The sequence below is a fragment of the Macaca nemestrina genome, chromosome 3, assembly GCF_043159975.1.
Source record: "Macaca nemestrina isolate mMacNem1 chromosome 3, mMacNem.hap1, whole genome shotgun sequence".
Classification (NCBI taxonomy): Eukaryota; Metazoa; Chordata; class Mammalia; order Primates; family Cercopithecidae; genus Macaca; species Macaca nemestrina.
In genome coordinates this window covers 72,820,754-72,964,932 of record NC_092127.1, presented here as the reverse complement: position 1 = coordinate 72,964,932, position 144,179 = coordinate 72,820,754, and the positions used below count along the sequence as shown (strand labels likewise).

At 35.3% G+C, this 144,179-nt stretch overlaps 1 long non-coding RNA gene across 1 annotated transcript; it reads right to left on the bottom strand.

The window, feature by feature from the left end:
• Window positions 1-26,431: 26,431 nt before the first annotated feature.
• Window positions 26,432-116,224, bottom strand: LOC139362176 (uncharacterized). The gene is made up of 3 exons (XR_011620536.1): window positions 115,791-116,224; window positions 115,270-115,326; window positions 26,432-26,610 (listed from the first exon to the last, which is right to left on the bottom strand). It is a non-coding gene; the product is annotated as an uncharacterized lncRNA (long non-coding RNA).
• Window positions 116,225-144,179: the final 27,955 nt, after the last annotated feature.

The window sequence follows — 144,179 nt, the reverse complement described above, 5'->3', positions numbered from 1 at the left end:
TCAGGTAATGGAATGCCTCTAACTTTGTTCTTTTTGCTTAAGATTGCTTTGGCTATAGGGGCTTTCTAAAAAAAAAAATGTAAATTTTAGATTTCTTATTTCTAATTCTATGAAAAATGACAATAATTTTAAAGAAATTGTGTTAAATTTCTATATTGCTTTGGGTAATATTGTCATTGTTCTTGATTTTTCCAATATAAGAGCATGGAATGGTTTTCTAGTGTATCCATCTATGATCTGTTTGTGTCATCTATGATTTCTTAATCATGTTTTGTAGTTATCCTTGTAGAGATTTTTCATGTTCTTGGTTACATGTATTCATAAGTATTTTATTTTCTGTGGCTCTTGTAAATAGGATTGAGTTATTGATTTGGTTTTCAGCTTGAACATTATTGGTATATAGAAATGCTATTAATCTTTTACATTGATTTTATAATCTGAAACTTTACTTAAGTAAGTTATCAAGTCTAAGGGTCTTTTGGAAGAGTCTTTAGGGTTTTCTAGGTACAAAATCGTATCATCAATGAGCAGATTTAATTTGACTTCCTCTTTTCCAATTTGGATGCCTTTTATTTCTTTTTCCTGCTTGATTACTCTGGCTAGGACTTCCAGTACTGTGTTGCATAGGAGGGGTAAGAGTGGGCATTCTTGTCTTGTTCAAGTTCTTAGGAGAAATGCTTTCAACTTTTCCCCATTCAGGATAATGTTGGCTGTGGGTATGTTTTATATGGCTCTTATTATTTTGAGGGATGTTCCTTGATGCTTAATTTGTTGACGGTTTTGGTAATGAAAGCATGATAGATTTTTAAAATGCTTTTTCTGCATTTATTGACTTGGTCTTAAGTTTTTAGTTTTTAATGGTTTGGTTTATTCTTGTTTTTCCAGTTCCTTGTGGTGCAACATTAGGTTGTTAATTATAGCTTTTTCTAGCTCTCTGATATAGGCATTTAATATTACAAACTTTTCTATTAACATTACTTTTGCTGTATGCCAGAGGTTTCTTTTTATGTTGTGCTCTATTCTCATTAGCCTTTTTTTTTTTTTAATTATTTCTGCCTTAATTTTGTTATTTAGCCAGAGATCATTCAAGAGTAAGTTTTTTGATTTCCATATATTTGTTTGAGAGTTCCTTGGGGTATTAATTTCTAATTTTATACCACTGTGGTTAGAGAAGATACTTGATATGATTTCAATTGTTTTAAATATAAAGAGGCATGCTTTATCACCAAGAATATGGTCCATTTCAAAAAATGCTCCATGCATAGATGAGAAAAATGTATATTCTGTGGTTGCTGGGTAGAAAAACAATCACAGAACATACATTCTATGATGTAAATGCCTCTTAGGTCCATTTGTTTTAGAGTCTAATTGAAGTCCAGGGTTTCTTTGTTGATTTTCAGTGTTGATGATCTTTCTAGTACTGTCAGTGGGGTGTTGAAGTTCCCCAATATTATTTTACTGTTGTCTGTTTCTTTTCTTAGATGTAGTAGTATTATTTTATGAATCTTTGTGTGCTAGTCTTGGTTACATATATACTTATGGTTATTATATCTTCTTGAATTGAACTCTTTATCATTTTATAGCAACCTTCTTTGTCTTTTTTCACTGGTGATTTAAAGTATGTTTTATCTAATATATGTATAGCTAATCCTGCTTTTGTAAAAAATTGTGTGGTATACCTTTTTCTACCACTTTAAGTCTTTGAAAATCTTTACTGATTAGTAAAGTTTCTTGTAGGTCACAAGTTGTTGGATCTTGTTTTTTAAATCCAATTTGGCAATTTATATCATTTAAGTGGACTACTTAGGCTATTTGTGTTCAAGGTTAATATTGATATGTGAAGTTTTGTTTCTGTCATAATGTCAATTGTTACCTGTTGCTTTGCAGTCTTAATTGTGTAATTAATTTATAGGAGCTTTGTGTTTTCATACGCTTTTATGATGGCAAGTATCTTCCTTTCATTTTCATGTTTAGAACTCCTTTGATCATTTCTTGGTGGTGAATTCCCTTAATTTTTGCTTGTCTGGGAGATACTTTATTTCTCCTTTATTTATTAGGCTTAGTTTGGCAAGACATAAAATTCTTAGTTGGAATTTATTTTTTCTTTAAGTAGGCTGAAAATAGGCCCTCATTTTCTAACGGCTTGTAAGGTTTCTGCTGAGAAGTCCACTTTTAGTCTGAGGAGATTTCCTTTATAAGTAATTAGATGGTTCCCTTTTGCTGCTTAAAGATTTTTTTTTTTTTTTTTTTTTTTTTTTTTTTTTTACTTTATGTTTACTTTGGATAGTCTAACTATACGCCTTGCTGAGTTTTCTCTTGCAGAGTATCTGTCAGGCATTCTCTGTGCTGCTTTTCTCTCTCTGTCTAATTCTCTATCTAGACCTGGAATATTTTCCTGAATTGTTCCATCGAATACATTTTCAAAGCTTTTTAATTTTTCTTTTTCCCTCTTAGAAGTGATTATAACTTTCAGGTTTGGTCACTTTACACAATTCTATACTTCTTTAAGTTTGTGTTCATCTCTTAATTATTCTTTATATAAATATAAATATGAATATAAACATATATATATAGAAAAGGATCAGTCTTCAAGCTCTGGTATTCTTTCTTCTTTTGGTCTAGGGTATTGTTAAAGTTTGCAACTATTTTTTATTAATTTACTCAATGAATTTTTCATTCCCAGAAGTTGTGTTTCTTTAAAAAATATCTATTTATTTAGTAAATACTGTGTTCATATTATGAGTTTTTTTGTTTTGTTTTGTTTGCTTGTTTTCAACTTTCTCTTGGATCTCGTTGAATTTACTTACAATCTGTATTTTGAATTCTTTACCTGTCATTTCTGAATTTTCACTTTGGTTAGGATCCATTGCTAAGGAGCTAGTATGATCCTGTAGGATGTCAAAACACTTTTTTTTGTGTGTGTATGTGAGTGCTGATATAGTTCTTGTGTTGATTCCTTCTCATCTGGAGTAGCTGTCACTTCTTATTTTTGATTTTACTCTCATTTCAATAGGACTATATATATTTTTTTCCTTTTCAGGGCGTGACTGTAATGTACGTTGTGTATTATTGCTTGGCTTTGATTCTAGATCCTTTCAGGGGGCTGTGAGTCTGTATGAATTCCTTGATTATAGATGGCTTTTGTGCAATAGCTTTCTCAAATGCTGATTGTAGCAGCAATGTATTGGGTGGAGTAGGTTCACTCTTTTTCTGTTAGCCTAAGATTCAGAGATCTCAAAACGTTTATCTCATTCCCTAGCACTATACTGTTCTGTCAGCAAGCTTTTTACTTGGTTGTACATTCTGATCTCCAGACCAGTAGGTGGCACCCACCCTGAGAGGGGTGGTGGTGGGAGCTCACAGAAAGATGTATCAAGTTCTCCATGGTGGTGGGAGGAGGCTGCATCAACTGCATGTCCTGGGCAGCCAGGAAGGCTATTAGCTTCCCTATCACACCCCTGTTCCAGAACTTGTGACTTTCAGTTAAGATAGAAACAGTCTATCCACAGAAAACATCTGTCCTGTGGCTATTGATGAAACGGCCTCAGGGTAGAAACCTGTTCCCTCAGGCCAGAGCAGACAGCAGGCTCTGCTCTAGGACTACTACTACTCCACATAGGGAGGGGGGCATGGGCCCTGCCCCCTCATGGAAGCTTAGGCCAGCACACCTTCAGTGGGGGTACAGCTGACCCCAACAGATCTGTAAACGCTGCTTCTAAGTGCACCCATGAAAAACCCCCTTGCGGAAACTGCCATGGCTGCATTTGTAGCAGTGGACACAGGGGCAGGAGAAGACTCTCTCTCTACATTTGTTTCCTGCCACTGGCGCTGCCTGTCTGCTTGGGAAGAACCCCACTTATCCCCTTCAGAGCCCAGCATTGTGCCTGCATCTTCACTGGAGCCACCACAGTCACCTGCTCATAAATGGAGGGCTCTCGGGCAGAGACGAGACCAAGGGGTGCTATGGGGGGCTGCATGGCTTTTTCCCCTAGGGACAGCCCATGCTGAGGGCTAGACCTCTGGTAATCCTGCACTCCCTGGGGTGCCAGTGCTCTCCCATGGCTGCCATGGTATGAGTGGGTTCTGGGGAATGTTTGAAGGAGGTCTAGTGATACACAGATACAAGGGCTGAGATTCCCTGAGCAAGATAGTGGCCCACAATGGATGCACAACCAGCATGGCTCCCACTGCCTCAGTTTGGTTTGGAGGTGAGATCGAGAGAACTTGTGGGAGCTGGCTATTCAATGCTTTGCCTTCAAGTTCCCAAATAGCTGCCAACAGTGGTGCCTGGACTCACAAGGGCAGAGGGGCTCTCGACAGTTTGGCGATCAGCAGTCTGCTCTGGGGTGAGGGGAGCAAAGAAATACCTCCACCTATCTTTTCCATGGGACTCCAGCTTCCTCCGGAGTCAATCTCTGCCAAACTCTTGCTGCATTCTTGCTCTATGTTCCAGCTTCTTCCTGTAAGTTCCTCAATTGGTTCGGTCAGTTTCCTTAGTATTTCACTTACGCCATGATCATTCACCTGTAACTTTGTTTTCCTTTCTGAGAAAAGTCATCTAACACCTTGAGTCAGCCATTTTCTGATGGCACCTTTGCTCTCCAGCTCTCTCCATCAGTGCCAGCATTGCCTGCCATCTGGCCTGTGAGTCTGGCCTTCTGCCAAAAGGTTCTATTAGTTCAGAATAGGCTCTGAGGTTGACTCAGTTCTTTACTTGTCTTCTACTTTCCTGTGAGGATTTGTTCTGTCTTGCTTTATGACTCTTCTTTCAGCTTCTCACTTAACTTTCCAAGTTTCACTTTCTTTATTCTAATATTTATCTGAAAAGCCCCTTGCTCATTTATTTATATGACATACTTATGCATTTGGTATGAAATTACATTTACATATATTTGTAATATTTTCTGATTTATTTTAAATTCATTATGCTATTGTTTTTATAATACTCTCTTTATTATTATTGATTACAACATGAAGTTTCTCAAAGTTGATTTTATTTTAAATGTGTTGTCAGCAAATGGAAATTCAGAAAATTTATATATAGAGTTCAGAAAATAATTTTATATGCACATATAATAGATATCTATTTATATATAAATTTATAAAAATATATATAGAGATATCTGTATATAGAGAGAACTGATATATCTCTCTCTATATAGATATGTCTATTTTTATCTGTATATCTATATATCTATATCTATATATGTATATATATTTCTATCTATATATATGTAGATATATCAGGCCTATGTCCTGAATGGTATTGCCTAGATTTTCTTCCAGGGTTTTTATAGTTTTGGGTTTTACATTTAAGTCTTTAATTGATCTTGAGTTAATTTTTATGTAAAATGTAATGAAGGGGTCCAATTTCAATTCAATTCAATTCAATTCAAGTTATATCCATAGATATATATAGAGAGAACTGATATGTCCAACTAATTTGAGAGGATTTTTTTTTTTTAGTTTTCTTGGAAAATGTATTTTAAGAAGACTTTAATATATGCTCAATTTATATTCTTTCTTTAGTGAATCAATTAAATAATTTTATGCACCTCAAAAATATCAATATGAATTTATTTTAAAAATAATATTTTTGATGAAATTAGCTTTAATTTGTTTTCTTTAAGTACTATGTCTCATAAAGAAGAATCAAATACTCATCATTTTAATTATATTCCAAGTCAAGGTAAAGCTGTATTTTTATATTACCTAACCTCATGCATGCTAATAAAAGCACTTAATACGTTATGCTTAAGGAGATATTGCTTTCATATCTAGCTTCCTACATTTGTTAGTTTTCTGTAGATACTGATCAATTTCACACCTTGTGCAGAGGGAAGTAGATCGATTACAGAGGAGAGTTTTGACAAATAGGTACATTAAAGTAAAATAATTCAAAACTGTCAGGTTACTTGCAAACAACTCTATAACTTCTGGAATAAGGCAGAATGTTATCATTCTAAACTTTAACACCATTAGTTCAATAGAAAATACCATAGGATTTCAGTGACAACAGATTAGTTATGTTCTTCAACCCTGAAGATAATTAAAAAATATTCATATTTTCAGCAAAGGGAAAGGAGGAAAGAGATTTAAAGTGTATATATACTCACGCCACTGCTATCATCCTTCAAACTGCAATTATGCTTCACCTGTACGGAAACAAGAGCATCCTTTGTCCTTCATTTTAATCTTGACCTCTCCATGTCAATTGACTCTGCAAAGCTAACAAATCTTATCACATCCCAATTTAAGACTGCAAAAATTTCTCATTCCAGTTTCTATAAGCTTATTTTTTTATATATATAAATGGCTAGTTGGGAGTAATATTACCTAGAATTCTGTTTAACTCTCAAACCTTATTGGTCCTGCCTAGATTTTCTTCTAGGGTTTTTATAGTTTGGGGTTTTACATTTAAGTCTTTAATTGATCTTGAGTTAATTTTTATATAAAGTGTAAGGAAGGGGTCCAATTTCAATTTTCTGCATATGGCTAGCCAGGTCTCTCAGCACCATTTATCAAATAGGGAATCCTCTCCCCATTGCTATATGCAGCACCTTTTATGTTATTGAAAACCCCCAGTTAGACTTCAGAGTTGCTGCATTCTAGTCCTTCAGCTCAGAATATTTAGTGTTGTTTTTCTTGCTTCTGCACATTTTTTTCACTTAGCTGTTACTATTAAATAAATGGCCCCAAACATAGTAATACAAAACTACAAACTATTATTTCTCATGTTTCTGTGATTCTGTGGAGGGGCTAAGAGGTTGTTTTGTTTTGCATTGTCTTGGCTGGGCCTGAATGATCTCCCACGAACTCACTTACATATCTGGATGGTATGGTTTGGCTCTGTGACCCCACCCAAATCTCATTTCGAATTGTAATCCCCATGTGTCAAGGGAGGGAGGTGCCTGCAGCCTGGGAGCTTTTTTCCACACGTTGTTCTCATGATAGTGAGTGAGTTTTCATGAGATGGTTTTATAAGCATCTGGCATTTATCCTGCAAGCACTTTTCAAATCTCTGCTTGTGGCCATTTTTGTTATTGCCTCATTGGCAAAAGCAAGTCATACGCCAGTCCAGACTTGGAAAATTTGAAAATCAACCCCACTCATCAATAGAAGTAGTGGCAATGTCATAGCACAAAAAAGATATATACCAAGGGATTAAAGGAGTCATTGCAGCCTTTTTTGCAAATGATCTTCCACATCAATCTTTTAGCCTCCCTTCAAGTTTCTCTTCTTTAAAATGAAGTTTAGGAAGAACCTACTCATCCCATCCATAAGTTTTGTGTGACTTTCTACTCTCAGAGAACCTTTTATTATTTTCTTTTCTGGAATTAATTATATTTATCAGCAAATTTTTTTAGAATTTGTGTTTGTATTAATGCTCATCTGGTATAATCAAGTCAACTCAGTGTTTACTGAGCTGGCAATGCTCAATATTTTTTTAAATGAATGAATGATTGAATTGTACCAATGGGTGAGGCATGTCAATCTTTAGTGGAACAAAAACTGAACATTTTTGAAAATAATGAAAATTAATAATTAAGCATACAATGTGTGCTTTTGTATGTGTGTGTGGATGATAAGCAAATTTTTACATTTCCAACAAGGGGTTGGGTACACAATTCTATTTTCGTGAAGTAAAACCAATTAATTCATCAACTTCAGAAAAGGCTGTATTCAGATAAGAGGATTAAATAAAATTAAACCCTTTGATGTAGGTTAAGGAATGTGGTCTTTGAGACTCTCACTTTATATTGTGAACTTGCCAAGTGTTTGCTCTTAAGCAAACAGAACAAGGCCTGTTAGGGCATATTATTTTCTATCTTTATGACCTATACTAACCTTGGTGCAGAAATAGCACTTTTTTGAGTCTTCCATATACTATCATCATATAAAATGTTTACTGAGCAATTTAGACTTTTCATCATAAGATTACATAGCAAAGACAAAGGAGGGTTTTGTTTTGTTTTGTTTTGTTTAATATAGTCCTCTCTACAGCAGATAAATTCCAAAATGAGTAGTAGGTATTTATCTTTTCCAAAATTCCTTCATGGTCATATAGTGTCTGGGACAGGCTTTGCTCTGCTGTACCTTAAAAATAAGTTGAACTCAGCTGGGCATTGTGGCACACGCCTGTAGTCACAGCCACAGCCACTTGGGAGGCTGAAGTGGGAGGACTGCTTGAGCCCAGGCATTTGAAGCTGCAGTGAGCTGTGATTATGCCACTGCACTCCAACCTGGGCAACAGAGTGAGATCCTAGCTCTAAAAATAAATAATTTTTTAAAATAAATTTAACTCTGTTCTTGTTTCTTATAATGTATATGCAAAGGCTCATATCGTTGGTCAGCAAAAGCAAATAATCATATAAACAACGGTGTCCACTTATTTTAGAAAGCACATTTTTAATAATGTTTAGTGGTGCGTATTCTCTGTGTCTTCACGTCCAAAATACTGAACTTATTGAATATTTGTTCTAAATACAAAATGGCTGGTTGTGGTGGCTCACACCTGTAATCCCAGCAATTTAGGAGGCTGAGGCAGGAGGATTCTTTGAGCTCAGCAATTCAAAAGCAACCTGGGCAACACAGGGAGATTTTTGTCTCTAAAATAAATAAATAAATAAATAATCATCTGAGTATGTGGCACATGCATTTGGTCCCAGCCACTTGGGAGGCTGAGGTGGAGGATCGTTTGATCCCATGAGGCCGAGGCTGCAATGAGCTGTGCTGAGGCTGCAGTGAACTGTGATTATGCCACTGCACAACCCGGATTGCACAGCCTGGATAAGAGAGCAAAATCCTGTCTCAAAAACAAATAAATTAAACAAATAAATGAATACAATATTTCTTATACTCAAGGAAAATTCTGATGAAATATTTATTTCCTTTTTTGTAGGTCAGAATGTAAAGTGTGTGGTAGATGAAAGACAGTGTGATACGAGGAACACATAGGGGCTTGCATGGGAGGAAAGACTACCCAGATCTGGAAATAAAAAGTGAAGATTTCAGAGGGTTGAAAACAGGAAGTGGAACCATTATTTTATTTTATATATATATATATATATATATATATATATATATATATATATATATATTTTTTTTTTTTTTTTTTGAGACGGAGTCTCACTCTGTCGCCTAGGCTGGAGTGCAGTGGCCGGATCTCAGCTCACTGCAAGCTCCGCCTCCCGGGTTCACTCCATTCTCCTGCCTCAGCCTCCCGAGTAGCTGGGACTACAGGCGCCCGCCGCCTCGCCCGGCTAGTTTTTTGTGGGTTTTTTTTTGTATTTTTAGTAGAGACGGGGTTTCACCGTGTTCGCCAGGATGGTCTCGATCTCCTGACCTCGTGATCCGCCCGTCTCGGCCTCCCAAAGTGCTGGGATTACAGGCTTGAGCCACCGCGCCCGGCCACCATTATTTTAAATACAGGTGGGAGAAGCATAACTAAACGCTAAAAACCCAATATTATGGGAAAAATTATCCTTGAATAGTTCAATTCTTGATATAAGGAGGAAGCAAAATGTAGATGTATGGGTGTCAGCAAGGCTGTGAAAGAAATAAAAAATGAGAGTTTGCAAAACCTTATGAGATAAAATTATGAAAATCTAGAAATATAATCCTGTGTCTGATTACATTTGTTTTATAAAAATTGCTCTTCTATCTCTATATATGTGTATATATATAATCAAAGAAAATATGTGTAAAACCTGTTATAAAAGAATATACATCCCATTTTGTACCACAAAATAGAAGTTTAATTACCAAAGTTTGTATAGACTGTCAAACATATTTGTTGAGATACAATTAGATACGATATTATAATCGGCAGTATTAGTATGTATGTATGTTTATTTTTGTGTAAAAATATTATTCAGAAAGCAAAGTGCAACTTAAGTATCTAACAAGAGACTCAATTTAATTACTTCATAGATTTTATTATACTTTTTCATCATGCAATTAACTGTCTTGTTATTATTTCCTCCTCAGAGGATCATTAAACATTTACATACATATTTTAATAGGCTGCAGTTTCGATTAGATAGAGGACATTGACATTATAATTTTGTGAACAGATCACTGTCCTCTGAGCTGGTTTATATTTGTTTACTGATCTTCCAGCAGATGGTGCCCTTGCAACAGATATTCTTGTTTTTTGTTTTGTTTTTTCATGATTGGGGTAAAAGAGGCTCCACTACTTTCTCTTTTGTGATGATATAATTAATAAAGATATATTTTATGAACATTTTGTACCCCTTCTACATTTTTTTCAGTATTTCAGAAACAGCAAGACTGCCTAGGAATATAAATAGATATGATTGCTTGCTTCCCCCGTCTCCTTCTTCCCAAAGAGCTACAGTCATTTGCTCTTCTCACTCTCCAAACAGTAAACTGTTTACATTCTACAGTCAAGTATCTGCTGTTACCAGGATTCTGGAGATAGATAGCTCATGGCTTAAAACAGTCCTTAAACAATCTTTTACCAAATCCTGTGCCTTTTCTGTAGAACATTCCTCTGTTATTTTAGCTCCCCAATTTGACTCTGGCAGACAGTTCACCTTTTCTATTTTACTGTGCAGTATTGCAGGGATTATATTACTTCCTTCATTTGCTTATTTTTTCAGTTGGCCACGTTATTCTTGAAATCATAACTGATTTGGAGGCATTATCTTACAATTGTTTTTGTAAGGCCAATGGAAATGCAATATAACATTTGCACCCAGTAAGGCTTAATAAATTAAACATGCTGCTTATAGTTTTAAATCATTTTTTATTCATGTCCAGATGATGACAACTTTCTCTTAATACTTGAATTTGTGTAATCATTCTTACCCTCAATATAGTGTCTATAATTAAAATGGTATCCTCATGGCTTTCAAAATATGCATCCTCTTTCCTATCATTCTAAACCCCTAAACCAACCTTGTCCTTGATTCATTTCCCTTCCTATTCCCTTTCACACGTTAACCAATCAGTTAATTAATCTGTTAATTAATTGTTGCATGCTTTCATTCAACATATATTGAATTAAGCCAGTGTTAAAGAGTAATGTTTTCTACAAAAAATAAAAAATCGTTCAGAAAATGTTGCTTTCTCAATGATATTTTACTGATCAAAACCCTCCCATCTATCACTGCCAATAAAACTCATTTAACACAAACATATTCTTTTAAAGTGACAAAGAACAAATCAATATTACATTATGTGCTTCATGATAATTCAAAGGAAAATCGCAGGACATAGCTTAAAAGGCGAAAATAAAGTTTCTAAGAGAGTAAATTGGAGAATCTTTTATAACAGAAACATGATTTTTTCTATTGAATTTAGAACTGGAAAATGACGATTTTTTTTTTCAATTGTAACACCAAATTTTCTCTTGACTTCACATTCTGTTGTGTCATAGATGAATGATAATATGTTCTAACATATGATCCAAATATATCTCATTGATAAAATTTTGAAGCATAAAATTAGAATGATTATTATGAAAACAATGTACAGTAATAAAAATTAAAATTTAAAATGTTAAGTATTTAATATGTTAACATAAATTTTAAAAAATTAACTACAAAAAATAAGAAAGAATGAAAAAAAATCACTTGAATAAAAGCTATCTCCCTATTCCTAGTGTATTATTTTCCTTGGGCTTCCAGAACAAATTACTATAAACTGGGTGGACTAAAACTACCGAGATTAGTTCTCTACAGTTCTAGATGTTAGAAGTCTTGATTCTAGAAGAACCAAGTTTTTTTCCCTCAAAAACCTGTAAAGGAAGATTCTTTTTTATCTTATCCAGCTTCTGCGATCCTCAGGCATTCCTTGGCTATGGCAGCAATGTTCCAACCTCTGCCACAATTGTTATATAACTATTTTCTCACTGTGTGCCCTCATATCTCTCTTGTATCTGGCTTTTCCCTGGACTTTCTCCTCTCTTATAGAGACATCAGATATACTAATTTAAAGGTCCAACCTAGTTCAAAATGACTTCATCTTAACTAGCTATACCTATAATTACAAAATTTTTAATCAAGGTCATGTTCTCGGTTACAGTGAGTCCTGACTTCAATGTATCATTTTGCAGGGCATAGATCAATCTATAGCACTTGGATATAAATGTAATAAAAATGATGTATTTCTATCAAGACTTTTCAAATAAAATTTTTGGTCTTTTTGTATGAAAAGTTTATATAAGTAGAGATGAATTTTGGCAGTATTTTCCTAATTAAAATAAATATACAAAAGATCAAATGCCGGCTGGGCACGGTGACTCATGCCTGTAATCCCAGCACTTTGTGAGGCTGAGATGGGCGGATCGAGGAGATCAAGGTCAGGAGATCAAGCCCATCCTGCCCAATATGGTGAAACCCTGCCTCTACTAAAAATACAAAAATTAGCTGGGTGTGGTGGCGCATGCCTGTAATCCCAGCTACTCGGGAGGCTAAGGCATGAGAATTGCTTGAACCCAGCAGGCGGAGGTTGCACGGAGGGAGATCCCACCACTGCACTCCAGCCTGGCGACAGAGCGAGACTCCGTCTCAAAAAAAAAAAAAAAAAAATAAAAGACTAAATACTTTTTGAGAACTTGTTATGTGCAGGAACTTTATGTTAGTACTACACACACTTACCACACGCACCCAGTGTAAAAGCTATTATTTATGTTTTACACAGCAGAAAAAACTCAAGCTTACAGAGAAGTAAAGTCTTCACAGCCATTAATTCCAACATCATTCTCCATAATACCAGTAGTCCTCACAATTTAATGTGTGTAAAAATCACCTGAGAATACATGTTAAAAATGTACATTTCTCGTCAAGATAATCCAAAAACTCTAAATCAGTAGATTGAAGGCAGGAAAAAGCTAGGCATATTTATTTTTAAAATAAATCCTAGTTGACTGATGCAGATGATCTCTTTTTAAATTAAACAACACATCTCATGTAAACAAGACTCATAAGACATATTACTATTGTCCTAATGCAATTTTGAATTATATAAAATCCACACACAGATCTAGGTAACCATAAAGGGATCAGGCGATTTATGTTTCAAAATAATTGTTTCAGGGGTTGAGAGTAGGCAAAATAAAAGATGGCTGGGACCATTATTGAAAGTTTCACCAACTTTATCCGAAATATGGATGTGATGTGCTTAGTTAAGAGGACAGTAATGTATAAACACCTGCTGTGGAGCTTAAGCATAACACATGCAGGGTTAAGTGAGCATATGGTGCCTTAAGATTTAAACAGAAGTATGATGGTGTGCAGGTAAGATTAAATAGTAAAGGCTCTTTCAGAGTTTTGCAGATTCTGAATGTCAGTCTAGGGAAAGTTTTTACAAGTAGTTACACAAGTTCTAAGATGAAGTGAGGGCTTTAGAATTTTAGTAAGTAAGAAACTGGAGAATGATTTATAAGGAAAAGAGAATGAAAAAAATACCAGCCAGGTATGCATCTGTTAGGGAAATAAGTTATAAAAGAAAAGAAAAGGAAGGAAGGAAGGAAGGAAGGAAGGAAGGAAGGAAGGAAGGAAGGAAGGAAGGAAGGAAGGAAGGAAGGGAGGGAGGGAGGGAGGGAGGGAGGGAGGGAGGGAGGGAGGGAAGGAAGGAAGGAAGAATTAAATTATTGGGACAATAAGCAGAAATTTTTCACTACATATAATCAAAAAATGAAGGAAGAAAGCCTACAAGGAATGAAGCATAAGTATAAAAGTAAATTAACAAAAATAATAACATTAATAATTTATTGTATGGATTAGTTATTATAATATTAGTTACATGATTTAGTTTTGAAAAGATAATGTACTTGAAGAAACAGGGAATTCTATAAATAGAAAGTAATTTTGAAAAGGATTATAAACTATTATAACTTTTAGAAGGAATAAGTAAACATGGCATATGAATGAAAATATTTCAGAAAGAAATAATATAAAAGTTCTAACAACTTTTAATTATATAATAAATTTTATATCACTACAGTGACAAATATTACTATGAGCGGGATTCTTCTCATTTTTCCCAATGAAGTAGGTGAACTGTGGAAAATAGCTTTTCAATTGAAGTTAAAATATCTTGAAGAAAATTCCAGCTCTGCAATTTGATGGCTTTATTACTTTCATGTAATCATAAAATTATATTTGCCTCACTTCTTTGTATATTTATAATAATATTCATTTTTGGTGATAATCCAATGAGATGATACATATGAAAATGCTTTTATAGCCAAGTTATGAAAAGTACTAGACACTATAATTATCATTGACATTATTTTTCACTCTACTTAACATTTTAAAATACGTATTGTAAAGTTAGAACAATATAAATGAAAAATATTAACCAAAACCAGAAAAAAAAATTATAGCTTAAATGCTACTTGAGAGTATATATGCAGTATTGTAAAGTCTGGTAATTGGCCTATTAAAATGTCTTAAGATGTTTTATTATTTGCCAATGATTATGTGGATCTAAGCTTTATTTATGCATTAATCTAAAATAATTCACTTGGTTTTTAAAGGAATTAGCTCTTAAGATTATATGCATTGTGAAATTAGAAATTAGAGTGATTAAAATTATTTGTATATTATGGAAAGGATATTAGGGTTATATATTTTAAATGTTTAGCCACATTTTATTAAAGTACCTATTTCACTGCTACCTCTTTTATGTAATATTTGATTCAGTTTTTGGGAATACTAATTTGATACACTATTTGTTGTGCTCTGAATGTTTTGGTTCTCCAAAAATTCGTAGTTGATATCTAATCCTCAGTGGAATAGTTTTAAGAGGTGAGGTATTTGGGAGGTGATCAAGTCATGAGGCAGATGGGATAAGTGCCTTGTAAAAGAGGCCCACCCAAGGGAACTTGTTTGACCCTTCTGCCATGTGAAGATACAGCAAGAAGGTACCATTTGTGAGGAAGAGAGTGAGCCTTCACCAGGCATTGAATCTGTTGGCACCCTGTTCTTTGCCTTTCCAGCCTCCAGAACTATGAACAATTAATCTCTGTAGTTTATAAATTATCCAATCCAAGGTATTTTGTTAAAGCAGCCTGAATAATCTAAGAAAGAAATCGCTACCAGAAGTGAGGCTGATGCTGGAACAAATACCGAAAAATATGGAAGGGACTTTGAAACTGTGTAATGGATAGACTTTGGAAGTACATCCTAGGAAAAAGCCCACATTGCCATAAATGGGGGAGCATTAAGAGTAATTCTGGTGAGGGCTCAGAAAAACTAGAGAGATAGCCTCAGTCTTCTTAGATGTTTCCTAAGATATTGTGAAGCGAATGTTGGTAGAAATATGGACAGTGTTTCCATTCTGATGAAGTTCAGATAAAAAATAAGGGGCAAGTTATTGAAAACTGGAGAAAAGGTAATCCTTGTTATAAAGTGGCAAAGAACTAGGCTGAATTGTGTTCACATCCTAGTGTTTTGTGGAAGGTGAAGCTTGTGAGAGATGAAATGGGATATTTGACAAAAGAATTTCTAAGCAAAATGCTTAAGGAGCAGCTTGGCTTCACTTGACTACTTATAATAAAATACCAGAAGAGAGAAAAAATGTAAATATGAAATTGATAAAAAGGAAGCAGAACTGAAAGATTTGGAAAAACCACAGTCTCCCCATGTTGCAAAGAATGAAAAACTCTGTTTGCAAGGTTAGACCAAGGGCATGGACAAGCAGTCCTTCCTATGGATGGGGAGAGCTAGGTGCTATTGATCAAGACAATGGAGGAACGACCTCAAACTCATTTTGGAGATCATCAGGTCTGTCACTTCTATCATAGGTCTAGAGTACCAACGCCTGGAGGACAGAAAAATATCAAGAGAGACCTGAGGCCGCTACTGGCCTCCACACTCTCCTCCCTTTCCTGTAACACCACAGATCTCTGCTCCTTGCTTTCTGGCACAGCAATATTCAACCGTCCCAGGTGTGGTTCCAGTGGTCCCAGGCACAGTGGTGACACAAAGTCTATGGTTCTCCTTTGCTGGAGTTTAACATAGGTGGGGGTCTTGAGGGTAGACCTGTTCCCAAACCTCCACTAGACATTTTCCTAGTGGGAGTTCTCTAAAGTGGCCCTGCCCCTGTGGCAGCTCTCTGCCTGGGTCCTGAGGCTGTCTGGGACATTTTTTGAAATCTAAATGGAGGCAGCCATGCACTCACAGCTGTGCACTCTGTGCACTAGTGGAGATGGCACTAGTTGTTTACTGCCTGCAGCCTGTAGAAGAGTGGCTTTGAATAGAGTGTTTTCTAATTTGCTCTATTCATTCATTACTTTTTCCTAAGTTGTAGTTACACACTAATTCATTTATAGAAATTTTGACATGGTGTAGTTCCTAGTTCCTGAATTTAAAGAGCAATGTTCACCATCAATTTCTTAGAATTTGTAAATAAACATCAGCAGATCATAATGTTCACTTTGTTATCCTCTGGGTAGAGACTGAGATGGGAGAAGCAAATACAAATTTATTTATCCTGTTTTCCAGAGCTGGGCTATTGTATCTTAATTTTTTGCCCTATTCTTTCATAAGACATCATTATATAATATCTAAACTATCTGTTTTGGCTTTGAGTTTATTTTTATTGAAAACAATTTCTGCAGTCATTTCCTCATAGTTAGGCATTTGATATTTTATCTTTCTTTCTGTTATATTCTGTCATTTGTCATTTGTTAAAGTTTCCAACAATATCAAAGTTATCTTCTTCAGGCTTGGGCTTTTTCTTTTAGATTTCAAGACCTTTTTCGGGAGGCTTACTAAATCTAAATTGAGTTCAGGTCTCAAAGTTTAACTTCTTAATATAAAATGTGAGTGCCTTGTTTGATAGTCCTTCTAAATTAGATTTCTTCATCTTGGATATTGCTTTCATTTTAGAGAATATTTTTTAGAGCACAAATTCATCCTCTTACTAATTTAATTGGAATGCCTATATAATTGCATTCTGTCCTTGTGGAAGTGTGAAAAATTGATACAAGTGTATTATTACTAAAGTCACAGAACAGACTCACTAAGAAAATTGAAGTAAATGAATCTCATGGTTTGTTGAATTTATTTCAAACACACCATAAGAATCAAGGGGAAAGAGAAGAAGGTAGGGTTATACACTTAGGAGAGCATGCAAGCAGACTAGAATGACCAAGCTACCAGAGCCTTGTTTTATGCAATGTACATGTATCCTATTTATTTCTGCTTCATCAGTTTTTCCTACTGATAACAGGGATACAAGAACCAGAGTTAAGGTATAAGAAAAGGAAGCCAGCAGATAGAGATGCCTGTAACCATAACACTCTCGTTCTTTTCAAGACACTCAGGAAGGTGCATGCCTGTAGCTGAGCCTTACCAATTGTACAGATAAACAGTTACGGGTATTATATGTTAGAGGACACCTGAATGACGATGGGCATCACTAATAGGTGGCTGGTTAGAAACTCCATGAACATTGAATGACTCATGTGGCTTGCATATTTACTGTATCATGAATATTTAATGTTTTATGTGCATAATTTGGGGTGTCAAAGTTCCTCATATACTTAATGAATATCCCTGTGCCTTCTTAGTCCTTCTATCCTTCTTTTTTATGTTGACAACTAAAATTTATTTCATAATTTATGTGTAACGTATCTCACAAGCTACTTGTCTGTATACTTAGATTCATCCATCTTATGTTTTGTTTCTTTTTTGTTTCATATATATGTTCTAGTTATTTGTTAATGATAGATTTGAATACTATTAAATGTATACTGGATACATTTCACTACAGCCTGCAGACTCTGCTCTTCTATTTCTATGTATTTATTCAATGACAATCCCTACATAAGCCACCAATAGCAGTATTAGTCATAATAACCCAGAAGGGGAAAGAGCCTGAAGGTCTGTGAAAAACAGAATGGATAAATTGCAGTGAAAACAAGTGCATCATGGTTACTTTCAATCATCAGGTTAAACTGCACAAACATAATGTTGAACGGATGAAACCACTCAACAAAATTAAATTTGTGGTTCGGTTTATATAAATGTCAGAAAGAGGAAAATCTAATTTATGGTGCATTGAGTTGGCTAGTGTTTACTTTTGTAGGGGATTAGTGTCTAGAAGGAGGGAAACAAAGGGATATCTAGAATTCTGTGAATATTCTTTTTCTTGATCTGGGTATTGGCTTTGTGAGTATCTGGTGTGTAAGGAAAAAATACTATACATTTTTTAAGAGTTCTGATATTGCCTGTACAATAAAAATAAAATGCAAAATAAACATAACAAACAACATACAAAATATAACGTTTTGTATGATTTTATTTCAAGAAAATAATAGAGGGAAAAGACTTGAAGAAGACTGAACAAAACAAAAATTGACAAATGGTATCTAATTACACTAAAGCCCTTCTACACAGCAAAAGAAACTATCAACGAAGTAAACAGACAATATACAGGATGGGAGAAAATATTTTCAAACTATACATTTCACAAAGGTTCAATATCCAGCATCCATAAGGAATTTAAACCGATTTACAAGAAAAAAAAAAACACACATTAAAAAGTGGGCAAATGAAAAGAACACTTTTCAAAAGAAGACATACATGTGGCCAACAGGCATATGAAGAAAAGCTCAATATTACTAATTGCAGAGGAATGCAAATCTAAACCACAGTAAGATGCCCTCTCACACCAGTTAGAATGGTTATTACTGAAAAGTCAAAACAAACAAACAAACAAACAAAAAACAGATGTTAGTGAGATTGCAGAGAAAGGGAATGCTTATACAATGTTGATGGGAGTATAAATTAGCTCAACCATTGTGGAAGGCAATGTGGTGATTCCTCAAAGAGCTAAAAACAGAACTACCTTTTAAGCCAACTATCCAGTTATTGGGTAATACCCAGTAAGGAATATCAATTATTCTCTCATAGAATATCAATTATTCTATCATAGAGAAACATGCATGTGTGTGTTCACTGCATCACTGTTCACAATAGCAAAGACAGGGAATCAGCATAAATGCCCATAAATGGCAGACTGGTCAAAGAAAATGTGGTACATATACACCATTGAATACTATGAAGTCATAACAAAAAACAAGATCATGTCTTTTGCAAGAACATGCATAGAGCTAGAGGACATTATCCTTAGCAAAGTAACACAGGAACAGGAAATCAAATACTGCATATTCTTATTTGTAAGTGGGAGCTAAATGATGAAACATATCGACATAAAGAGGGCAACAACAAACACTGGGGCCTACCCAGGTTGGAGGGTGGGATGGGGAGAGAAGCAGAAAGAGTAGCTATTGAGTACCAGGCTTGGTATCCGGGTAATTAAATGATCTGTACAACAAACTCCCAGGACACAATTTTATCTATATAAAATTCAGCATATGTACCTGTGAACCTAAAATAAAAGTTTAAAAATAAATGAAATGAAATAAAATAAAATAAAGATAAAGTTAGAGGTTGAAAGACCACAATTTTTTCAAATAATAAGAGCTCACTATTCAGATTATTAGCACTCTGGGAAATATGGCCAGTTGGCATTTCAAAATTAAGATTTGAGGAAAAATGAAGTTTAATAAAAGATATCACTGGAAAAAATGTTCATATCAAAAAAATAAAAATTTCCATATTATATTTAATGGTTAAAATGCAGAAAAACACAAAACTTACTTCCATAAATGATGCAGACATTCCCTATGCATTGAAAACTTTACAATGATAATAAATATTAGATAATGAGTAGAATCAAATTTCCAAAAATATTTTGTAAAGAACAAAGAATTAAACATACCATTATGTCTTTTAAGATTTTATTAATGTTTATAATAATTTAGCAAATTTGTCTTATTATAAACTAATCACACAAATATACAAATCAATTTTAGCCACTTCTTTTTTACCAGCAGCAGACAGATATTAGAGCATAGCCACAATCACACGTAATTGAAGCTTGGAATTATACGCTTTTTTAAAAATTTATATCATGCTGAGAAGTATGGACAAAAAGAAAATACCAGTTTTTTAAAACAAGTAGAGAATAGTATTGGGAATAACCTTCTGTCTCTGCCTCTCCAAGACTTTATTTAATAAAGCAGTGGTTTATAAGATGTTATATATACTGCAAGATAAAAGTTGTTGCATAGTCAATGCCTTAAATATTGGTTTATTCAAAACTAAATACTTTGCTTACTGTGTAAGTTACCATCATGTGTCATATGCTAACTTAATTTTCCAAAAGGAAATTGATACATATAATGACTCCCCTAAAAATGTGTTATTGGTGAGATAGAGTCACTTAAGATTGACAAACTTTATATTTCCTACTGAAGTCAATAGATAAGTACTATTTTATAATGCAAAAAGATTAGAAATCCCTAGTAATTGGAGAAATCTCATTTTAAATGCACAAAAAAAAAGTGATAAAATTTGAGCAGGGTAGAGCTCAGGTAGTGTAAGAGATCAAAATGAACAATAGTAAAGAACTATAGGCAATAAGGTGTTTATGTTGTTCCGATAAAATACTGAATGTATATTTAACCGTCTACCATCCTTGTTGAATGCCAGGGATGGTATTTTTGTCAAGATAAATTTGAAAAAAAACTTGGAAATTCGGGTTTTGTAACTGATAGTAGATCAAAGACTTCTTGTTGGATCCTTTGTACTGGAATTCTTAAAGCATTTGAAAAGAAAATGTAAAAGATTACCTCAAATTTTTTCTTAGAATGTTGCAGGGACATGGATGAAGCTGGAAGCCATTATCCTCAGCAAACTAAAGCAGGAACAGAAAACCAAACACTGTATGTTCTCACTTATAAGTGGGAACTGAACAATGAGAACACATGGACACAGGGAGGGGAACAACACACTGGGGCCTGTTGAGGGAGGCTGGGTGATGGCAAGGGGAGCATTAGGGAAAATAGCTTATGCATGCTGGGGTTAACATCTAGGTGATGGGTTGATAGGTGCAGCAAACCACCATGGCACAGGTTTACCTATGTAACAAACCTACACATCCTGCACATGTACCCAGAATGTAATATAATAATTTTTTTAAAAATTGTCTGGAATACTCTTTGGTATTAGCCCCAGTGTTATAACCTCATCACTCTCTGAGCTCTTTCACACAATTTATTTAACTCACAACTTCTGAGAAAATATAATACATTAGTCTGATTTCTTGGACTCAGAATTGTACATTATAATCATTGTAAGCCCACAGGAAATAGCTATTTTTAATACTTCCCTCAAAAATGACTAGTTTAAATAAATGAAAGCATTATTCCTCATAATTCTCACCGAGAAGCATTATTTGTTAAGGTTCTAATGTGACTTTTAAAATTGGTTGAATAGAGTTTAATTAGTTTGCTCATTATTGTGATAATCATTCAATACGCTATTGCATATATTCTTCGGCATGCTCAAATTTTCACTATAATTATGGTTGATTAGACTAATTCATATCTGTTGTATTATAAATAAACACATTTAGGAAATTCAGATTTTGAATATTAATTTACTGTAAAGAATAATATCAAGATAATTGAGTGACACTGGTAGAATTACTCTTTTGCATCACAAAGAAGTGTTTAATTAACATATTTAATTATAATTATTAGTATTGGTGTAAACATTTACACATATGGATTTATTTCACCTGTGTTCTATGTATTTATACAGCTGCGTTAGTCTTATTGAGTCAATAAATATTCAAATATTGATGACATGGGATTTGAAGATGGTTAGCCAGTCTCTACTTGTTACAACTAATATCAGATGGGGGAGCAGGAACAGCTAAATAATTCACCTGAATAAATAATTATAAAATAAGGTAAGATACAGTAATGAAGAAGAATGATTGAAAGCCAGGCACTCTCTTATTATCTGTAGAACCTTATGTTATGAAAGTTACCCTCATTTTACTTTATACTCTGGAAGATGCCTGGTATATAGAACACTCACAGAGAAAATGTTAGCCATTATTGATACCATTACTGAAGCTAAATAATACTATGGGTGTTCAGTGAAACATTTTTGATATGAGAAAAAGTATTGGGAGCAGACTGTGAATGCAAAATAAGAATTGGTGGGTGAAGCATTGAATTGTCAATGTGAGAAAAATGCATTTAATTATGGAAGGAATAGGGGTAATTTGAGATTTCTGTTTGCTTTTATATAATTTCAAATCATGAAAGAGTTTGTGTCAGGTTTAAGTTTTAAGAATTTAAATTGGATGCTGGTTTTCATGGATTAGAGAAGAAAGACAGAAAATATGAAATGACCACACACTGCAATTCCTGAATTAGATTAGGTGAAAAGCTATGTATCTGATGATAATGAAAAAAAACGGATAGCTGGCGAAATATTGTGAAAAGAAAAATGTACTACATGAGGTTGGACCTCTGCAAATAAAAAAAGCTTAAATTAATCTTCTCAGAGAAGAAAATAACTATGTAAATTATAACATTCTTACTGAAGTGCATCTACCTGTTGTAAAAGTATTTGTATGCTACAGATATGAGCAATGCCCATCAAGAGGAGCCGAGGACACAGCCAAGACTGCAAATGTGGGGAGCTTCTACCTACTTACATTTCATTACATTTTCAGACTATCGATTATGCTCAATTTTAAGCCAAAAATTATGAAATATCCTCATTGAGTATAGGAACATTATATTATATTAAGCATCTCTAAAGATTCTAAAGAATTTGGCTAATTTCGATTGAGCTTTCAATATTGGGCATGCTTTTTTAAAAATCTGATATTCAAATCAAATTTCATTTAATATCAAGACAGATGCACTGAACTTTCTAATAAGTTGGCTCTTGATTTCAAATTTCTCATCTTTTTTCTCTTGAATATTCTTCCCTGTATAAGCAAAGATTATCTTCATTGTAATTATATTAAAATTTCAGTGAAAGCAGCAATTTAAAAAAACAACAATAAAATAAAAAATCCAGGTTTTGGTTTGGTTGGTTTTTTGCCCTTAGCGTCTGTCTTCACATAAGTCACATATTTTTTATTCTTTTCATCATTTAATAGTAAATAAACATGGATTTCTGGATATTGTATGAAACAAGGACAAAACTACAATGCAGAGTTCAAAAGTATTCTCAGAATTATATTTTCACTTTATCCTCTGTTTGTCTCTTATTCTGATATCCTGCTTACTTAGTTACCATTTCTAGAAATCCATATATTTATTTATGGAGATGGGGACATATCTCATTTACCATTGTATTGTCAAAGCCTACCACAGTACTTTATGTGTCGTAAAAGCCCAATAAATATTGGATAAATACAATCAGAATTAGTTAATAAGGGAAAATAGTTGCCCAGAGAACATTATTTACTTTCTATTTCAAATGAAAGATAGTATAAAATAATTAAAATGAGACTCAACTAGAGTGTGTTACAGGTAAAAGCTGTTCAATTAATTAATAACTTTAATAACTTATAGTTTGTGGTGCTATGACAATTTCTGGTATATGGAAGAATAAACTCATCTCTTTTTAATATTGAAACAAACAAAAAAATAAAAAGGAAGAACGTATAGCTATCTTGCCCCCTGTTCTCTTCAAGTGTGAATACGCTGAGATCAATAATGACTGAGATTAGTCGCTTCTGTATTTTATTTTTGAATATTTAGTTTAATTTTGTTTTAAATTAATAAATCACAAAACTAAAATGTTTGAACAAGTTCATTTAACTGTCTTCCCAGGTCATTATTATTATTATTACATTTTAGTTATATGTTTAAAAGAGGAGATACTGAGTATGTCAGCCTAACTGGAAAAATGTGTCTTTGGCATAGGTGAATTTCAGAACAAAGGTCATCTTTACAAGAGCTTTGTCCTCTGCTTTGATCTTAAAAAACAGAACCTGGGTGGAGAGTGACAGAGCAGAAATCTCAGATCATCACTGAGGAACTAATTTTCTCAGAAAGACCGGAATAGATGTAACAATGCAATCCGTTTTCAAAGTTGCAGCCAGAACAATCCTACTTTTCTTAAGAAGTAGAGTTCTGCTTCTTCCTAGTCTCTGCTTTCACTAATAGAAAATAGCTGAGTTCACAGCAAGCATACAGTTGAACATATAAGATATACTGATGACACAACTCATCTTTAATTGCTTGCTGAAATAACTGAACAATATCTTCTGAGTTTCCTAGAGATCTGTGTATGACACCAAGAAGCAAATACTTTAATCCAACAGATTAATTATCCACTCACTGGTGAAATTTGACTAATTCTTCTGTAGGTTGGGAACAGAACAGTTTGGAAGGGCTTTCTATAACACTTTGGTAGATGCCAGCACATAGGGCAGTTTGGTTAAGATTCGTTTCCAAACTCCCTCTGACTTTTTCACAGAAAACTGTTCAATTTGGTTGTTTTTCCTTTTGAAGAGTTTGTGAACTTCTTTAAAGACAAACTATGCCTCCCACACCACCAGTGGATTCCTGACAAACTGCAGTTAAACAGGCAGATAGCACCGGGACCGTCTGAACCCTTTATTTTTTCAGCCTCTCTAAGGAATCAAATGTATCCTTGCAATTCAGCTTTATCATTTGGCACCAACCAATTTCATACAGACAGACATGCTGAATTTCTCTCTGACCTATTGCAAGTTCCAAAGCATTATGGAAACGAGTTAAGACACTTGATTTGTCATGATTTATTATAAAGGACACAACTCAGGAACAGTGAAATGGGAGAGATGCATAGGGCAAGGTATGCAGGAAGAGGTACAAAGCTTTCATGCCCTCTCAGGGCATGCCACCCTTCCAGAACTTTTATGTGCTCACCAACCCAGAGACTTCTCTCTATTTTTAAATGCCCTGAATATATATGCCTTACAAATACATGAAAACAACAACAACAAAAAAATCAACTCCATGGGGGTCACCATGTTAGATCTATTTAAATGCTACAACAGGCCAGGCACAGTGGCTCAGGCCTGTAATCCCAGCACTTTGGGAGGCCGAGACGGGAGGATCATCTGAGGTCAGGTGTTCCAGATCAGCCTGTAAAACATCACGAAACCCCGTCTCCACTAAAAATACAAAAATTAGCAGGGCATGATGGTGTACGCCTGTAATCCCAGTTACTCAGGAGGCTGAGGCAGGAGAATCGTTTAAACCCAGGGGGTGGAAGTTGCAGTCAGCTGAAATCGTGCCACTGCACTCCAGCCTGGGCGACAGAGCAAGACTCTGTCTCAATACATACATACATACACACACACACACACACACACACACACAACTGTATTAGTTAAAATAAGTTAGTTACACAGAATAAAAGAGGCATCTTTGTGATCTGCCTTCTGGAAACAGAAAACCTAGTTTTCCGGGGGAAATAAAACATTCTGTATGAAAGTTTATTAAAGCATTTAGTTGACAGATTGCTTCTATAACCTTTGTTCTTGTTTGTGAGAAACATTTATAAGCCTATGCTTCTAAAATCTATAAACTGATATTCTCATTCACAATTAAAAGCAGCAAGACAGATTGGTTTTAGCACACAATAGCATTTTTATGGACTCTCATTTTTTTCATGGGCCACTTAGCTGTAAATAATCCATGCAAATAGCAATTAGACCTTTCCTGGTTTATGCATATACACATAATGGTTATTCAAGTAACACAGAAATGTTTCAAGTAGTTTTCTATATAAGACATGGATATTTAAAACCATATGGTTGAAAGGTTAATTAAATGGATTTGAAATAAAACATAAGATAATTCAGAATGGTGAATTTCTGTATTTTTCAGGTCAGTACCTCCACATACTGTAGCAAACAAGTCAAAAACCTGTTGAATTTTCTGTTACCATCTTACAGTGTTATAAGTCTATCCTGTTATGTTCAATATTTTCTCTTAAGTAAAGAAAAAAGATGAAAAATTAAGATTATATTTAACTATAGTGCAAGTATAAAAACTATAGTATCAGCATTGATACAGTACTAGTATCTTATTTAATGACTTTACTTAATTTTTTCCTATTGTTCCATTGCTATAAGTGACAAAAATCTGGTCCTGGATCCAAGGCAGGATTTAAACTTGCATTGAATTGTTAAATTTCTTTAATCTCCCATAAACTGGAATAATTACTTGGATTTTTGTTGTCTTTGATGTCCTTGATATTTGTGGGATGTTCCTCTATTTACATATTTGTATGATGTTTCTTCATGATTAAATTCAAAATAGACATTTTTGGCAGGATTACCAGATGAAATTTCATCCTTCTCTGAGCATAATGATATGCACATGATTTCTATTTGTCCCTGATGAGGTTAACTTGCTTTGCTGAGTTTAGGTAGTGTGTGACTTCTGCCCTTTGATATTACTATTGTTCCATTTTTAATTAATAAGTAATTTGGGCAAGTGCTATCTTGAAGTTATGACCAAGATACATGATTTATTTTTACATTGTGAAGAAGAAGCAACATAAATTTCTGGGAGGATTATGGCCATTATACAATTAACTGAAGAGACATTAAGACTGATGTTGAGTAGAGGTAAAGAGCTGTGCAGTGAAGGATCTTCAGTGACAGGAGTGAAGGCAGAGCATGTTCACAGATGCAGAGCAGTTGGAATACTTCTTGAAGAAAGGTGATTTTTTTCTTCTGTTACTCCCTTTTCTGTAAAATAGATGGCAGAGTATCAGCTTGATGCAAGAGGCAAGATGTTAGAGGTTTGATGAGAGAAAATGTTCATATTGGAAGTATTTGAGAGTTCATATCCTAAGGGAAAAATAGGGCTCAGTAGAAATTATAAATTGCATGAGATAGGTAAGTATCTCCATTCACGTAAAATGAAAAGAGTGAGCATAGCTGTTTCAATTTTTCTCAGTTGTATACGTCTTCTTGCATACAATCGCTGAAGAGGAAATTAATTGGTTTTAATCATTAAAATTAGAGATGAGAGATTTTCCAAGCAAGTATAAGAAATGTAGAGCAGGGAAAGAAAATGATGAAGCCCTGTTTTTTGTTTGTTTGTTTGTTTTGTTTTTTGTGAATTGAAGAAAGTTTAATGAGAACTAAGAGCAGTTACTGCCTTATTCCATGACATTTTAAAAACTCAAAAAACATTTCAAAAATGTAATATCCAATTTTGTAGAAGTGAAAAATAACCAAGCCAAGCTCAAGACATTCTTACATTATAACTCTTTCAATCACTTTTGATTCTTTGTTTCCTGCCAATCTCTACATACATTGGGTAGTTTATTTGTCCTTGTTTTTTGAGAAGAAAATAGACATTTAGATTTGCTGTTGTTTTCATCACAAGTTCTGGGAGTAATTATGTGACTTTCAAGGATCATTCCTTCATTCCTTCGAGGGTAACGGAGCAAATATGAAACATTCATATTTATCTCCAGTTTCTACCAGTAAATACAGTTCAAGAGGGGCACAAAATGGTATTTTACATGGAAACAGGTGTTAAGAGAATGAAAAAGAGCTTATTTGAAGAGTTTACCATTAAGACTCATTAAGGATCTAGAACTAGAAGTACCATATGACCCAGCCATCCCATTACTGGGTATATACCCAAAGGATTATAAATCATGCTGCTATAAAGACACATGCACACATATGTTTATTGCGGCACTATTCACAATAGCAAAGACTTGGAATCAACCCAAATGTCCATCAGTGACAGACTGGATTAAGAAAATGTGGCACATATACACCATGGAATACTATGCAGCCATAAAAAAGGATGAGTTTGTGTCCTTTGTAGGGACATGGATGCAGCTGGAAACCATCATTCTCAGCAAACTATCGCAAGAACAGAAAACCAAACACCGCATGTTCTCTCATAGGTGGGAACTGAACAATGAGATCACTTGGACTCAGGAAGGGGAACATCATACACCGGGGCCTATCATGGGGAGGTGGGAGGGGAGAGGGATTGCATGGGGAGTTATACCTGATGTAAATGACGAGTTGATGGGTGCTGACGAGTTGATGGGTGCAGCACGCCAACATGGCACAAGTATACATATGTAACAAACCTGCACGTTATGCACATGTACCCTAGAACTTAAAGTATAATAATAATAAAAAAATAAAAATTTAAAAAAAAAGAAATGTTATTCGTTTTCCCCACAGTCTTATGTAAATTTAATTTTCATGAAATTGTTGACTTGCTAACCCTGGAGACTGGTGATGTCTCTATTAATCTACAGAATGAGTCTTAACGGAAGCCCTGTTTTTATGTTGGGTAAAGAAGACAGGAAGAAAAAGATAGGTGTGGTGAAGTTTAAAAACCGGCAATGTCAGTAAATTAGATGATGCAAAGTGTTGGAATAATATCTGGAGTGAGAATACTGGAGGAGGCCGGGTGCGGTGGCTCAAGCCTGTAATCCCAGCACTTTGGGAGGCCGAGACGGGCGGATCACGAGGTCAGGAGATCAAGACCATCCTGGCTAACACGGTGAAACCCCGTCTCTACTAAAAAATACAAAAAACTAGCCGGGCGATGTGGCAGGCGCCTGTAGTCCCAGCTACTCGGGAGGCTGAGGCAGGAGAATGGCGTAAACTTGGGCGGCGGAGCTTGCAGTGAGCTGAGATCCGGCCACTGCACTCCAGCTTGGGCGACAGAGCGAGACTCCGTCTCAAAAAAAAAAAAAAAAAAAAAAAAGGCCGGGCGTGGTGGCTCAAGCCTGTAATCCTAGCACTTTGGGAGGCCGAGACAGGCGGATCACGAGGTCAGGAGATCGAGACCATCCTGGCTAAAACGGTGAAACCCCGTCTCTACTAAAAAAATACAAAAAACTAGCCAGGTGAGGCGGCGGGCGCCTGTAGTCCCAGCTACTCGGGAGGCAGGAGAATGGCCTGAACCCGGGAGGCGGAGCTTGCAGTGAGCTGAGATCCGGCCACTGCGCTCCAGCCTGGGGGACAGAGCAAGACTCCGTCTCAAAAAAAAAAAAAAAAAAAAGAATACTGGAGGAAGTAATCTTGAAAAATAGACGAATGCAATCAGTAGCTAAATGTTTTAAACAATTTTGGAAGTGAAACATTGGAAGCATTATACTGAATCTATAACCAAAATTGTGCTATTATTCTTATTTATTATAATCCTTATTCCATGTCTACAGAATGTTTGTTGAAATCTTCCATTTGGAGTCAGGAAAAGTTCTTCAGTTGTCATTACTGTGTAGCCTGAAGTTAGTCACCTTTGTAAAAACTAGGAGAAGACTATATATCCACTGGTCACTACTCTTTCTCCTGTCCCATACCCATAAAATACTAACATAGTGATCATGGCAAACTCCCAATATAAAAAGAGATACTCAAAATTGTGTCAATAATTGAGAGAATAAATACGTAATAAATAAAAGTGTGTTATTTTAATAACACTTATTGTCTTATTTAATTTTGGCTGCCATAAGAAAGCATCGTAGACTACATGGCTTATAAACAACAGAAATTTATTTCTGAATTCTAGAGGCTAGAAGTCTGAGATCAGGGCATCAGCATGGACAGGTTCTGCTGAGGGTCCTCTTCTGGACTACAGATTGCAGACTTCTCATTGTATATGTATCGTATCCTTTTATGGCAGAAAGAGGGCTCAAGAATTTTCTAGATTTTTTTTTTTAATAGAGACACTAGTCCCATTCATGAGGGCTCCAACATACCAAGTAATTTATTTCCAAAGACTCCATCTTTTAAAACGATCACATTGGGGATTCGGATTTCAATATATAAATTCGAAGGTGACACAATTATTCAGGCCATTGCAGTTAACATAATTTTTTCTTTAGACATTTAATTGTACTATTTGAAATATTTTAGAAGAAATATGAGAAGAATACAACCATAGTAATGCATTTTAGTGAAGATTAAAACTGTTATTAAATACCAGAATGGAGAAGTAGATTGTGTAATACCAGGGGGCATAGCAATAAATGAACGATAGCCATTTTCACAACATGGATAAATTTCACAAATGTTCACATGGAAATGTATACAAGTCATAAGTATGCAGCTTAGTGAATTATTACAGTGTAGAATGGAGGATTACCTCACCAATTAAGAAAGAATAAGTAAAAAGGATATTTGAATTGCTGTAAAATAAATATTCAATGAAGTAACACATTTTCCCAGTGAGACAAGCAAAGACATAGAAAGTGATGAAAAGAAGGATGAGGTAAGTAGGTACTCCATACAGTTTACTTGGAGATATACCCATATACCCATTGATGATAACGGGTTAACTAGTCACCAGCAACCAGTTCTTTAAATGTTCACAGCCTATGACTCAGCAATCTCACTTCTGGGAACGGATTTTGTAGATACATTTGCACATAATTTTAAAAATAATAGTAAAATAAACTATTATATAAATTTAATATATAAATTTATAAAGTTTATATAATAGTTTATTTTGCTATTATAAGCTTCATATCTATTAAGAGTGGAATAATTGAATAAATGATATACATGGAAAAATAAAATAGCTCTCTCTTAAGAAGATACACACATAAAATGTGAAATATGTTGCATTTTGTAAAGTGTATATGACATGTTTGTGTGCTTTATACTTTCAATTTGTATTTGATGAATTACATATTGTTTTCTTGTTCAATAATAGATGAAAAATTTAGACTTTCCTTTATTTCTAAAGAATATACTGTAGCATTTATTTCTCAAAGCATTTATTTTTATCTGTCTTAATTTATTAGTATCTTTAGTGTAGGTAATACATTTCTTTTAGGTAAGTTATGCCTCTTTTATGTAAATAAAAACCTCTTTATTTTTGAAAACTCTCCTATTTTCTGAGTTACATGTTTATTTTATTCACTTGGTTTTTAATTATTTTCTTAAATAATTTTTAAAACACATTTTTATTAAGATGGAGTGTTGCTCCATCTTGATAAAATTAATTAGTTCTTAATTTATATTTAAATGTTAAGTGTGTCTTATGTAGGAAACGTGTATTTTTTTTAATTTTATTTATTTTTTATTATTTTTATACTTTAAGTTCTAGGGTACATGGGCATAACGTGCAGGTTTGTTACATATGTATACTTGTGCCATGTTGCTGTGCTGCACCCATCAACTCGTCAGCACCCATCAACTCGTCATTTACGTCAGGTATAACTCCCAATGCAATCCCTCCCCCTTCCCCCCTCCCCATGATAGGCCCCGGTGTGTGATGTTCCCCTTCCCGAGTCCAAGTGATCTCATTGTTCAGTTCCCACCTATGAGTGAGAACATGCGGTGTTTGGTTTTCTGTTCTTGTGATAGTTTGCTAAGAATGATGGTTTCCAGCTGCATCCATGTCCCTACAAAGGACACAAACTCATCCTTTTTTATGGCTGCATAGTATTCCATGGTGTATATGTGCCACATTTTCTTAATCCAGTCTGTCACTGATGGACATTTGGGTTGATTCCAAGTCTTTGCTATTGTGAATAGTGCCGCAATAAATATACGTGTGCATGTGTCTTTATAGCAGTATGATTTATAATCCTTTGGGTATATACCCAGTAATGGGATGGCTGGGTCATATGGTACATCTAGTTCTAGATCCTTGAGGAATCGCCATACTGTTTTCCATAATGGTTGAACTAGTTTACAATCCCACCAACAGTGTAAAAGTATTCCTATTTCTCCACATCCTCTCCAGCACCTGTTGTTTCCTGACTTTTTAATGATCGCCATTCTAACTGGTGTGAGATGGTATCTCATTGTGGTTTTGATTTGCATTTCTCTGATGGCCAGTGATGATGAGCATTTTTTCATGTGTCTGTTGGCTGTATGAATGTCTTCTTTTGAGAAATGTCTGTTCATATCCTTTGCCCATTTTTTGATGGGGTTGTTTTTTTTTTCTTGTAAATTTGTTTGAGTTCTTTGTAGGTTCTGGATATTAGCCCTTTGTCAGATGAGTAGATTGCAAAAATTTTCTCCCATTCTGTAGGTTGCCTGTTCACTCTGATGGTAGTTTCTTTTGCTGTGCAGAAGCTCTTTAGTTTAATGAGATCCCATTTGTCAATTTTGGCTTTTGCTGCCGTTGCTTTTGGTGTTTTAGACATGAAGTCTTTGCCCATGCCTATGTTCTGAATGGTACTACCTAGGTTTTCCTCTAGGGTTTTTATGGTATTAGGTCTAACATTTAAGTCTCTAATCCATCTTGAATTAATTTTCGTATAAGGAGTAAGGAAAGGACCCAGTTTCAGCTTTCTACTTATGGCTAGCCAATTTTCCCAGCACCATTTATTAAATAGGGAATCCTTTCCCCATTTCTTGTTTCTCTCAGGTTTGTCAAAGATCAGATGGCTGTAGATGTGTGGTATTATTTCTGAGGACTCTGTTCTGTTCCATTGGTCTATATCTCTGTTTTGGTACCAGTACCATGCTGTTTTGGTTACTGTAGCCTTGTAGTATAGTTTGAAGTCAGGTAGCATGATGCCTCCAGCTTTGTTCTTTTGACTTAGGATTGTCTTGGAGATGCGGGCTCTTTTTTGGTGTATTTTGGTTTTTTAAAATTTATCCAGTCTCTCAGCTCTTTGTTATATTTAATTAATGTATTTCAATATAATTATTAATATGATTGTTGTGGTGGGGATTGTTAAGACCACACCCAGGTTTGATAATTCACAAAGAGGATTCACAGGACTTAGAATATAGTTATACTCATGGCTATTACTAATTATGGTGAAAAGATACAAAGCAAAATCAGCAAAATAAATAGATGCAGCATAGAGTCTGGAAGAAAACAGGTGCAGCTTACAAAGAGTTTTCTCCTATTGGAGTTACACTATGCATGCTTAATTCCTCCAACAAATGTTGTGACACCATGTGTTTTAGAGACTCAGTATCCATAGTTTTATTAGGGTCTAGTCATGTAAGCACCCTATGCCTACCACATACGAAATATCAGGCTTGCAGAAAGAAATTAGATATTCAGCAGAAACTATATTGTTTTTTATAAATATTTCAGGCAGGGTGAGCCACTCTTTTTAGTTCTGAGAATAGTGGGAACTTTCCCAAAATCCAGGTTCCCAGATGCCAGACAAAAGGCAACCTCGCCAGGAGGTTTTATAAGGACAGCAACCTCAGGCCTTCTATGTTACCCCTTTCTAAGTAGCCATACCTTTGGCACTTGGCCAAAGTTTCCTTATAGCATGGCCTCTTCCAGATTGCATATTGCTATGATATTAGTTTAATTATTTAAATAATCAAATTTACAGTATTATCTCACTCTTAATGGATTACAGCATGCTGCCACATGAGAAATGCTCCAGCAATTTTGAGACAATACATAAAATAGCTAAGAGCATTTATAATCTTCCCTAGGCAAGAGTGAATAACAAAACTTACAAAATTTGTGACTTTACAATAATAATGATATTTTTCACTTACGTCACTTTTTGGCAGCTAAGAGTAAGCTGCAGTTCTTTGCTTCTGTGTTTATTTAGCTTATATATGTGTCTTCTTCATTCTTAGGCCCTAACTGAAGGATCAGTGGTAACAAGTGTAACAAGATGAAAAAGCAAGAGAGCAGGCAAAAACCAGCCATGGCTCTAAAAGCTGTTGTAGTTATCACTTCTGCTCTTACCCAGTTGGCTAAATTAAGTTACATGGTGAAGTCCAGCACTAAATCTGGAAGGAGGCATACTCTTCCCACTGGAGAAGGTTGTATCACAGGACAACAGAAAGGAAGGTCAATCTTTCTGAGAAAAGAATGAGTAAATAAACAGGAACTGTTATACCTTTAATATTTACTGTTTCCACATGATGGTCCAAATGCTTTACATATGTTATGAGGAATTATTTACCCTATTTCAAAGAAAAGCATAGTTCAATATAATTCTTCCTGAAATATTTAATAATGAGATTGAGTTAATTTAATTGTGCCTGAAATATTTAATGTATCAATCTATTATTCTGCAATTCATATAACAAAAGAATATGCACTTGGACTTAAGAGATTTTAGTATAATCTCAAATATATTTATAGATTTTACTAAAGTTACATATATTCTGTTCATTATACATTTTTTTACACACACGTACATATATACTGATCATAAAATTATTCAGCCACATTGGTGGCTATATGCTATAATTGTATCTATGAGAAACTATATTGTTCATCCCAGCAAAAATATGAATGCTATTACATGCTGCCAGAGATTGAAGACTTTACTTGATGATGTGTGGCTATGAGTAATGGAAACAATGTTAACTACAGCAATATATTTGTTTATGAAAATACAGAATATTTTATATAGGATCTAGAAATTTAATATTATGTTTATTTATATTTCAGGTTCTTTATAAAGTTGTGATAATAATCATTTAAATTTTATAGGATTTAATGTAAGTTAATTTGTAGAAAGCATTGAAATCGTTTTATGAAAATAATACATATTTAGCATCAATAAGTGCATTTTTATTTTATACACATAAAATACACCAAAACTTAAGGAAAATACCAACGTTATTATTTATTACATAGTATTTACTTAGTATTATCAAATATATTTATCTTGAATATTAATATTTTAAGCACACAGTTCAATATCAAAAGTTTCTCTAAGTTTTCACAACATTTGACAAGGGATTTTGAACACTTGAAGGAAGACAAATGTTGGCTTGGAAATAAAAAATAAGCTTGAGAAATAGAAAAACTTAAATGTATAGGACTTCATAATTGACTGCAAAGAATGATAACTTGAAATGTTATGGTTGTATACAGAATGGAGGATAACGGCACAACAGAGATAAGAAATAAAGTAGAAGAAAAGATTTAGTGGAAAATTCAAGATTTGAATTTTACTAGTTCAAAATGATGACAAAAACCTAATTTTTAAAGTTTTAAGTGTGCATTAACCATAGAAACTCATGTTCAGTGCAATCCTATTAAGACACAAGTATCTGCCTTTTAAGGATACATATTCTTGCATTAATACAAAAATTGATACCATTGATGTAAAAGTGAAACAAAAATCTTGGAATTCGACTTGTTATCAATGTCTACCAGAATAAATAAGAGCACTAAAATTTGAAAGAAGTCATTTCCCTATTAGTCCAGATTTGCATTTTTAATAGAAAGAAGTAAAATAAACTTCATACAGATAATATATCATAATATATTAATATATTAATATAATATATATTAATTAATATTATGATATATTATCTGACAATATAATCTGATCATATGTGATTAACAGAGATTATTTTTTCTCACTCTCTGGATTTTTATTTTCACTCTCCACCATTCTTATGGTAAGTTCTAGAGAATTAAATTAATTTCATTATGGCTCAAGATACAAACTACCTTAAGTACTAAATTTAAATATGAATTAAAATTTGCCTTGCTATTCATTACCAGGAGAAGTTTCCTACATCTGGTAGCTGTTTGAATCAACTCCTGATTTCCCTTGATCCAAGACAAACATCCCTAGGTGCTGTAGGTTACTCTTTTTGATGACTCAAAAATATAATATTCTAGTGAAATTAACTTCCAATATTTTAAAAATTATCATCTAGGCATGTTTAGATAGTTAGAGAGCATTAAACTTATCCACTGTCATTAATTTCATGGAAAGGAATTTGGGAAATTATCTGATAACCTAAGGATGCCACTGTTGGAAAGCACTTGACTCTTCTCTGATAAAAAATTAATTAAAACATCATTCTGCTAGCATGTTTGGCTCTCTTTGATGTTCATGTAATTATATTATTTGAATATAATCAGATTGTATGCAAAAAAACAAAGGTAGGCAAGTTAGGAGATTAGAAAAACAATTTAAACAACTTGAGTCAGAACTTTTTGTAGGGTAATTTCCCATGCTTAATCTGATTTCCAGCAATTCTTACAAAAAGAATTCATCTGAAATTTTCTAAGAGGTTTGAGCAGATTTTCTTCTTTAATAGGGTCTATTAATGTGAAAGTGAACAGGACAAATGGCCTTTGCTATACATCTGACTTCAAGCAGCCAATTTTGTAACCTTGAAAAACTGTCAGGGAAAGCACCAGATAAAAGAAAAATAAACCTAGATTCATGAGGAAAAGAGAAAAAACAGTGTAAATAACTCTTGCAGTTGTCACTTATGAAGCTATTAGATGTATTTCAAATGCTAGATTATATGTATATGTCTACTGCGTCAATAATTACTACTTAAGAAAGATTTATGTAGAAAGAAAATTAAAACAGAACAAATTGAAGGTATAAATAATATTCAACTTAAAGGAGCACACTTTTGCATAACAAAATAAGATTCTCAATTTACTTTTTAAAAGAAATTAATTTACTGAGATGCTAAAATTGTGCAAATTAATATTTTTCAAAAATAGCATTTATTAAACATAAAAATTATGTTTTACTTTAGAATAAGCACAAGTGTATCTTTTTAAAGTATGTAGTATGAAATTGTATTATTTACTGAAGGTTTCTTCTGTCTATAAAATATACTATTTAGATAAATAACCATGCTAGTACACTAACTGTTACCACTTAGAATCTATTTCAAAGAGAAATTACTTTTTCTAAGTAAATCGTTAGAAACATATGCTAGCAAAGCAAAATTAGTGCCAAATGAGATATTACATTTTAAGCAAAAAGAGGAATATGCTTTAAAAATAACCCTCAAAGTCATTTTAAATAGCCCATTTTACACTCATATGATTTTGCCTTCGGGAAGATACAAGATGGAAAGTATCTTCCTAGCTACACACACACACACACACACACACACACACACACACACACACGTTGTTTTAGGCAGGTATTTTTGCAGAGGCAGGGGAAGAGAGGAAGATTTAGGATGTGCTCTGGCCAAGGAGCTCAAAAATTACTCTATCACAGATGAATAAGCATCCCCACAAAACACACTGTCACTGTCCTTGTAGTTCTGTGTAATAGATAATGAAAAACCATCTGTCCATTGCAGTAATTTGCCAAGAGCACACCCTAACATATTATTTCATTTTACTAACTTAAAAATGAAATAATAAACAGTATTTCTGAACAAAGTTTATTTTTTTCCTCAGTGTTTGAAATGAAGGGTCTATGGCCAGCTTGACAAAATAAGTTATGGAAATAATAAATTTTGTGGTTTATAATGAAAAAACAAAATGCCTGTTTTTGACCCCTTCAAAAAAGAACAAGGAAAAACAAACAAACAAACAAAAAAAACAAAAAAAACTAAGGTTAGTTTTGATTACTCTTTTTTTTTTTTTTTTTTTTTTTTGATACAGAGTCTCGCTCTGTCGCCCAGGCTGGAGTGCAGTGGCGCAATCTCGGCTCCCTGCAAGCTCCGCCTCCCGGGTTCACGCCATTCTCCTGCCTCAGCCTCCTGAGTAGCTGGGACTACAGGCGCCCGCCACCGCGCCCGGCTAATTTTTTGTATTTTTAGTAGAAACGGGGTTTCACCGTGGTCTCGATCTCCTGACCTTGTGATCCGCCCGCCTCGGCCTCCCAAAGTGCTGGGATTACAGGCGTGAGCCACCGCGCCCGGCTTGATTACTCTTTCATTTCTACTTTTCTTAAACAAAAATCAATAAACTTTTTTTTTTTTTTTTTTTTTTTTTTCAGATCAGTTTCAGGTTTACAGAAAAACTGAGCAGAAAGTAGAAAGAGTTCCGTATACTTTCTCTCCTGCTGTCCTTAGTTTTCCCTATCATTGATATCCTGCATTGGTATGACACATTTGTTACAATTGAAATAATAGTGGACGGGCGCGGTAGCTCACGCCTGTAATCTCAGCTCTTTGGGAGGCCGAGGTGGGCGGATCACCTGAGGTCAGGAGTTCAAGACAAGCCTGACCAACATTGTGAAATCCTGTCTCTACTAAAAATACAAAAATTAGCTGGGTGTGGTGGTGCATACCTGTAGTCCCAACTACTTGGGAGGCTGAGGCAGGAGAATTGCTTCAACCGGGAGGCAGAAGTTGCAGTGAGCCGAGATCATGTCACTGCACTCCAGCCTGGGCGACAGAGCCAGACTGCAGCTCAAAAAAAAAAAAAAAAAAAAGGAAAAAAAGACAACAAACAATACTGACACTATAGATATTATAACTAATATTTATAGTCTCCATTATGGTTCAATTTTTGTGTTGTAACACATCTATGGGTTTTGCCAAATGCATAATATCACATAGCTACCATAACAGTATCATTAAAAATTCAAATTTTTATTACAGTGTTATACACAGTACATAGAGTGTTATTGCTCTTAAAACTCCCTGACTTAATCTATTCATCCTTCTCTCTCACCCTCTCAAACCCTGGCAACTATGGATATTTTTATTGTCTATAACTTCACCTTTCCCAGAATGTCACACATTAGGTAGCCTTGGAGTGGAACACTAAGTACCTTCTCAGATTGGCTTCTTTCACTTATTAATATGAACTTATGGTTACTTTGTGTATTTTTGTGGCTTGATGGCTCATTTCTTTTTGCCACTAAATTTTGATAGAGGTATAGACCTGCGAAACCATTAACACAATCATGAAAACTGGCATAGTCATCAGTCCCAAAAAGTTTTTTATCATATTTTTAAATTATTATACTATTTTTGAGAAGTTTGAGTATTGTGTATTTGTTACAATTATTGAGTCAAATTAGATACATTATTATTATTATTATTATTATTTGAGATGGAGTTTCGCTCTTATCGCTCAGGCTGGAGTGCAATGGCACAGTCTCAGTTCACTGCAACCTCTGCCTCCTGGATTCAAGCAATTCTACTGCCTCAGCTCCTGAGTAGCTGGGATTACAGGTGCACACCACAATGCCCAGCACATTTTTGAACTTTTAGTAGAGACGGGGTTTCACCATGTTGGCCAGGCTGGTCTCGAACTCCTGACCTCAGGCGATCCTCCCACCTCAGCCTCCCAAAGTGCTGGGATTACAGGCGTGAGCCACCACGCCCAGCCTACTTTGAGTTAATTGTAATGAAAGTTGTAAGGTCAGCGTTTAGATTCATTTGTTTGTTGTTGTTGTTGTTGTTGTTGTTGTTTTGCATGGGGATGTCCAGTTGTTTCAGCATCATTTGATGAAAAGATTAGTTTTTCGTTATTGATTGCTTTTGCTTCTTTGTCAAAGATTGGTTGACTATATTTATTTGGGTTTGTTTTGTGACTCTCTGTTCTATTCTATTGATCTATTTGTTTACTTATTATTATTATTATTATTATTTTTGCCAATACAACACAGTCTTAATTACAACAGTTTTATACCAAAACTGAAGTACAGTAGTTTTAGTCCTCAAACTTTGTTCTTCTTCACTATCATCTTGGCTACTTTTAGACTTTTGCTTCCATATAAACTGTAGGATCAGTTTATCAATATCTACAAAGTAATGTGCTGGAATTGTGAGTAGGGATTCCTGGAATTTGTGGGTGAGGTTGGAAGTAACTAACTCATTAACAATACTGAATCTTACTATCTATATGCATGCAATATCTTTTTATTAATTTAGGTATTCTTTGATTTTTTCATCAGAGTTTTGTAGTTTTCCTCATAGAAAACTGGTACACATTTTGTTAGACTTATACCTATTATACTATGTGTCGGTGCTAATATAAGTGGTGTTATGTTTAAATTTCAAATTTCCATTAATCTGACCATGTCAATAGATACAGAAAAAGTATTTCACAAAATATGACAATCATTTATGGTGAAAACACTCAGGAAACTAGAAATAGAGGGGAAGTTTGAAAACTTGACAAAGAATATCTCCAAAAATAATTCTACAACTAACATCGTACTTTATGCTGAGTATGATGGACCAAATGCTTGTGACCTCCAAAAATTTGTATGTTGGAATCCTAATTCCCAAGATAACGATATTGGGAGGTAGGGCCTTTGGAAAGTGATTAGGTCATGAGGGTTGAGTCTTCATAAATCGGATTAGTTCCCTTATAAAAGAAGTCCAAGGGAGTCCTCTCGCTCCTTCTACCATGTGAGGACACAGTGAGAAGGTACCATCTTTGAATTAGGAAGTGTCCCATCACCAAACAGAAAATCTGCTGATGTTTTTATCTTAGACTTACCACTTCCAGAACTGTGGGAAATAAATTTCTGTTGTTCATTAGCTACCTGTTATGGCATTTTGTTATAGAATTTTATGGCATTTTGTTCTAGAAGCCTGAATGGACCAAGATAATAAGAAACTAAATGTTTTCTCACTAAGATTAGATACGAAAAAAAAGTCCCCCTAGCCACTTTTTTAAAAGATCATTGAAATTTCTAACTATTACAATAAGACAGGAAAAGAAAAACATATGGTGTACAGAGTAGAAAGGAAGAAATAAAACATCTTTGTCCACAGATAACATAGCTGTCTATGTACAAAATCCTAAAGAATCAACAAAAAATTCTCCTAGAAATAATAATTATAGTATGATTTCAGGATAAAAGGTTAAAATTAAAAAGTCAATCACTTTTATATATAGTGGCAATATATAAGTAGAATTTGAATTACACACACAATACTATTTAAAATTAGCAGCCTCCAAAATAAAATACTTAGGTATAAATCTAACAAAATATGTATAAAATATATATGAAGATAACTACTAACTCTGATGAGTGTAATCAAACACAAACTAAATATTTAAAAATATATACTACGTTCCTGGATAAAAAGACTCAAATTGTCAAGACATCAGTTCTTCCCATCTTCATCTATAGATTCAATGTAATCTCAATCAACACCCCAAAATGTTATTTTGTGGATGTCGATAAATTAATTCTAAAGTTTATTGAGGGGCAAAATACTCAGAATAGACAACACAACATTGAAGGAGAAGAACAAAGTTGGAGGATTGACATTACTCAGCATCAAACTTATTATAAATCTGCAGTCATGAAGACAGTGTGATATTGACAAATTAATAGATAAATAGATTCTCAAAACAGAATAGAAAGCGCAGAAATAGACTAACTGATCTATAACAAAAGAGCAAAGGCAGTACAATAAAACAAATATAATATTTTCAACAAATAATGCTGGAGCAACTGGATATCCATATGCTACACAAAATTAATCTAGACATAGACATTATACGCGTTACAAAATTAACTCAAAATGGATTACAAACTAAATGCAAAATGCAAAAGTATAAAAATCCTAGAAGCTAACATAAGAGAAAATTTAGATGACCCTTAGTATGGTGATAAATTTCTAGATACAACACCAGAAGCACAATCTATGAAAAAAATAATTTATAAGCTGTACTTTACTTTAAACATCTGAAATGTATGCTCTGTGAATGACCATGTCATGAGAATAAGAAGACAAGTCACAGACTGGAAGAAAATATTTGCAAAACACATATCTGGTAAGATATTCACATACAATGAACTCTTAACTCAAAAATAAGAAAAGCTACCTGATTAAAACTGGTCCAAAGATCTTAAGAGACACCTCACCCAAAAAGACATACAGATGATTCGTAAGCTTATAAAAACATGCTTTATACCCTATGTCATCAGAAAATGAAAATTTAAACAACTTTGAGATAACACTACACATCCATTAGAATGGTAGGTGCCAAAACCTAAAACACTAACACCACCAAATGCTGGTATCCACACCTATAGAATGTATAAAACCAAGAGTAAACTCTAAATTCAACAATGGACATGGGGTGATTATGATGTGCCAATGTAGGTACATCACTTGTAGAAGAGGTACCATTCTGGTGGGATAATGACAACAGACTAAGCTACGCATGTGTAGAGACAGGGCTATATGGGAAATATCTGCACTTCCTTCTCATTTTTTCTGTAAGTCTAACACCACTTGGAAAAAAAAAATGTCTTAAGAAAATTTTAATTGATCATTACTAAAATGTAAGAAGGCAACTGACTTTGTATATTAACCTTGGATCTTATAACTTTGCTATAATTTCTTATTAGTTCAAGCAGTTTTGTTGTTGTGTATTCCTTGGGAATTTTTACATAGACTGTCATGTCATCTGCAAGCAAAGCCAGCTTTATTTTTCTTTCCTAAGCTGTATATAATACTAAACTTTTTAACTCTTTTCTTATTGCATTAGGCAGAACTTCAGTACAATGCTGAACAGCTGTATGCTGTTAGCTCTACTTCTTTGGTAGATGATATTATTCATCAATTTGAGGAATACTTCCTCTAATCCTATTTTACTGATAGCACTTACCATGGATGAGTGAAATGATTTTTCTGCATCTATTGGTACAATCATATGATTTTTTCCTCTTAGCCTTTTGATATGATGGATTACATTAATTGATTTTCAAATGTTGAACAAGTTTTGCATCTCTGGAATAAATCTCATTTGGTCTTAGGGTATAATCTTTTATACATTAATAACTTTGATTTGCTAATAAATTTCTGAAGATTTTTGCACTTACGTTCTTGAGAAATATGTTGCGTAGTTTTCTATTCTTGTAATGTCTTTGTCTGGGTTTGAAATTATAGTAATACTGGCCTTATAGAAATAATTAAGAAGTGTTGTCTCTGCTTTTATTCTATGGAGAAGATTGTAGAAAATTATTATCATTTCTTTCATTAATGATTGATAGAACTCCCAAGTGAACAATCCTAGGACTGGTACTTTCTGTTTTAAAAGGTTATCAATTAATGATTCAGTTTCTTTAAAATATATATATATATAGGTTTGTTTCTTCAGAGAATCTCAATGTCACTGTGTGAGTTTTGGTAGATTTTGTCTTTCAAAAACTTATCTCACCCAAACTATCAAATTATAAGGCATAGAGTTGTTTATAATATTTCTTTATTACCCTTTAATGTCCATAAGAATCAGTTTTGGTAGCCCTTTCTTCAATTCTGATACCAGTAATTTGGGTCTTTACCCTTTTTTTTTTTTTTTGGTTAGCAGGGCTCAAGGCTTATCAATTTCACTGATCAACAGTTATACTTTTAGTATTATGCGTTAGTTATGATTTTTTATGATACTCATAGCTACAATTGAGGTGGTGATGCATACTCTATAGAATACACATAAAATGTTGTAGATTTATAAGAAAATCCCAGGTAGTGGGATTTCAACTAAACTGGAAAAAAAAATATAGATAATCTTTAGACAGAAAATGACATGAATCTACTGGTTATATTTTTCAAAGTGCATTTTCTTACATTGAATATAATTAATTGTATAAATAACCTGTACCACTGCAATGTAATCAGTGGAAATTTTGCTATTTAAATACAGATACATTTTAAAATTTAAATTTTATATTAACATATGGAGTACTGAAAGTGTAAGCTGTCTTTCAAAATTTACCCCATTCTCTTAGATAGATATCAAAAAATTTCCATTATTAGAGGAGATCTCCCAGAAACATTTCCTAAAATCATATTTAAATAAAAGTAGTTTACTTTGAAAGTGATCTTTTGAAGATCTACAAGTAGAGTCTAGAAGTAAGATAGGGCAGGAAGGAATGCTAAGACAGGAAGCATGGAAGAGCAGGTTACCATTATGTCAAGTAAGGTTTACTCATGCCAGGGACATCTGGGACTGATTAGACAAACCCTGTGAGTTTCCCCACCTTAAGCATGAAGAGGCTGGGGTTCATTATTGAGGGCTTCTTCTGAGGATATTAATACTCTGATACTCCAGACCTATCTCATACATGGGCTGAGCAAAACCCACCGGCTAATAGTCACTGGTGTTTGCAGTAAGAAGCTCATAATACGGTTGAAAAAAATAGGTACAAAGTAGTGTAGATAAGGCACTGATAATGTCTGCTACAATCTACCCCTTGAACCACTAAGATCTACTGGTGATACTTCATGTTGACTTTAAGTACACTGAAGCTTGCAGGTGATGGCTGGTTATAATTTCTAAAATAACCTTATAAAGGGAAAAAAATAATGAAGAATAGTTAGATAAGCTACGGTTCTCACTGAAATAGCTCACCTCCAAACCAAAATCGGTATTTATCATCACCTTCCTCAACACTTATTCTAGATTTGCTTTACATTTGGCCAGGATTTCTGTTCATCTAGTTTGCTTGTCTGGTGTCTCAAGCTATATGTATACAATTAAGATGTTTAAACAACTGATTACTCGACTGGGCTCTGTCTGTGATTATTGGTTCAGTGCTTCCTCTGCAATAGATGCTGCTTGGTGGACAGTGATGTAGGAAATAAAGCTGTGGGCCTGGTGGCTCATGCCTGTAATCTCAGCACTTTGGGAGGCCGACGCAGATCACCTGAGGTCAGGAGTTCAAGACCAGCCTGGCAGACATAGTGAAACCCCATCTCTACTAAAAATACAAAAATTTGCTGGGCATTTTGGTGGGCACCTGTAATCCCAGCTACTCAGGATGCTGAGGCAGTAGAATTGCTTGAATCCAGGAGGCAGAGGTTGCCTGGCCAACATGGTGAGACCGCATCTCTACTAAAAATACAAAAATTAGCTGCACGTGATTGTAGGCACCTGTAATCCCAGCTACTAGGAGGCTGAAGCAAGAGAATCACTTGTGCCTGGGAGGCGGAGGCTGCAGGGAGGCAAGATCATGCCACTGCACTCCAGCCTGGGTGACAGAGTGAGACTTTGTCTTAAAAAAAAAAAAAAAAAAAAAAAAAAAAGGAGAGAGAGAGAGAGAGCTGTGAACGCATAGTGTTCCCCAGAGTCCATCTATCCATCTGCCTACCTTTCCTCCAGATTTTTTGTTTCCAGTTATCCAGTCTTGCATTTTCCATGTCCCTCATCATCAGTGCAAATTATGTGCTATTATAAGAAAAAACTCTTTCTATATCTAAATTTATGGCACAGGTTGACCGTTTTAAGTTCAGGTCATGGTAATATATCTCTTCATCACTGCCTTTTAGGACTACCCTAGAAGGAGCTGTAGCAAGGTACTATATTGATCAGAGTTCTCCAGAGCAACAGAACAGAAAGAGGGAGAAAGGAAAAAAAGAGAGACAGAGAGAGAAAGAGAGAGAGAGAGAGAGATTATTATTTCAGAAACTAGCAACACGATTGTGGAGGCTTGGTAAATCCAAAATTTTCAAGGTAGGCTGGCAGGCTGGAGATCCTGGGAAGAGTTGCAGTTCAAGTCTGAAAATAATCTGCTGGGAGAATTTCCTTTTTCACAGGGGAAGCCAGTCTGTTCTATTAAGACTTTCAACTGATTAGATGCGGCTCACCCTCATTATAGAGGGTAATCAACTTTACTCAAAGTCCACCAATTTAAGTGTTAATCTCAACCAAAAAACACCTTCATAGAAGCATCAGAATAATGTTTGACGAGATATCTGGGTACTATTGTATTGTCAAGTTGACAAAATATTAATAATTACAGGCAGCAGTACATCTAGCACATCCTTCACTATCAGCTCATCAGAGAAAATCACTCAGATTCCACTGATACAAACAGGAAGAGAGGAACTGAAGCAAGGAAGGTAAATGACAATTAACTCAACAATACTGTCTGTCCCTATTGACACGAGGGATGCCAATTCCACACCACCATCTCCTGCTACTTCTTTTACTTGCTCTTTTTGGGCCTGCTCAGAACCAACTCTGAATATGTCATCTCCATCATGTAAAAAAAGTATTTGAACTATACTCATCCAACATTTGGGTTTGGTGGATCTGACAACACTCAACTCATGTTAAGCAGCTTCAACAGAATAAGTCACCTGACATCTTACAGTCAGGCATTCAATCTCCATGAGGTATCAGCAGCATTCTGGAAGCTGCTTTTTAGATTATAAAGTTTTCTATTGAATATAGCATAACCTAGAGTTTTATGCTATGACTTCTTTATTGAGGATTGTCGGAGACTCCATGCATCATCCTTATGACATAGATAATACCATGTGGCTTCGACCAGGTCACATGACCCACAAGTTAGAGCTAATTGAACTTCAGGCCAAACCTAGAGCATTATCTTCTCTTTCTATTGGTTCCACTTAAAACTCCCGACCTTCCAAAATCCAGGCAGTACTTTAAATGTGACATATGGTGTTTCCACATTCTAAAGCTGCGTATCAAGTTCTATGCTCCTTTGTTTTGATAAGAAGTGCAGTATATATTAACTTTCAATTCAAACTGGAGGGCAGACATGTCCAAGCATATGCAAGAAAAATTGACCCCTTAAAACTTTCGATGTGGCAGATCTATGAAAATTTGTACAGATGATCGCTCACTGTCTTGTTTATATGCATCTCATCAGGAAAGGACATCCAAAGTATTTGCTTCTTACTCTCAAGCCCAATTAACTGAATTCCATCATCAGAATAGACCAGTGCATTTTTCATTATTATGCCAAGATGGTTAAATCCCCTTTCTTTTATATGTTGATAGAGAACAAAAGGGCTTACTTTGCCCTGGGGAAAGGCCTTGGGTGACTGCAAACTACTTTATCTTCAATTTTGATGAAACTTAAAAGAAATATATTCACTAGATCAAAGAAAACCATGTCAGAATATGTATAAAAGATTCTACATTATGTCCTTGAAACTGTAGAACAATGATGGTCTGCAATAAAAGAAGAAAGAACTGTTGGCAACACCTATTCACCAGAAATAAGGCAAGCAGAATTTCTGGGATTATCAGCAAAGTTGAAAAAGCAAATAGAAATCCTCAACTTGCAAGAATCTGTGGTGGAGATAAGTAGAAAAATGAGAAGCAGCTGCAGTTGGGACTATACAATCATCTCTCATGGTCTCCTCTCATTTATATGATCAAAGTCATTGAATTAAGTGTGGTTCTCTGCATTCCTTAAGCTTTTAGGTGTGACATTAATCTATGCCATTCTACTTGGGATGTGGCACTGTTTCTGATTTACTATGTTGGCTGTAAAACAAGTTTCAAAGGCTTCCACTTGACTTCTCCTAACATAATCTTTCATTGCTGCACATGAAAGAGAACCAATGCAATATTCGACCATCTGTTAAGTAAATGCATGCAAATTATTCACATAGAAACTGAAGAAATAACTGCAAGATGGGTTTCCAGAATCTTTGGACATTTTAGATAGACCTGGGCCAGGTGTGCGTTTATCACCTTGTATCCATATACTCCTGTTCTAATGGGAGACACTGATTTCATTTTGGTTCATCTGGTATTACATTCAGCTTGGTTACTCATAGACATTTCTGTTTCATCTGCTGTCCCCAATATACATTACTCCTTTGGGGGAAAAGCCACCAAATACACTCTGCAGAATTTCAGGTTCTTTGTTCAAAAAGATATGTGGATAAGTCTTTTATTCAATCAACTGACTCTGGATCTGAGATTTGGCTCAGATGAGGAGATTGAGTTTGATATTATGAGTTTTCTATTATAGCAATAAATATTAGACATTGACTCACCCACTATTGGTATGTTATGGCTGTAATAAGTGAAAACAAACATATGCACACAAAAAAACCAAAACGGTTGCACATCTCTCTCATCCCTAGGAACACCATAGTCTATCAGCCATCACTATAAATCCTTGTGAGTCAAGGATCTCTAATTGCAATGCCAGTTTACTGATCCGCGCAGTAATTCTGCTTGCCTTGTTTTTGATGGTTACATTCTGCTAACAGTTCTCTCTTAATTTCTTTTAATAAAGGCCATTATTATTTCCAAGTTTTAAACAGTCATGATAACGGCAAATAAAAATTATATAAAAGCATATTCCTTGAATCAAAAATATCCTGGTATCAACAAAATTTCACTTACCCAGCCTTATTGTCCACATTCAGTGACGTAGTATTTTATTCACAAGCGTGTCCTCATGGTTCTTCCTGGAATGTTAGCTAGATCTTATAAATTTTTTGATAAATGTCACATTTTTTCTTCTAGTTGGATTATGGTCACTGAAATTATTCTGAAATTTGAACTAGTTATTGTTCTAGAGGCAATAAGTGGGGAAATGGAGGGGAGCCAGTAGAAAGTTATTATCCTGCAAAGTGACTTCCTCAAGTAAAGTAATGGATGTTCTCTAGATATTGGGAGGATGTTCTCTTCTGGAGGTTATCAGGGGTCGGCGCCTTTCAACCCAAAGGTTCAAGGGCATCTGGGGGATGAAAGTTCTCAAATTCATACAGAAAAATGTCTCGATGCATTGCTTCAGAATCTACTTCTATTCGACTTACTTTAGTGTAGGAAACTTGCAGGGACTGTGGACTTGGTTTCAATTATAACACTGTCATACTCATAATCATTTCTTGGTCCATTTAATTTACAATAGAGTCAGCCCTCTCACTGCATGAGATAAGTTATTTTAAATAATGCTTTAAAATATTTGTGGCATTCACTTTGTATACTAAATTGTTAGCCAACTGAATTGAGTCTGATATTTTCATACTTTGGCACTTCTCTGGCAGTTAATAACAGTCAACTAAATCCACAAGCATGAAAATTATCATTGCTTTCATATTTTTCAAGCACATAAGCTACTACTTAGGCCAGTATAACCTCTTCCATCTCTAGTCAATACCAATCCATCATTTAATAATTTTGGTGCTACAATATGCCAGGCTAGGCAGTGACATTCTCCACTTAGTCTCAATAAAGTTGCTGACATCTGGCCTGCAAGTGACCCATTGCCTGTTCCCATTTTAAAGGTCTCTTCTTAGGAGCATTTTAAGTACCAAGTGCATTAGTCTTAGTTTCCCCAAACACATACTCTAAGGCTAAAGATTCAAATGCAAATAATCTATTTGAGAGTTAACTAAAAGAATCATCAGAGAGGGGATGGAGAAATGAAAAAGGGAAATTAAGAGAAATTCAATGTATTTTAATGAGCATGTTAGCACTAAGAGAAATGGGGTGTTTTGTTAGGGATCTCGGGCAGATAGTACAGGACATGACTCAGAGTTAGCTCAAGGAGCAGAAATTATTATACCCCAGTTTCTGTCCATCAGATGTTGCCAGGTAAAGAAACGGAGGAAATGAGCAAAGTTTAAAGTGTTTCCAAAGGACTGGTTTTCCTTATGGTCAATGACTCTGTCTAATTGGAAAATAAATAATAGAAGATACAAATAGAAACTTGAGTATTCAATGGACAGGAGACTTGAAAAAGACAAAAAATGGTGGTTAATGGATTTGAGTAGCTGAGATAGAAAGAAAAATGTCTGTGGTTTCAGATGAGAAGCTGCAATTTAAATATTTTGTACATTAAAATTTGGACAATAAAAAACCCAAAGGTGTTCAGAGTGTTGGTTTTCTCCAGAGGAGTGGAAGAAGAGATATGGAGAGGGGATCAAAGGATTAAACAGGAAACCAAAATAAATTAGAATAAATTAATAAATTGTGAAGAATAAGCAAATATATTTATAAATTATATGCTGAAGTGTATAAAACTTCTCTATGAATAAAATAATTATCATCAGGCTTTCAAAAATGAAAAACACAAAACATACTCTTGTAGTTATAAAAATTGCTTCCAACCATTCAAAACCAACCATACTGAGCATCTTAATTTTTAATTTTAGTTTAATGACCACATAAAGCAATTATCTGAACTATATAAATAAAACTTATTCTTAAGTCCCCAGAATATTTACATTTAATTTTTCATATGTGCAAATGCAATTTTGTATTTAATACATAACACTGTTCAGCTGTTCATTCTTGGCCAGTGTGACAGGACCCAGTTTAAAAGTAATAAAGGAGATATTTAATACTTAAAAGAATGCAAAAATAAAAACCTCTGATATAAATAATTTGGAAAAGGTATCTCAATTTACAACATATTTTGGGATAATTTTATTAAATAATAGTCTGAGTTAGGCTAACATTGTTACATTTTATATTTTATTTTCCTGTCAATATTTACAGTACTTAATATAACAGCTGAGTAAATAAATTATTCATCATCATACCTGGTTTTGCATTAAGTAATGAAAAATTTACATCATTATTTAACAATTAAAACTTTCCCTATTTATCTCCAAATTTAAAGTGTACTTTCAGATATAAAGTAAGTTGTACTATGTTTACTGTAGAATTTTGGTCGTTTTATATCTAGTATATAACACTGACACTGATTTGTTACCTTTGCTGAATTTGAGTAAACTATATGACAAAATTTTCACATTTCAAATATTTTATATTATCACTTTGTCCTTGCAATGAAGTGAATATTTTTGTCTCCCCCTCCCCCAAATTCATATGTTGAAATCCCAACTCCGAATATAATATTATTAGAAGGTGGGGCTTTTGGGAAAAAATTAGGTCATGAGAGTGGAGCCCTCATGCATGGGATTAGTGCCCTTTTAAAAGAAACCCTACAGAGCTCTCTCACCCGTTTTCTGATATATGAAGGTACAACAAGAGGGAGGCAGTCTGCAACCTGGAGGGGGGTCATCACCAAAAACCAAGCATGCTAGCACCCTGATCTTAGATTTCCAGCCACCAGAACTCTGAGAAATAAGTTGCTGTTGTGTATAAGCAACCGAGTTTATGGTACCTTGTTAGAGCATTCCAAACTGAGTAGGACCATAATGAACTGCTTATTTGTGTTTTAACATATGAATTGCGGTACATTCATGTGTTAAAACACTAACCCCCAGTGGGCTAGTAACATGGGGTTTTGGGAGGTAGTTAGGTCATGAGGGTGTAACTCATAATTAGATTAGTACCCTTCTAAGAGACAGGCCATAGACCTTGCTTTCTCTCCCTCTGTCTCACACCATCATAGGAGAGCACAATCAGAAAGCAGGCCCTCACCAAACTCAGAACCTACTGGCACCTTGATCTTGGACATCCCAGTCTTCAGATTTATAAGAAATAAATTTTGGTTGTTTAAATTTATCCAGTCTATGGTATCTTGTTATAGCAGCCTCAACACAAATATTTTCCAAATATCATTTCAAAATACATTACCCAAAACAATTTTTCAAAGTGTGATTACTCTTCCACTTAGTTGTTAAATCTAATTAAATATTTAACATTCCAGAAAGTATCCTTAACTATTTTTTTTTTTTTATTAGTGCTAAACTTGCTTTGTGTGGTAACATTAAAAGAGTTGCTGTCAGCAGTAATCAGTTTGAATGATATTAAGTGCTTCCTTGTGATACCTGGTTACTGAAGTCTTACTATAACAAATGAATGTTTTACACACTTAGAAAAAGAAGTGCCACAAGGGAAGTTATGGATTTAAACAGGTGTAAAAGATTACTAGATTTTTTTCCCTGTTCTTGGTTACCTTCTATTGAGTAGAATATTATTATAGGTGACAGATGTAAAACATTTGCCATGTCTTCTCCTTGTTAAATTTCACCATCCTAGCAGAATAAGTTGGTAAACAAGTGCTGAAACAGACAACCACAGATCTAATTTAAGGAGAGTAGTTAGTCAATCATGCAATGAGAGTCTTGAAATATAGTCCAAAATGACATGATTGTATATTTAGAAAACCCCATTGTCTCAGCCCAAAATCTCCTTAAGCTGATAAGCAACTTCAGCAAAGTCTCAGGATACAAAATTAATGTGCAAAAATCACAAGCATTCTTATACACCAGTAACAGACAAACAGAGAGCCAAATCAGGAATGAACTTCCATTCACAATTGCTTCAAAGAGAATCAAATACCTAGGAATCCAACTTACAAGGGATGTAAAGGACCTCTTCAAGGAGAACTACAAAGCACTGCTCAGTGAAATCAAAGAGGACACAAACAAATGGAAGAACATACCATGCTCATGGATAGGAAGAATGAATATCGTGAAAATGGCCATACTGCCCAAGGTAATTTATAGATTCAATGCCATCCCCATCAAGCTACCAACGAGTTTCTTCACAGAATTGGAAAAAACTGCTTTAAAGTTCATATGGAACCAAAAAAGAGCCCGCATCTCCCAGACAATCCTAAGTCAAAAGAACAAAGCTGGAGGCATCACGCTACCTGACTTCAAACTATACTACAAGGCTACAGTAACCAAAACAGCATGGTACTGGTACCAAAACAGAGATATAGACCAATGGAACAGAACAGAGTCCTCAGAAATAATGCCACACATATACAGCCATCTGATCTTTGACAAACCTGAGAAAAACAAGAAATGGGGAAAGGATTCCCTATTTAATAAATGGTGCTGGGAAAATTGGCTAGCCATAAGTAGAAAGCTGAAACTGGATCCTTTCCTTACTCCTTATACGAAAATTAATTCAAGATGGATTAGAGACTTAAATGTTAGACCTAATACCATAAAAATCCTAGAGGAAAACCTAGGTAGTACCATTCAGGACATAGGCATGGGCAAAGACTTCATGTCTAAAACACCAAAAGCAACAGCAGCAAAAGCCAAAATTGACAAATGGGATCTCATTAAACTAAAGAGCTACTGCACAGCAAAAGAAACTACCATCAGAGCGAACAGGCAACCTACAGAATGGGAGAAAATTTTTGCAATCTACTCATCTGACAAAGGGCTAATATCCAGAACCTACAAAGAACTCAAACAAATTTACAAGAAAAAAACAAACAACCCCATCAAAAAGTGGGCAAAGGATATGAACAGACATTTCTCAAAAGAAGACCACAATGAGATACCATCTCACACCAGTTAGAATGGCGATCATTAAAAAGTCAGGAAACAACAGGTGCTGGAGAGGATGTGGAGAAATAGGAACACTTTTACACTGTTGGTGGGATTGTAAACTAGTTCAACCATTATGGAAAACAGTATGGCGATTCCTCAAGGATCTAGAACTAGATGTACCATATGACCCAGCCATCCCATTACTGGGTATATACCCAAAGGATTATAAATTATGCTGCTATAAAGACACATGCACACGTATGTTTAATGCAGCACTATTCACAATAGCAAAGACTTGGAATCAACCCAAATGTCCATCAGTGACAGATTGGATTAAGAAAATGTGGCACATATACACCATGGAATACTATGCAGCCATCAAAAAGGATGAGTTTGTGTCCTTTGTAGGGACATGGATGCAGCTGGAAACCATCATTCTTAGCAAACTATCACAAGAACAGAAAACCAAACACCGCATGTTCTCACTCATAGGTGGGAACTGAACAATGAGATCACTTGGACTCAGGAAGGGGAACATCACACACCGGGGCCTATCATGTTGAGGGGGGAGGGGGGAGGGATTGCATTGGGAGTTATACCTGATGTAAATGACGAGTTGATGGGTGCAGCACACCAACATGGCACAAGTATACATATGTAACAAACCTGCACGTTATGCATATGTACCCTACAACTTAAAGTATAATAATAATAAATAAATTTTAAAAAAAAGAAATACAGTCCAAAAACTCCCTAATATTTCTGTGAATTATTATTTTGTATCCATAAATTTCCCTAAAACTCTAGAAGCCTGTTTTCATTAGTCTATCACCCTCACATCTTGTTGATCCAACTTTTGAGACAATCCACCCTAAATCCACAAACACACAAGACCTTACATACTTTATATTGAATGTACCAACATTTATTAAAATTCAGAAGAGATACAAAGATTAAGGAAGACACTTAACTTCTTTTTAAACATGTGCCTAATAAAGACCTTTTTCTTTATCACAGCGCACACATCATGTGTCCATCATTTATATACACTTTTATTTCTTCTTCTTCCTCTTTACTTCTCTGTTTTCCTATATTTCCTGTCTTTTCCTAAAAGAGTTATAAAATTAATTTTCACCATTATTTATTTTTTTGGCCCATTACTTCAGCCATTTTTCTTTACTGCCCTGATTGTAATATCTGTGCAAATCCTCAGGTCTTTTTTCATGTATTAGTTTCATAGGCCTGCCATAATAAATTACCACAAACCTGATGGCATATAATAGCAGCAATTCGTTCTCTCACAGCTCGGGAGACCAGAAGTCTGAAATCAATGTGTTAACAGGGTCACTCTGTCAGGAATATTTCTTCCTTGCCTCTATAGCTTCTGGTGGCTTCAGGCACTCATTGACTTGTGGCTGGGTAGCTCCAATCTCTGATTCTCTCATTGCATGGCCTTGTCCTCTTCTTGTGTCTTCTTCTTTTCTGTTTTTTTTAGAAGCATAATTGTCATCGGAGTTAGGGTCCACCAGAGTAATCCAGGATGATCTCAAGATTTGTAATTATACCCACAATGATCTTTTTCCATAGGTTCAGTCCTTATTTTGGTGTCGGGGATGGGGGCACTATTCCACCCACTATACCACTTAAATGGTGTCAGCAAAGGGGAACTTGCTATTGGATATATGAATTTGAGTCAATAAAAACAATAAAATTTTGTGTGGTCAGCTGCTCAGAAAGTGAATTAATCTTGTGGGTGACTTGTGAGATCAAGTGCATGGTTTGACCTTTTGACTTGGGGCTTTATATGTTGTCATATAGAGTGACCTGCAATTGTGTACTTGTCCAGTGCCACAGCTTGCTTTTGCTGGAAATGGGAATACAGTGCTAGGTACAAGAGGGCTGAGGAAGCAAGATTTAGGACAAATGTGTAATTATGCTTGGGGGAGCAAGAAAGTTGCCTATGAGTCTGGGCACTCACTTGGCTGGTAGTTACGTAGATGAGTTCAGCTTGTGAAAGTACATCAAGTTTTATGCTTAAGGTTTGCGAACTGCTCAGTATAAATATAAGAGAAATATTAAAAAGAAACACATTTAGGCATTTAAATCAAGCTATTGTTTTAAAGTAACTATTGTACTGTTGTTTAAGGCTTTCTTTTTTCTTTTTTTGAGACGGAGCTGTGCTCTTGTTGCCCAGGTTGGAGTGTAATGGCATGATCTCGGCTCACCGCAACCTCCACCTCACTGGTTTAAGCGATTCTCCTGCTTCAGCCTCCCGAGTAGCTGGGATTACAGGCATGTGCCACCACGCCTGGCTAATGTCATACTTTTAGTAGAGACGGGGTTTCTCCATGTTGGTCAGGCTGGTCTCCAACTCTCAATCTCAGGTGATCCACCCACCTCAGCCTCCCAAAGAGTTGGGTACAGGTGTGAGCCATCGTCCCTGGCTGTTTAAGGCTTTTTACACATTTTTCCAGTAGGATTTCTTTGCAAGTTTCATGACAAACCATTTATATGTTTTAAAAACTGAAGTCGATTTAACTGTCCATAATGCAAAATCACTTACCATGCTTTTCCTTTAGACTCACTGTTTTTAAAAGGTAAGCTACGGACCGAGTAACAATGAGCATACCTAGCACATAGATATGGTTTCTAATACCGTGGCTGTTTTTTACACTGGGACAAGAAATACATAGGAAAAACATGGATAATCTTTTAATAGCATAAAGTAAGGAGGTACATAAACACACACATACACACATACACACACACTGATAGGGGTATCTCAAAAGGAAATAGGAGCCAATTGAAATACCTGCCTATGTTACCAGTGGCGAATTCATATGGGTCTGCAGCAACCTCAATTCTTGCCTCCTCAGAAGAAATAATTGGACTGAGGGTCATAAGACAGAAGGAGAGATCAAGACAGAAGTGAAAGTTTATTAGAAAGCTTTAGAACAGGAATGAAAGGAAGTGCAGTATGCCTGGAAGAGGACCAAGCATCTACTTGAAAGATCAAGTGAGTGGTTTGATCTTTTGACTTGGGGCTTTATATGCTGGCATACTTCTGCGGTCTTGCCATTCTTCTCCCCTGATTCTTCCCGTGGGGTAAGCTGTCTGCATGTGCAGTAGCCTGATAGCACTTGCAAGGTGAGTATGTGCAGTGTGTTTACTAGAGTTGTATGTCTGCTCATTTGAAGAGTTCTTCCCTTGCTAGTCTAGCATTCCTGGAGGAAGGTCATATGCCAGTTAAATGCCTCCATTTTTTTCCTCTTAATGCGCATGCCTGAGCCCACTCACCCACCTCCTGAGATCTTATGCGGAAGCTGCTGATCACCAGTATCAGGTGTTTCTATCTATTGAGACAGCCTTTCCCTGGCACCAGCTGTGACCAATGATTATTTTAGCGACACAGTTAACAACTGCCTGACCATCACCTTACGGACACCTGACAATTCCTGGTGTGTTTATGTTGGAGAGCCCTCTCCTGCCTTCTTCATGCCTGACGAGCAACCTACTGTAACATCTACAGCTAAAGCTGGAACAATCTGAGAAACAACATAAATAATTATTATAGCTCAGAATATAAAATATATATCAAGCCCCTACAAATAGTATATTACTAAATAAATAAGAAAAATTAATATCCTACACAAAATAATTTTAAATCATTTATGTAGATACTCCGCCCCCAGGGAAATGGAGCATAATTCCCTATTTCTTAAGTGTGGGTTGCCTAGGATGATGCCTTTAGTAAACTGACAGTGACAAAATCTGTCACAGACTTCCTCAGCCAGGCAACAGAGGTTGACAACAGGGGTAAGTCATGTTAGTATTGATATTGATATACTATGAAAAGAATGACACTTTTTCCTTGTGGTCTTCCGCCCCAAAGCCTAAACCCTCAGTCTTATAACCATGGGGAAAATGTCAAACAAATTCATATTACAGATATTCTAAAAATACTGTTAGCATCATCCAAAACAAAGTATTGAAAAAATCCACTGTCTATTAGGAACCTAAAAAGACATAACAAATAAGTAGAATGTGGCATCATGGATGAAATTCTGGAACAGAAAGACTGTTTCTTTCAATTCATAGATACTAACATAAAGCAACAAGAAACATGAGGAATCATAGAAACATGACAAATGAACAAAATAAATCTCCACTAACTGACCTTCAAGAAATAAAGATCTGTGAATTGACAGGGAATTCAAAATGAAGGTCTTAAAGAAGCATCATAAATTATAAGAGAACACATTACACAACTAAATGGAATCAGGAAAATAATTCTTGAACAAATGAGAAGATCAGTAAAAATATAGAAGCCGTAAAAACAACCAAACAGAAATTATAGAGCTAGAGATACAATAACTGAAACAAAAAGAAATCAATACAGAGTACCAAAAGCAGACTTGATCAAGCAGAGAAAAAAATCAGTAAACTCAGAGGAACAAAAAGAAAGAAAAATAGGGCAAAAAAATTAGAAACATACAAAACATCATTAAGTGACCAATGAATGCCTTATGGAAGTCACAGAGGGAGAAGACATAGAGAGAGGGTCAGATACATTATTTAAAGAAAACTCCCCAAACCTAAGGAGAAAAATATATATTCAGATCATGAAGACCAAAAGATCTCTAATTAGAAGAACTCAAAGAAATCTATTCTAAGACACATCACAATCACATCATCAAAAGATCAAGACAAACAGAGAATTTGAAAGCAGCAAGAGAAACGGGACTCATCATATGCAAGAGAGATTCCACATCAGCACTTTGCTAAACAGAAACATTTTGGGGCAGAAAGAAGTGGGATGATAGATTCAAAGTGCTGAAAGTAAAAAAATCTGCCAACTAAGAATATGTATTTGGTAAAAGCGCTTTTCAAACATGAAGAAATAAAAACTTTCCCATATAAACAAAAGCAGTTTATCACCACTAAAACTTTCTTATAATAAATGCTAAAGGAAGTCCTCCAGTTTGAAACAAAAGGGCATTAAATAGAAACATGAAGGCATATGAAAGTATAACTCACTGGCAAAGCAAATATATAGGCAAATACAGAATACAGAAATGGGGGCATGTAAATACATTATAATTTTTACTACATAAGTTAAAAGACAAAAATATTAAGAATAACTACAGTTACATAAAATTTTAGTGGATACACAATATACAAGATGTAAGCTGTGATATCAGTGACATAAAGTGTATTTGTAGGAGAAGTAAAAGTGTCACTTTACATACACACAATTTATGATAAATTATTTCAACTTAAAATGACTATTATAATAAGAACTTATATGAGATCTTTATGTTAACCACAAAGAAAATATCTATAAGGGACTTGTATTAGTCTGTTTTCACAATGCTATACAGATACTGCCCAAGACTGGGTAATTTACAGAGGACAGAGATCTAATTGACTGACAATTCTGCATAGCTGGGAAGGCCTAAGAAAACTTACAATTATGGTGAAAGGTGAAGAAGCAGCAAGTACCTTTTTGACAAGGCAGTACGAAAGAGAGAAGTGAAGGAGGAACTTACAAACACTTACAAAACCTTCAGATCTCATGAGAACTCACTCACTATCATGAGAACATCATGATCCAATCACCTCCCTCCCTCTCCATGTGGGGATTACAGGTCCCTTCCTTGATGCCTGGGGATTACAATTCAAGATAAGATTTGGGAGAGGAAACAGAGCCAAACCATATTAGGACTCAATTTAGATTTAAGAACATACAAACGTTGAACATAAAAGGATGAAAAAAGGTATTATATGCAAACAGTAGAAAAAAAAAAGGAGTCAAGGCTACAACTATATCAAACAAAACAGACTGAAATCAAAAATTATCTCAAAAGACAAAGAAGTTAATCTGTAATAATAAAAGGTACAAGTCATTAGGGAATTACAACAATCTAAAACATATGCACTCAGCATCAGGGTGTATGTAGAAATTAAACAATGCACACCTGAACAACCATGTGTCAAAAAAGAAAAGAGAAATTCTAAAATACTTCATAAAAAACAAAAATGAAAACAAAACATACCAAAACTTAAGGAATGCAGCAAAAGCAGTACAAAGAGGGAATTTTATAGCAAAAAAATGGCCTACATTAACAAGGAAGAAAGAGCGTCAATAAACAAATTATGTATATACCTAGAGAAACCCGGAAAAGAAGAAACTAAGCCCAAAATTAGAAGAAGGATTAAAAGCAGAAGTAAACAAAATGAAGAATAGAAACTAGGTATTGGGGTTTTATAAGATGACAAAACTTTCTTACAATAAGAAAAAACAGAAGACAGAAAACTCAACAAACAAAATCAGAAATTAATAGGAGATACTATAACTGATGTTGCATAAATAAAAACTACTATGAACATATGAACAACTGTACACCAACACAATGGATAATCTAGGTGGAATAGATAAATTTCTAGAAACATACACCTGCTGTGAATGAATTATTAAGAAATAGAAAACCTGAACAGACCTACAACATGTAAGGAGACTGAATCAGTAAACAATAATGTCCCAATTAAGAAAAGCCTGGGGCCAATTTGCTCCACAGGTGAATTCTACCAAATATTTGAAATGAATGATGCCAATCCTTTTCTTCTCAAGAAATGAAGAGAAGAAAACATTTACAAACTTATTTTATGATGTCAGCATTACCTGGAAACCAAAGCTATGCAAAAGTACTGAAAGAAGAATAAACTACAAGCTAGAAATATACTTGATAAAACATAGTTCCAAAATTATCAACAGAATAATAGCAAATTGACTAGCTGTTGAATTCAACAGAACATTGAAAACATCATACAGGATGTTCAAGTGAGATTTAGCCTTGAGCTGCAAGGATGTTTCAATATATGTAAATATGATACACCACACTGACAAAAACAAAGTATACTAATCGGATGAGCATAATCATCTTAATAGATTCCAAAAAAGCTTTTGATAAAATTCAATATTCTTTTATGATAAAAATATTCAATAAACTTGGTAAAGAAGAAATTTAGCTCAACATAATAAAGGCCACAGTAGTAGACCTGGATATAAGAAAGAAGCAAGGGAGTATTTAAAATGAAAACTCAGGGGAAGCTACAATGTTTTATCTATGTACAAGTCTTTACATGAACTTTAAAGAGCAAGAGAATAAGTACATAGAATATCCATCTGATGAGGACAAAGGATTGTCTAAACTTTATCTGGGATTCTTCTGACATTTATTTGGTAGCTACTTTGCCTTATATAAATTCCAAGACCATTCTGTAAAGTTAAACAAAGAATAATTAATATATTGGATTCATAATTTATAATCATATTTAGTTTATATAATGGTTAACTATATGTCTCTACTTTGCTGGTCCACAGTGCCTAGATATATGGTCAAACATTATTCTGGATGTTTCTGTGAGGGTATTTTTTTAAATGAGATTAACACTTAAATCAAGGGACTTTGAGAAAAGTGGATTACTTTCCCTAGTATGAGTAGGCTTTATCCAATCAGTTTAAGGGCTGAATAGACCAAAGGGCTGACCTCCTGTGGATAAGAATTCTGCCTGCAGATGGCTTTAGGACTCAAAGTGCAACCTTGCCTCTTCCCTAAATTATCACACCTCAGACTTCAGACTTAAACTGCAGCATTACCTCTTTCCTCTTCTCCAGCCTGAAGGCTTTGGGACTTGAACTGTAGATTTTGGACTTGCTAGACTTCATAATTCTGTAAGCCAATGTCTTAAAACAAATGTCTTTACATTAATATCCAGATCCTATTGATTTTATTTCTCTGGTGGATCCTAATACAATTTATATTTAAATGTCATCTATTATTTATACACCATAGTTTTTTTCTAAATATTAGTAATTGTTTTGATTGATACATCTAGTAATTTCAGTAAAAAGTAAAATCACAATTCTTGTTACTGCTATTAAAAAACCCCAAGCTCTTATTTAAGATGGATTTTTATATCACTTTTAAAGCTTCAAGGTACTATTTGCAATTTATTTCTAATATATTACAATATGGGCAGATAAAGAGGCAATGAAAATTTGGAGTCTTTGACCAAGGTCATAAAGTTAGATTTTGATATTTAAAATTGTACTCTATAATCCCTGACTTCAAGGTCACTGCTCTGTCTACATGACTATATTTTCTCCCGGATTAACTCCAAATGGGAAGTTGTGTGTAAATTATTCTTTGTGTGGAAAAAAAAATCCTATTTAATCTTGTTGGTTAAAAATGTTGCTATTTAACTATTTTTAGAGAATTGCCTGAAGTTACTAGTTTTATTCACACCATATTTTTTTAAATTAAGTATACCTTTCAAAAATCTTTCTCAATCTCTTTAATACTATAGTATTTAGTGTTATTAATGAGTACTTTAATCATGCAATTTTAATTATTTCACCTCTATTAGTGGCCTTATTACTAATATTCATATTAATGGATTTCTCACTTGTAATGATCTACTTACAGACCATTTAAACTTAATAATATATATTTTAATGTGTCATTAAGGCAGAGTTTCTGATAATTTTGTCTTAAATTAATTATTCGACTGCAGTAGTTAACCTTTAAACTGGTTTTCAAGACTTTCTACAGGAGTGGCTACATAAGAATTATTTTTGGATGATGTTACATACATTTCTTTGGAACCAGTAAAATGCTAGTTAATCTAGATAGTTTTAGATGCCAATTCTATTCTTCAAGCTGTCAACTTGTGTTTACACTAGTATCTTCCAGCCAGTTATTAATACTAAGACAGCTAAATTAGAGCTATGTGACTCAGCTTAAAGCTCTACTTTTTCTATGATGAATCCATTTACTTTAATACCAATTCTTCTGGTGTTAAACTCAGCTAAACTTACTATTATTATGACCTACGTTAACCTAGAGTTTTGTTAACAGATTGAAGCTAGTGCATTTGATTTCAAGTTTATGTAGTCCTGATACCATCTAGACCTGGAATTTGCTAGATATTACTTGTGACAATCCATCCAAACTCTATGGTGCTCAGACTCATGGAACAGGGGCTCAAAGTAAATAGGTGTTATTTCTGATTAAATTTATCTTGCTAATGAAATGTTTTAGAAGACACTTTTGTAATTTTGTGTGACATTTACAATAGTGAGTACCCTGACTCTATCAAATTTTGTCAGTAGGAATGTAAAGAAAATTGCATTATTTGTCAGCTTATGTTGAAAGGAGTGAAGAAACTGAATTCAAGCAAATCTAAAGATAAATGCTAAGGACATTTTAATGGTGTATGGTGCTAAATTACTCTTACTTCATTTCCATTGCCTAAATGCTCCTCTGGACAGGTTTCCTTGTTTCCCTTACTTGTATGTCAATATATCCCAATCTAATTCTGATTGACTTAAAAGGTAAGAAAGCTGAAGCATGCCTTGATTAGGTGTTCCTGATACTGACTACAACTATTTGCAACAACTAATTTGCAACAACCATTCTATTACTCAATGGTGATCACTAAATTCTTGAATCATTTACTTGAGTTCCCCCCCGCCCCAGCAACAAGAGCTTCAACACATTCTTAGCACGCTATCTCTAGTCCTTTCCAATGTGCTGAGGCAATGTTTGCCTAGACCATTCGACTTGGCCATTAAAAAAATTACTTTTTTGAGTGATGCAATATAGCAGCACATATATGTGTGACTTGTGATTTTAATAGTTATTAACTTTTAGATATAAACCCTGAAACATGTATATATGATAAAGAAACAAAATAGCTACATGACACCATAAAAGTTATAAACTTCCAATGGAAAAGTCAGAAACCATCATACCATTTTAGAATCCCTTCAGTCCCTTAATCCCACAAAATTAATAACCATGTTTTTACTGTATTCATATAAAATAACTAGCAATCATTTAACACTCTGATAAACATTTTCTCAGGCAATTTATGTATTTTATTTAAACTTTGACAAATCACCATTGAGTAAGGAACACATTTCTACTACTTACTCTTCAGTAACAAGTCCAGCAATGAATCTGTAGATAGCAGATCAGCCTTAGTTCCATTACAGGGCTTAGCTTCTCAATGATGCTATGAAGCATCTATATTGTTTCCATTACTCTCCTGAATGTTAGGGAAAATAAACAGGAAAAGTCTTTCCAGCTCTCTAATCTTACCTTCATTTTCATTTTGCTTTTGTCTATTCAGGCAAGTCATTTGCTTCACCTCATCTTTTCTTTTAATGACTTCTACGTTAATCTACAAGAGTCTTTCATTTTTGTCTTATTATAGACTGATGAGGGCAATGCCCGATGACTGGACGCTTCATCATCCTGAAATCTGAGTAGGCAACATTATGGCATTATGTATTCATTTTGTAAAATAATTATTTGCCTGGTAAACTCTTTCCTAGGTAGCAGAATAACATCAACAGATTTTTAAAGATATTGACTCTCCAATAGATTATATTCCAGAAAGAATGACACAAAAATAAATAGAAATATAACACAGAAAGTATGCAATATAATGAAAGATTTTAAGTATAGTTAAAATGTTAAAACAGGTTAAAGGAGTTCAGGAGTGTAGATTTACCATTTTAACTAGAGTGGTCTGGATAGGGAATAAGGTAAAGGTAATATTTGACCAAAAAATTAGTAGAGATAAAGATGTTATAGATCCGAAGGAAGAGTTTCTAGGCAGAAGTTTATAGCCAGAAGAAAAGATATAAGGTGGAAGAATACCAGATATGTTACAATAACAACAAAATCTGGAGCAAAGTGAGCCAGGGCTATGGTAGTAGAACATAGAATGTCAAGTAATACATGTTTGAAGAACTGAGTTACTAATAACTATGCAGAGAATCAAGTATAAACAGTGATTCCCCAAAGCAAACCATAACATATAATCACCATGTATATACCATAATAAGAATGTTACCATTTATATTGAGGAAAGAAGAGTAATTGCAGTTTTGAGCAGATGGATTATATGGTCTAACACAAGCCTTTAAAATGTCTATTAATAGAAATGGACTTTCTGTCAATATTCCTTGAATGAATGCCAGAGTGCTCTCACAATCCTATTGATAATAAACAAGTCAGGGTGTGTACAAAATATGAATTCAGGAGATCAGCTAGGAGTCCAGGAATACAACATAATTCCAGTAAGAAATAGTAGCTTAGACAATGCTTCTAGCAGCAAAGGCAGTGATATATGTTCAATATCTGGATGTATTTTGAGAGCACACTCTGAAGGATTTCCTGGATCAACTGGATAAAACAAAACAGAAGAGCGGAATAAAGATTTATACAAATTTCAGGTCTGAGAAGAGTTGCTATTTTTATAAATGGAATGGGATAAATTATAGATGTATAGACGTAGTACATCCATTTCACAGGTCTAGAAGTTTCATTTGAAAATTTGATTAGATAGCCAAGTTGGAAATGTTGAGTAGACATTAGAATATTTCATTGAGTTGTTAGAGATAAATACTGAAATTTAAAAAATAATAATTCGGAGTTGCTGTAAGATATTTTATAAAAGTCATTAAGCTAAATTCTATTATTAAGGATTGAGTATAGAAAGAGAAGAAGATCAAGTACTGAAAGCTTTCCCACATTTGTATTAATACAATAATTATTTGTTATACCAGGAAAATGAGAGGAAAAATAGGAAAAAATCAGTTGAGATACCACAAAGATCGGCAGAAAATTTACAGAGTGTGGTGCCTAGAAAGAAATGAAAACAAAAATCATCCATTTTATATGAGAGCACTGTAGTATTCCCTTAGTAGGCAAGATTTTTCCCTATGCTCTAAATTCCGTTTAACCATTTTTGGGCTGTATGTATGTGTGTGTATATATGCATATATATTAATTTCATTTAAATTTTTAAAAAAGTATAGAACAAACTTTGCTTAGTATCAATGCTTCAACTACCTCTTCTCATAACTATTTCTTTCATATTGAGAAATATAGAAAGACATACAAATAGAAAGGATGTGAACAACTATTAAGAAACAACCATAAGTGTCTACAATATTGTTAGACACATTCTACAAGTGAGAAAATGAGAGTTAAATGTTTAGTTAGCTTCCCAGAATCTTACTTGTATAAATAGTGAATTTGAATTCAAATCAAGCAGTCTGATTTCAAAGTCCAAACTTTTTTTCCCAAACCACTTTCCGAAATACCTTCTACTGAAATAAATAACTTGTCTCTCTTCATACAGATTCTTACCTTAATTCAGGAATTCCATATTTCTCAGGGATATTTTGGAAATTACTACTAGATCTGTCTTCAGTCCTCCACAATGTCATCTTTCCAATTTCTTCATCTCAATTACTTGCAAGGATCTCTTTCTATAATATGTTTACAGACCTATACTGCTTCTATTTAAATTTCTCTTTTTGTGCAGAATAAAGTACAAATATATTTAGAGGGTATATGTACCCCTTTGGCTGCATCTAAATCTTAATCTCATGTTTTTAATCCATTAACCAATTTTTACTTTCTGCCTCACTAAACCATTTGTAGTTCCTCATATATATAATATTGACATTTACATCTATGTTTTCCATTCCCTCACCTGGTATGTACTTTTTCTGAAATAACTAAAATATATTCCTCAAGAATAAACATTGCTAAATTTCATCTGAAGTCCCTTCTTGATGCCAAGACTGACTCAATTCAGTTACTTCTTATGTGCATATGTGCTTTATGCATTTCGTCTGACTGTGCATTGTTTTTATTGTTGTTGTAAGTCTGTCTTTTTAAAAACAGATTATAAATTTCTAAAGGCCTTAACTTCTCTATTTCTATAGCACAGTACATATTATTTATTAACTGAAAGATTAGTTGAAAGGCTAGAAACCATCAGGTGCAAACGATAAAGCAGCATGATTTTTCTATTCAATCCAGACTTCTATATTTTCTACTGTCAAAGGACAACGCATCTATACAAAGGAAAAAAAAAAACTATAAACAAACAAATAAAAAAACACCCAGAGATCCGCTTAGGGACATGAAGCGAAAACAAAGAAACAAGTATGCATAAAGAACAATAATGAACTATAAAGTGTAAAGCAGAACAAATTTAAAAAGGAAATGAAAGCTAAAATTCTTGCACTGTAGAAGTATCAGAGCAATCTGGTATACCCAAACACAGCAAAGAAGTTTGTTCTAAGTGTCTGGCAATAAGAGTTCACTTATCTATCTAGCAGATCTTTCTTCACTGCCAGTAACGAATATTAAATCAGTAAAGCTGTGAAAACTGTACTTTATTTCATTGCTCCATTTTCCAGAACCACATATAAATAACATTTCTATTTATTTCTATTTAAAATACAATAAAGTAAATTGAGACAGACTATTTTTGAAATTATACGAACTACATAACTTGTAAATACAAAATTAAAAATTATAGAAAAATATAACTCACCAAAGCCTAATTACTGACATTAAGTTTACTTGGGCATGACTTTTCATATTGGGATTTTAGACAGCCATATAGGTTATGCATATTTTTACTCATATTAATGAAGAACCTGAAATTCCTCCTATAAAGTTCCCATTTCATAAATTAAAAATAGTAGGAAAATATTTGAGATGCTTACATACACAGAGACTCTAAGCAGCTTTCTATGTGTACACTTTTTAGTTTTAATTTTAGTTTTTAATTTTTGTGGGAGCATAGTAGGTATATATATTTATGGGTTACATAAGATAGTTTAATGCAGGTATATATGTTTAACAATCATATTATGTAAAATTGGGGTATCCATCACTTCAAGCATTTATTCTTTGTATTACATATAATCCAATTATACTCTATTTGTTATTTTAAAATGTATAATTAAATTATTTTTAACTATAGTCACCTGTTGTGCTAGCAAATACTAGGTCTTATTTATTCCATCTAAATATTTTTGTACCCATTTACCACTTCCACTTTTTCCCACCCCCCTACATCATTCACAGCCTCTAGCAACCATCCTTCTTCTCTGTTTCTCCATGGGCTCAATTATTTTAATTTTTAGTTCCCACAAATAAGTAAGAACATGTGAAGTTTGTTTTTCTGTTCCTGGCTTATTTCATTTAACATAATGACTTCCAGTTCCATCCATGTTGTTACAAATGACAGAATTTCATTATTTTATAAATTAAAAGATTTTTAAAAAGATGAATAATTTACACACCAGTTACTGTGTTAAAACATTCTGTTTTTCTGTGTACTTACTACTACCAGTGGTGTTTGTACCTTCAAATGATTTCTTATTGTTCATTATCATCGTTTGCTTTCTGATTGAAGTATTCCCCTTAGCATTTCTTGTAGGACAGGCCTGGTGTTGATGAAATCCCTCAGCTTTTATTTGTCTGGGAAAGTCTTTATTTCTCCCTCATGTTTGAAGGATACTATGTTGGATGTACTATTTTAAGGTAAAAGTTTTTATTTATTTATTTATTTATTTTTTCTACAACAATTTATATATATCATGCTACTCTTTCCTGGCCTATAAGGTCAGCTGTCAGACATATTGGAGCTCCCTTGTATGTTATTTGTTTTGTTCATCTTGCTGCTTTTAGGACTGTTACTTTGACCTTTGGGAGTCCGATTATTAAATGTCTTGAGGTAGTCTTCTTTGGGTTAAATCTGTTGGGTGTTGTATAACCTTCTTGTATTTGGATATTGATATCTTTCTGTAGGTTTGGGGAAGTTCTCTTTTATTATTCCTTTGAATAAACTTTCTGTCTGCCTCTTTCTCTACATCCTCTTTAAGGCCAATAACTTAGATTTGCTCTTTTGAGGCTACTTTCTAGATCCTGTAGGTGTCAGGCTGGAGTGCAGTGGCATGATTTTGGCCTACTGCAACCTCTGTCTCCCAGTTTTAAGTAATTCTCCTGCCTCAGCCCCCTGAGTAGCTGGGATTACAGGCATGCATCACCATGCCCAACTAATTTTTGTATTTTTAGTAGAGATGGGGTTTCACCATGTTGGTCAGCCTCGTCTCGAACTCCTGACCTCATGATCTGCCAACCTCAGGCTCCCAAAGTGCTGGGATTACAGGAGTGAGCTAATCTTTCTTCAAGCTCACCAAGTCTTTCTTCCGCTTGATCTATTCAGCTATTGTAAGACTCTGATGCATTTTTCAGCTCCAGAACTTCTGGTTGATTTTTAAAAATTATTTTAGTCTCTTTGTTAAATTTTACCAATAGAATTCTGAGTTCCTTCTCTGTGTTATTTTGAATTTCTTTGACTTTCTTCAACACAGCTATTTTGAATACTGTGTCTGAAGGTCACATATCTCTGTTTCTCTAGGATTGGTCCCTGGTGCCTTATTCCATTCATTTGGTAAGGTCATGATTTCCTCAATGGTCTTGATGCTTCTGGATGTTCTTCAGTGTCTAGGCATTGAAGAGGTAGGTATTTATTGTAGTCTTTGCAGTCTGAGCTTATCTGTAATAGTCTTTCTTGAGAGGGTTTTCTAAGTATTCCACAGGACTTGGGTGTTGTGATCTAAGCTCTACCTGCATTAGGGGGCACTCTAAGCCCAGTAATGCTGTGGTTTTTGCAGCATCATGGAGACCTTGATGGTCTTGAATAAGATGCATAAGAACTTCCTGGATTACTAGGCAGATATTCTTGTTCTTTTCCCTTTCTTTCTCAAAAACAGAGTGTCTCTCTCATTCTCTGGTCTGAGCTGCCTGAAGCTGGGGGTAGGCTGGGGTGGCACAAGCACCCCTGTGGCCACCAACACTGGAACTGTGCTAGGTCAGACCTAAAGCCAGCAAAGGACTGTGTCTCACCCAATGCCTGCTGTAACCACTACCTGGGTATGGCCTGTGTGTACTCAAGTCCCTGGGGCTCTCCAACATCACATGGTGAAACCCGTCAGTCTTGTGTCCTTCCCTTCAGGGAGGTGAGTTCCCCTACGCCCTCGGAGTGTCCAAAGATGTCCTCTTGGAAAAAGGGACTAGAGTCCAAAACCTTAGAAGTCTATCTGGTGGTCTCTTGTATTGCAGCTGAGCTGGCACTCAAACTATGAGAAATAGTTTTTCATACTCTTTCCTCCCCTTTCCAGACAAAGGAGCCTCCCATTGTGGCCACCACCACAGGCCCATGAAGGAATACTGATGCGCTGCCATTGATGATGTTTCCTTAAGTTTCAAGGGCTTCTCAATCAGCTGTGGTGAATGCTGTTTGGCCTGGGACATACCCTTCAGGGCACTGGTTTCCACGTCTGGCTCAGGGTAGGTCCCAAAATGCTGTCCAATATCCTAGGCCTGGAACTGGGGATCCTAGGAATCCACTTGGTGCTTTGCTCCCTATGGTCAAGCTGGTACCAAAAGTGCAAAACAAAGTTCCCTTTGTTTTTCCCTCTGCTTTTCTCAAGTAGTCTCTCCCAATAGCCACCAGAACATGGAATATGCATGGTGAGTCTCACCTGAAACTAGCAAGTCTCAGAGTCTCACCCGAGGCCCATAATATACTTCTTGGGTATCACTGATTGTTATTCAGGTCCCAAGGGTTTTTTAATCAGCAGGTGATGTGTCCTGCCACGACTGGGTCCTTCCCTTCAAGGCAGTGAGTTCCCTTCTGGTCCAGCATGTGTCTAAAAGTTTCATCTGGGAGCTGGGACCTGGATATGGGGCCTCACAACTCTGACTGGTGCACTGTCCTACTTTGTGTGATCTGGAATCCAAGATGCAAAAAAAGTCTTCTTTAGTCTCCTTTTTTCTCTCCTCAAGCACAAGGAAAGAGTCTCTTTTGGAACCGCAAGCTTTACAGCCTAGAGTTGGGATAGGTGTGGCACAATTATTCCCTTAGCCTCCACAACTGGAGTCTCAATAGGTTCTGTGTCACCTCAGTTTACTAGCTCTGAGCCCAGTTCAGCACTAGGACTTGCCTAGGATTCACCTAGAAATTCCAGACTAGTTGCCCCAAGGCCCACCACATGTACCTCAGTTTTATTGAGGGACCCACAGCACGTTAGCCAATGGTGGCGAGGCTTGCCATAACTCAAGTTTTGTCCACTGGGATGGGCAGTTTTCTTGTGGCTAGGGCTTGTTTAAATACTCCCTCCATGGGCAGGCACTAGCCAAGTTCAGACTGGTTTTGCTTTGTATTGGGACAGGGCAACTCTGAGTTCAACGCAATGTCTTGCAATTGCTGTACTCTTTCTTCCCCAAGGGCACAGATCTCTGTACCATGTGGACACTGCTAGGGAATAGGGCAGGAGTAGCCCTGGGAATTCAAAACTGTCTCCTACCCTCCTCCATGCCTGTTTCAGAGAATGAAGTTAAAACCAGTTACTGTGAGTGCTCACCTGATTTTCGGTTCTGATGATTGTGCTTTTGTTGAGTAAACAGTTGTTAAACTGGTGTCCCTGCAGGAAGGACAATTGTTGGGGCCTTGTATTTGGCCATCTCGCTCTGCCCCTCCTGTTTGTGAATTATCGCTCAAACAGCAATAATTTTGACCTTCGTGAAATCATCTTCTTCCCAAATGATTTTCTGACCTCTCTTTCTCTATTCTTCCTCCAATTTGTTGAGTTTTTCAGAGACACCACACATGAATTATTGCATAGAACTAATTTAAATAAACCTGTCAGATAGTTGTCAAGCTTTTTCTTCAATGATGCAATGTTATTTGCTATTATTTGTGCCTCCACAAAATAGTTCTTATATTATACTGCAATAAACTCTTTAATTATCTGCTTTTCAACTAGTCTATATACTCTGTGTGAACAAAACCAACTTATTTATTTTAAAATTTTTCATATTTTACATTGTACTATAAGAGATGAACATAATAAAATTATTAAGCATATATGAATTAATTATCTGTGTACTACATATATTTTCCTAAAAATTCTGCTGTTTATTATGGTATGCATTTGATAAGTCACTATTTGAATTTAATTTCAATTATATCTGGTCATGTGTAATTCAATAAATTATTAATAAACATCCATTACATGCAAACTGCAGTATTAGATTCCAATACACAAATGCCATTAGAGTATATACATATAATACATATATATATATGGAAAATCATCATGCCCGAAAATGGTAATTGCAAAATCGCAAATTTTACCACTGTAACACCTTTGCATTCTAATGGTCACCCAATACATACTGAAAAAAAGCTGACCTGTTCTGGATATACCAACATTTAGTAATTAAATCGTTTAACTAAGTTGTATGAACAAGCAAAGTATGGGAGGCAGAGTCAGGGATTAAGCTGATATTTTAGGAGTTCATAACATAGCTCAATAATACCATATACCTGCAGATGGTAGGGGGCTTGAAATTATCAGTAAAATTTCTTGAATACTGGCCCATTGTTTCATAGTATTTGCAACAAAAGGCACAGAATTGTGAGACTATGGACGGTCTGGAAAGCCAGAAATATACCACACATTAAGTTCAAGGGTCACAATTGTGTGGTGTAAGTTGGCTGATTACTTCGGAACAAAACACCTTAAAGTAAAAGAATGCCAACAGAAATTAGGATAGAAAGTTCTGGGAGTGTTTCAGACGTCAAAAATGCAATCTATCTTCAAAGAACGGACAGGATAAAAGTCCCATAAAATGTGACTTTTTCTACCATGTGCCCAAGAAAGTCACATTTTGGCAGGAATCACAAGTGTGCAATGCATTGGTGTCTTCTGCATCCAAAACATATAGTTATTTATTTTGTGCCTAGTCTATGACAAATGCATTGCATATCTGATGCAATTATGGATCCAGGTTTTGAGGGTGGTGATCTGGTCAGTTCAGGTTTGAACAGCCATTTTATTCCAGTAATTTCAGTACAACTTACTGAGAACTCGCTCTTACTGTGGACATCTGCATTCATTCTAATTGGCCACGCAAATTTGTGTTCATAGTTCTTAGAACAGCTCTGGCCTGGCTAAACCAATGACCTTCTGTTATTTGGCAACCAAAACCGAACACATCTCCCATGACTTCTGAACTCCTTCCAAGTTTGCTCTTCCTTGGATACTGTCCTCATCCCTAGGCTAACATATATAGTTTCCTGTTATATATTATATGTTAGTATTTTATCATAATTAAGGATACTTTATAAATTTCCCTTGTCTAACCTTAAAACACGATAAGAAAGGAGAAGAAAGCAAAATAAAAGAAAATAAGTCAGAGGAATTAGATAGTCAATGATGCCTCTCCTGTCTCAGAACCTTGGACAGCAACAGATAGTTGTGTATGGTCAGGCTTAAAGATTAGAACTCTTCAGTATGTTTTTAGATAACCCAACCCACATGGAAGCCCTAGTACTATCATTCAGTATGTTTGACTTTGACTTTTTCTTTACAACGTCATGTTTCAGTATTTTTATCCTTTTTTTTTAAAGTGTTGTTTTGTTTTAATGAATGATCCCTTAGAAGCATTATATTCTCACTCAAAAATTCTATCCAGACATGATGTCCAACCTAGAGGCAACACTTCACCGTGTTAGCCAGGATGGTCTTGATCTCCTGCCCTCATGATCCACCCGCCTCAGCCTCCAAAAGTGCTGGGGTTACAGGTGTGAGCCACCGCGCCCAGCCAAGAAATAAATGAAATTTTTTAAAAAGCTGATGTCAAATATTTATAGATTGAAATTACTCATAAATTAATTTGTGGGGAAGTGCCTTAATAGAATTTTGTCATCCTATTCAAGACCTTAGAATGTTTATTTAGATAGGCATTTTGTTATTTATTAACTTTTTTCATTTAAGATGCACTGGATATATTTGTTAGAAATAATTGATTTTTAGATTAAAATTTTATTGCTATCATTAACAGTATATTAATTTTTATATTTCCTTATTGTTGCAAAGGCATTTTAGCCTTCTTTTATATGTTATCAATATAGCTACCTTTATTAAATCTTAGTAGTTTTGATAGTTTATCATTTAGTTTCAGCTTATTTGATTCTTAATTTCAGCACTGTTTCATCTCTTTATACTGAATCTTTTCATTCATCTTTATTTTTCCTTTGTAGAAGAACCAATGAAATTAGATAAGTGAATGACTCTTAAAGCCAATCTTTTTTTTCTTATTTTATTTTCTTTTTTTTCTCTCACGTTCTTACTATGAGAGGTTTGACCTACATTCTTAACAAATTTAAGTGTAAACAGAGCAGTATAATGTACAACCTTGATCTAATCTATTTACAGTAAAGGTTGCACGATGAAAAGATGACCCTGTTCACTTAACTGAATGCAGCTTTGGTATCCTAAACAAAATAAAAAGTCATTTTTAACCAATAAATGACTTATATACCCCTGCAAGTTCTTATAGAAACACCAACAAATTTGCCCTCTTGAAATTTCTATTAGAATTGAGAGATTTGAGCCTTTCAGATATATACAAGTCATATATTTTTGATATGGTCTTACCATGTGCCAGTTACTATGTTAGGTGACAGATAAGTGATAAATGATCAAATAGTAAATGAAGTTTCCACAACTATAAACTTACAGTACTGAGGAGCAGAGATTACTGACAGAATATCATGCAAACGAATACAAAATTATGACTATTGCAGAAGGAAAACGTGTTGTATAAGAATATAAAATATTTTACACTGATTTGAATGGCATAGAACATTATCTGTTATTATCCAACATTGAATATTTATTTGACCTAAAGTTATGCTTAATCATTTAAGCATTAAATAACTAATAGATAAAAGACAAAAGGTATTGGTCAATATTCTTGAAACTTTTTTGTAGTAGACAAACTATTCTTCATAAGAAGAACCATTTGATAATACAATATATCAACCAAATAGCCATTGAGAGGGACTGCTAAAATGGAATATTTCTCATTTGTTTTTTGTAAAACAAAGAACATAGTTTTTGAATAAACTATTTAAATTTTTGGAAAATGGTATGCAAGAAAGTGGACATTTACCAGTGGCTACTGAGCAACTATCAAGTTGCTTGTGTATCAACTGTGCCATCCCACCTTTCACTGACAAACAGGCTTCATGCTTAGGTGGTAGCATAACGTTGTCCTGGTGGAACAGTGTACATGGTGAAAAAACCAGCCAGATGTTTTTCAAAAGGGGGATGTAGAAATTAATGATATTTTCGTCACGATTATTTTTCATGTGTTTTTTTAATTAAAATTCAAATTTAGGGTGTACATGTGTGTGTTTGTTGCATGGGTATATTGCAAAATGCTAAGGATTGGGCTTCTAGTATACCTGCCACCCAAATATTGAGCACTGTGTGCAATAGCTAATCTTTCAAACCTTACTCCCCTCTTTTCCTTTCTCTCTCCCCTCTTTTGAAATCCCTAGGGTCTACTATTATTTCCATCTTTATGTTCATTTGCTTAGATCCCAGTTACAAATGAAAACATGCAATATTTGATTTTCTGCTTCTGAGTTAGGTCACTTAGGATAAAAGCCTCCAGCTTCCTCTGTGTTGCTCAAAAGGACATGATGTCATGTATTTTCATGGCTACATAGTATTCCACAGTGTATATATACTTTATATAGTTTTTTAGTAAGAAAATTTATTTTATTATATTTACGGAAGAAGACATGCATTTTCAAGTTATTAAATGTATGCTATTGAACTCAGAGTAGCATTGCTAGAAGCTGTATCTACGAATACTCCAAGAATATGCTGTAAAAACCAAGCTATAAAAAAATCAAGCTAATAAAATCTTCCAATCAAGTTCTGAGAAGTATTATGCCTAAATCTGTAAAGTTGTCATCATTAATTAGACATGTTTGTTTTATGACTACTCTTGAATATTATGATATATAATCTAACTCTGAAGCCCAGTTAGATAAGGAGAGTGTTCAGTTTAACATATTTCTGGGAAAATACAGAAAGCATATATGAAAATTTTGGCTTGTGACATTAGACTTTCTTTTGAAAAATAATAATCATCTATAGTAAGAGGTACAATTACATGTACTTCTAAATAAATTTTGTAAATTATTTAAAATTATACTATTGAACATTAAATATTTCAAATAGAGTTGTCACTGTTTAATAAAACATAATTAAAATTTAATGTTTTATATTCAGTGTGAATCTAGAAAAAATGTTATTTAAAGTTATAATTATTAATTATCCAGTTTTCTGCTCCTTTACATTATTTGAATAATTAGCCAGCCATCACAGTAACTTAGTATCCTTGAGCAGTAAAAAATCCCTGGTTAAAAGCTACACTGCTTTTAAAGTAAATTGTTATTACAAAATCAATGCCTCTTCCTTCTAATGAAATGAATTAATGGATGTGGGCATGGGAAAAAACTTGAAATGTATTACTTACAAACTGTTGATTTGTGTATGTTGAACCAGCCTTGCATCTCAGGGATGAAGCCCACTTGATCATGGTGGATAAGCTTTTTGATGTGCTGCTGGATTCGGTTTGCCAGTATTTTATTGAGGATTTTTGCATCGATGTTCATCAGGGATATTGGTCTAAAATTCTCTTTTTTTGTTGTGTCTCTGCCAGGCTGTGGTATCAGGATGATATTGGCCTCATAAAATGAGTTAGGGAGGATTCCCTCTTTTTCTATTGATTGGAATAGTTTCAGAAGGAATGGTACCAGCTCCTCCTTGTACCTCTGGTAGAATTCAGCTGTGAATCCCTCTGGTCCAGGACCTTTTTTGGTTGGTGGGCTATTAATTATTGCCTCAGTTTCAGAGCCTGCTATTGGTCTATTCATGGATTCAACTTCTTCCTAGTTTAGTCTTGGGAGAGTGTAAGTGTCCAGGAAATTATCCATTTCTTCTAGATTTTCTAGTTTATTTGTGCAGAGGTATTTATAGTATTCTCTGATGGTAGTTTGTATTTCTGTGGGGTCAGTGGTGATATCCCCTTTATCAGTTTTTATTGCGTCTATATGAATCTTCTCTCTTTTCTTCTTTATTAGTCTTGCTAGCGTTCAATCAATTTTGTTGATCTTTTCAAAAAACCAACTCCTGGATTCATCGATCTTTTGTAGGGTTTTTTGTGTCTCTATCTCCTTCAGTTCTGCTCTGATCTTAGTTATTTCTTGCCTTCTGCTAGTTTTTGAATGTGTTTGCTCTTGCTTCTCTAGTTCTTTTAATTGTGATGTTAGTGTCAATTTTAGATCTTTCCAGCTTTCTCTTGTGGGCATTTAGTGCTATAAATTTCCCTCTACACACTGCTTTAAATGTGTCCCAGAGATTCTGGTATGTTGTATCTTTGTTCTCATTGGTTTCAAAGAACATCTTTATTTCTGCCTTCATTCGTTATGTACCCAGTAGTCATACAGGAGCAGGTTGTTCAGTTTCCATGTAGTTGAGCGGTTTTGATTGAGTTTCTTGGTCCTGAGTTCTAGTTTGATTGCACTGTGGTCTGAAAGACAGTTTGTTATAATTTATGTTCTTGTACATTTGCTGAGGAGTGCTTTACTTCCAATTATGTGGTCAATTTTGGAATAAGTGCAATGTGGTGCTGAGAAGAATGTATACTCTGTTGATTTGGGGTGGAGAGTTCTGTAGATGTCTATTAGGTCCGCTTGGTGCAGAGTTGAGTTCAATTCCTGGATATCCTTGCTAACTTTCTGTCTCGTTGATCTGTCTAATGTTGACAGTAGGGTCTTGAAGTCTCCCATTATTATTGTATGGGAGTCTAAGGTAATCCAGCATATAAACAGAACCAAAGACAAAAACCACATGATTATCTCAATAGATGCAGAAAAGGCCTTTGACAAAATTCAACAGCCCTTCATGCTAAAAACTCTAAATAAATTCAGTATTGATGGAACGTATCTCAAAATAATAAGAGCTATTTATGACAAACCCACAGCCAATATCACACTGAATGGGCAAAAACTGGAAGCATTCCCTTTGAAAACTGGCACGAGACAGGGATGCTTTCTCTCACCGCTCCTATTCAACATAGTGTTGGAAGTTCTGGCTAGGGCAATCAGGCAAGAGAAAGAAATAAAGAGTATTCAGTTACGAAAAGAAGAAGTCAAATTGTCCCTGTTTGCAGATGACATGATTGTATATTTAGAAAACCCCATCATCTCAGCCCAAAATCTCCCTAAGCTGATAAGAAACTTCAGCAAAGTCTCAGGATACAAAATTAATGGGCAAAAATCACAAGCATTCTTATATACCAGTAACAGACAAACAGAGAGCCAAATCATGAATGAACTTCCATGCACAATTGCTTCAAACAGAATAAAATACCTAGGAATCCTACTTACAGGGATGTAAAGGATCTCTTCAAGGAGAACTAAAAACCACTGCTCAGTGAAATAAAAGAGGACACAAACAAATGGAAGAACATACCATGCTCATGGATAGGAAGAATCAATATCGTGAAAATGGCCATACTGCCCAAGGTAATTTATAGATTCAATGCCATCCCCATCAAGCTACCAATGAGTTTCTTCACAGAATTGGAAAAAACTGCTTTAAAGTTCATATAGAACCAAAAAAGAGCCCGCATCTCCAAGACAATCCTAAGTCAAAAGAACAAAGCTGGAGACATCACGCTACCTGACTTCAAACTATACTACAAGGCTACAGTAACCAAAACAGCATGGTACTGGTACCAAAACAGAGATATAGACCAATGGAACAGAACAGAATCCTCAGAAATAATGCCACACATCTACAGCCATCTGATCTTTGACAAACCTGAGAAAAACAAGAAATGGGGAAAGGCTTCCCTATTTAATAAACAGTGCTGGGAAAATTGGCTAGCCATAAGTAGAAAGCTGAAACTGGATCCTTTCCTTACTTCTTATACAAAAATTAATTCAAGATGGATTAGAGACTTAAATGTTAGACCTAATACCATAAAAATCCTAGAAGAAAATCTAGGTAATACCATTCAGGACATAGGCATGGGCAAGGACTTCATGTCTAAAACACCAAAAGCAATGGCAACAAAAGCCAAAATTGACAAATGGGATCTCATTAAACTAAAGAGCTTCTGCACAGCAAAAGAAACTACCATCAGAGTGAACAGGCAACCTACAGAATGGGAGAAAAGTTTTGCAATCTACTCATCTGACAAAGGGCTAATATCCAGAACCTACAAAGAACTCAAACAAATATACAAGAAAAAAACAAACAACCCCATCCAAAAGTGGGCAAAGGATATGAACAGACATTTCTCAAAAGAAGACATGCATACAGGCAACAGACACATGAAAAAATGCTCATCATCACTGGCCATCAGAGAAATGCAAATCAAAACCACAATGAGATACCATCTCACACCAGTTAGAATGGCGATCATTAAAAAGTCAGGAAACAACAGGTGCTGGAGAGGATGTGGAGAAATAGGAACACTTTTACACTGTTGGTGGGATTGTAAACTAGTTCAACCATTATGGAAAACAGTATGGTGATTCCTCAAGGACCTAGAACTAGAAGTACCATATGACCCAGCCATCTCATTACTGGGTATATACCCAAAGGATTATAAATCATGCTGCTATAAAGACATATGCACACGTATGTTCATTGAGGCACTATTCACAATACCAAAGACTTGGAATCAACCCAAATGTCCATCAGTGACAGACTGGATTAAGAAAATGTGGCACATATACACCATGGAATACTATGCAGCCATAAAAAAGGATGAGTTTGTGTCCTTTGTAGGGACATGGATGCAGCTGGAAACCATCATTCTCAGCAAACTATAGCAAGAATAGAAATCCAAACACTGCATGTTCTCACTCATACATGGAAACTGAACAATGAGATCACTTGGACTCGGGAAGGGGAACATCACACACCGGGGCCTATTATGGGGAGGTGGGGAAGGGATTGCATTGGGAGTTATACCTGATGTGAATGACGAGTTGATAGGTGCTGATGAGTTGATAGGTGCTGATGAGTTGATGGGTGCAGCACAGCAACATGGCACAAGTATACATATGTAACAAACCTGCACGTTATGCACATGTACCCTAGAACTTAAAGTATAATAATAAAAAATAAAAATAAAAAATAAATAAAAATAAATTTTAAAAAAAGAAATGTATTACTTACAAACTATTCAGATTCTCATTTCAATAATGGATTATCTGATTAGCAATGACCAGAGAAAACCTTTCAAGAAGATTACCTAGAAAGTAAACCTGACATGATAAAATTATTCAACTTCCGTCACCTTCCAGCTCATGATTGTTAGGTAAAAATACAGTTAGGCAGAACTCTGATGCAATTAGAAATCATTTTAAGTAACAGCTTGATGAAGGTTTGGTTCTAATCTTTAAAGTTAAGATATCAGGATAATCAAGGAATTCACAAAACTCTCATTTTTACTGTTCTTCATTTGACTTTGGAATTTAATTATTAAATTTTTCTGAGGGTTTAGTGAATAATGTTAATGATATTGATGAATAATTGAAGTGATTTTTGTGTCTCACTATTTTAATCTCAAGAGTTAGGGATAGGGTTAAATTATTTCTAGAAATCATTGCAGCTTAAGCATTATATAATTATCTGGCAATTTGAGAATATTAATTTTCACCTTTTGCTTTCCAGGAGAACAATTGCACATGAAAAAAATAGAAAACTATTTCTAAAGAACTTACACTGATGATAAAATCAATTGATTTATAGCATTATTTTCTTAATGTTGATTCTAGGTATATGATACACATAAACAATTAAAATGAAAAAACAAGCATGTAAAGCAAGTAAAAATTTTAAATCAGAATAAATCATTTAATACAGACATAATTCTTTAATGTATTTAGCTCATTTTAATGTTTCCAGTGTTTTCTGTCTCCAAAATATTTTGCCATGTTAAATTAAATTATCTTCAATATAATCTGTTATAAATTGTATTTTATGAAATAAGATTCTTAATTAATCTAAGTATTGTTACTAAAACATATTAGGATTTAATATACTTAAAATTTGACATATAATTTTAATTGTATTGATGATGAATACTCAATAAGAATCTATAAAATTATTTACTTTCATTGACTTTTAAAAATTTTTTTGATATTTTATCGTGGTATGCTATCTTTTATTAAGTAGAATTAAATTTGTTTTTCCTTACTCTCCTACCCATCCCAATTGTCAGTTAGGATTAATTACAATAATCAGAAGATTTACAATATAATAAAATACTTAAATTTTAGTTCCTTACAAAGTATAAGCAGAAATCTTTTTACAATTAATCGAGCAATTATATATTGAGGTCAGTGACAAAAGCAATATTGCCTAGGTGTTTTAAATAAAAGTAATATGTTTAATATCTTGGAAATGTGAGCCTTATTAATATCACAGTCTAAACATAAAATTTGGACAATTCCAGAAGTCATTTCATTTCTTTGTTTTAATTTTGATATCTATCACAATTTTTTCTATTCTGCCACTTTTCTCATTCTTCACTTTTTGAATAATGATATATTTTTATGTCTGTGTTTTAAAGAGATTATTTATTTTATTAAATTGAGTAACTATAATTAGTATATCACATTAAATATTTTTTCTAAAATACATTTAAATTATTAATAGTTGATAGATGGAAAATTATATATTTCTTTAAATTGGGATTCCTTAAACAGTATTATTGGTGTTTGGTCTGGATAATTCTTACTGAGGAGGACTGCACTGTGCATTATGAGACACTTAGCAGGACCTCTGTCCTCCACTCACTAGATGTCAGTAATGCCCCTTTTGTCTCCCCATTTCTGATGTTGTGACCACGAAAAATGTTTCCATATATTGCCATATGTCCTCTGAGGGGCAAAATAGTGGTCTCTGTTGAGAGGCACTGCTTGAAATTAATGTAATAAGTTCTAATAAAGTTTCCCCAAATTATTGCAAGTTAATGTCTTGGAATACTACATTGTAAACAAAACAAGTAAATAATAAAAACTTTATTTTAATAAGTTATTTATTGCAAGTCTCCTAAAGGTGAAGTAGAAAGTGTGACCCATGAGGAGGTACATTGCACTCCAAAACAACTACTTGAGTTTTCTAATTAATTTGAGCAGAAATCTGGGGTGACATATGTGGGAATGGATATTAAGAGTGTAAGATAGGTCAGACACAGTGGTTCACACCTGTAATCTCAACACTTTGGGAGGCTGAGGTAGGTGGATCACTCGAGGACAGAAGTTTGAGACCAGCCTGGCCAACATGGTGAAATCCCAACTCTACTAAAAATACAAAAATTATCCAGGCATGGTGGTGGGTGCCTGTAATCTTAGCTACTCCAGAGGCTGAGGCAGGAGAATTGCTTGAACCGGAGAGGTGGAGGTTGCAGTGAGCTGAGATCGTGCCACTGCATTCCAGCCTGGGTGACAGAGAAAGAGTCCATCTCAAAACAACAACAACAACAACAACCAACAATAACAACAACAACAACAACAACAAAAAACAAAAAAACAGACTGTGAGATAATGATGGTAACTACTAACATAAAGTTGGATCATGCCAAATTTATTACTATGGGCCCACTAAGAAGAGATCCTGAATTTAATGTTACAGCTTGAGGAGTTAAAAAAGGCACTAATAGCTTCTTTGTTTGGTTGGTTGAGACAGCCCACCATTGAGTTAGCTAGAGATTCCTGATCTTCCTTGGTTTAATGTAGAAGAAATAATTCAGAAGTTTATAGAGATTGGAATGACAGAATGAATTTGTCACATAAAACCTGCTCACCCAAACTGGGAGTTATACCTTTCTACAATACTTTGTGAAATAGATTTATGAGAGGAGCATCAGCATCCTGGAAGAGCTCTGATTGCTCTTCTACATATGCCAGACCTTATAAAACACAGACTCTCAATTGGAAGCCTTCAAGAAGAATAATTGAATCCTAGAATGACAAGGGCCAAGTGGTGGCATTCAATCACTAAAGGCAAGTTGAGAGTAGCTACTATAATGGACAGCAGAGGTAAAGCAAGAGTCACAGTAGTCTAATTGGTTATGATATATGGTGTTGGCTACTCACTGTGTTCCTAGAAGTGAAATAGCAGGGAAGCCTATTACATTCTTTCTTGATCCATATAAGCAAAAAACTTCCAGGTTCTGTTAACAAAATTCTAACTTGTTTCATAAAAACAGAATCATGGCCACCCCAATCAATGTCCAGACTTAAGTCAATTTACAAACCCAGAACCCCTTGAATGAAATGTAGGTCAGGTCTCCTTGAGGAAAGACCCTGATACACTACACATAATTTATACTGTTAATCTTTCTCCCATCCTTCCCTGAAGGTATTTGTGTATTTGAGAAGGGGAAATAATCAGACTTTTCAGAGACTAGTGGACATTGACTGTGAACTGCCATTGATTCAAGGAGACCTAAACTGTCATTGTGGCTGTCCAGTTTTGTTGCAGGAAGTCAGGGACCCCGAATGGAGGGACTGGCTGGAGCCACGGCAGAGGAACATACATTGTGAAGATTTCATGGACATTTATCAGTTCTCAAATAATACTTTTATAATTTCTTATGCCTGTCTTACTTTAATCTCTTAATCCTGTTATCTTCCTAAGTTGAGGATGTACATCACCTCAGGACCACTGTGATAATTGTGTTAACTGTACAAATTGATTGTAAAACGTGTGTTTGAACAATATGAAATCAGTGCACCCTGAAAAAGAACAGAATAACAGCAATTTTTAGGGAACAAGAGAAGACAACCATAAGGTCTGACTGCCTGCGGGGTCGGGCAAAAAGAGACATTTTTTTCTTTCTGCAGAGAGTCTGTAAAAGGACATGCAAGTAGGAGAGATATCACTAAATTATTTTCCTAGCAAGGGATATTAATATTAATACCCTGGGAAAGAAACACATTCCTGGCGGGAGGTCTATAAGTGGCCACTGTGGGAGTTCCTGTCCTATGCGGTTGAGATAAGGACTGAGATACGCCCTGGTCTCCTGCAGTACCCTCAGGTTTACTAGGGTAGGGAAAAACTGCACCCTGGTAAATTTGTGGTCAGACCAGTCCTCTGCTCTCAAACCCTGTTTTCTGTTATTTAAGAAGTTTACCAAGACAATAAGTGCACCACTGAACATAGACCCTTATTGGTAGTTCTGCTTTTGCCCTTTGCCTGGTGATCTTTGTTGGACCCTTATCAGTAGTTCTGCTTCTGCCCTTTGTCCTATTCCCTCAGAAGCATGTGATCTTTGTTAGACCCTTATTAGTATTTCTGCTTTTTGACCTTTGAAGCGTGTGATCTTTGTACCTACTCCCTGTTCTTACACTCCCTCCCTTTTTGAAATCCTTAAGAAAAACTTGCTGGTCTGAGACTCAGGCAGGCATCACAGTCCTACCAATATGTGATGTCACTCCCAGTGGCTCAGCTGTACAAGTCCTCTCTTTATACTGTCTCTCTTTATTTCTCAGCTGGCCGACACTTATGGAAAATAGAAAGAATCCACATTGAAATATTGGGGGTGGTTCCCCCAATACAGTTTGAATAGAAGCTTACAGAGGTCAGGTGATTCATGGAGTTTAGTTCAGTTTTGACTTACAATAGGTCCAATGGTGTCCTGAATGTATCCTGTGATCATTTCCCCAGTTCCAGATGCATAATGGGGATAGACATACTTTGCAGCTGGCACAGTTCCATCACAGGTCCCCCTAACCTGTGGAGTGGACACTATTGTGGTGGGGAAGGCCAAATGGAAGCTATTTGAGCTTCCTCTACACAGGAAAATAGTATATCACAAACAATATTGCATCTATGGAGGGATTTCAGAGATTAATACCACCAACAACGACATGAAAGATGCAGGACTGATAATTCCCCACATACCCTTTAACTCTCTTATTTAACCTATGCAGAAGGCAGATGGATATTGGAGAATGACAGTGGATTATCATAAGCTTAACCAAATGGTGACTCCAATTGTAACTGTGCAATTTCCAGTGTCCAAAAACCAACTAACCTAGAGTCTGATGAGCAGAGAGAAAGAGAGTAAATCCTCATTCTTCAACCTGTTTTGTCCCAGTTGAGCCCCCAGCCAGTTGGATGGTGGCCATGCACATTTGGATAGGGTTTTATCTCAAAGTCCACTGACTCGCATATCAATCTCCTTAGGAAACACCCTCACAGGAACACCCAGGAACAATGCTTTGCTAGCCATCTAGGCATCCCTAAATCCAATAAAGCTGACACCTAAAATTAAGCATCACAGCCAATATTACATTCCCATTTCCTGCAAAAAAAAAGTTAACTACTTTAAATACCCTATCTCATTATGACACTATGCACCACATGCTATCATATTAAAAGGCAATGCTACCTGATCTAAATATTTTGGTTTATCAAAAGAACAATATGTTATTTTTCTTTTCCTGAGAAGACACTGAGACATTGTTAACAGCTCAAGCCTTTTGTTTGGAGTAACTTGTAAAAAGATCAAGGGATAGAGGAACATACAAAAGAAAAGCTTATACAGCTTATCCCCAACTGGTGGGAATGTAAATTAGTTCAGTCACTGTGGAAAATATTTTGGAGATTTTTCAAAGAACTTAAAACAGAGCTACCATTTGACCCAGTAATCCCACAACTGGGTGTAACTGGGTATAAACCCTGTGATGGTTAACACTGAGTATCAACTTGATTGGATTGAAGGATGCAAAATGATCCTGAGTGTGTCTGTTAGGGTGTTGCCAAATGAAATTAACGTTTGAGTCAGTGGTCTGGGAAAGGCAGACCCATTCTTAGTCTGGATGGGCACCATCCAATCAGCTGCTAGCACAGCCAGATATGAAACAGACAGAAAAACGTGGAAAAGCTAGACTGGCTTAGCCTCCCAACCTATATCTTTCTCTGGTGCTGGGTGCTTCCTGCCCTCGAACATCGGACTACAGATTCTTCAGCTTTGGGAGCTGGACTGGCTTCCTTGCTCCTCAGCTTGCAGATGGCCTATTGTCATATCTTGTGATCATGTGTGTTAATACTACTTAATAAACTCCCCTATACATATATATGTGTGTGTGTATATGTGTGTGTGTGTGTGTGTTGTATATATGTGTTACATCTCTTAATTTTATTAGTTCTCTCCCTGTAGGGAACTATGACTAATACAGATTTTGGTACCAGGAGTGGTTCCAGAGGAACAGAATATTAAGGATGGAATTATTTAATTGGTTTGGGAGTTTCTGGAGTTGACTGCTGAATATGAATGGACTCAAACATGTTAAGGACTCTACTTATAATACTATGGAGAATACTGATAGTCTTTGACATGAACTGCTTAGAGAGTTATGAAAAATAAATGCATTTGACACTCCTGATTCACTGCTTGTGAGAGGCAAGGAGTTTAGTGACTTTATACATACTCCCTTTGATGATATGTGGAGAGCCAAAGAATATAATGAATTTGGTTGGTTGCTCCTAAGTTTGCTGGACAAAGTGATGAAAGAAAATAATGAACTCAGGGTTTCTAACTCTCGGCTTCAGAAGCAAATACTGAGCCTCAAATCTGCCAAGATAGCCCTGAGTGTGAGTCTTATCTCCTGTAGAGAAAGCTGAAATTGTGGAAAAACAGACATAGGCTATTATCATGCTAGTGGCTGGCCTGCAATGAAAGGTGCATGCACAGCCTCACCAGGTGCCTACCGTTAAAATGAGGGCATTGATTGGAAAAGAATGGGGTCCTGCAACTTAGAACGGGGATGTGTTGGAGGACTCTGATGATGCTGGGGACACTGAGCTTGTAAACTCTGATGAACCATTTTTTAAGAAGAAACACCTTTCCCATTCCCAGTAATGGCAACATTCCATCACTTGCCATCAGGCTTTCCACCTTAGTCTGAGGAGATAAACCCTGCACTGCCTGAGGCAAGAGTGATGGCCTCCCCTGAGGCAGTTGCCAGGCAGGATGATGTTGATTCTTCTCAGGATCCACCCCAACACCCTTGTTTGCCTCTAGGCCTATAACTAGACTAAAGTCCTGGAAGGCCCATAGAGGTGAAGTTCAGAGTGTGACCCATAAGGAAGTGCACTACACTTGAAAAGAACTGCTTGAGTTTTCTAATTTATATAAGCAGAAATCCGAAGACCAGGCGTGGGAATGGATATTAAGGTGTGGGATAATTATGGAATGAACAGACAGTTGGATCAGATTGAATTTATTCACTTTGGCCCACTAAGTAGGGATTCTACATTTAATGTTGCAGCTCAGGGAGTTAAAAAAGGTTCTAATAGTTTATTTGCTTAGTTAGTTGAAATATGGAATAAAAGATGGCCCTGTGTGTGAGCTGGAAATGCCTGATCTCCCTGGATTTAATGTAGAATAAGGGATCCAAAGGCTTAGAGAGATTGGGATGGTGGAGTGGATTAGTCACTTCAGACCTACTCATCTCAGCTGGGAGGGTCCAGAAGATATACCCTTGACCAATGCTTTGCAAAATAGATTTGTGAGGGCAGCACGTCCATCTGTGAACAGCCCTGTAATTGCTCTTTTCTGTATGTCGGATCTAACAGTGGGAACCATGGTCACTCAACTACAAAATTTAAGTACAATGAGAATAATTGGATGCCAAGATGGCAGGGGCCAAGTGGCAGCACTCAAACGTCAAAGGCAAGGTGGGTGTAGCTACCATAATGGACAGCAGAGGCAAAGCAGCAATCAGAATAGTCTGACTTGTGCAGAACTCTGGCCATTAGCTGATTAATCATGGCGTTCCTAGAAGTAAAATTGATAGGAAGCCTACTGCATTCCTACTAAATTTATATAAGCAGAAAATTTTCAGATTGAATGGGCGAAGATTAATTTGAATATAAAAACAGAGAATCACGGCCCCTCAATCAATTTCTTGACTTGAGCCAGTTTACAGACCCACAAAGAGGACGAGGCCAGGTCCCCTTGAGAAAAGACCCCACTACACTGCTAACACTTTATGCTGTTAATCTTTCTCCCATCCTTCCCCTTGGAGAACTCCAGCCTTGTACCAGCGTACCTGTGCACTGGCGAAAGAGAAATGATCTCAGGAGATATGTATGAGTTCAAGCTGACAAAGGGTGGACTTGTGATAGTTAATACTGATTGTCAAGTTGATTGGATTGAAGGAATCAAAGTATTCATCCTGGGTGTGTCTGTGGGGGTGTTTCCAGAGGAGACTGGCATTTGAATCAGTATGGGAAAGGCAGACCCATTCTTAGACTGAGTGGGCACCATCTAATCAACTGCCAGCACAGCCAGGTTATAAAGCAGGTAGAAAACCATGAAAAGGCTAGACTGGTTTCGCCTCACAGCCTACATCTTTCTCCCATACCAGATGCTTCTGCTTTCAAACATATCATATAATATGACATATCATATTATATGATATATATGATATACATATATCATATTATTTCTGCTCCATTAAAGAACCCTAATACATACACAAAAGAAAATAGATCATTCTACCAAAAAGACACATGGATCCTTAAGTTTACTATTGCATTAGTTCACAATAGCAAAGATACAGGATCAACCCAGGTGCCCATCAATGGTATATTAAATAAGGAAAATGCGGTACATATAGATTCTAGAATACTATGCAGATATAAAAAAAGAATGAAATAATGGCCTTTGTGCAACGTGGTTGGAGCTGGAGGCCATAACCCTAAGCAAATTAACTCAAGAAAAGAAAAGTAAATACCACATGTTCTCATTTATAAGTCAGAGCTAAACATTGAGCACACATGGACATAAATATGACAAAAATAGATAATGTGGGCTACTAGGGGATGGACCGGGGAGAGATGGGTTTAAAAACTACATATAGGGTACTATGCTCACTTCCTGGATGATAGCCTTTGTGTCCCAAACTTCAGTATCATCCAGTATTCTCATGTAATATATCTGTACATTTCCCCTGTTTCTAAAATGAAAGTTGAAAAAAATTAGAGGAAAGCTGATAAAAACTATATATCCCACATAACTAAATTGTTGAAAAACATGCAAAGTCATATTAAATAATAGATATTTACCTGAAAATACAGTCATTCTGTTGCCAGATTGTCTATTATTGTAGTTTTGATTAGTATTTCTCTGATAAATAGTGATGCTGAGAAATTTTTCATATGTTCATTGGCCACTTACATGTCTTCTTTGAGAAGTGGTTGTTCGTGTCTTTGCCCACTTTGTAATGGGGTGATTTGTTTTGTGCCTGTTGAACTGTTTCTTATAGATTCTAAATATTAGACCTTTGTCAGATGCCTAGTTTGTGAATATGTTTTCTCATTCTGTAGTTTATCTGTTTACTGTGCTTATAGTTTCTTTTGCTGTGCAGAATTTATTTAGATTAATTAGGTCCCAAATGTCAATTTTTGTTTTTGTTGCAATTACTTTTGAAGATTTAGTCACAAATTATTTCCCAAGGCCAATATCCACAATGGTGTTTCCTAGGATTTCTTCTAGGATTCTTGTAATTTGAAGTCTTAAATTTAAATCTTTAATCTATCTTGAGTTGATTTTTGTATATGGTGAAAGATAGGGGTCCAGTTTCAATTTGCTGCACATGACTAGCCAGTTATCCCAGCATCATTTATTGTATTGGGAGTCCTTCCCCTGTTGGTTATTTTTGTTGACTTCATCAAAGATCAGATGCTGTAGGTGTGTGACTATTTCCATGTTCTGTAATCTGTTCCATTGGTCTATGTGTATGTTTCTGCACCAGTACCATGCTGTTTTGGTTATTATATCCTTATACATAGTTTGAAGTTGAGGAACAAGATGCCTCCAGCTTTGTTCTTTATTCTTAGGATTGCTTTGGCTATTTGGGATCTTTTTTGGCTTCATGTGAATTATAGAACTGTTTTTACTAATTCTTTGAAGAATGACATTGGTAGTTTGATAGAAGTAGCATTAAAGCTGTAGACTGCTTTGGGCAGTATGGCCATTTTAATGACATTGATTATTTTAATCCATGAGCACAGAATGTCTTTCCATGTTTGTCCCATGTATTACTTCTTTCAGCAGTCTTTTGTAGTTAACTTTGTAAAGATATTTCACCTCCTTGGTTACATGTGTTCTTAGATATTTTATTTTTTGTGTAGCTATTGTAAATTTGATTGCATTCTTGATTTGGCTGCCAGCTTGAATGTTTTTGGTGTATAGAAATGCTACTGATTATTGTATATTGATTTTGTATCTTGAAACTTTACGGAACCTTATGGTAGAGTCATTAGGGTTTTCTGAGGTATAGAATCATATCATCAGTGAAGAGAGATAGTTTGGCTTCTTCTTTTCCCAGGGATGACTTTTCTTTCTTTCTTTTGCCTGACTGCTCTGGCTAGGACTTCCAGTACTATGTTAAATAGGAGTGGTAGAGTGGGCATCCTTGTCTTCTAGTTTTAAGGGGAACTGTTCCAGCTTTTGCCCATTCAGTATGATAGTGGCTGTGAGTTTGTCACAGATGGCTTTTAGTATTTTGAGGTATAAAACAAAATTTATTTTGCCCAAATAATGTTTTGTTTGCTTATTAAATAAATTTGTTATTAAAATGACTCTGCAAAAACATAAGGAATAATTGCTATAATTTGATTTCACTGTCATAAGTTTTGTACATGTATAAAATATTTAAAAAGTAAATTAAAAAAATACAAATGGCAAAAAAAAATGTTAGTGTACCTTGAATAAAATTCCGAGTATCATTTTCATTCTGAGTTATTAGAGAACTTTTTTTAGCAAGCAATCACAAAAATATTAAAATATTGCAAACATATCCCAATCTGCAAAAATACAAAAAAATGATAAACATTATCATCCCTATCAAATATAGTCTGTATAATGTTCATTAGAAACAATTTTAAGATCACATATATGTATTTGGTGTATTTACATTATTTGAATATCTAATTATCATAGTGTGTATTTATGTAGATACCACTAATAATCATGAAATAATAAAAATAATTGCCTTCATCTGTGAAAAAATTAATATTAATCAAATTATTTTACCAATAATATTGAACAAATATCATATAACATGAAGATACTAAGAAAATTCAGGATATCTATTTACCAAAGGAAAAGATATATTCAATAATAGACTACTGCTCAAAATGTGAGTTAGCAAAATATTGCTTAATTATTTTCATGTTCTCTCAAGAATTTTCTGAGAGGTCTAATCTCTCTCTTTTCACCATTCTTTTTAGTTATTTCTATACAGAGTAATTTCAACACATCATCTCTCTGCTTCCAAAGGTTTAATATTTGCCAGTTGCATTAGGAAGTTCAAATCCCTTCACAGTTATTTCCCTGTCTACTTCTTGAGCTTCATTCTAACCCTTACGGAAGACTTTATTCTATTCACACAAGAGATTCACTGAACAAACCATGACCTTTCACTCTTCCCTGATATGATGCTTATTTTATTTCCTCTGGGCTTTTTTGGTGTGTGTTTGTGTGAATAAGTCCCATAATCTTTGCCCCACCTCTGTCAAGTTCTTTAATAAACCTCTTCTGTTCCATCAAATTATAGGCCAAATATAAAGTATTTATTTATAAGACATATTATGTCTATGAGGCACTCATCATATATTTTAAACAATAATGTTTAAACGTACAATTGCCAATATACTTGAATTTGTAGCCTGGCTTTGTCACTTGGGAGCTATAACAATGTGTGAAAGTTACCTTGCTCAAGTTACTTAAGCTCCCTGAAATGCAGAATGTTGAGTGAATAGTACTAAACTTATAGGATTATTGGAAGAGATCATATGATGTATTTCAATTGCAGACTTCAGTTCTTTGAGCAGTATAAATATGTAAAAAATGCTAGATTACATAATAAACTGCACTATACTTCATTCCAACATAAAATAAATCCAATATTTTTTCAGATAACACTCACTTTTTAAATTGATGCATAATAATTGTACATATTTAAGAGGTACAATATGATGGTTTGGTATCTGTACACACTAGGTAATGATCAAATCACGATAATCAGCATATCCATCGCTTTAAACATTTATTATTTCTTTGCAGTGAGAACATGTCAAATCCTCTTAGCTGGCTATTTGAAATGTAAAATGCATTGTTGTTAGCAATAGTCATGCTATTGTGAAATAGAGTACCAGAACTTACTCTTCCTATATAACATCGTACCTATTGACTAACATCTCCCATGTTCCTCTCCCCACTATTCTTCTCTGGTAATCACTTCAGTATTTTATTTGACACTTGTATGAGATCTCAGATTCCATATATAAGTGAGATTATGCAGTATTTGTCTTTATGTGTCTGGCTTATTTCACTTAACATAATATCCTCCAGACTTACCCATTTTGTCACAAGTGATAAGATTTCATCCTTTGTATGACTGAATAGCATTCCATTGTCTTCCCCATGTATATAGCATTTTCTTTATCCATTCATCCCTTGATGGGCACTTAGGTTGATTCCATATCCTGGCTATTGCAGATGTCTTTTTAATATAGTCATTTCATTTCCTTTGGCTATATATCCAGTGGTGAGAAATTGCTGGATCATGTAGTCTTTTTTTTTTTTTAAACCACTATTTGATTATTTCATAATGTGTACAGGTATTTATTTTTAGTTTTTCTGGGAACCTCCATTCTGTGTTTATAATGGATATACTAATTTACATTCCCACCAATAGTGTATAAGAGTTCACCCTTCTGCATATCCTCAGCAGCATGTGTTATGTTTTGTCTTTCTGATAAAAGCCATCCTATCAAGAGTGAGGTGATAACTCATTGTGGTTTCAATTTGCATTTCTCTGATGATTAGTGATGTTGAGCATTTTTTTCCTATACTACTGGATATTTGTATGTCTTCTTAGAAGAAAAGTCTATTTACTTGCCCATTTCTTAATTGGGTTATTTATATTTTTGCTATTGAGTTGTTTATTTTAAATTCTGGATATTAACCCCTTGTCAGATTTATAGCTTGCAAATACTTTTTCCCATTCTGTCTTTTCACTTAATTGACTGTTTCTTTTGCTATACAGAAGCTTTTTGGTTTGCTGTATTCCCATTTGTTTATTTTTGCTTTTGTTGCTCATGCTTTTGAAGTCTTGTCCAAAAAATCCTTGCTCCGATTTATATCATGTAGCATGTCCCCTGTGTTTTCTTCTAATAGTTTCACAATTTCAGATCTTACATTTAAGCCTATAATACATTTTGAGTTGACTTTTTATGTGGTGGGTGATAAGGGTCCAGTTTTATTTTGTTTTTTGCATGTAGATATCAAGTTTTTCCATAACTCTTTACTCAAGTATTCATTTTGTATTCTTGGCATCTTTGTCAAATAGAGTTGGCTGTTAGCTTAGAAAATATTGCCTTTATATATGCGAATTCATTTCTGGGCTCTCTGTTTTGTTCCATTGGTCTATCTGTCTGTTTGTATGTCAATACTATACTGTTTTGCTACTACAGGCTTATAGTGTAGATTAAAATTAGATAGTGTAATGACTTAAACTTTGTTCTTTTTGCTTAAGATTGCTTTGGCTATTCAGTCTTTTGTGGTTCCATACAAATTTTAAAATTGCTTTTTCTTTTTCTGTGAAGAATGACATTGGAAAATTGATAGAGATTGCATTGAATCTGTAGATTGTTTTCGGTAGTAGAGATGCATTGCATCTATGCTCACTGAGAATATTGGCTTGGGATTTTCCTTTTTGGCCTATAATTTTTTTTTTTTTTGGTCTATAATTTCCTTTTGTTGTTGTTGTGCCCTTGTCTGGCTTTGGCATGAGGGTAATACTGGCATCACACAATGAGTTTTGAAGGATTCTCCTATTTTCAATTTATTGGAATACTTTTTGAAGAAATGATATTCATTTTTTCTTAAATGTTCTGTAGAATTCAGCAGTTAAACTAACAGTCCTGGACTATTTTTATGGGATGCTTTCTATTATTTCTTCAATTTGGTTACTCATTATTGGTCAGTCCAGATTTTCTGTTTGTTGTTTTTTTTTTTTTTTTCTTGATTTAATCCTGGTAGGTTGTATGTGCCTAGGAATTTGTACTTATTTTGATTAGTCTTTCACTAGTTGCCCTTTGACTCACACTTCATAGAACTGTGTTACTCTATATACATGAGTAATGTTTCAAACTGGAATTTTATTTTTAACACAGAGATGACTAATATAGGAATAAATTTTTCAGAAGAAAGGGCTATAAAAAGTGTTTAGACACTTGGAATTTATATCTTTTGAAAAATATAAATGTGTTAAATGTTATACTAACAAACACGCTATTAAAACATGTTTAGGCCAGGCATTGTGGCTCATGCCTGCAATCCTAGCTCTTTGGGAGGCTGAGGTGGATCATTTGAGCCCAGGAGTTTGAGACCAACCTGGGCAACATGACAAAACCCCATCTCTACAAAAATACACAAAATTAGCCAGGTGTGATAGTGTGCACCAGTAGTTTAAACTCCTTGGAAGGCTGAGGTCCGAGCTACTGGGAGGTCAAGGCTGCAGTGAGCTGAGATTGCACCACTGAACTCCAGACTGGGTGACAGAGGAAGACCCTGTCTCATAAAATAGTTTAATATTCCTTCTAATAATTCATGTAATCTTTTTATTTGCTATTATATAGCATTTTGTAGCTAGGTTTGAGAGGTAAGGTCTTAGGAGTGCAATCAAGAGATTTGTACGTAGAGTTAACTCTAGTTAAACATTATGTATGTCACTACCTGAAAACTTTAATAGCAACTACATTTGAGGCCTCTGGTTATATTTATTGCTATTAATATTTTCTTTAGTGTGTGTAGTTTATATGTTTTATTATAGCAAGGGTAACATGCCAACTAGTCCCATTGCTTGAAATTGAGAATAACATTGTTTTATTGATTTGAACTGTTCTTTTCAGTTTTTTAAATGTATAAAAGTTGGATATTTAAAGTATTACAGAGGGATTACCTCTAAGAAACAAAAAATGCTAAACAGAAGCAGCAGCATGACTATATATAATGGATATTAATGGGACCTTCTAAGCAAGAGTCCCAAGTAACTTTACTGGTCTAGCAAAAAAAAAAAAAAAAAAAAAAAAAAAAAAAAAGCCCTATTCTCAGGTAACACTTTTTAGGAGTGTTTTATAGACTTCAATAAAATTGGTTCTTATTATATGTAATTTAAGTATAAATTTGCATATCTCTCTTCTTTTACATTGTGGAAAATGTATACGAGTAGAGTATATAAATTTTTGCTTTAATTCTCACTTGCAATTTTATGTCTTAAAGTTTTATAGAAAAATGTATATCGCATCATGATATTCGATAATCAAATATTTGGTATCATACCTCACCCCAGTCTGCTCATATTCATTTATAACTTACTTTCAAAATAGAAGACTGTGAAAAATCCACTAGCTTGCAACCCTCCATATTATCCATGCATCATTTATATAAAAGCTTTACTAATTCTAGTTTATTCCTAGTTATAGTGTTTGTAGACTGTTAAAATGGCACTGAGATCATAGGAGTAATACAACTGGATCCAGAGACAAACATAACAAAAATGTATTGTTACTTTAAACTTTTTCAGTTTGCTGAAGTTATTCATTATTAACTCAAGTAATTGATGTAAAATTACTTTGTATTAATCTTAAATTTTACATGTGAAATGATAGTCTTGAAAATATAAATAAATGCCAACTTTTATGACTAAATATTTTATTTTCTATACATCTTTCTAACGGCAAAACTAAATTTAAAAAACAAAGCTCCTTTTTCTCCAAGACTGCTGACTAGCCACAGGCAAGTGGCACATCTCACACTGAGGGACAGAGACTTTGTGCAGACTGGCACACTTCTAGCAGATCTTCAGAGGCAAGGCACTGAAAGCACACAGAGGAAAGATACAGAGGCTGGGCTAAAGAGGGAGACAGTTGGCAACCCGACATGGGGCTACCATACACTGGGATTTGTTCCTGGCACCCAACTACTACTGCGGAAGTGGTCAATTGAACAGGCAAAGCAACCTGTTGTCACAGGCCTTTGGATTCCTGGCAGGAAGAGACCTCTCGACTACCACAGACACTTGAGTTGGTAAGGAAACCTTCTTAGAGAAGAGGTAGAGGCAGAACAGCCTGGGCAGAACCCAGAAGGTTTGGCACAGGAGTGTCTATAGTGGAGCGTGGCCAGGGATGTCCATCGCCTAGGCTCAACTTGCTCCCAGAAAAGACTTTAGTTCTAGGGAACTGTTGAACATGAACTTTGCATGGCAGTCTTGCCCATAACATGGGGCCAGTCCAACCTGAGCACTTCTTGGTCTGTTGGCCTCTCCTGAGCCCCAGCCTGGTTGTGCCTGTCAGCAGTGCAGCTGCCAGGTACCTCCTGGGAGTCTGCACCATAGCTCCTGCACTGCTGGACCATGTCTGACCAGCAGAGTGCTCCAGCAGAGCACCACACAGACACGCACCAGCTTGTTCATGCCCTCCCCCTACCCAGAGTCTCCCCCATGCCACTTTGTCTGCAGGCACTCACCCACAGTCACCCCCCTACACTGCTCTGTCAGTGCATTTGCATGGGCAGACCTATCCTTCCCTTCCCAGCCACTGCTGCCAGCAAGAGTGCACTCTACCCCCAGCCTCACACCCACTGTTTCCCTCTGAATATTAGCAGGCACAAATTCCACCAGTCCCACTGGCCACAGTGTCCCATTCCCACTAGTGCCGAACCCCCATGCTAACATCACCTTGGGTGTGAACCCATGCACAGTTGTCAGCATGGTCCCCCTCCCTCAAGCCATACTGCCACCACCACTGCTCTGAATGAGTGCCTACAGGCTAGCATCCCACCACAGCCAACAAATGTGAAGCCTGCCACACTGCTGCTACTTCTGCTGCTGCTGGCACAGGCAAACCAAGATGGATCCCTTTGTCACTGCCCTAGGAAGTGCTTTGGCTGGCACCACTCATTGGAATGCTGTGATCAGTTGCCCGGGAGAAAGGTGGCTTCTCCAGCATAGCAGGTTCCTAATCTGTAGGAGCCAGATCAAAGCCAAGGCCTGATACTACTCCACCAGAAATAGACCACACAGTCCAGGAGTCCTAAGCTGAATGCTGACCCCCTAAAATCATTCAGTAATGAAGCCAGTTGCTTGAACCCTCCTTATACCTCAATCAAACCCCTAACGTAATCAAATAGGATTAAAAAAAAATCCAAAGGACAGCAAGTTCAAAGACTGAAGGAATAACAGCTCACAAAGACAAAAAATGACAAGCACAAGAACTATGACAACTCAAAAAGCCAAAGTGTCTTCTTTCCTCCAAATTACTGTGCTAGTTATCCAGCAAGGAGAGATGAGATGAACTGGACTGAGATGGCTGAAATGACAGAAATATAATTCAGAATATGAATAGGAAACATCATCATGATTCAAGAGAATGTTGAAACCCAATCCAAAGAAAGCTAAGAATTACAATAAAATGATATAGAAGCTGTCAGACAATATAGGCAATATAGAAAAGAATGTAACTGACCTGATAGAACTGAAAAACACTCTACAAGAATTTCATAATGCAATCACAAGTATTAACAGCAGAATAGAACAAGTTGAGGAAATAATTTCAGAGCGTGAAGACTGGTTTTCCGAAACAAGACAGTCAAAAAAAAAAAAAAAAAAAAAGGACAAATGAAACCTCCAAGAAATATAGGATTATATAAAAATACAAAATCTATGGCTCATTGGTGTCCCTGAAAGAGATGGAGAGAATGAAAGCAAGTTGCAAAACATATTTCAAGGTATCATCCATGAGAAATTTCCCAACCTAGCTGGAGAGGCCAATGTTCAAATTCAGGAAATGTTGAGAACCCCCACAAAATAATCCACAAGTTCATACCCAAGACACAAAATCATCAGATTCTCCAAGGACAAAATGAAAGAAAAATGTTAAAGCAACTAGAGAAAGGACTGATCATCTACAAAGGGAAGTCCATTAGACTAACAGTGGACTTCTTAGCAGAAACCATACAAACCAGAAGAAATTAACATTCAACATTTTTAAAAACAAGCAATTCCACTTAAAAGTTCTATATCTGGCCAAAGTAAGCTTCTTAAGCAAAGGAGAAATAAAATTCTTTTCAGTCAAGCAAATGCTGATGGAATCTGTTACCACCAGACCTACTTAACAAGAGCTCCTGAAAGAAGCACTAAAAATGGAAAGGAAAGACCATTACCAGCCACCACAAAAACACAATTAAATACTCAGACCAGTGAGACTATAAAGCAACCACACAAATTAGTCACTACAATAAACAGCTAACAACATAATGACAGGATAAAATCCACACATATCGACACTCAACTTGAATGTAAATAGGCTAAATGCCCCCAATTAAAAGGCACAGAGTGACAAGCTAGATAAAGAAGCAAGGCCCAATGATATGCTGTCTTCAAGAGACCCATCTCCCATGCAATGACATTCATAGGCTCAAAACAAAGGGATGAAGAAAACACTACCAAGCAAATGGAAAACTGAAAAAAAACACAGGTTGCAATCCTAATTTCACACAAAAGACATTAAACCAAAAAAGATCAAAAAAGACACAGAAGGGCATTACATACTGGTAAAGGGTTTGATTCAGCAAGAAAACCTAAATATCCTAAATATATATGCACCCAACACAGGAGCACTCAGATTTATGAAGCAGGTTCCTAGAGACCTTAAAGAGACTTAGACTCCCACACCATAATAGTGGGAAACTTTAACACCCCATTAACATTACTAGCCAGATCCTCAAGGAAGAAAATTAACAAAGATATCCAGGACTTGAATTCAATACTGGACCAAATGGATCTGATAGACATCTACAGAACTGTTCACCCAAAACTGCAGCATATACATCCTTCTTATCTGCATATGGCATACATTCTAAAATTGACCACACAGTGGGACATGAGATAATGAAATTAAGGCATAAATCAAGAAGACTGAAATTATTGAAAACAAAGATAAAACCTACCAGAATCTTTGGGTCATAGCTAAGGCAGTATTAAGAGGGAAGTTTTAGCACTACACACCCACATGAAAAAGTTAAAAAGATCTGTTTAACAACCTAACATCACAACTAAAAGAACTAAGGAAGCAAGATCAAACCAACCCCAGAGCTAGCACAACGTAAGAAATAACCAAAATCAGAACTGAACTGAAGGAGATACACAAAAAAACATTCAGAAGATCAACAAATCCAGGAGCTGATTTTTTGGGAAAAAAAGAATACAGGATAGATAGATTGCTAGCTAGGCTAATAAAGAAGAAAAAAAAAAGACCCAAATAAACACAATCAGAAACAACAAAGAAGACAATACAACTGACCCCACAGAAATACCAATAATGATCAGAGACAATTATGAACACCTCTATGCATACAAACTAGAAAATCTAGAAAAGATAAACAAATTCCTGGATACATATACCTTCCCAAGATGGAACCAGGAAGAAATGTGAATCCCCAAACAAACCAATAATGAACTCCAAAACTGAATCAGTAATAAACAGCCTAACAACCAAAAAAGCCCTGGAGCAGATGCAATCACAGCCAAATTCTACCATATGTACAAAGATGAGCCAGTAATAATCCTACTGAAACTATTCCAAAAAATTGAGGAGGAGGGAATCCTTGCCATCGCATTCTATGAGCCCAGCATCATCCCGATACCAAAACCTGGTAGAGACACAACAACAACTACTACTTTAGGCCAATATCCTTGATGAACATTGATACAAAAATCCTCAACAAAATAGTAGCAAACGAAATCCAGCAGCACATCAAAAAGCTAATCTCCACAATCAGATAGGCTTTATTTCTGGGATGCAAGGTTAGTTTAACATAGACAAATAAATAAATGTGACTCATCACATAAACATAAGAAAAGACAAAAACCACATGATCTTCACAATAGATACAGAAAAGGCCTTTGATAAAATTCAACATTCCTTCATGGTGAAAACTCTTAACAAACTAGGTAGTGAAGAAATATACCTCAAAGTACTAAGAGCCATCTATGATAAACCCCCTTCTAACATTATATGGAGTAAGTTAAAGCATTCCCCTTGAAAATTTGTACAAGACAAGGATGCCTTTTATCATCCCTTTTATTCAACATAGTATTGGAAGTCCTGGTCAGAGCAATCAGGCAAAAGGAAAAAGTGAAGGGCATCCAAATAGGAAGAGAGAAAGTCAAACCATCCCTGTTTCCAGATAGCATGATTCTATATCTAGAAAGCCCCAGAGTCTTGGCCCTAAAGCTCCTTAAGCTGATAGACAAATTCAGCAAATTTAGGATGCAAAATCAATGTACAGAAATCACCAGCATTCCTTTACATCGACAACAGCCAAGCCAAGAGCCAAATTAGCAATGCAATCCTAGTCAAAATTGCCACAAAAACAGTAAAATACCTAGGAATACAACTAACAATGGAGGTGAAAGATCCCTACAAAGAGAACTATGAAACACTACTGAGAGAAATCAACAATCAATTGGAAAAAACATTACATGCTCATTGAACAGAAGAATCAATATCATTAAAATAGCCATACTGCACACAGCAATTTACAGATTCAATGCTATCCCTACCAAACTACCAACAACATTCTTCACAAAGCTGGAAAAAAACTATTTTGAAATTCATATAGAACCAAATAGCAGCCCAAAGCATCAAAGCAATTCTAAGCAAAAATAACAAAACTGGAGGCATCATGCTTCCCAGCTTCAAACTATATTACAGGGCTACAGTAAACATAATAGCATGCTACTGGTACAAAAACAGACACATAGTCCAATAGAACAGAATAGAGTGTCCACAAATAAAGGTACATGCCTGCAACCATCTTATTTTTTTATTAAGTTGACAAAAACAAGCAATTGGGAAATACTCTCTATTCAATAAATGATGCTGGGATGACTGGCTAGCCCTATGAAGAAGATTGAAACTGAACCCCTTCCTTATACCATATGTTAAAATCAACTTAAGATGGAGACTGAAATGTAAAACCCACAACTATAAAAACCTTGGAAGACAACCTAGGTAATAGCATTCTTGACATAGACATGGGCAAAGATTTCATGATGAATACACCATAATCAACTGCAACAAAAGCAAAAGTAGACAAATGGGATCTAATTAACCTAAAGAACTTCTGCAAATAAAAGGAAGCTATCAATAAAGTAAGCAGACAACCTTCCTAACGGGGGAAAAGTTTTGCAAATTTTGTGTCTGCCAAAGCTCTAATATCCAGCATCTGCAAGGAACTTAAGCAAATGTACAAGAAATACCAAAGAACTTCATTAAAAAGTGGGCAAAAGACATGAACAGACACTTTCAGAAGTGCGTACATGTGGCCAAAAAGCAAACGAAAAAAGCTCAATATCACTGATCATTAGAGAAATGCAAATCAAAACCACAATGAAATATCACCTCACACCAGTCAGAATGGTTACTATTAAAAAGTCAGAAAAATAACAGATGCTGTCAAGGTGGCAGAGAAAAAGAACACTTATACACTGTTGGTGGGAGTGTAAATTAGTTCAATGATTGTGGAAAGCAGTTTGACAATTCCTCAAATAGTTTGAAACACAACTACCACTCAACCCAACAATCCCCTTATTGGGCATATGACCAAAGGATTATAAACCATTCTATCAGAAAGACACATGCACGTGCATGTTCATTGTAGCATTATTCACAACAGAAAAGTTATGGAATCAACTTAAATGCCCATCAATGTAGACTGGATAAAGAAAATATGGTACGCATACATCACGGAATACAATGCAGCCATAAAAAACAATGGGATCATGACCTTTGCAGGAACATGAGTGCAGCTGGAGGGCATTATCCTTAGCAAACTAATGCAGGAAAAGAAAACCAAATATTAAATATTCTTACATGTAAGTGGGAGACAAATGATGTATGGCCACAGACAGGGGAATGACAAACAGTGGGGCCTATCAGAGGGTGAAATGAGGGAGAGGCTCAGAAAAAATTACTATTGGATACTAAGCTTAGTACCTGGGTGACAAAATAATCTATACATCGAACTCCTGTGACACAAGTTTACCTATGTAAACAAAGACACATGTACTTCTGCATCAAAAACAACAAACAAATGAAACAAAGGGCTTGGTGCTTACTCAAAATTTCTGCTATGAATACTGTAACTGTGAAGTAGCTTATTATATTAACTGCCTTTAATGTCAAGTGTCCATAAAATGATAACTTATGAAAGATAAGTCTTAGTCTCTTGGTAATAATTTTTAATGTAGAATGTAGTAAAGTGGGAGAATTTTGCTCATATTGATATTTATCCTATGTGACACTGAAGCTACATTTTTTAAAGATTAAGCAAAAATGTAATTGCAGTAGGATGTTTAGCTCTTTTTAGTGTCCCCCTATACCTTGGGGTCAGAAAATTAAAAAAAAAAAATGGAGTTTCCAATATTTAATCCTTTATTACACCATATGTGGTACTGGGAAATAGTATACTTGGCATCACTCACTGAAGTTTATTACAGGAGATTACTAAAATAGACAGACACATCTATTATTTTCTGAAGTAATGAATTACCTTTTTTTTTTTTTTTTTTTGAGACAGAGTCTTGCTCTGTCGCCCAGGCTGGAAGGCAGTGGCGCAATCTCAACTCACTGCAAGCTCCGCCTCCCGGGTTCACGTCACTCTCCTGCCTCAGCCTCCTGAGTAGCTAGGACTACAGGTGCCTGCCACTATACCCGGCTAATTTTTTTTTTTTTTTTTTTTTTTTTTTGTATTTTTAGTAGAGACAGGGTTTCACGGTGTTAGCCAGAATGGTCTCGATCTCCTGACCTCGTGATCTGCCCGCCTCGGCCTCCCAAAGTGCTGGGATTACAGTCACCCTGCCTGAACGACGTGTTTATAAGAACTGCAGTAATGATGCTGTCTTTCTTGAAATTGGATGATTCACTATTTCAACATAGCTATTTATTTTCAGCAAAAGTATGAATGTCCCGTCATTTTTTCAGAGGTGAGAAATCTGAGAAGCAACTAACAAAATATAATGTGTGGATAGATACAGATGAAATAGTAAACTGTTGGCATGGTACAAAGTATAATTTCATTTTTCTGCATATATGTATTACTCTTGAACATTTAGAAAATTAGGATTTTTAGGAATTCAAATTACTTAAAACAAGTCATCAGATTTTTATAGAGTTGCAAAATTATTTCACTTTTGAATTTTTTTAAATAATGAAATGGAGCTTTATTGCAAATTCAAGAAAGTTCAGAATAACAGAAGCCCAATATATGTGTATTATCATATATTTATATTCTTCATCTGCTTCTGGATGAGATCTAGGAAAAACCAAACATACTGTTTTTTTTATGACTTTAGCAATGTTCATAACATAATTAATTCTACTAATCATAGTAAAAGGATGAACACAAGCATACATAAATGTGTATTTCAATTAAAGTGTATTCTCTGCCATGTGGCTTCAGGAGGGTATATAATGAACAAAATGGGAACAGGAGAAATAAAACAATACATGAATTATATGAGTTCTAAGCATATTTAGGGATTGTGTGGTTAGCTTTGGGTCCTGTTTCTTAAAGTATCAGCAAAGTAGATCATAATCAAAATAAAGCCCTAATTCAGTTCTAGATAAAGATGTTCACATATATATCCAGAGTGCCTGCAGATCAAGAATCCAGGCATAGCTACTGAGTCTTCTGTTAAGGGTCTCACAAAGCTACAGTTAAAGTGTCAGTCATACTTCCTCCTCTTCCAAAGGATTACCTATGGAATTACCTGCTTCTAAGCTCATTCAGGTTGTGGACACAATTCATTTCCTGTGATTGTAAGAAAAAGGTCCCCAGTTCTGTGCTGACTATAAGCTGGAGGCTGCCTTCAACTCCTAGGGGCAATTGGCCTCCGGGTCCTTGTGTAAACTTCTTCAATGTAGTTCCTTAATGCATTGAACCTGCAAGAAAACTCTAGCTCTAATCTGCTGGAGTCTTTTTTAACTTAACACACTCCAGGCATAACATCTCATTACCTTTGCTATATAGCATGATCTAATAAAAACTCATCAGGAAAGTATCATTTTATCACTTTTTCCATATTCTCTTGGTGAGAACAAGCCATAGATCCTGTCGAGACATAAGGAGACAGCAATACTCAGCAGTGTGAACATCAGGAGGCCAGAAATTATTGAGGGGTAACCTTAGTGTCTGCCACACACTCCGTAGACAAACTGCTAGAAAGTAAGGATAAGGAGAAAATCTTTGCAAAACTTTGCAAGCTGACCGATGGTTGAAGATGGCCATTATCGAAAATTAAATTATAAAAATTATAATTAAGTAATTTACATTAAAATAAAACTAATACTTAAAAAGAATTACTTTACAATTACTCTACTATATTGTACTATTTTCTATGTTCTTGAGGATATTTACTTTTGTGTGTGTGTGGAACTACTCTATAATGGTATGCTCCTTCACCTTTCCTCCTAATTCTGCATTCAATGACTTTATGTTATTATGTTGAAATCAACCATAGTAAAAATGTTTACACTCCAGAAATGAGCAGATGTTACAACTGAGAATCAGAGTTATTTTTGTTGTTGTTGTTGTTGCTGAAAAAAAATTGGTATGCATTTACCAGCATGTCCCTAATTACAGGTAGAGTGAATTTAAGACTTGTGAGATTATGCTTACATAGCATCTTTGCATTTTAAAATGAAATTTATAAACACATACATAATTGGAAGTAGAATTGTTTGCATTGTACTTTTTGATGAAGTTGTTCTTTTTTTTTTTTTTTTTTTCTTTTTTTTGAGACGAAGTCTCACTCTGTTGCCCCGGCTGGAGTGCAGGGGCATGACCTCAGCTCACTGCAACCTCCACCTCCCAGGTTCAAGCGATTCTCCTGCCCTAGGCTCCCGAGTAGCTGGGATTACAGGCAGATGCCACCATGACTGCCTAATTTTTGTATTTTTAGTAGAGATGGGGTTTCACCATGTTGGTCAGGCTAATCTCGATCTCCTGATCTCATGATCTGCCTGCCTCAGCCTCCCAAAGTGCTGGGATTAGAGGCAAAGTTGTTCTTTTACAAGAGAAGATTTTCCTACATTCGTTTCAGCCAAACTTATTGTCTAATCGATCGTTGCCTGATGTCTCCTAGATCTTCGTACCTTTTCTTCTCACAATGTTGTGCTGAAATCACAGGAGAACTACATTAATGAATGCCTATTGCATTCATTAAAATGTGTTCACTTTTTTGAGTTGAGGCAACAAATATATTTGAGATCTCTCTCAGAAAATGCAAAAACAGGATTACAAACACATCTGCTTTTAGGTACATACTCATCTTTAAGTACAAAATAAATAAAGCAAATCACTTGAATTGAAAATTATTTCATTTATTTGGATTCCAGGTGAAATACATTACTCTTTATTAACAGTAAGATGAATTGACAACCTGGTTAACTTAGGTCTGATCAGCTTGCCAGTGAGTTTTGAATCAAAGGTATCATTTAATATTTACTGTGATTTTATTCTGTACTGTGTCACCAGCAGCACATCGTGGTTCTATCTTTTATATTAAATATAGATATAGTCTCTTCTTGTCATTTTTAAATCTACCTAACATTATCAAAAGCATCTTTCTCAGGGTTATAATTTTAGGAACAGTTTATTGATAATCAAGAAACATTAAAAACAAATCTATGTATGTTATAGAGATTCAAATTATACTTATCTTTGTTAGTCACTACAAAAACAATGGGATTTAAGATAAACATACTGCTTGATTTATTAGTGTTATACTTTTGTATTTGAAGCCAAATGTTTGTGTTCCACAGTATTAATTTTAAAAACCTCTGTGTAGTTTCTAATTTTTAAAACACTCCTGTAGTATTTCATAATTAAAAGCTAAAATGCATCTCTGGAAAGGGAGTTAGGAATGTCAGTTTTAGCCAATTTATTTGGTTCTATCCAATGAAAAGTTGGCATATAACATGTTATAAAATGTATAAAACTTCTAGGTTCTTAATCATTCATTCTATCTCATAAATCCCATTTGTCAGCTTGGTTTCAATACTCTGAGTTACTTTGAAAGCCACATACTGAAGAGGTCAACACTTCCATCAAACTCAGTTGCTGAATGGCTTTACAAAACAACATACCCCTGTGGTGCTGGTTCGATTTATTTGAAAATTAAATGTTTACTATGTTAAGTGTAGCCGCAAAAAAAGATCATAGAGTAAATTTCACAAAGGACTTCTTTGTTTTATTAGGAAATTTTCATCCTGAAGAATGAAGTCCCTTTCTCATCAAGAACAGCCACCTTAAAATCAATTTCCCACAAAACCAGTAGTTTATCTTTATCTCAAAGGAAAGGTATTACTCAATCTCAGCTCATACTCAGTGTCTTAAATTCAGAATACACTATAAGTCAATGAGGTGAGGACACAGAAACTCTTCATTTGGAATTCTCCCAGATCATGCCTCATGTGTCTCTTCATTTCATATGTCTCCCAATTTGTATCCTTTATAATAAAATTGTAATTGTAAGTATAGCAGATTCCTAATTTGGTGTCTTTCTAGAAACTATCCAGCTTCAGGGGGTCATGAGAACTCCCTGGATTTGTGGCCAGTTGATCAGAAGTTCAGGTGGCCTGGGGAACCCAAATTTGTGGCTGTCATCTGAAGTGTGGGCAGTCTTTAACTTATGGGTTTGGAACTAACTCCAGATGGGGGCAGTAAGAATTATTTTCAGTATTGCAGCTTCAAAATGTAAGGAAGCCTAAGCCCATAATACTGAAATATAAAAATAAAATTTGGAAATATAAAATAAGTTCTATGTAGATAAATTGTCAGGAGAAAATAAGTTTCTGACAAAATAATAAGCAAAAAAAGGATTCATTTTAAGATTCATTTGGGGTATCTTGTGTTAAAAAAATGAAAACATTTTTCCTCCTTTCTCAATATCCTGAGATTTATATATATATATATATATATTTATTTATTTATTTATTTTTGAGACGGAGTCTCGCTCTGTCGCCCGGGCTGGAGTGCAGTGGCGGGATCTCGGCTCACTGTAAGCTCCGCCTCCCGGGTTCCCACCATTCTCCTGCCTCAGCCTCCAGAGTAGCTGGGACTACAGGCGCACGCCCCCTCGCCCGGCTAGTTTTTTGTATTTTTTAGTAGAGACGGGGTTTCACCGTGTTAGCCGGGATGGTCTCAATCTCCTGACCTCGTGATCCACCCGTTTCGGCCTCCCAAAGTGCTGGGATTACAGGCTTGAGCCACCGCGCCCAGCCCTGAGATTATTTTTTGAAGAATTTAGGTGCATCAGGTCTTCATACCATTATGAAAAAAAAAAAAAATGTGAGCCATCTGAAGCTTCAGTTAATAGTTAACTTGGATAGGAAATGCCAGACAGTTTTTCTCCCTTTTCAAATCAGTTTGATCCTTTCTCAAACTGAGATTTTAACTTACTTGTTAAAAATCTCAGACTGTTTCCATATTGCCTCAAGGACCAAAGGCAAAGGAGCATTCAGTGTAGACTAAAATTTACCTAGGTCATACCCCTGTTCTCTTCTCAGGGATTCTGTATAGATTTCCAGTTACTCCCTAACAAAATTTTACCTGTTCATTGTTATCATTTTTGTTTTATATAATTCAGGAAATGTTGCTTTTACTCTTTTAAAATAGAATGACTCAGGGATATTTTACTAATTATTTCCATGTGTGATATGTATTAGTTCACAAAATATCTCATTTTAATCTTTTTCTATAATTGCAATTATTTTAAAGAAAGCAATCATTGCATATTTAATGTATAACACAATGTAAAAAAAAGATAAAAGTTGATCAAGTGAAGAAAGAATGAGACAGTTATGTATTTACAAATGCATCATTATTCCAAAGAGCATGGTATACATGTTAAATGTCAAACAAAAGAATGTTTAAAACACAGACTACAAGCATTTTTCATTCTTGCCCTTTTATCTTTTACTACCTCAAAATTTATGACAGAATAAAATAAACATTAAGCTTCCTTATATATTTTTTCTAAATGAATCTTTTTTCTTTTTCTTTTTTGTTTGCCCAGCATTAAAGAATGTTTGTATAATCCAATGTAAAGGAAATTGATACTTCCACATTGCTCTTTTTTTTTAAGTAGAATAAGCTTTACAAATTAATCCAGGGAGTAAATCATCAAAGAATAAATATTTAACAACTATTCATCAAACTACAAATTCAAAGTTCAAAGTATTAGCCTTACAATTTCCATATCAACATATTGATTCCTTAAATGCAATGTCTAGCTTGTTTTAAGGGTACTATAAGTATTGAAAAAGTCTTACAATATCAACTTCCATTTTTTATTGACTAGTTATCACTATTTACTTTTGTAACCAAATTAGCATGTTTGAGACAATATATTAAATTCAAAAATTTAAAACTCTTTTGTGACATACAAGTTGTTTTCATAGCCTAGGGGAATAAGTTATTGGGTTTTTTTTTTTTTTTGTAATCACAATTATTAATGCAGTATATTTCTAATATCCCAATGAAGATTTAAAATATTATTATATACTATAGTGATTCTATTTCAATTTATTCAATTTTAATCCACTCTAGTTATTCCATGCAAAAATAATTGGTGGGCTCACATAATCTGTTTTTAGAACACACTAATAATTCACCATCCTCAGTATGAAAAACATCATCTAAACAACACGGTTTATGACCACTATTGGCTGTGTTGCTCTCTATCGGCAAGATCATTTTCCTTACGTATACTACACAGATTCAGAACCTGCCTCCCAAAAATGGTTTTCTCTACTCCTCTCTTGTTCTGACAGTAGGAAGGATAATTGTTCACCAAGTGATTAAAAGAGCTTCTTTTGCTAATGCTATTTTTTATTTTCCAATGAGGCTACTTAACACTTGTACTTGACTCTCATTTTGCTTTGCAAAAAATAGCACAATGTTTTAACTCTCCTGTTTTTCAATCACTAGACCACAAAATAAGGCAGAAACACATTTTAGTCACCTCAATCTTGACAGCATTCTGACACTCCTATAAAGTTTATAGGTTGTGCTTTCCCTATCCTAGGTTACACTTTGATTAGATAGCCCAGGAGAATGAGGGAGGAACTCTGAACTAACTTTATCATACTAATCTGTGTTTGGGGGAATAATTTCTCCTAGATGAGTGCCCAAACTGTGAACTCTTTATTCACATAAATCTGGGATGTAAGAGAAAACTTTTAAAAACATACTGGTGATGTTATTGCAAGACACAATTTCAAGTATATTGAACATTTACTTCTTTCAGTGGATCCTGAGTATGTGAACTGACTTAATTCTGAAAACTGTGTAAGAAACCATGACTGCAATATCTGATTCCAGGTCAGGCTTCTGTTAACATGACTGAACTAGTTATAGTTATACCAATTAGCAGAATGCCAAATTAGTATCCATTTATTTTGGTCCAGGAATGCTGTGCACATTTGAGCAACATTAAAGATTCCTTCTGATATAAATTCTTATTATTAACTGGCTGTACCTCTTTTGGGATCCACTACTTCGGCACTGTAATACAAATATGTGGTCTCTGGTGCCCCAAATGATCTCTACTAAACCCTAGGAGCAAATTTTAATAACACCATCTCCCAACAGCATCCCAACCCACTGAAAATAATCAATATAGTGATATATACGGAAACTAGTGTCCCCCTTGGTTAAATGTTTCTCAGGATGACTGAGTATCTTCTGGGCTCTCTCCTCAAACATAGTTTGGGCAAGAGTGGATATATCCAAAATCTCTTGTTGCTTTCTTTAATAATTTTTCTCTAATTTCTGTCACCTCAATCTTCTTTGAGGCCATGTTCCTGTTAATAAAGCAAGTAAAGACTGGGATAATTGGAACCACACACTGATGTTCCAGCTGGTTCACTGAATCCAGATTGTGGAAGAAAATACTCACTTTTTAAAAACTGACTCTAGTGTAAAATTGTAATATTCTCTCTTTTTTGTTTTCATTATCCTCAGAGTTTATTTATACATTTAGCAATTTCCTGAGGTTTGTGTTTTTAATCCTGTGTTTATACCTCTCACAGAGACAGGCTAATATTTAATTCTACTGATAATCTTTGGGGAAATGGGGTTTGGGGCATGGGGAGCATCAGCTTCCCACTGTAGGGAACTTACCTTAGGCAAGAGAATTGTTATTAAAGCAAGATATGAGTTTCATCATTCAAGGGAAGCATTACTGCTTCTTCTGGCAAAGTGAGCTTAGTGGTATGGAGGTTCAAGGAGCTGTTAGTTACCCAGATCCTCCCACATAATATATTCTGTGAGCCACATTCTTCCAATCATTGAACCAATTTCATTTACGCAATCTGGTGGGACCATCATATCACCCGCTGTTTCAAATCAGATACCAGAGGATCATGAGAATGAATATTTTCACTCAGCTAGAAAAGCTCTCTAGTCCTCATAAAATTCCATATTCTCTACTTTGTAAATTGAACTAATAATTTAATGATCTGTGCTTGTGATTGAACCATTAGTGTTTAGAGGAAATTATGCTAACCTTAGTTATTGAACTCATCATGGTATTTATATTGTTCTAAGAAAATAACCATGCAATTCAGTAAAACATTTATTTTAAATAATTCTTCATTCTAGTTGACTAAAGGTTAACTGAAGATTTTCTTTGCTTTCATTTATTTATGTATTCATTTATTTATTTGCTTCTCCTCATCACATTATTTCCCCAGCCTTTCCAATAGATTTGAGAGATATCTTGAGTGGTTCTGCTTTCCTAATCATACACTATTGATCCAGTCTACTCCTGTAAATATGGAGGATTCGCCTGGTTTCTCATTTTGATAATTTTGATAAGACTTTCCTCCTAAACATCAGTGTATAATTTACTTCTGAGATGCCTTAAAAAACAACAATCTGACATGCTATTCCAAGTAAGAAACCAGTGGTTGTAAAATCATGTGTACAGAATTTTGCCTAGGAGATCAGAATTATGTAGAAATATGTACCCTATCAGGATCCTACCTTATTTGGCTCAAAAGAAATGTATGCCATAGGGCTTAATTATATATACATATATTTTTTTTTTTATTTTTAGTTGATTTTAGGAAATAGTATAGAAATACCATTATTTTATCACTTTATTTAGAAATACATTTAACATATAATTTTGAAAATATCATTAATGGGTAAATTTTAAAAGAGTGAACACATTATAGAATATTTTATGCTAACATATCTTGAATAGAATTGCTTATTATCTAGAGGTCTTGTCTTAAGCAGTAGTATAGGCAATAAATCAAATATTAATGAAATATTATCAGAAACAAACAAAATTCATCCTAAAAGATATATATCTATTACTCAGTTTCACAACACACTGATCAATATTTTTACGCCTCAAAGGCTTAACATAGTTTATTTAAATCTTGACAGATTAGTTTTATATTATATAAAAGAATTTAGTTATCTTATCCATCAGTGTGCACTCTCATCTTTAAACACTGGATTGTATTCTGGGTAGAATACAAGATATTTATTTAGAATTTATAGTTGAGTCCTTGTCCATTCATCATTACAGTAAAATTTTCTAGTTGACAGCCATTAAATAGGCAAAATAAAACACCTTGGATTTTGAATCTTATTTGTAATTCCATCAAGCATTCTTAATATGAAACCATATTGTTAGCAATTTAAAATCACTGTGCAGTAATTTCCAAGAAAACCTATTGTGTTCGGAGAGTTTATGTTATAAAATGAGATTTACTTAACATTTTGTGAAAAGAAAATTTGTAAACGTCAGTGCTTACAAATGATTTGAGGAAGTATAATTTTCTTACTTCAAGTTTATTATTTTTTGTTGTTAAAATCTACAGGAGGTAAGTAAAGTACCAGTGAGAGTGACGTAAAATTTAGATTAGCAAACCAATTTGTAAACCAAAATTACAATATCTCAACTGAAATAGACCCGAATTTTGAATCAGTATAACAGGTAACTTGTTAAAACAAAAAGTAATCACACAAACAAATAAATGCAAATAGACTTTTATATCATTCTGGTACAATGTTCAAAGAATAGACTTGGATCATTTCTTTTCTCTTTGATATAGTTTGATTTTAAAGACACAATATAACAATCACTTAAGAGTGTTATTGTGGCCGGGCGCGGTGGCTCACGCTTGTAATCCCAGCACTTTGGGAGGCCTAGGTGGGCGGATCACGAGGTCAGGAAATCGAGACCACAGTGAAACCCCGTCTCTACTAAAAATACAAAAAATTAGCCGGGCGTGGTGGCGGGCGCCTGTAGTCCCAGCTACTCAGGAGGCTGAGGCAGGAGAATGGCGTAGACCCGGGAGGTGGAGCTTGCAGTGAGCCGAGATGGCGCCACTGCACTCCAGCCTGGGCTACAGAGGGAAACTCTGTCTCAAAAAAAAAAAAAAAAAGAGTGTTGTTGTTATTATCAAAGACGTAAAATGCAGAAGAAACTCCAAAGTCAATAAATTCATTTTTCCCAAGGATGGACTATTTTACCTTAATCATTAAAAAACATAAGTTCAGATTTATTGTTCATGCACATGTTCCACTTTAAACACATGGAAAAATATAGTACTAATATTTAATAAGAATTTTTAGACATTCCTGGGGTGTTTGATTTAGAATACATTTATGAGCTGAGTAAGCACTGTTTATTATCAATTGACTCAGCGAGGTCTCACCAGTGCCATTTCCATAGCCTAACTGCTATTAAAAAGATGATACTAGGTCATCAAATCATTTCCAGACAGTATCTCTGTCCACTCATTCATATCTGTACTTCTAAGGCATAGTATGATGGTCATGTAGAGAAGCAAAAATGTTGTCCTCAACTATAAAGGTGGTGGTACCATTGAGGTACTTCTGCACAACTGAATGAGTCTTCCTTTTTTCCTATTCTATTCTATTAGCATGATGGAAAATCATCACTCTGTACTCACCATAACTGAATGAAATTACATCTTATCAGATATTTGTTTTAAATCAATGTGTAAATAGACAAAATATAAATTATCATTAGAAAGAAATATGGGAGGTTTCATATAGACAGTATTACATTATTTTAAATAAAATTTCATACTCCTGGATGTCCCAAAATTATTGCAGAGAGTCTCTCACAACATGCCAGTTAAAATTCAACAGCAATTCATAGTAATGATTTTAAATTTAAAATTGCATTTACCCATAGAAACTAGGTTGAAAATTTTGAGAAGATGCTAGGACATTTCAAAATATATTATTTTTTGAGCGTTTAATGAACATGACACATTATACTCTTAAGATCATTTAGTTACAAATTTTCATAATTTAACAATAAAGCTTATTATTTATCATATCAATTTTTAATGAATGCAGATGAAAGTCAAATACACTTTAAGTGAAATCTTAGAATGGCACAGTACTTTGTATAGCCTTGGTAGATTCTCAACTAGGAACTTCATAAGCTTATTATGTGAGTGACAGGATGGATCTATATCTACCCAATGGCGCTGTTAGGTGTTTATCTGTAAATATCTAGAGCATTGTTCGATGATCCACATAAGAAAGACCTCAAAATTTTTTGAAGGGATAAAATAATTAAATAAAATGATTTAGTATTTAACAATTTTTTTATCAGATTTATATTAGGTGGTTTATCCCCAAATTTATACAGCTGCCTTCAAAATACATCCTTTAATTTTCACGTTGTGTTTTCATGTGTCCTTTCAACATAAGAGACTTAATTCACATGACATTACCTACAAAATTATTCTCTTTCCTATTTTTATATTAAAATACTATTTTATACTTTTTTACTTATAATATTTAATATTTTATACTTATTTTTATACTATACCATTGTTTGATTAGGTACTATATCTTCCTGGCTAGGAGCATTATTTTTTAATGACTCCTCTTTTTTATAATCTCCACATACAAGTAATTACCAAATCCAGCTTGATGATACTTGCAACACATTCCTTGTATTTTCTATCAGTTTCTATCCTGGCTTAATTATTATCCACTGGAAACTTTAAATCATCTACCTACCTGTGACCCATACCACAAAATGCACATTTTCTCAAAGTTCTGATATCACTTTCTGGCTTTAAACATTTTTTTCACTCTCCTCTGTAACCTTATTCCATTTAGTGGGGGGAAAGACTGCACCAAGTATGTACTGTAACTTTGCCTGAAGAAAGAGGAAGAAGAGGAGGAAGAGCAGGAGGAGGAACAGGAGCAGGAGAAAACATTCTTTTTTAGGTGGATTGATGAGTAAAAAAATTTTAAGAAGCTCCTCTTTGGGGAGGACTAATTAGAAAACAAAGCCCCTTCCTCAGGACTGATGCAGCCCCATGCCAGGGCTCATTGCTTGACATGGCACACCAACAAGGTGACCCTGTGAAGGCTACAGCCTACAGCCTACTTAACTACACACAATTGCACTGGTTAACATGGCCCTTTTCTATCTCCACGAACATTCCTGAAGTTTAGTTCTTTTGTTGAGAACTTTGTAATAACCACCTCTCCAATTTCTTGCCCTATCATTTTATTACACAGATTGTCTCTCTTCCTTCCTTGGAAGTTTCTGATGGTTTGATTATCATCACATATAACTTCTCATTCAATATTTCTCTTATCTATTTCCATTTTCTTGTCTCTTACTGTATTTTTCTTCCCTTATTCTGTTATCAACTTTAGTATATCTTCTATTTTCAATTTTTTTTTGTTTTTCAAACACACGCATTTCAAGTATTATATACTGAAGTCCACTGATTACTTTCCCAACTTGCTATCATCAATTCTGAGGCAGTCCTGGTGCCTCTAGCTTGGTTGTGCAGCTTTCAAATTCTATTCAGTAGCAGCTTAGAGGGACGTGATGGGCAGCACGTAATGTTTCTTAAGTTTGAAATGGCTTATTTTACATTCCCTGAATTAAGTTTCTAGAGCATATCTCACAAAGCCCATACCTGTTTTTCAACTACATTGTGTAATAATTTTGTAAAAAATGGTTTAATGCTATCATTTTAGTGCTTTTATGATGATACTTTACAATTCATGGGCTGTGTGAAGAAGTAGCCTTTAAATGATGATTTGTTGTTTTCTGTAGAAGTGAGCTTATTATTGATTCACGACTTTCCAGGAGAAAGATGAAAATTGATCTGATCTGATTACAATATAACTTGCAAAATCACCGAACAACCTCTTTACATATTAGCACTTTGTAAAATCAAATACCTCATTTATGCTTGGGGAGAAGTGGAGGAAGTCCACGGAATTGGTATAGATGACTTTTAAAAGGTTTGATTGAGTCTGGTCAATACAAATCATACTTTTCTTTCCTTTAAGTGTGCTATATTATCTTAAATGATAATAGCATGCATTAGTACAGTAGTTTCTGGCAATTTACATTGATTATATTTGTATTATAGAAACTGTACTACTAACAATAAACATCTTTATAGCTCAACATTGTTGGAGGAGTTTAATGTAACACATATTGTTTTCTTATCACATAACATAATCTATAGGTGTTATCATTAATATTATACATATATGGAGACTGAAGTTTACACCATTTAAGCACATAATTGAACGGCACATATTCTATTAGCAGAAGACCCACAAATGAAACATGAAATGTTCTGCTGCAAGTTTATTGTGCTTTCTACTAGAGCAGAAGGCCTTAGATTACTTGACTTGTATGAAACCATTTATAAACTGTCATGCTAGTCATAATAACAGGAAATTCATATTCCTTGGCAATTTTGAAGGAGAGAATGATAACTTCAGATTTGAGAAGGTACATATTAAGCTGTCTAATATTTTACAAGTACATATAAAATGGAAGTGAAACGCTAGAAGTGATCGCACCTAATGATAAAGCTTTTAGGTGACGCTGTAATTAATGGATTATTTCACTCTCAATGTATCAAAGGCATGGGGAGATGAAAAATAAAGGTTTAGGAATATGAACACTTATATGAAACAAAATCAGGAAAGAATTTTGGCAAATAGTCATCAGAGTATAAACAGAGTCCAGTCTTGGAGGTTTCTTTTTAATGAATTTGGATAACCTGAAAAAACACACACTTGGTAATGTACTACTGTCTATTTTTAATAGTTAATTGGGAAAGTTTAATGAGAATTCAGATATACTGTATTTTACTAAACTAAGTAAAATCATAAAATATATAAACCTATCTTTTCCTATTATGTATACTGATGTTTAAAATGCTAATTAGTATTCTTCTACAGTGAGAAGACGATTTCATTGCACATCATATTGCATTTATTATTGTATATGTTGTTTCTTCTATCTACTGATTTATAGAATTCTTAGGGTTTTTTTTTTTAATATTAACACCTCCTAAATTATGATCTTCCACATGCATAGTCCATATGCATATAAGCACATATTAGTAATTTCTTAATCAACTATCATACATCTACTATTGACTGTACAATAAAATCTAACCCACATGGATACTGACCCATACTGTAAACCCTTAATATTACACAGCGCATACATTTATTCATCGGACATAGCACATTTCAGTCAGGAAATCCCTCGTCAACATGGATATCCCCTACCAAACTGTACTCTCTTAATCTACCAATCTCTGAGAAATCATCGTCCTGCTCGAGAGTGTTACCCTCCTGGTTCCGGGCCCATGACACTTGGGGGTGACTATACTGAAACCATACCTGGTATCTGGTTCTTACTTCAGGGCCATAGAATTAAGATCGCCCACACGTTCCCTTAAATAAGACATTTCCATGGACTAATGACTACCACCCTATTAACCAGTCATGGGAGCACTGTCATGTCATGCATTTGGTACTTTTAACTTTGGGGGATGCTATCACTCACCATTGCGGAAGGCCTGGTCCCTGCCGAATCCACAGTAGAGGAACTCGGATTTGATTCCTGCCAAATCAATTGTAGAAGCTAATCTTACATTGAATATTCCGGTCTCGCATAATACCCATAAGGTGTTAATTAATTCATACTTGAAGGACACAAGAATTAATAGACGCTCACGCACGTACGGACGCTCACGCATGTAGGGACGCTCACGCACATACGGACGCTCACGCATGCACTCAGAATTTCAAGAACTATTTCCGATTAAATCCGCAATCGCCCCTCCCTACATCTCTAACTGTACTATCAACCTAGGTGAATGTACCCTTGCCAAACCCCAAAAACAAGAGATTAAAATGCAACCCAGTCAGAGTCCAGAAATCATATTTTAACCACGAACGCCTTAACAGCTGCCCCTCGATTGACCTGCAATTTTTCTAAAAAATCTTAACACCCTTCTATTAAAGTAATCCTCCACTTTGTATAATAAATATAACTAAATTTCCGCCCTAATACTAATATAATACCTTGAGCTTATCCCCCTGAAAGCGTTGCCCCATACTTTGAGAGGTGACAACGTGCAAGCAGCCCTCGCTCGCTCTCGGCCCCTCCTCGGCCTCGGCGTCCCCTCTGGTCGCGCTTGAGGAGCCCTTCAGCCGGCCGCTGCACTGTTGGGGCCCCTCTCTGTGGCTGGCCGAGGACGGAGCTGGCTCTGTCCGCTTGCGGGGAGGTGTCGATGGGGAGATGCGGCGGGAACCCGGGCTGCGCGCTGCGCTCAGGGGCCGGCGCGGGTTCCGGGTGGGCGCGGGCTCCGCCGGCTCCGTATTGGCGGTGGCCACCAGCACCTGCTAGGCTGATCCGGAACGAACTCCCTCTGGGCTGCCAGAGTGCCCCGGCTAGGTGCCGCAAAGTCCCGCCCAAGTGTCAGTCAGATGTGAAGCCGGCTGGGCTTCTGGGTGGGGTGGGGACCTGGAGAACTTTTCTGTCTAGCTAAAGGTTTGTAAACGCACCAATCAGAGCTCTGTCAAAACGGACCAATCAGCTCTCTGTAAAATGGACCAATCAGTAGGATGTGGGTGGGGCCAGATGAGGAACTAAAAGCAGGCCACGGGAGCCAGCGGCAGCAACATGCTTGGGTCACCTTCCATGCTCTGGGAGCGTTGTTCTTTCGGTCTTCACGCTGCTGCTCACTCTTTGGGTCCGTGACACCTTTATGAGCTGTAACACCCACTGCAAAGGTCTGCAGCTTCACTCCTGAAGCCAGCGAGACCACGACTCCACTGGGAGGGACGAACAACTCCGGATGGGAGGAACTAACAACTCCTGACCCTCCACCTTTATGAACTGTAACACTCACCGTGAAGGTCTGCAGCTTCACTCCTGGGGACAGCCAGACCATGACGCCACCAGAAGGAACGAACAACTCCAGATGCGCCAGACGCTTTTAAGAGCTATAACACTTACCGCGAAGGTCTGCAGCTTCACCCCTGAAGTCAGCGAGACCACGAACCCACCAATTCTGGACACACTATCATCTCCTAAATCAATCATACTCTAATTATGAGTGATCTTTTCAGCCAAACCTCCACCAATTCAACTCTAAAGACCCTGAATTTCCAGAACTGTAAACGACTATATTTATTTATTTATTTCTCATATTTTAATTTTTACACTTAAGAATTTATGCACCTAATGTAGCTTAATTATTCAAAGCAAGACACTGAAAATGTCTAGATGGATCCGCACAACCCTATAAACAGATAGGTTTGGTCCTAGCCTTTTTACTAGCTCTTAATAAGATTACATATGCAAACATCCCTGCCCCAGTGAAAATGCCCTCTAGGTCACCCGGATCAAAAGTAGCACATATGGAGCACGCATGAATACAGCTCAAAACAACTTTGCTCAACCGCACCCCCACGGGAAACGGCAGTGATAAATCTTCAGTACTAAACGAAAATTTAAGCTATACTAATATTTAGGGTTGGTCAATTCCGTGCCAGCCACCATGGCCATATGATTAACCTGAGCTCAGAGAACGCAGCATAAAGAGTGTTTAACATCTACCCTCACTAAAGCTAAACTCCAACTAACTTGTAAAAAGCTCCAACTGAAATAAAATAATACGAAAATAGCTTTAATACCCTGAAGACACAATAGCTAAGACCGAAACTGGGGTTAGATACCCCACTATACTTAGCCCTAAACTCTAATACTTACATTAACAAAACCATTCACCAGAGTACTACAAGCAACAGCTTAAAACTCAAAGGATTTGGTGGTGCTTTATATCCGTCTAGAGGAGCCTGTTCTACAATCAATAAACCCCGATACGGCTCACCACCTCTTGTCCCCAGCCTATATACTGCCATCTTCGGCAAACCCTAAGAAAGTTACAGAGTAAGCACAAGCACACACATAAAAACATTAGGTCAAGGTATAGCCTATGAGGTGGCAAGAAATGGGCTACATTTTCTACATTCAGAAAATCTCACAACAACCTTTATGAAATATAAGGGCTCAAGGAGGATTTAGTAGTAAACCAAGAGCAGAGTGCTTGATTGAATAAGGCCATGAAGCATGAACACACTGCCTGTCACCCTCCTCAAATATTACTCTAGAAATCACTACTACTAAAAACTTTCTATGCACATATAGAGAAGATAAGTTGTAACGTGATAAGTGTACTGGAAAGTGCTCTTGGGCAAACCAAAGTGTAGCTTAATCCAAAGCATCTGGCTTACACTTGGAAGATTTCTTCATGATCTGATCACTTTGAGCCAACTCTAGCCCCAAACCTCACTAAAAATATTATCAAACTATCTTAATCAAATCATTTACCTTGAACAAAAGTATAGTGATAGAAATTTTTACCCTGGCATAATAGACATAGTACTATAAAAGGAAGATGAAAGAACTATACAAAGCACTAAAAAGCAAAGACAAGCTCTTATACCTTCTCCATAATATATTAACTAGAAGTAACTTTACACAGAGAATTATAGCCAAGTCCCCCAAAACCAGATGAGCTACCCAAGAACAACTGAAAGAGCACACCCACCTATGTGACAAAATAGTGGGAAGATTCATGACTAGCGGTGACAAGCCTACCAAGCCTGGTGATAGCTGGTTGTCCAACATGAAATCTTAGTTGAGCTTTAAACTTACCTACAGAATTATTTAATCTCCCTGTAAATTTAATTGTTAGTCTAAGAGGGACAGCTCTTTAGAGCCTAGGAAACGACATTCCTACAGAGAGTAAAAATTATTACCACCATAGTTGGCCCCAAAGCAGCCACCAATTAAGAAAGCATTTAAGCTCAACATCTAACTATCTTTTTTTTTTTTTTTTTTGAGGTGGAGTCTCACTGTGTCACCCAGGCTGGAGTGCAGTGGTGCAATCTTGGCTCACTGCAAGCTCCATTTCCCAGGTTCATGCCATTCTCCTGCCTCAACCTCCTGAGTAGCTGGGACTACAGGTGCCTGCCACCATGCCTGGCTAATTTTTTTGTATTTTTAGTAGAGACAGGGTTTCACAGTGTTAGCCAGGATGGTCTGGATCTCTTGACCTCATGATCCGCCCGCCTCAGCCTCCCAAAGTGCTGGGATTACAGGCGTGAGCCACAGCGTCCGGCCACTATCTTCAATTCTAATCACTCTACTGAACTCCTAACATCACATTGGACTAATCTATTACTTAATAGAACCAATAATGTTATATAAACATTCTCCATTGCATAAGTTTACATCAGATTGGAATAACCCACTGACGGTTAACAGCCTAATATTACTAAATTATATCATAAGCACCCTATTATTTACACTGTTAATCCAACTCAGGTATCCTCTAAGGAAGACTGCAAAAAAGTAAAAGGAACATGGCAAATCTTACCCCATCTGTTTACCAAAAACATCACCTCTAGCATTACCAGTATGAGAGTCACTGCCTGCCCAGCACATATATTTTACGGCCATGGTATCCTGACCATGTAAAGGTAACATAATTGCTTTTCCCTAAATAGGGACTTGTATGAATGGCCAGATGAGGGTTCAGCTGTCTCTTACTTTTAAGCATTGAAATTGACCTGTCCGTGAAGAGGTGGATGTAAACAAATGAGATGAGAACACCCTATGGAGGTTTAATTCATGAAGCAAATAAAAACCCAAACAAGGCTGGAGACCCTAGCCTCCTATCCTTGCATTAAACATTTTGGTTGGGGTGACCTCGGAGCATAGTTAAACCTCTGAACAACCTAAACTAAGACTGCACTAGTCTAAGCAAGTTAATACACATTGACCAGATAATTTGATCAATGGAATAAATTGCCCTATGGATAACAGTGCAATCCCATTCTAGAGTCCATATTAACAATAGGGTTTACGAACTCAATGTCGTATGAGGACACCCTAACGGTGTAGCCGCTATTAAGGGTTCGTCTGTTTAACGGCTAAAGTCCTACATGATCTGAGTTCAGACTGGAGTAATCCAGGTCAGTTTCTATCTATGTAACATTTATCTTAGTATGAAAGGACAAGAGAAATAGGACCCGCTTCATAAAGCGCCCTCTCTCCATATATACTCTTCCATGCAAAGAAAAATTAATACATTGGCAAAAACCACTAGGATTACTAAAAAGTATTTTTTTCCATGTAGACATATGTAGCAGAAAAATAGAAAAATGTTTACAGATATACAAGCAAAAAAATCTAGAAAACTAATTTTATTTATCGTATATATATTGCTATATATACATGTAAGGTAGTTTGCATCACGTAAATTACCCTTATTTCTCCAAATTCACATGTACCATTGTACATGTACAATATCCTGAAAGAGACTATCATTAATGCTGGTCATGCCACAGCTGTAACATTTCAATGACCAGAAGCTTGCCTGGTCATCATGGAAGTAGTACACTTTTCATGACTTTATATTATTTCAACTTTATATTTTATCTCTACGTTTCTGTAGGACATGTCTAGAATGGTAAATATGCTCCTAGGGTATGATGTATTTTAAATCAAAACATTTATATGGATCAATTTTAATCTAGATTTGAATAGTTTTCTGTTATCTATGACTTGTAGTTATACATGATTTTTTTCTCCCACATTACCCTTGCTATTGAGACTCTCATATTCAATCAATTGTATCAGCACCATGTAGTCCTTCACCAGACTGAAGTTGCAGATTTTAAATATATGCTCAATTATTACATAACTAATAAAATTCATGATATCGTGTGTACCAATTTTTGCAAAAAGACATTTTGGAAACAAGTCTATCGTTAAAAAGTCATTGAAAATACATTTTAATGTCTAATTATGACTGAAAAAAATCACACTTGCGTTTATTTTGAGAAATGAAACTGTTATGGTCAGCAATTTAATATTATGGCATATTGCAAGAAAATTACTGCTTTCTGACAACATAAGAATTCATAGCTCTCATAAAGAAATGAGTCTGAAACATGGGAAATTTCCCATGCTAGGCATTTAACTTACAACATAGTCATAAAATTAATAATTATATCCCAATGAAACCAATGGTAAGCTTTTTAAGTTCAAATGTTGTTGAAAAGGACTATATTGGACAAATTATCATATAGACACTAGAAAATTCTAGTATAGACCTGACAAAAAAAGGACCTTTATTAAAATACAGAGTCTAATTTATTACCTAATATTTGTTAAGGCAAATTGCCTTTGAAGTTTCCCAGTCAGAACATTCACATGATTCACTAGAAATGCTTAAGTACATACAGAACTTGCCTTTATCCTTAAACTGGATCAATAATCTCCTCATCATCAAGTGTGTTTGCTTGTCTAACAATGAATGGTATAGGGAGTCCAGTTGATAACTCCTGCCCATTCAAGTCTCTGCTTATCAAAGAACAGGCATTTTGTTCACTCTTTCTAGACTCTACCTTTACACTCATCATCCAAGTCAATTTAGTATACTCGTTAATTTTCTTTTCATTTTTTTCTATTCTTGTTCTATTATCCAGAGGCCAACAGAGAAGATCCTGAAAAATATTGTTTTTTTTTTTTTTAATTTTATTACACCCATTGATCTGTTTTTTAAGCACAAATATATATTAACAACAAACCTAGTGAAGAAGGCTTGGAGCTTTTACACATGAACACACACTTTTGTTATATTTTAGTTCTGTTAAAAATTTACATAGCACTTCTCCCACCCCCACATACGGCTTATAAGTATAGCAGAAAAAATACAATATTTCCTCAGAAGATGATGGAGAATTTTCCAGTCTCATTCCCTTTTAGGATATTTACAGTCTGAAAAAGGCATTTCATCCCATCTTGAGCCGTTAAGGACAGGTAAAAGTTGGTATGCTACATTAGACTAAGTTTGGTAATGTAAGAACTATGACAAGTCTTTCCTTCTTGATATTTTAGTTTTTGCTTTACTTTTAGTGCTATGGTAATTGGCTACAAGATATTTATCTCTATCTTAACTTCAAAAAGTGTGAGATTCTTTTTAATTTCCTAAGTTTAAAACAATACTTTGGGATATGTAGTCAAAATATTGCAGTGATAATATTGGGATAATATTGGTAATCAATTTTAACACTTCAAATTAAATAATAATTACAACTATCAAACTGAAAAAGAACATTTGTTTTAGAAATATTTGTTAAGAAATGAAGAACCTTGTTATTACTATGCAACAACAGAATTTCTTATTTTTAGCATATGGACGTGATTAGTCTTTCAGATCTGGCATTTCATTAATTGATCTGATCTTTAGTGAACTGCCATAGTAGTCTGATATGTTTTGGCTGTTTCCCCACCCAAATCTCATATTGAATTCCCATGTGTTGTGGAAGGGACCCAGTGGGAGGTAATTGAATCATGGGGGCAGGTTGTTCCCATGCTGTTCTCGTAACAGCAAATAAGTCTCATAAGATCTGATGGTTTTTAAAAGAGGAGTTTCCCTGCACAAGCTCTCTTCTGTTGTCTACCTCCATGTAAGATGTGCCTTTTACCTTCTGCCATGATTGTGAGGCCTTCTCAGCCATATGGAACTGTAAGTATAATAAACCTCTTTCTTCTGTAAATTGCCCAGTGTCAGGTATGTCTTTTTTAGCAGTGTGCAAACATATTAATACAGTAAATTGGTACCAGAAATGGTGCTTTGCTGAAAAGATACCTGAAAAATGTGGAAGTGACTTTGGAACTGGTAACAGGAAGAGGTTGGAACAGTTTGGAGGGCTCAGAAGACAACAGGAAAATGTGGGAAAGTTTGGAACTTCCCAGAGACTTGTGGAATGGCTTTGACAAAAATGCTGACAGTGAGGGCTAAGGTGGTCTCAGATGGAGATGAAGAACTTCTTGGGAACTGGAGCAAAGGTGACATTTGTTATGTTTTAGCAAAGAGACTGGTGGCATTTTGCCCCTGCCCTAGAGATTTGCAAACTTGAACTTGACAGAGATGATTTAAGGTATCTGGCAGAAGACATTTCTAAACAGCAAAGCATTCAACAGATGACTTGGGTGCTGTAAAGGTATTCAGTTATAAAAGGGAAACAGCATAAAAGTTTGGAATATTTGCCACCTGACAATGCAATAGAAAAGAAAAATTCCATTTTCTGATAAGAAATTCAAGTCAGCTGCAGAAATTTACATGAATAATGAGGAGCCAAATGTTAATCCCCAAGATAATGGGGGAAATGTCTACAGGGCATGTCAGAGGTCTTCATGGTAGCCCCTCCCATCACACGCCCAGAGGCTTAATAGGAAAAGATGGTTTCATGCGCTAGGCCCAGGGCCCCCCTGCTCTGTGCTGCCTAGGGACTGGTTATCCTATGTGCCAGCCATTCCAGTCATGGCTAAAACGGGCCAAAGTCAGCTCAGGCTGTTGCTTCAGAGGGTGGAAGTCCCAAGCCTTGGCAGCTTTCATGTAGTGTTTAGCCTGCAGTTGCACAGAAGTCAAGTATTGAGGTTTGGAACCTCCACCTAGATTTCAGAGGATGTATGGAAATGCCTGAATGGCCAGGCAGAAGTTTGCTGCAGGAGTGGGCCCTCATAGAGACCCTCTGCTAAGGCAGTACAAAGGGGAAATGTAGGGTTGGAGCCCCTATACAGAGTCTCTACTGGGGCATTGCCTAGTGGAGCTGTAAGAAGAGGGCCACTATCCTCCACACCCTAGAATGGCAGATCCACCAACAGCTTGCACTGTGTTCCTGGAAAAGTCACAGTTACTCAATGCCACTCCAGGAAAGCTGCAGGGAGGGCAGCTTTACCCTGCAAAGTCACAGGGAAAGAGCTGTCTAAGGCCATAGGAATGTACCTCTTGCATGAGTGTGACCTGGATGTGAGACATTAAGTCCAAGGAGAATATTTTGGAGGTTTAAGATTTGACTGCCCTGCTGGATTTTGGACTTGCATTGGGCTGGTAGCCCCTTCATTTTGGCCAATGTCTTCCATTTGGAGTGGCTATATTTACCTGATGCCTGTAACCATTGTATCTGGGAAGTAACTAACTTGCTTTTGATTTTACAGGCTCATAGGCAGAAGGGACTTGCCTTGTCTCAGATGAGACTTTGGACAGTGGACTTTTGAGTCAATGCTGAAATTATTTAAGACGTTGGGGGACTGTTGGGAAGGCATGATTGGTTTTGCAATGTGAGGACATGAGATTTTGGAGGGGCCAGGGGCAAAATAATATTGTTTGGCTGCGTCCCCACCCATATCTCATCTTGAATTCCCATGTGTTCTGAGAGTGATCCAGTGGGAGGTAATTGAATCATAGCAGCAGGTCTTTCCCATTATGTTCTCATGGTAGCAAATAAGTTTCATGAGATCTGATGGTTTTAAAAAGGGTAGTTTCCCTGCACAAGCTCTTTTCTCTTGCCTGCCACCATTTGAGACATGGCTTTCACCTTCTGCCATGATGGTGAGACCTTTCCAACCACATGGAACTGTAAGTAAAATAAATAAATTTTGTAAGTTGCCCAATCTCAGGTATTTATTTATCAGCAGCACGAAAACAGACTAATACATAGCCTGTTTGATCAACATTATAACATCCACAAGCCATTTTTTGGGTTGTAGTTAAGTCAACCACTTCTTTTTTTGAGATGGAGTCTTCCTCTATCACCAGGCTGGAGTGCAGTGACAAAATCTCGGCTCACTGCAACCTCTGCCTCCTCAGTTCAAGTGATTCCCCTGACTCAGCCTCTCAAGTAGCTGGGATTATAGGCATGACCACCACACCTGTACAATTTTTCTTATTTTAGTAGAGATGGGGTTTCACCATATTGGCCAAGATGGTCTCGATCTCCTGACTTCATGATCTGCCTGCCTCAGCCTCCAAAAGTGCTTAGAATACAGGCGTGAGCCACTGTGCCCGGCCAAGTCAACCACTTCTTAGCAAACAATACCGATTATAAATCAGCATTGACTATGTGTTACTACTGTATGGAATTAGTTATTTCTGATTTTCTAAACCATATTCTACCACTCCCAGGAGAAGAGTAGTTTATCTATTGTGCAAATAGTAGTGTATTTCCCCCCTTTCTCTTGCTTAGATATGATGATATCAATGCATGTCAATATAATACAAGTATTGTTTAGATATGATGACATCAATACATGTTGATACAATGCAAGTTACTGCTTACCTTGACATTCAGTGATTTGGATTCTGAAAGAATCTTTCATGGGATGTGTAAATTCCAATCCCAAGCATAATCTCTACAGAATGTTAATCCTTGCAAAATCTCATTCAGATATGAAAATTTCTGCTTGTAGTACATACATTTTATGTTCTGACCAGTATCAGTCCATTCCTCAGGCCCTTGGAATAATATCTAATAAAAAATATATCTAGCTTCTGGTAGAAAATTATTCCGAAAGTTACCTAACTTAAAATCCCACAGAAACACGTTCCTGCATCAGCAAATAATGCAAGTATATTTCTCCTGACCTATGCAAGTCTGGCATAAAACTTTCAGCAATTTGAAGCATGAATAATTAAATTAGTGCTTGTTCTTGAGCACCTGATTGTACTGATGAAACTATGTTTATATGAATCACAAGTTTGAGATTCAGTACTGAAAGCAAGTAAAGAAAGCAAGAAAAAAAAAACACATTATTTCATGCTAAAGATTTTTTTAAAGTATATTACTTTGAATGCTGACCTACACACAGGGCTATTTAAGAATGACTAGCTCAGGACATACTAACAACAAAGTATTGTATTCTGATACCTTTTAACTCCCTTCAGTCCGGGAAATTCTACAAGAACATAATAATGTGGGATTTTCCTGAAGATGAGATTAATCCCATTTGAAGTAATTCTGCAAAAAAATTCAAACAGGTGGAATTTGTTGGTGTTAACAGGATTTGGGTTGAGAAGCAAATTCTATCTTCTGAGGCAAAAGGCATACAGAGTTTCATTTTTCTGGGATGGAGATCTCCAGTTTAGGCTGAGCGGTGAGGATTGAAATTGCCTTTGCCACAGAGTGACAGCCAGGAGAGATGTGTGCTGTCAGAGCTACTAAAGGCAGAGCCAGATATTGAGGCTAATTTATTGTACATTTCAAAATAACTGAAAGAGTGCAATTAGAATGCTCCTAACACAAGGTAATAATAAATTTTTGAGGTGAGGGATACTCCAATTACCATGATTGATCATCACACATTGTATACTTATATCAAAATATTACATGTACCCCATAAATATATGCATCTATTATGTATCCATAATAATTAAAATATTTAAAAAGAACTACTTCTAGAAATGGCTTTCTGATTATTTTCTTATGTTTTCTAAAAGTGACCTTTGCACATGAATTGGAGAGATGAAGAGAATACAGTAAATGAAGAAGCTTTGGGCCATTCCTAGTAAAACAAGCCTGTAACAAATGGCAGAGATGTGTCAACAGTCTCACTGCAGATGGAAAGCATTAAAGCAGTCAGTGTAACTAAAAATTAACCATTTCAAATGTGATGTATCCGACATTGTCCTTCTTTCATTCTTATTTTTCTTCTCTTCTATGATTATCAATTTCTTATCTAGTATACCTTTTAATTTGATTTACAAATGTATATACACATATTTAGACACAATGACATACCAAAAATTTTAAAAATGTATATCTAGCAGGATTTATTACAGATGATTGTAAGTGAAATGCCAAATAAATGGAGCTTACACAGATGAGCTTATTCACCTCATAGATAAGAGATCTGAAGATAAATAGTCCAGAAAATGAGTCCCTTATTGCTTTTGGCTATACATACCACATTTTAATTCTTATACCCTCCTTTTACTTTCTCAGGAAATTATGGTGGCTTTAACTTGAAAATGTGTCCATCAGACTTGTGTTTCACCTCCAACATGTGAAGAGCTTAGAAGTCATCATACCTGTCTTTACAACAAGAAAGAGCTGAACAAACAGAAAATCAAGGCATTTTCATGTGTCCACCAAAGAACTAAAGTCGGAGCAAATTGTCATGATGAAATCTGGAGAGACAAGCAAGTCCAGAGAGACACAATAAAAATCTTCTCACCTGGAAAAGACAGTACTAAGGACATTAACTGGTAGGGTCTCTATACTGCTGGAAGCTGAGTGCAGAAGTCTAGAGTAAAAACTAGAGTGAGAATAAGAAAATCACATTTTTTTGCAGGATACACACATTTCTGGACTTTATTTTCAGAAATGTCTCCAGGTTCTCACTGTGGAGATCATAGAAAGACCCTCTGTTGGCTCTAGCAGGATAGAAAAGACAGGTGTAATCTTAATGAAATGTAATCTATGGCATGCACAGATTTTGCAGGGAAAAAGGCTCAGTGCCTTCTGTCTTCCTGTCACATCAAAAGTGAAATGAGCAAACACAAAACCTCATTGTAGCATCAAGATTCCAAGCACATATGATGAGAACTTTTCAGCCAGGAAAAGGAGGCAGAGCCTGGGCTTGCAAGTAGAGCTATATTACTGAAGAAACATGTTTTAAAGTCTCAAGGACAAGACACAGACCCTATTCAAATATTAAGATTTAATTAAAAAAATACATAAAATATTCCTGTTTTCCACACTTTACCACCACCCCAGTAGGATTCCAGTAAAATAACAGTGGAGGTGGCAATTAGGATAGACTCATTGATGAGATATTTGAGGAAAGACTAAAACACCATGAGGAACTTGGCAAGGCAGGTATCTTGAGTATAAGATTTCCAGGGAGAGGAGTCATCACTGAGGCAAGAATACCACTGACTGAACCAAGAAACATTATTACTATAGATTAAATAATCAGGACGAACAAGAGAAGAGGAAGTTAAAGTGGTAACATGTAGTCAGATCATGCATAACCTTGTAGGATATTGGGAGGGGTTAGCTTATGTGTAGTAGCAGAAAAAATTGTTAGGAAGCAGCTTTAATAATGGAGGGAAAGATAATAATGTATCTAACGAATATAGTACCAGTGTGGATACCATGCTGTGTCTATTAAATGCTGTGTCTATTAAACCATTCACTAGGTTTTCACTTCTTTCCCCATGTGAATTTTCCCTATGATTTTCTTTTTTTTTTTTTTCTCAATAACGCAGTTCTGCCAGTCACAAAGGCATGAAAACCTAAAATCATTTTAATTGCTTCCTGTCATTTGCTATGAATGAATATATTCCACTAATTCTACCTCAGGAATGTCTCTTGAAAATGATTGTACATATTGGAAATCCATAAATTTTTATTTTTAATTGTTCTTACAGATATATTCTACCTACAGCACATCTTAAATACTTAACCTGGAACAATCATTATAAAGTTTTATATCATTTACCTGTTCAAAAACCTTCATTGGCTCCTTATGGAGTTGAAGTTAAAGCTTTTCACATGCTGTGGAAGTGCTTGGCTCTAATATCTACTATTTGCTCTTTATCTAAACAATGCTTCAATCCAGCACAAATTCTCACTATTTATAATATGTAAAAGATGAGTTTTTGCCTTAACAACTTTCTTATTTTGTTATATTGGGCATGAATAACTTCTTTATGATTTAAATTTGTTAGTCTAAATACTTATACTAAATTACTGTAGGATAGTCATTCTCCTTTGGGATGCCTAGAAAAATGTCTTTCACTCACTTAATGTTTTCTGATCTCATGAGTAAGTTATTTTACCGAAGTAATGTATTACATCATTTTAGATAAAATAATAGTTTTAATGACTCAAATGCTTTAAATGATTTTTATCAGTAAAATTTTGTATCATTAGATGTTATAATCGAGATTATTAGCAAAGGAAAAAATAATACAAATTAATACCAAAATTCAAATTCAAAATAAACATTTATATTGGAAAAAATAGAACCAAATACAAAATGCAAACTATTTTCAAATTCTTTTCACTATATGTTGTACAAATTCAAATGAGTAATTACAAACACTTGTAAAATATAGCTAACTATTAGTTCTACCATTGATAACTAAACAATGAGGCTTTCTCAGGTATGAAGAACAGAGACAAGATGTAAAAATAATTTTAGAAGATACCACATTTTCACTTTCAGACACTGTGATGTTTTGCGAGGAGAAAAAAGACATCATAAATAGGTTAAAAGAATATTATGTATTGGGGTTTTGTTCTGAATTTACATATTTGGCCCACACCTGTTGGCCAGAGTGAAATTAGAAACTTCCACATAGCTTTGGCATAGTAGTGGAAAATCAGGAAGGGAACTCTATTTTTCAGGCTTATATAAGGAAAATTGTGAGCCTATATAAGTCTATAGAAAGCACTTCAAACATAGTTTAATACTTTCTAGTTTACAAACTAGCTTACAAACTTACAGTGCAGAGGGAAAACTGATTCTGCAGATCCAATAAGACCTCTAGACTTTGAAATTTCTGGGTTGTTAGCAAACTCGTTTGTTACATGAACTGAAGACTGTTGAGGTGTGTCTGATGTATGTATGTATTCACTGCAGAGACAATGAATCGTTATTAGATAGTACCTAAACAGCCGAATTAAATATTTTTTTTGACACACCATGGTCTTATAATTCTATGTAGAGGCTCTCTGGGTCCCAGTCTTCCCAATAAAATATGTAAAATTGTTATCAAAACACCAGGAATTTGGTCTACCTCCTGCTGTTCACTGCATAGAAAGTCAATCACTGAGACAACAAATGTTGCCAGGGAAAAAAGCTTTAACTGGGTGCTGCATTTGAGGACATGGGAGATCAGTCTTAAATTGTTCTCTCTGACTAACTGAAATGAGAGGTTTATGTAGCAGGGAAGAAATGTACTTGCATGCAGGAAAACAGGAATTAGCAAGAGGTAAGGAAGAGGAGTTGGTTAACAGGAAGCAGGGGATCAGTTAGGCAGTTATGATGGATGAGAAGTCTAGGGTCTCATTGTACAGATGCAATGATCTGGTAAGTTTCAGTTCATATATACTATCTGAGAAGGCTGATGGTTGGTTTCCTGAGAAAGGAACTCAGATAAGAAAACTGTAACTTCTTAAGTTTTAAAACTGGGAATGGCCGGGTGCGGTGGCTCACGACTGTAATTCCAGCACTTTGGAAGACTGAAGCGGGCGGATCACAAGGTCAGGAGATGGAGATCATCTGGTTAACGTGGTGAAACCCTGTCTCTACAAAAAATACAAAAAATTAGCCAGGCGTGGTGGTGTGTGCCTGTAGTCCCAGCTACTTGTGAGGCTGAAGCAGGAGAATGATGTGAACGTGGGAGACAAAGCTTGCAGTGAGCAGAGATTGTGCCGCTGCACTCCAGCCTGGGTGACAGAAGAGCAAGACTCCATCTCAAAAAAAAAAAAAAAAAAAAAAAAAAAAGACTAGGAGTCTTGATTTCTATGCTTATTTAAAAAAAAAAAAAAAAAAAACATAAACATCAGTTCAGTTCTGTGGGGCAATTGGGTTGGTTTCAAAGATACTTAGATTGCATGTGGTTTGTAAAAAGTCAGGTTGGAAAAATAATACCTCTGTGGTTGAAAATATCAAGCCCAGAAGCCCATGGCCAAAATTCCACTGTTAGGAATCAGCCACTCAAAGCGCCCAAGAACATCAGACACACCTCAACAGTCTTCAGTTCATGTAACAAACTAGTTTACTAACAACCCAGAAATTTCAAAATCTAGAGGTCTTGTTGGATCTGCAGAATCAGTTTTCCCTCTGCACTGTAAGTTTGTAAGCTAGTTTGTAAACTAGAAAGGGAAGGAAGTGTTAGTAGACATCTGAAAGACTGAGTATTTATTTCTATAGTATTTTTCTTAGGCTATAGTATATATCTCTATGGTGTTTTCAAAAGCTTGAAATACACAAGTAAACTACTCAAATTAAGTTATTCTAACATAACTAGAATATATTTAATTAACTTTGCACTTGTACCTACTTCATTAAAAAGCAGATATCAGTTAGAGGGAAAAAAAGGACAAGTATAGCCCCACCAACTACAAACATAACTATGGTAGTCCTTTTCCTAAAGATAAGGCTAAGAAACCTGTTTTACCAGCTGTATTAGTATAAGACTAAGACATGTTTCACCATCTTTATTAGTTCTTTTTCACACTGCCAATAGATACATACCTGAGACTGGGCAATTTATAAAAGAAAGAGGTTTAATGGACTTACAGTTCCACCTGGTTGGGGAGGCCTCATGATCATGGCAGAAAGTGAAAGACACATCTCACGAGGCAGTAGACAAGAGAAGAGAGCGTGTGCAGGGAAACTTCCCTTTTTAAAACCATCAGATCTTGTGAGACTTATTCACTATGATGAGAACAGCACTGGAAAGACCTGCTGCCCTGATTCAGTTACCTTCAACTGCATCCATCCAACAACGTGTGGGCATTCGATATGGTATTTGGATGAGGACACAGTCAAACCATATAATTCCACACTTGGCCCTTCCCAAATCTCATGTGCTCACATTTCAAAACCAATCAGGCCTTCCCAACAACCCCAAAAGTCTTAACTCATTTCAGCATTAACTCAAAAGTCCACAATCCAAAGTCTTATCTGAGATAAGGCAAGTCCTTTATGCCTATGAGCCTTTATACATTTTCTTATCTTTCTCTGAGCCCTCCAAACTATTCCAATCTCTTCTTGTTACCCAGTTCAAAAGCAAGTTAGTTACTTTCTAGTAACTAACAATGGGGATATAGGTATTGGGTAAATACAGCCATTCCAAATGGGAGAAATTGGCCAAAACAAAGGGGCTATGGGCCCCATGCAATTCTGAAACCCAGTGGGGTAGTCAAATCTTAAAGCTCCAAAAAGCTCTCCGTTGACTCCATGTCTCACATCCATGTCACACTGATGCAAGAAGTGGGTTCCTATGGTCTTGGGCAGCTCTGCCCAAGCGACTTTGCAGGGTACTTCTTCCCTCCCAGCTGCTTTTATGGACTCGCATGAAATTGAGTGTCTGAAGCTTTTCCAGGTGCACGATCCAAGCTGTCAGCGGATATATTCTTCTGGGGTCTGGAGAACGATGGCCTTCTTCTCACAGTTCCACTAGGTGGTGCCCTAGTAGGGACTCTGTGTGGAGGCTCCAACCTCACATTTTCCTTCTGTACCACTGTAGCAGAGGTTCTCCATGAGGGCTCCCCACCACAGCAGACTTCTGCCTGAGCATCCAGTCATTCCCATACATCATCTGAAATCCAGGTGGAGGTTCCCAAGCCTCTATTCTTGACTTCTGTGCATCCACACTCCCAACACCACATGAAAGTTGTCAAGGCTTGTAGCTTTCACCCTCTGAAACAACGGCCCAAGCTGTGTCTTGGCTCCTTTTAGTCACAGCTGGAGCAGCTGGGATGCAGGACACCAAGTCTCCAGACTGCAAACAACAGAGGGACCCTGGGCCTGGTCCAGAAACCATCTTTTCCTTCTAGGTCTCTGGGCCTGTGATGGGAGGGGCTGCTGTGAAGACCTCTGACATTTCCTGGAGACATTTTCACCATTGTCTTGGGGATTAACATTTGGCTCCTCATTACTTATGCAAATTTCTGTGGCCAGCTTGAATTTTTCCCAGAAAATGGGATTTTCTTTTCTATTGCATTGTCAGACTGCACATTTTCCAAGCTTTTATGCTCTGCTTCTCTTATAAAACTGAATGCCTTTAACAGCACCTGAGTCACATCTTGAATGCTTTGCTGCTTAGAAATGTTTTCTACCAGATACCTTAAATCATCTCTGTCAGGTTAAATTCCACAAATCTCTAGGTCAGGGGCATAATAACACCAGTCTTTTTGCTAAAATATAACAAGAGTCGCCTTTGCTCCAGTTCCCAAAAAGTTTCTCATCTTCATCTGAAACCACCTCAAGCCTGGACCTTATTGTTCATATCACTATCAGCATTTTTGTCAAAGTCATTCACCAAGTCTCTGGGAAGTTCCAAACTTTCCCACATTTTCTTATCTTCATCTGAGCCCTCCAAACAGTTTCAGCCTCTTTCTATTACCCAGTTCCAAAGTTGCTTCCATATTTTCTGGTATTTTTTCAGCAATACCCTATTCTACTGGTATTTACTGTATTAGTCTGTTTTCATTCTGCCGATAAACACCTACCTGAGACTGGGTAATTTACAAAAGAAAGAGGTTTATTGGACTTACAGTTCCACATGGCTGGGGATACCTCACGATCATGGTAGAAGGTGAAAGTCATGTCTCACAAGGTGGCAGACGAGAGAAGAGAGCTTGTGCAGGGCAACTCCCCTTTAAAACTATCAGGTCTCATGAGACTTATTCACTGTCAGAAGAAAAGCACAGTGAAGACCAGCCTCCATGATTCAATTCATGAATCAATTCCCACCAGGTCCCTCCCATCTCATCATGGGAATTCAAGATGAGATGTGGGTGGAGATACAGCCAAACCATATCACCCACCCAACTTTCTGAACCAAGCAGTTAGTACTTTATGAGTATGGTAGGCTCATTAATAATCCCCAAAGATGTCCAGGTGCTAACTTCTGAAAACTGTGGATATATTATCTTAGATGGCAAAAAGGACTTTGTGTATTTTATTAAGTTAAGGATCTTGAGATGGGGAGATCATCCTACATTATGCCACTGGCTCTGATGTAATCACACGGTCAGAAGAAAGAGACAGACAAGAAGTCAACTGGTGATAGTGGAGAGGGCGGGAAGATGTTATGCTGCAAAGCAGCCATGAAAGTTAGAGAAAGGCAGACGTTAGAAGCTGAAAAATACTATTTCTTCCCTAGAGTCTCCACAAGAAAAGCAGCCCTAAGAACACATTTTAGACTTCTGACAACTAAAACCATGAGATAACATATTTATATTGCTTAAGGTCACTTTGGTTTTAAGCAATTTGTTACAGCAGAAATAGGAAACATATACAGTGGGCCTAGAAATTGTTTTCACTTTCTCCAATACAGAATTGAGTCATTGGCTCCCATTTTAGCCATGCAAAGCGGCACAGTAGGAAAAAGAGGACAGGAGAATATGCAAAATATCAATTATTTCCTCAGCAGCAGCAAGCAGAGCAACAGGTTTGCAGCACAATTAAACACCCCAGTTCCTGTAATAACAAATGTTATTCTTCAACCATTATTAAGAGAAATCATGACTAAACAAGACTAAAACATGAAAAAGCTAGAGAAGTGCATCAGAGATAATGAGTCATTAGGATACAAAGTAAAATGCTCGCAAACATTAGATAAATCCATTTTATTGATTGATAAAGAATATTTTATATTGTTATATTTCACAATAGTCATCTTTGATCATAGATTTGATTTTTGGTTAGTCCATAAATTACTCTTATTATAAGATTTCAGGAAATAATTTTTGACATATTGCACATAGATTTAGCTATTTCCATACCTCAGAATGCCAAAATTCATTAACTTTAAAGAATAAGGCCGCAAGTTATTCTAAATAGAAAACATGTTTGTGTTTTTTTTCATTAAAACAATCACTTTCATTTCTGTGAAAGAAATTACATAAATTATTTGCCACAAGGAGAGACACACACAAATCTGGCATATGTCATTATGGGAAGACCATGTTATTCTAATGTGTTCAGCTGTGTGATTTGTATTTTAGAAGCAGCTAAGCAGAGTTTAGAATCATATTGCATGAACATCTATTCTCATTATAAATTTGTTAATTAAAACTAGATATGACTCTCTTTTTTGTGAGAAGCAGAGAAAGAAGTTGGTGCTTTGGGAAGCATCTTTAAGTCAGTTCATGTGTTAGTAGCATAGGATGGAGATAATTAACCTCTACTTTGGGCTTTGTGTGTGTCTGTAAGAACTGTGGATTTTACCTGACACACAATCTTATAAGGGCAAATGGCTGGGTTTATATTGTGTTAGATTCAACCACTACTTATGATTACCAGCTGGACTTATAATGAAGTGTCTGCCATTGAGTTTCCAACAGTAATGCTTCTGCCAAATTTAAAGGAAATTAATGAAATTGTTCGCTGAAGTGAGACATTGGCATTAAAGTTTGGCAGGTGTTATTTGTCACCCACTGCAGGATATGGTTCTAGCTTGATTTTGCTATTGTAAACTCTGTATACTGGAGAGAATATAACCCAGAGAATCACAAAACTAGTTTTATTTACAATATTATTTAAATATTGTGTTGGTCTAGTTGCTGAATAATCTTACTTTCACTTTCACTTACACTGAAGCTATGTGTGTCTGTTTATAATTCAAATATCCTATATTTGATTTATTCAACAAATGTATATTTGTCTCAAGGAGATTGTACTCATGTGATAAAATGTAAGTTACTATAGTTGAAAAATCTATAGTGCTTCAGCATGTAACCCTGATAATAATACTTGAAATGGTTTTTTAATCTCTATTTTATGGAAGAGAAATGAGTTTAGTAATTTTCTAGACACCCAAATAAGTATAAAATCAAGGCTATCACTATTTTTATCCATTAAAAGTCATAATATGCTACATGAAAGGCAGATCTTCTGAGTTTTTTGCTGTTCTTTCCAAAGTACTTCCTTCAAGAATATTTTCACAAAAGATTTTTTTTAGGTCTGTGTGCATGAATATCTTGGATAGGCCACGATATTTATATGATATTTTTGCCAATATGTATGTTTTGATGCTTAATACATATATTAGACTGGTTAAAATTAAAATATAGCTGACCACATGGTTTTAGCTATTTCCTAAATTAATGGTGAGGCCATGGAGCAACTGGAAATCTACTGCATTGCTAGTGGAAATGCAAAATCGTAAAAAACACTTTAGAAAAAAATTTGAAAGCTCTTAAAAAATTAAACATCCACATACCATATTACTCAGACATCCCATTCCTACTTACCCAAGTTAAATAAAAATATACCCAAAGATTTATACGTTTAAAATGTATATAGAAGCTTTATTGTAATAGCACTGAGCTAAAAATAATTTAAATGTTCATCAGCAAATAAATGAATAAACAAATTAGACTATACGCATTTAATAGAAAACTACTAAACAGTACGGTGATCTGGATTATTGGTATGTGAAAAAACACAAATGAATTTAAGAAAATTTTGTAAATACGAAAAACTAGGCAGAAGAAAAGAGTACATAGAATCAGAGAAATGCATATAACCTCAGGAAAATGGTAATAAATAAAGTGTGGCAAAAATCAGATCAGCAGCTCTGTGAGAATGGTACCTGTAGGACAGATGTCTACAATATGGGCCAAAGAAAACTTGTGGGGTGATGGAAATGTCTGTCATCTTGATCATGGTTATGATTTCAGGATGTATTAATTTGTTAAAATTCATCCAATTATACACTTGAAGTACATACAGTTTTTGTATTTCAATTAAAACCCTATAAAGTTATAATTCTTTAAATCACTGAAAGGCACTGTCAATTTCTTTCAACTCTTTGAAGTATTTGTGCTATTATTATTTTATTTACAATGTTGCTATTGAAAAATTGGCTGTTATTTTGACTCTTGTTCCTTTTTAACTGCTGGTTCAAAAATGATTTTAGAATGGTTTTCTTTGATGTCATCACGTTTTATTGATACATACCTACATGCATTTTTCTAGCTTTTTTATCAACTTGATTTCTTTGACCTGAATTTCTGCATTTCTACCTCACTAATATTGATGCTTTACAGTTACAAACTTTTTACTTAATTTTATTATCATTATTATTTCAAATTATCTGATTACATTCTTAATCTCAACGTTTACTACCATAAATATGTTCAAAGTTTCTGCATGATGACCCCATGATATATAACCCTGTTGATTGATTCTGTTGACTTGATTTCAAACATAATATCTTCTCCCCTTGTGTTACTATTAAGTTTTGTTTAAATGCCTACTACTTTATAAAAATATTTAAAATACTTTGAGGCCTAGAATGATATTATGTTCCTCTTGAGAGAATTTATTATTGCTTCTGTCAACATGTATGTAGGTGTAGAAACAATCTCAAATAACCGTAGTACAATTTCAGAGATTTAGATATTTTGGCCCTGTCTGGACCCTGTAGTTCCAGTTCACCCCTGGTGCTTATGTTGCGTTTCGTAGTCATTATTCGAGGCTGACTTTTACCACGAAAGCCGTTCTCGGCTGACTATAGAATCCTTTGTTTCTTTCCTTCTCTCTCCAGAAAGTTATGAAAAGTAATGATTTTTTTGCTTGGTTTTTCAGTCACTTAGCTAATTGTTCTGAATTGGCAGACATCTTTGGGTAAATAATGATTTCAAACATACGGCTCACATCTCTGTTCTTTCTCTCTTAGATTTCGATTACATACGATTATTCTGTCTTCTTTTTTTTCAATCCCTCCAGGTTTCCTTGTTATTCACCTTGGAAGACTGGATGAAAATTTCGTAGCTAACCATTACCAAAAATAAAATCTCCCTTACTGGATAACTTTTTACTGTTATTTACATTTGACTAAATGTATAAACTAGAATGGTACATCAAAAATAATATTAAAAAAGTAAAAGCTGGAGGGTACAAAATACAGAGTTTACTTTTAAAATAGAATTAAATACTTAGTTTTAATAAAACAAATACTAGACTGCAAAAATAACTTCGTTTTTCTTTGTGGAATTCATATAACAATTTTATATATTTGGCAAGGTCAATTAAATTACCCTTAGGACTCATGTGGACTTCTGTGTGAAGACACGAGTAAATTATAACATTTTTTTCTAATACTAAGGAAAATGTACCCCCACTACACCACTTGCCAAGTGTTGTAAGAACAATGTGTGCCCTTGGCACTTTGCAAAATTCCTTCTAGTATTTAGTTGTATCTATATACATGTTAAACTTAAAAGTTTGCTGTAAAATTTTAAAAATATTTTAACATAACTTTAAAATAATATGAGTGTAAAATGAACCTCATTTTTGAAAATATAAAAATCTATATGTACAAGATTACAACATTTTTAAACATTTAGACATTTATTGATTTTTACTTAAATTTTTTTCTTTGATAGTTTGGAGTCAGTAGTTTTTTCCTGTAAGCCTCAAATAATTTATTTCAATGGTAACAAAAAAATAGAAATATCTTTAAAATGAATGGGAATATCTTTTCTTAATTTTAATATAATAACTACTATAGCTTTAAATTCCCTTACACGGGAAAATGGCTGAAGAAAAAAAAATCTGTCAGAAAATTTATATCCCACATATTATCCCACAAGTGGCATACTTCAATCACTCAATGGCACATTTCAATCAAACAGTATTTTGCCATTTTCGCTGAGTCATAGAGAGTTTTTGTTAAAATATTTCAGGATAACTTCTATTATTAGTGAGGTATTGACAGTAACTATACTCCTCTTTTAAAACCCTAATTAGAACAGACATTTTAAGGAAACATTTAAACACAAAATATACTGTGTCACTGATCCCAGTAAGTCCTGTCGGGATTGACTCATCATTTGATAATGGTGATTCATAGAAGACACACCTGATGTAAGTAGGAAAAAAAAAAAAAAGTCATTGATACATAAAGTTTGAAATTAATTGTATGCTATGTAATATATATTTAATTGAAATTGCTTTAAAAAACTAAAACAATCCAATTATCCATCAACCATCAAATGGATAAATCTTGGGTTAGTAATATAAATTTTGGAAGGTTATATAATTTGGGGTTGTTATAATTATTGTGTTATTAATATAAATAATAATTATGACTTGATTATAAAATAATTATTTTGTGCTGTTAATATAGATAACAATAAATATGTGATTTATTATCAATTATACCAATTATTGTTTAGCAACCAAAAAATTCTACTGATACACACAACACTATAGATATATCTGAAAAGTATGATGCTGAACTAATGAAGCCAGATATAAAATACTTCGTGTATGACTTCATTTATTTTAAATTATATACAAGTTAAAACTATAGAGAAGGAAAACATCAGTGGTTGCCAAGGTCCAGCAGGAAATGTGGTAGCAACGGGGTAGAAGGAAAATTTTGGTGTTGATGGAAACATTTTACATACTGAATTCGTGATGATGGTGCACACCTGTATCATTTTTCAATATTTATCCAATTGTACACTTAAAAACAGTGATTTTTACTCTGCTTATGTTTTAATAAAGTTTATTTTAGAAAACCATTTAAGCAATATTCAGTAAGAAAAATAGACACATATTTATGTTCATAGTCAGTATCAAAGTTTAACTTTATCCCTTCGTAAGTGAGGTTAAACTATTCTGTTGAGTCCTCTATGTTTTTCCTTAGGGAGGTGGACTCTTCATAGTAACGTTTTTCATCTTAGAGGCTCCTGGAAACTCCTAACACGGAAGCATTAGAATCAACAGTATGAACATAACTGTGTTGGAGAACATGTGCAGTTAGTTTCCATTTCCCATTTGGACAAACTTTGCTCTTTAAATTTTTATTTCATTTCTCCTTTGAGTCCATGTTGCTGATGATTAACATTTCTTGAATATCAGCTTGTGGGTTTTGAAGACTACTCAGCACTCAATTAATCTTTTGAAATTATTCTGACATATCTCTCCTAGCTCTGACGTCTCCTAACGGGATGATTTTTACAACAATGGAAGAAAGTGCATTAACTCAATTAACAATTGAACAAGCAGAGTCCCCTGCTCTTTGGCTCAGTACACTTAGGCAAAAGGCAATAAATTCACACTTCATCCTCTACCTGTCAGCAAGCAAGTTATTTATGAGAGTCCAATAACCCCCAACTAACTTCAGCAATGTAAGAAATATACAGAGATTTGAATTGTGCAAATATGGTATCACTATCATGTTAATAGATAGACAAACTAAGATGTAAAGGGTCTTGTTCAGTGTCAGCAGGCAAGAAAATGCTGAAATCAAACCTCGAATGAAGATCTACCTTCCAATTTACTTTTAATGTACCTTGTTGCTAGATATTCACTTAATGAAATAAAGTGTATCTTTTCTAAGATGTCATGCACTAATTCTTCCATTGAGTAACCCATCTACCCTCTATATACTATTTAGAAATCCTAGGAATTAGTAAATCAAGACCAAAATAAAAACTATTAAAATGTATAATTTTATTGTTTAATGTAACCCAAATATTAACAAATTCATTACATATATTCAATGGTATATTTATAATAAGCAGAATATTTTTCTTTCTTATATATCTGTATATTACTATATATAGAATATGCTCATTTTAAGGTCTAAAAGAATCAACAATAGCAAGAAACAGTATCCTGTAAATTATGAATCAATTGTTTCATCCATGCTGACATAAAATATGTCCATTATTTTTTCTTAATTTAAAACAATGTCATGTTTAATTCCCAACAGATATGAAAGGATACGAAGCCATAATATTGGGACACCAATGTCGGCAAATTGAAAGTGGCAAACAAATAACTTGTGAAAGAGAGCTTAGTTACTATTCATGAAGGCTGTACATTTTCTCTATTGACTCCAAATCCTCATTTAGTTCTTTTTTCTATGATGCCCAGGCTCAAGTGCAGTAGCTATTCACCATTGCTATCATAGCACACTGTACTCTGGAATTACAGGGCTTCAGAGATCCACCTGCTTCAGTCTCTGGAGTAACTGAGACTACAGATGTGCACCACCTCACAACTCCAAACGCTCTTTACAGATTGAAATCTCCACATTTCTGACATAAAAAATGAGCTGAGCAAAGCATTTGGTATTGAAAACGCATCTGCTTTCTGACAACAGACAACTCATTGTTATTCAAATGCCACATCTATTTTTTTAATTTATAGTACTTTTTTTTTTCTTTTGACAGGTGTCAGGATGAAATGCTCATGTATCACAGCAACATAAAAATATCTGGAGTTGGGGCCGGGCGCGGTGGCTCAAGCCTGTAATCCCAGCACTTTGGGAGGCCGAGATGGGTGGATCACGAGGTCAGGAGATCGAGACCATCCTGGCTAACACGGTGAAACCCCGTCTCTACTAAAAAATACAAAAAACTAGCCGGGCGAGGAGGCGGGCGCCTGTAGTCCCAGCTACTCGGGAGGCTGAGGCAGGAGAATGGCGTGAACCCGGGAGGCGGAGCTTGCAGTGAGCTGAGATCCGGCCACTGCACTCCAGCCTGGGCGGCAGAGCGAGACTCCGTCTCAAAAAAAAAAAAAAAAAAAAAATCTGGAGTTGAATTTAAAGAGAAAATTTTAAATGGAAAGAAAATGCAATGAACTATTTTTAAAATTTAACTTTAGCAAAATAAACAAAGGTGATTTTTTACAGCTTCTTCATAATTTTTCATCCTATGGTCCTTTCCTGATAGTCCTGCTTTCAGTTAGAGTTGTTTTTGTTTTGTTTTGTTTTGTTTTGTTTTTTGCACAAGCCAATTAAATTTTACATGACAATCTCTTTTCTATCACAATTGACCAAGCTTCTGAGAGATGGAAAAATGATAATGGAATAATTAGCAATTAGGCTATATAAATTGAATTATTTTCTAACTTCAAGATTTATTAACAATTCTTGGCAGTGTTCATATCTAAATAGCTCTTGGAGTGTCTGACCAAACATGTTCCTCTTTCTGAGAAATTTTCATCTCCCATGTTCACATTATCACTCCAGAGACAGTTGACTTTCACAGTCCTTACTTGTGTGAGAAGCCATATACACTTTCCTCCAGTAACACCTTCCACGCAAGCCACAAATAAAGGATCAAGGGTAGATCGATTACCTAATACAACCAAACAGAGACCCTCTCACAAGAATTAGAAGTTGCCACATGAAGAAACTTTATCCACTCGTTGATTGATGGGCATTTGGGTTGGTTCCACGATTTTGCAATTGTGAATTGTAGGAACTAAGCTATGAGGACGCAAAAGTGTAAAAATGATACAATGGATTTTGGGGACTTGGGAGTAAGAGTGGGAGGGGGCGAGGGATGAAATACTACAAATATGATGCAGTATATACTGCTCAGGTGATGGGTGCACCAAAATCTCACAAATCACCACTAAAGAGCTTACTCAAGTAACCAAATACCATCTGTACCACAACAACTTATGGAAAAATAAAATAAAATAAATGTTAATTAGAACTAAGGTTTAAGGTTATTTAGATACAGTTCTAGGGTATCTATGTTGAAGTCAAATTTTGAGGCCCTATTTATTGAAAGAGTACACACTAGAAAATCTAGATTGAAAAAATTAGAAAAATAAATATTCTGAAGAAACAAATGAGAGACTGAAAAATGAAACATAGTTTTTCTAGTAGTTTTCAGTTTCTTTTGTTGATAGAGCCTGTTATGGCATCTGAGTTTCAAGAAATGTGCCAATTTCTTTGTAATAAATTCCCCTTTACTAAAGCTAGTTTAGACTTGTTTCTCTTTTTGTTAAGAAATTATTTAGAAAAAGTTAAATTCTTTGTATTTCTTTTCAAAAAACTTTTTTGGCCTTTTTATGTTTCCCATATTTTAAGCTTTGAGCATTTTAAGTTTGTTCTGTTTGCTGACTGCTAAGCAATTAGTTCCATTTCCTACCCTTGAGAATGTCACTAGGAAACAGAATGTTTGAAAGTTAAGAAGATTAAAATCTTCCCTTGCTTGAAGCTATAAAAAAATATAACTTGGAGCTACATAACTTTCAAAAAGTTTAATCTTATAAAGTGTTAAATTAAGAGCATTCTCCAATTCCCAACCTTATATTTTGTTTAGTGTGAAGACATATACAAAAATATGCAATACTGTTTTGCTTTTTATTACAAAATTGTCCTTGGAAATGTTATTTTAACATAATATTTAACAAATTTAAACCTCAGAGAGTAAGATGTCCTGTAAACAGAAACATTTAAATTTTATATTCTGTAATTATAATAATGTGGCTTGCTTAATAATGTTACGCTGTTAATAAATGTTTAATACACAACTATTGACTTCTAAAAATTATGGATGCTTGCAAAATATCTTTGTTGAAGTAGTGAAATCAGATAATTTCTTCTCTTCCTGCACACTTGAAGGTAAAATAAAACATATGACTCTCTTAGCTTAATTAGTCTAAACTCAAGTAAAGAGTTTTAAAAGCTTTCTTTTGTTTATATGAATATTTCATAATTCTTATAGTTGATATTTTATAACGTTATTTCTTTTATTTTACTGTGAGCAAATATATTTATGAATTTTGTAAATTTTTAAAAAACAATTTGGTTGCAAAGAGAGGAATTTTTTCCACAGGAAAATTTTGTGGAAACTCTGACGTTTCATTGTACTTAAATGTTGCATATACTGTTAACTGAAGTAAAGCAACCTTTTATTTGTAGGTAGCAGTGTCTAAATAATCCTTCCAGATATTTGAGTTCTTGATTTCAATATATTTACTGATTGAGTAAAACTTGTTTCTTATTTCTATTTTAAGGATACAGATGCAAAAGAAATTGAGAAATAGGCCTTTAAAGAAAATCTACCACATGCTAAGCAGAATGCTGTATAGTTTATTATACAATTTTAAAATTGGTTTTTATTTTCTTTTCTTTCCCCCTCACTGTCACCCAGACACCGGCTCACTGTGTTTCCCAGGCTGGAGTGCAGTGGTGCAATTGCTGCTCACTGCAGCCTCAACATCCTGGGCTCAAGAGATCCCTCTATGTCAACCTCCCAAGAAGCTGAGACTATAGGTGCCCGCAACCACATCTCGCTAAATTTTGTAGAGATGGAGGTTTCACTGTATTGCCCAGGATGTTCTTGAACTCCTGGGTTCAAACGATCTGTCCATCTCAGCTTCCCAAAGTTCTGAGATTACAGGCTAAAGTCACCACGCCTGGGGCTAATATTATTTATTATTGTTATTATTATTATTATTATTTTGTCGAGACGGAGTTTCACCATGTTGCCCAGGCTGGTATCTTTTAATCATGCAAATAATTGTAATAGGAATTTTTAAAGATGAATTCCCTAAAATGAAGTGATTTTGTCCCAGGTACAGAACCAGTACGTCCTGACTAGATTTTTAATTGATATTTCATTTTATTACATATACTTGCCGTTAGGCTTTTTCTCATGAACTCATTCAAAAGTTCTCTTTCATTTTCAATAACAGTTGAGTTTTCTAGTTCCTAAACCAGTCGATTATTTGAACTTAATAATATTTGTGTGAATCATAATCATAAAATATTTGGTAAAAATATTAGACTCTTCGGGAAAACTTTCTGAGGAACCTATCTATTCTTGACATTGCACCCTAGCCATGAACTAACCTGTAGTGAGCTACGAATAAGTTAGCTATGTTGAAATCCCAAAATGACACCCTTTTTCTTCTTTTCTGTCCTCTTGTCATTCTGTTGCTTCCAGATTGTCTGTCTTTGCCATTCAGTTGTTTCACTTTTTAATTTTTTTCCCACGTGACTTTCTTACTATAGTTTAATTCTCATTTTTTCCTCCCACATTTATTTTTCAAAAATATGGTAACTTCCAACTCTATACATGGTTGTGAAGCACTCTGAA